General features: G+C 40.7%; 6 protein-coding genes across 6 annotated transcripts; all 6 read left to right on the top strand.

Annotated features, from left to right (window-relative positions):
• Positions 1 to 29,461: 29,461 nt before the first annotated feature.
• Positions 29,462 to 31,599, top strand: LOC125252790 (olfactory receptor 52D1-like). Its single transcript, XM_048166368.1, has 2 exons — positions 29,462 to 29,614; positions 29,955 to 31,599. Exon 2 carries the CDS (start codon positions 29,962 to 29,964, stop codon positions 30,889 to 30,891), a length of 930 nt encoding a protein of 309 aa, XP_048022325.1. The 5' UTR covers positions 29,462 to 29,614; positions 29,955 to 29,961; the 3' UTR covers positions 30,892 to 31,599.
• Positions 31,600 to 32,383: 784 nt separating this feature from the next.
• LOC125252405 (olfactory receptor 4E1-like) lies at positions 32,384 to 32,987 on the top strand. Its single transcript, XM_048165669.1, has one exon. It carries the CDS (start codon positions 32,384 to 32,386, stop codon positions 32,936 to 32,938), a length of 555 nt encoding a protein of 184 aa, XP_048021626.1. The 3' UTR covers positions 32,939 to 32,987.
• Positions 32,988 to 33,510: 523 nt separating this feature from the next.
• Positions 33,511 to 35,821, top strand: LOC125252807 (olfactory receptor 187-like). Its single transcript, XM_048166392.1, has 2 exons — positions 33,511 to 33,673; positions 33,951 to 35,821. Exon 2 carries the CDS (start codon positions 33,958 to 33,960, stop codon positions 34,894 to 34,896), a length of 939 nt encoding a protein of 312 aa, XP_048022349.1. The 5' UTR covers positions 33,511 to 33,673; positions 33,951 to 33,957; the 3' UTR covers positions 34,897 to 35,821.
• Positions 35,822 to 54,137: 18,316 nt separating this feature from the next.
• Positions 54,138 to 55,734, top strand: LOC125252818 (olfactory receptor 52D1-like). The gene is made up of 2 exons (XM_048166403.1): positions 54,138 to 54,317; positions 54,568 to 55,734. Exons 1-2 carry the CDS (start codon positions 54,315 to 54,317, stop codon positions 55,507 to 55,509), a joined length of 945 nt encoding a protein of 314 aa, XP_048022360.1. The 5' UTR covers positions 54,138 to 54,314; the 3' UTR covers positions 55,510 to 55,734.
• Positions 55,735 to 76,201: 20,467 nt separating this feature from the next.
• On the top strand, positions 76,202 to 79,466 carry LOC125252745 (olfactory receptor 52N2-like). The gene is made up of 2 exons (XM_048166304.1): positions 76,202 to 76,331; positions 77,688 to 79,466. The coding sequence occupies exon 2, from the start codon at positions 77,695 to 77,697 to the stop codon at positions 78,634 to 78,636; it is 942 nt and encodes a 313-aa protein (XP_048022261.1). The 5' UTR covers positions 76,202 to 76,331; positions 77,688 to 77,694; the 3' UTR covers positions 78,637 to 79,466.
• Positions 79,467 to 95,227: 15,761 nt separating this feature from the next.
• On the top strand, positions 95,228 to 97,159 carry LOC125252756 (olfactory receptor 146-like). Its single transcript, XM_048166319.1, has 2 exons — positions 95,228 to 95,352; positions 95,599 to 97,159. The coding sequence occupies exon 2, from the start codon at positions 95,617 to 95,619 to the stop codon at positions 96,544 to 96,546; it is 930 nt and encodes a 309-aa protein (XP_048022276.1). The 5' UTR covers positions 95,228 to 95,352; positions 95,599 to 95,616; the 3' UTR covers positions 96,547 to 97,159.
• Positions 97,160 to 131,742: the final 34,583 nt, after the last annotated feature.

The raw sequence follows: 131,742 nt of genomic DNA, 5'->3' as shown, positions 1-131,742 counted from the left end.
TAGCGGATAATGAGCTGAATCACAGACTTCTGACATGGCTCTCTTTTCATACAGATTACATAAACAGAGAATATTTGTTCTCGATTTGACTTACACGATTTAAAACCTGATATTTCAAAGTTTTTTTAGACAGAAGTCTCATTTTTTTGTGATTAGTATTCACTAAGTTACAGTTCATTTTCTGAGAACTATCAGATTGGAGTTTGTTCAGAGGGAGACGAGAGATCACGCATCATGTTAGTTTTCTTTATTTTACAAAAAGCACAAAATTTTGTTTTTACTCTGAGTGTACACAAATAAAAGAAGATATTCCACAGATTAAAATGGTGTATAACTCTTAATTGTATGTGCAACATTGACGGAGTATTTTGAGTCTCTTTCACACTGGTTAGAAAAAAAAACGTGGTGATCACGCCGGCGTGACCGCCAACCCGAGGGAGTTAATCTCTGAACATAACTGACTTCTGTTCTCTGTGTTTATTTGTACAGGGGCAAGTTGTCACATGGGACGACTTGCTCCAAAGTCATTGAGACAACTTGCCCCAAACTGACATGTGTGCTAATGTTGGGTAAATCTCAAGGATCACTCAACATAGCACATCAGCTAAAGTATCAAAAGACACGTTATTGTCTCCTCGGTAACACTTTAGAATACTGATCCTTCATTAATGAATAACTACACAGGAACAAACGAGTAATGCATTATTAACACTATAGTAACTACTATTAACTAACAATAAACTCTGATTAATGAATTAGTAAGTAATAGTGCTCAGTTGTAGGTGGTAGTTCACTATTAACTAATCAGTAACTACTGTTGTTTTTTCATACCTCCCAGATAACTACTAAGAAGTACTATATACAGGTTCATAATTAACGTGAATGATGCATAATGTATAATTAATTCTAAAGTGAAGGTCATAGTAACCCACTAGTAATGACTGAAGTATTACCAAATACTTAAGAAGGAATTACTAATTATTTGGATCAGTATTCTAAAGTGAAAAGCATGATAACTCTCTAGTAACTACTGTAGTCATTGTAAATGTTTGATGTTTTTGTATGTTTTTCTACAGTAATTCCTTATGATATATTTGGTAACACTTAAGTAATTACTACCATGATCTTCACTTTAGAATACTGAACCAAATCATTAGTAGTTCCTTTAGAAGGATGTAGTAACACTTAAGTAATTACTAGTGGATTACTATGATCTTCACTTTAGAATACTGATCCAAATAATTAGTAGTTCCTTTAGAAGGATGTAGTAACTCTTAAGTAATTACTAGTGGGTTACTATGATATTCACTTCAGAATACTGATCCAAATAAGAAGTAGTTACTTTAGAGTTATATAGTAACTCTTGAGTTATTACTATCCAATACTTTACAAAAACCTCAAAAGTTTACAAAGACTTCAGTAGTTACTAGAGAATTATCATGCTTTTCACTTTAGAATACTGATCCAAATAATTAATAATTCCTTCTTAAGTATTTGGTAATACTTCAGTCATTACTAGTGGGTTACCATGACCTTCACTTTAGAATTAATTATACATTATGCATTATTCACATTAATTACAAACATGTATATAGTAGTATTAGTAGTTATGGAGGTATGAAAAAAAACACTAGTTACTGATTAGCTAATAGTGAACTACCATCTTCAACTGAGCACTATTACTTACTAATTCATTAATCAGAGTTTCTTGTTAGTTAATAGTAGTTAGTAGAGTGTTAATAATGCATTACTCATTTGTTCCTGTGTAGTTATTCATTAATGAAGGATCAGTATTCTAAAGTGTTACCGTCTCCTCTGTTGTGCAAAATAATAATTTAAATTTAACGTGCATTTTTAAGCCAAAAAATAAGAAAAATGTGCTAACCACAGATTAGAGCGATCTTGGCCACGTGTGACCAGGAAGTTGACTATGGAAGAAGAAGTCACACAAAGTGGCTATTTGATTTTTGAGATAGAGCCTCTAGTTTTGGAGTTATGAAGAGCGTGACAACTTAACCCGCTCTCCCCTACTCCATGTAACTATGTAAAAGTAAAAACATTAGATAGTTTTTCAAGTTTATACACCTATGTATTGTCAGCTGTCATGTCATATCTGTATATACAATTGTTTGTATTTGCTTTTGTTGACATGTGAGTATGTACATGCAGGGAGACAGATAGATCCTCACTGGAAGTATCCATGTCAAATACTGATGAGACCTGGAGTCCTCCTCAGAGCAGCTGGAAGCATCTCAAAAAGAATAAAAAAAGGTGCAGACATAGGAAAAAGAAAAAGGACAGGAAGAGCAAAAGGGATGGGAAGAGCTTACAAAGTGAAGACACCAGAAGAAACAACTGGAGCTGTTGAACTTAGCAGTGCAGCTAGAGGAAGACCAGCAAGTACACAGAGAAGGTCTACAAGGGGAAGACAGGCAGCTAGAGGGAGAGGAAACACTGCATCATCTAGACTGTGTTAAGAGGACAGATTGAGGGTGTCTAGGCTGCAAGAGGACATGAGGTTGTTGACACAAGTGAGTATGGACATACTTCAAGTTTCCAAACGAAGTTCTGTGTTTTTGGCATTAACATTTATGGTCTGTTTTTCAGGATGTTATAGGGAACATGAATGTGGATGAAGCTCGAGGACTCTTACTCAGAGTTATGAATAAAGAGCCAGGCCTCATCTTTGATGTTCTCCAACCACCTGCTCATCTAGAGGAACAACAATTACTGGATGTACCTCGATGGTGTACATGTACAAGATGCATTGAAAAGCTGTCTGATCTTGAAAATAAATGTTGTGACATGACAGAGGGCACATGTGTAAGCATCTTGCCCCACATATCTTTATACATATTGGATGAGCATGTATTGTGCTTGTCACGCCGTTTAAGAAATGACATATATGCCATCCATGACACACAGCAACCTGGGGATGACAACCAGGAATACTGCTGTGCTGCTTACAGGAATTTCGTCTTGTGGCAGTGTGGTTTGCTTGGGGCAGGAAACTGTGTGGTCATCCCCAGCTGCTGTGTGTGCAGAATACGTAATAAATTCCCTGACCCAATTTTTTTAGTTATTTATATTTATTTATTCAATGTTACATTGCAATTTTAATTGATATGTTCTATTACCTGTTACTTTTGTCAAAGTTTTTCTTGACACTCTCCAGTTTATAGATTTTTTATTACAAATGTAAAGAATATATTGTTCTATGGCACATTTATGTAAATTTGCATGAATATGCATCAAGTTTCAGGTTAAAATTTTAAAGAAACAAAAATGGTTTGGCTGGCTCAGTTGAAATGCGACTTCTGAAGTCGGGGGTTCAGATTGCTGAGGTTGTAGCTCAGTGCTCGTCTCTTGACTCTGGTAGTGTAGAGCTTGCTCCTTTGTGAAAAAAGAAACAACAAAACATTGCAATCAGATGAAGATGAATAAGTGCAATGTATAAATAAAGAATAATATTGTAATGATCAATAACACTAGTAAATCATACCAACTTTAATAAATTATCATAAATAATAACATTTCCAATTTATATATAATTTTCCATAAATTATCCCATGACAGATGTCTTAGCTGAGAATGTATGCTAATAAGTTTGGGACATGTTTTGTTGTACATACCTATGCCTCTACTGACATGTGACTCAAGAATGCTCTCAATCGAAGGAGGTGGGACTCTCGGAAGGACGCCTAGTGTCCAGGGGTCCTCAGACCTTGGAACCCTATGCCTTGTCATCCCCATATACGCCTGGAGTCTTGCACGCACAATTGCTGCTTGCAGATCAGGAATGTAACTGTAGTCTTTTGCTACCTTCAAGGCATGAACAGTCGATCTACCAGTTTTCTTCTGGAACTGTATGCGAAAGCCTTAATGAAAAAAAAATGCGTCACACAAAAGCTTCTCCAACAATATATGGTTAAAACACACTTGAAGGACACTACAGTAAGTTCTATAGCCAATTCTGAGTGATTGACCAAAAAATTATGTTAATCTTACATCTTTTGGACCTTACATCAGCAAGTGATTGTGGAATGATTCCAGTTCACATGTTGATCTGAGGAAACAAATTACCCTATGTTTATATTTCGAGTAGAATATAAAACATTGATCAAACAGCTTACTATTTTGAACAGTGATAACTACTGACACTCCGATGTGATTAATTCCATTTTGAAACAGACATGAAGGTGCTTCCGGAAGTAGATATCGGTGGACATTTTTGAGCCACCTCTTTTTGAGGTGGCTCAAAAAGAGGTGCCTTGTGAGCTTTTGAACCACTCTCCAGCCATTGCTTTTCTTGGTTTTCTAGCAGGTTACCGTGTAAATAAATAAAAACATTCTATATACTGCTGTAATCATTTTGGATAAATATTTGCTCCATGCCATATGTCCCATGAGTGCAGAACTCCTATGCCCTTATATCGTCCAGTCATTTGATCTTGTAATAAATATAGAAAACGTCTCGGTTATGTATGTAACCCTCGTTCCCTGAAGGAGGGAACGGAGATGTACGTCAGTAGTGACCGACAAATTGGGATATCGCCAGAGAGCCCTATCAGCTTTGAGTAAACTAAAACAAGCCAATGGAATTGGTGTGCGATTTTTGTATAATGTGCACCGCCTCCGCCAGGTGGTATAAATAGGGAAGCAGATGCAATCGCACTCTGTTTCTCGCTGAAGAGACAACCTAGTCTGCACTGCAGTGAGGGCACAAGAACTGTGGCGATAGGACGTACGTCTCCATTCCCTCCTTCAGGGAACGAGGGTTACATACGTAACTGAGACATTCCCTTTCAGACAAATTGGGATCACAAATAAAACGCCACAGTTACAGACACCTTCTAGCACCCAGCACAAGTTCTAGCCACCCGGCACACCAGGGGGCAGGAATGGCATTGCAAGCCAACACTAGAATAGGCTCTTCACGTCTACTGTCTGCTGGAAGTGAGTCCATGGGAAGACACCGGTTCCACGCGAAGGCTATAGTATCTAGCAAATGTGTTGGGTGTCACCCAGCCCGCAGCTCTATAGATATCTGTCAGCGAGGCGCCATGCGTCAGCGCCCAGGAAGAGGCCACTCCTCTAGTGGAGTGGGCTCTCAACCTGATCAGGCAAGGCACGCCTTGGGACTGATAAGCCAAGGTGATGGCATCCATTATCCAGTGGGCCTTCCTCTGCTTGGAGACAGCCTTTCCCTTCTGCTGGCCTCCGTAACAGACAGAGAGCTGATCTAAGGTCCTAAAGCTTCGCGTTTTGTCCACGTACAAGCGCAGAGTGTGGGCGGGACAGAGCAAAGCCAGGGCTGGGTCTGCCTCCTCTGAAGCCAGCGCTTGCAGGTTCACTACCTGATCTCTGAAGGGAGTGGTAGGAACCTTATCCAGGCTAGGGTCTCAGGATAACGTGGCCAATTAACACCGAGGCCAATGCAACCAGGAGGACGGTCTTAAGGGACAGTACTTTTTAACTCATCTGATTGCAAAGGCTCGAAGGGATGACCCCGTAAGTACCAGGGAGATATCCCAAGAGGGTATAGAGGAAGGGCGAGGCGGATTTAGTCTCCTCGCCCCCCTCAGAAACCTGACGATCAGATCGTGCTTCCCCAAAGACTTACCATCAACTGCATCGTGATGTGCGGCAATAGCGGCAATGTATACCTTGAGGGTGGAGGGAGACAGCCTTCGCTCCAGGCCCTCTTGCAGGAAGGAGAGCACAGATCTGATCGAACATGATCAGGGGTACTCTCACTGAGAGGAACACCATTCGACGAACAGGAGCTGTGCGAGAAGGCTCAATGGAGGGAACGCATATTTGCGTAGGCCCTGGGACCAGCTGTGTGCCAGAGCATCCATGCTGAGCTTGCCGTTGGTCAGGGAATAGAACAACTGGTAGTGGGCAGTGTCCAGGGAGGCAAACAGATCTATCTGTGTGGCCCCGAAGCGCTGCCAAATCAGCTGGACCACCTGGTGATGGAGTCTCCATTCGCCCGGAAGTGGAGGATGCCGTGAGAGCTCATTCGCTGTACGGTTGAGCACGCCTGGGACATGAATGGCATGAAGCGACCTCAGATGCTTCTGACTCCATAGCAACAGATGACGGGTGAGTTGCGACATGCAACGGGAGCATAGACCACCCTGATGGTTGATGTACGCAATTGCCGCAGTACTGTCCGAGCGGACCAGTACGTGCTTGTTTGTCAACACCTCCTTGAAACGGCTCAGTGCAAGACGTACTGCTAGCAACTCGAGGCAAATGATATGCCAATGCAGTTGAGACCCCGTCCACAGACCTGATACTGCATGCCTGTTGTACATGGCACATAGGACACGGAACATACCGCACTGCCACGCCCATCTTGGGACCTGGCCATGAAGCCAGTGTTGAAGCGGCCTCATATGAAGCAATCAGAACAGCGTGACTGCGGCTGTGGATGCCATATGCCCCAGGAGCCTCTGAAAGAGTTTCAGTGGGGCGGCTGTCCTGCGCTTGAGCGTACTTAGGCATTTCAACACTGACTGGACGTGCACCTCGGTGAGGCACGCTGTCTGGGCGACCGAGTCTAGTTCCATACCGAGATAAGAGATCCTTTGCCCAGGGGCGAGTTTGCTCTTGTCCCAGTTGACCCGAAGACCTAACCGGCTGAGGTGAGCTAACACCATTTCCCTGTGTTTGCACAACTGCTCCTGTGATCTGGCCAGAATGAGCCAGTCATCGAAATGAGGATGCGAAAGCCCTGTTCCTTGAGCACAACAATGGCCCCCTCCACAACCTTCGTAAAGACGCGGGGCGACGGGGCCAGCCCGAAGGGTAGGACTTTTTACTGATATGCCCGACCCTCGAACACAAACCGATGAAAGGGTCTGTGTTGAGGCAGAATCGAGACATGAAAGTACGCATCCTTCAGGTCGATCGCTGCAAACCAATCCTGGGGACAGATGTATTCGAAAATGTGCTTCTGCGTAACTATCTTGAACGGCAGCCTGTGAAGGGACCGATTCAGGACACACAGATTCAGGACTGGCCGTAGCCCACCGCCCTTTTTGGGTACAATGAAGTAGGGGCTGTAAAATCCTGACTCCATATCAGCTGGAGGGACTGGCTCGATTGCATCCTTCGCCAGGAGGACAGCAATCTCCGCCCTGAGAACAGGTGCATTGTCCAGTGGCACGCGAGTGTAGTGGACAACCCTGAACACCGGGGAAGGCTGGGTGAACTGAATCGCATAGCCTAGTCTGATAGTGCGAATGAGCCAGCGGGACGGGCTGGGGAGCACTATCCAGGCTTCCAGACACCGAGCCAGCGGGACCAAAGGCACCACAGATGTACCGGGGGTGGGGCAGCGAAACAGAATGCTGGAACCTGACTCAGATGGCGTAGCGGCCTGAAGTGGGGTCAGACTCTGCGAGGTGGCAGATGGAAGGCGGCCTCGTCCATCACACTGTGACACATGATTTATGAGTTTCTACAACTTTTGACCTCCTAACTGAACTCCTTTCCACAGATCATAGAAATAAAAACAGTATAAATAAAAATGGTAACACTTTACAATAAGGTCTCATTTATTAACATTAATGTATTAACCAACATAAAATAACAATGAGCAATATATTTGCTACAGTATTTACTAATCTTTGTTTATGTTTCAAAACAGTCAATACTCCCCGGAGGCAAGAGGCCTTCACGTGACACCCTTTAACACTCTGAGGTCTGAAAACGCGCCGGCGCATTTTGCAGGGTTTTTTTTCACATTGCAACAAAACAGACTTAAAATACTCCGTCATTTTTTGTCATAGAGACATAAGTAATATATCAATTGAAACTATAGAATATCTTCTTTTATTTGTATACACTCAGAGTAAAAGCAAAATGTTGTGCTTTTTGTAAAATAAAAAAAACTAACATGATGCGTGATTTCTCCTCTCCCTCTGAACGAAGTCCAATCTGATAGTATTCAGAAAATGAACTGTAACTTAGTGAATACTAATCACAGAAAAATTAAACTTATGTCTAAAAAAACGTTAAGATGTCAGGTTTTAAATCATGTAAGTCAAATCGAAAACAAACCTTCTGTGTTTATGTAATCTGTATGAAAAGAGAGCCATGTCAGAAGTCCGTGATTCAGCTCATTATCCGCTAATGCGGCCACGCCCACTGAGCCAGCGCTATTCAGACGCAAATTCAGAGGCAATACATGCATTCATCGTCTCAATCGTGTATTTATTGTCTTGAAAAGTGTTTATCTGGATGTAAAAGTCATGGTTAGTGAGCTCTAGAAGACATGCAGTTAGTTCCTGTTTTCTTTTCTTCTATAGATGAATTTTAGATGAGTTTTTGTTTCTTTAGCGCCCTCCGGCTGCAGTATGAATTGGAAACTCCATTCATGGAATAGCCTCTTCTTATTTTAGATGAATTTGTGGACTAAAAATGCACAGAGAGCGCCCTCCGACTTCAAGTATAATTTGAAAACACCAGCGCTCATAGTAATGACAATGAATATTAAATAAATATAACTCCTCTGTATAGAAAATTGACATAAGCATATGAGAATCCAATATTTCTCCAAATGTGCATGCTTTTAAACTAAAAGCCTATATTCAGACCCTTTGCATCACAGAAATACATTATATTTTAAAGTATAATATAAAACCATTACTTTATATTGTAATAATATTTTTCTGTATGTTTCATATATCATGATGAGCTTGAGATATCACAGAAGGTTTTTTTCACAGCCTACCTGACTGAAATGCCTCATTAATATGCAAGTCATTTCAGCTCATTACTATGCAATTCTTTTGTCTTCTCAGGTGAGAATGGCCCATTAATCAGTGGTGATTCACGCCTCCACGCATACTGTGTTGGCAAAAAGTGTCTTACAAAAACTAAATCAATATATTGTTTTATATGAAGGAGTAGGCAGCATAATTTTTATATAATTTTGAAGCAAAAACTCTAGTTTACAACCTCCAATACCCTAAAGTATTGTAAACACAGATTTACTATACTTTTTTTGGCCTTATTTCAGTGACTTAAGTTTTTTGTTTTTTCAATAACCACGCATAAATGTTATTCCTTCAAAAACACAAACATGTACATACATGTTCCAGTAACGCTTTAGATTACAGCCCGGAAAGTACTGCATAATTAAAACAAATTTACAGCGTAACTTTCAATAATTATAGTGTAACTATACAGTAAGTATGTGTAAGTATAGGGGAACAATATGTAAAGTATTGGAAATAAAGGGGTAACAACCAGGAAAATAACAAATTATTTATACTGTAAATATTTTATAACTTAAGGGGTACGTATGACATATAACTAAGGGGTAAGTATGACATTACGGGCCGTAAATTAAAGTGGAGCTTGTTACCCTCTTATTTCACCTAGTTACAGGGTAAGTACGACATTACGGGCCGTAAATTAAAGAGGAGCTTGTTACCCTCTTATTTCATGTAGTTACAGGGTAAGTATGACATTACGGGCCGTAAATTAAAGTGGAGCTTGTTACCCTCTTATTTCATGTAGTTACAGGGTAAGTAATTAATAAAAAATAAATATATATATATATATATATATATATATATATATATATATATATAAAACGCAAACAGTCATATAACTTGGGAAACTTTATTTGAAAAACAACTTTCATTGATTTAAAGTTGCAACACTTCTTATTTGTTTCTCTTGCTTGGCTTCCTCCTCCTCTTGTTCCTCTTTTTCTTTCTTTCCACTGATGAATCTTAAGAGGGAATCCCATTTGCTATTCTGTATTATAAGAAAATACAGAACACCCGGAAATGTGCTCACCGTTTACTCATCTTTTACCCTCATGCCATCTGAGATGTATACGACTTTCCTTCTTAAGATGAACACAAAAAGGATTTTAGGACAAAAAATAAATCATCTGGGAACGCTTTATAATGCAAGCTCACATGTTCCTAAAAGTAGAAGCATCAAACAGCACATACAGCAATAACTACAGTAATTCATTACAACCCTAATGGATGAATCGATGTCTTCTGAAGTGAAACGATACGTATTTGTAAGAAAAATACCAAATATTTGAATATTTTTAAAACTTTCGACCAACTGTCTCCTGCGCGTGCATGCGAGGGTTGAGAGTTCATGCTTGACGTAACTTGAAGCGTGACGTAAGCGTGCCGAGAAACTCACGCAGATGTTGGATGCAGTCTATGGTTGGATGCCATAGACTGCATCCGTCAGTTTTTTTTTTTATTATTTTTTTTAGTAATGCTCACAACAAAATACACAGAATAACAGATAATGAGAATGAGGAACAAACAAGACAGAATAACAGAGACGGCAGTTCTCATCATGAAAGCTTCACGTTGCTCATTAATATGCTTCGTCAAACGCAAAGTCGACTCTCATGCAGGCGCTGGTGACAGTTGGTCAGAAGCGCAAAGATGAATAGCGTAACCATGAGAAAATTTCGGGGTGTAACGTTACTGTATTTTCTTATAATACAGAACAGCAATGAGATTCCTTCTTAAGATTCATCAGCTGAGAAACAAGAGCAGGAGGAAGCCAAGCGAGAAACAACAACAACCAAAAAACTGACAAAACTTGTTACTTTCTGTCAGGAAAGTAACTCTTTAAAGTTTGAAATGAGAAGTTGATTTAAAAAAATTAATAACAAGTGTTGTAGACCTGTTTTTAATGAAGTTGTTTTTCAAATAAAGGTTTCGGAGTCAGTGATATCAGATTGTTTGCATTTTATTAATTACTTACCCTGTAAGTACATGAAATAAGAGGGTAACAAGCTCTACTTTAATTTACGGCCCGTAATGTCATATTTACCCTATAACTACATGAAATAAGAGTGTAACAAGCTCCACTTTAATTTACGGCCCGTAATGTCATACTTACTCCTTAGTTATATGTCATACGTACCCCTTAGTTATAAAATATTTACAGTATAAATAATTTGTTATTTTCCTGGTTGTTACCCCTTTATTCCTGACACTTTACATATTGTTCCCCTATACTTACACATACTTACTGTATAGTTACACTATAATTATTGAAAGTTATGCTGTAAATTCGTTGTAATTACGCAGTACTTTCCGGGCTGTAATCTAAAGCGTTACCCATGTTCCTCACATATTACTGTAGCCTAGTTTGTGCTGAATACAGTGTAATGACACTTTTTCCATTAATATGTTTATGAACAACTGAAAAAAGCACAAATGTCAGGGCATGTCAAAACTTCTCCAGGCCCCAAATCAGCCTCAGACTCCAGAGGGTTAATGATGGTCTTGTTCATTTCACAGCCACCTGTTTGGTGGAAAATTACCAACAAAATATGCTCAGTGGCCAAGTAAACTTGTTTGACCCTTACAGTTACATAGGCCAAGAGACCTCACAACACTTCTAGCTTTTATAGTAACCAAACAAATTCTACAATTGTTTTCTATAGGATGAATAAAATACTCCATCATTACCAGGAAAGACAATAACACTACAGACAGTAACATCACAGACAAATTATCCTAAATCCAGACTTTTCTAAAATGGAGGCTGCCATCATGATGATTTCAAGATCAGGGGACATTTTGTAAATATTAGTAAGTATGAATTTATCAAAACTTTGATTAAAATATGTAAAATCAGCAAATTATCAACATAACACCACAGACACTGATAAAGTGCGACATGAAATTGTCCGAAATTTAGCTAACTTTAAAGAAAATTAATAAGAAAGAATGTTCTCATGATGCATCCCTCAGATCAACCAGAAGCTGCAATGACCTTTACACACAGGAAGTAGTCCAAATAGATTTCCCCCTTTTCTTAAAGGGGCGACATCCATTGTTGTAACACCACAGACATGAATTTGGGGGACACTACTTTTTTTCTTAAATATTACAAAATATGTTTTTTTTTTAAACAATTTAAGAAAATTGTACATGTTAAATAAAATCTATATTCACAATTTAACCACTTTATTTGTGTTAAAAATGTTATATTGTTGCAATTACATTCCATGATACCTCTCTGAGGTATGGCGGGAACATGCATATTTTGTTACAAATGCAGTCTCCCAAACTTAAATATGTAATTTACAAAAATGTAGCTATTAATAGTGCACAAATTGTGTTTATTCTACAGAATACAAACATTCAAAAATGTTAGAATTTATTGGTATTTAAAGTTCCCTTTCGATACTTCACTCGTACTGCGTATGGGGAAAAGTCTCCCTTTTTCCCCGTCACTGAAGCCTTTTTCAATAACGCAGTGTAACTGCACCGTCATTGGTTCACTCATCGACAAGTTGTTGAACCAATGGCGGCGCGGCATAGCTGCGCGGCCTATGGCGAGAAAGCGTGCGAACTTTCCCGCCAAAATGGGCGGGGTTAAGGGCTATATAAGCAGGCGTTTCGCCATAGGATTTCAGTGCTTTCTCCTTCAGCGACGACTTCTACTTCTCCTCGCTGATCTCCGCCTGAAGCCGATAAGAAGCTCGCCGCCTTCTAGAAGCTCTGGCCGCCGTCAGAAGAGGCTCCCGCAGCGGACTCAGCTGGACTCGCCGGTCGGAGACAGCGCCGGCGCCCTCGCTGACTACAGCCCGCAGCACCGTCCACGAGTCGCCGCCTCCCGCTTCCCGCTTCCCGCTTCCGGCCGCTTCCTAGCGTGTCTCCGGCCACCATCCGGCACGCCTTCCTGAGAGCTTCTCCGCGGCTTATTGCCGCTCTAAAAGAGCATAAACAGCGGTTTTCACCGCTTCATTTGAGCTTCCGCGGCCCTTGCCGCTCTAAAAAGAGCCCCCCAATCGCCGTTATCACGGCGGCGACGTTGATACAAATGCCGCGCCACCCATGTGGCACGTGCAGAGCCCCTCTGCACGACGACGATGGTCACTAAATCGTGGCGCGCTCCGTACTCCGCCCGCCTCCACACGACGCATCGCTCTGCCCTCACCGCCGTTGACGGCTCAGAGGAGAAGGGATACAAGCATCTGCCACCCCTGGATGAAGCGGTGGCTGCTCACCTCTGTCCTCCCTGTAGGATGGAAGACGAAGAGGGCCCTTCCTTCCAAGCCCTGCCGGACCACATCTACTCTGGCTGGACGGGCTTACACCTCGGCGGGCCAGGCTGCCTCTGCGCTCCATACAATGGCCATATTCCAAGTCTTCCAGGCCAAACTCCTCCGCTCGCTGGATGAGTCCTGTATAGATGCACTGGCCTTCAAGGACCTCCGCAGCGCCACCGATCTAGCCCTGCGAGCCACGAAGGCTACGGCCCAGGCCATTGGCCGCTCAATGGCCAGCCTGGTAGTGTTGGAGCGCCACCTGTGGCTCAACTTGACGGAAATAAAGGACCTGGATAAGACGGCCTTCCTGGACGCTCCGGTCTCACCCTCCGGTCTCTTTGGGCCAGCAGTGGATGGCTTTACAGAGCGCTTCACCGCGGCGCAGAAGTCGTCTCAGGCTATGAGACATTTTCTGCCCAAGCGCTCCAGCTCTGCTTCTGCTTCCAGCCGCCCCAGGACTGCGCCGGCTCAGCAGAACAAGCCAACGCCACCCGTCGCCCAGGCAGCGCCGCCTAAGGAGCACTGCCAGCGCTCACGCCCTGCAATGCGTATGCAAATTCTGGATGCGTATTTTCACATCCAGATAGCCCCCATCACAGGCGATTCTTGAGATTCGCATTCGAGGGGGTGGCGTACCAATATACGGTCCTGCCTTTCGGGCTGTCTTGGCTCCTCGCACTTTCACCAAGTGCATGAACGCGGCGCTTTCCCCTCTGAGACAAGTGGGAATCTGGGTTCTAAATTATCTCGACGACTGGCTCATCCTAGCCCATTTGCGAGCCGAGCTGGAACACCACAGATCCGTGCTCCTCAGCCATCTGCAATGCCTGGGTCTCAGGGTCAACTTAGCCAAGAGCTCGCTGTGCCCCAGCCAGCAAATTTCGTTTCTGGGGGCAGTCTTAGACTCAGTAGTCTTGACGGCAGTAGTCTTGTCAGAACGCGCTCTGGCGATTCAGCAGCTTGCGGCCTCAGTCAAGAACAAAGCCTATCTCCCTCTGAAGCTTTTCCAGAGGTTGCTAGGGTTGATGGCTTCCGCCTCCCCGGTGCTGCAGCTCGGCCTTCTTCGGATGCGGCCTCTGCAGTACTGGTTGAAGTTCCGGGTTCCTCCAAACGCCTGGCGGCACGGCCGCCTATGTCTCAAGGTCAATCGGGCCTGTCTTCTAGCCCTGAAACCTTGGTTGAACCCTGCCTGGTTCAGTCTTGGAGTACCCCTGCAGGCGGTCTCACGAAGGATGTTGCTCTCAACGGACGCCTCCAACTCGGCTTGGGGCGCTGTGTGCGAGGGCAGACCGGCCTTCGGCTCGTGGAGTCACGAGGAAAGCCGTCTACATATCAACTGTCTAGAGATCCTTCAATCTTTTCAGGCTCACTTGACAGGACGCCATGTCTTAGTCCAATCGGACAGCATGACAGTGGTGTCGTACATAAACCATCAGGGAGGTCTCTCATCCAGCCGCTTGTGCGCTCTAGCGAAACGCCTTCTGATATGGGCTCTGCCAAGACTTCAGTCGCTCAGAGCGACTCATATTCCTGGCAAGACCAATCTGGGCGTGGACATGTTGTCACGGAGCAACATCCCCTCAGACGAGTGGATGCTCGACCCCCAGACGGTTCTCACGATTTGGGAGTTCTTCGGGAAAGCGGACATAGACCTCTTCGCCTCAGAAGAAAACTCTCACTGCCCAACATTTTTCTCGAAGGAGGTCGATGCTCTGGCCCATGCATGGCCCAGCACGCTCCTTTATGCTTTTCCTCCGATCGCACTGATCCCCCAGGTCGTCAGGCGCATCAGAGAAGACCAACACAGAGTCCTTCTGGTGGCCCCGCTCTGGAGGAGCCAAGTCTGGTCCTCGGAGCTGTTCAAGCTCTCCACGAGAGCCCCCTGGTCGATTCCCCTGAGACGGAATCTCCTCTCTCAGTCAAACAGAACGATCTGGCACCCACAGCCAGAGCTCTGGGCTCTACACCTCTGGTCCCTCGATGGGAGCCGACTAACCTCCCCAGGGACGTTCTAAATACCATTTCTCAGGCAAGAGCCCCGTCCACGAGACGCCTCTACGCTCAAAAATGGTCGGTCTTTGTTGATTGGTGTTCCTCACGCAACATAGACCCTGTGGAGAGTGACGTATCCTTCATACTTTCTTTCCTCCAAGAGCGTTTGGATATGGGGCGCGCCCCTTCAATGCTTAAAGTTTACGTGGCAGCCATCGCAGCGTTCCATGCTCCTATTGCCGGCCAATCAGTGGGTCGAAATGGCCTTGTAGTCCGTTTCTTAAGGGGTTCTAGGCGATTAAATCCACCTCGTCCCCTTACTGTGCCCACTTGGGACCTTTCTCTGGTCCTCAGGGCCCTAAAAGGTAACCCCTTTGAGCCGCTGCATTCAGCTGACCTCAGGTCCCTGACGCTAAAAACCGCTCTGCTACTTGCACTAGCATCGGTCAAGCGTGTTGGCGATTTGCAGGCCCTCTCTGTGAGCCCTGCATGCCTCGAATTCGGACCTAATGATTCTAAGGTCATTCTGAAACCCAGGCATGGCTACGTTCCCAAAGTGCTCTCAACCCCGTTTAGAGTGCAGGTCATCTCACTTTCCGCTCTTCCTTCCTCGACGGATGAACAAGAGCTGGAATTACTCTGCCCTGTCAGGGCATTGAGGACCTATGTGGAGCGATCTCAGCCTTTCAGGCAGTCGGATCAGCTCTTTGTTTGTTTTGGTGGCCGCACCAAGGGGTCTCCGGTCTCAAAACAACGTCTCTCACGTTGGATAGTCAACGCCATTAATCTGTGTTACTCCTCCCTGGGTGCTGAATGCCCCATAGGAGTTAGAGCTCATTCCACTAGGGGAATGGCTTCCTCATGGGCTTGGTCCAACAGAGTTTCCATAAAAGACATCTGTGAGGCGGCCGGCTGGTCTTCGCCGTCCACTTTTGTCAGGTTCTACCATCTTGATGTCCCGACCTTACAAGCTTGGGTTCTTTCAGTGTGATTGGCGGCCCCTTATGAGTTCCGCCTCACGCCGTTACAGGATTCATTTCCTTTGTAGTGTAACAAGGGATACGGCGGCTTTGCCTTCTTGCTTGTTTCCCTGGTCCCCTCCCGGCATCCAAAACAAGTTATGTCGTTCCCTGCCATGGCACGACGCGGTTGAATTCGTTCCCCATACGCAGTACGAGTGAAGTATCGAAAGGGAACGTACTCGGTTACTAACGTAACCTCGGTTCCCTGAGATACGGAACGAGTACTGCGTTACTTGCCGTGCCACGAGGCTGCGGATTCAGAGTCGTCGCTTCAGTCGATTGGCACTGAATTCCTATGGCGAAACGCCTGCTTATATAGCCCTTAACCCCGCCCATTTCGGCGGGAAAGTTCGCGCGCTTTCTCGCCATAGGCCGCGCAGCTATGCCGCGCCGCCATTGGTTCAACAACTTGTCTATGAGTGAACCAATGACGGTGCAGTTATTGAAAAAGGCTTCAGTGACGGGGAAAAAGGGAAACTTTTCCCCATACGCAGTACTCGTTCCGTATCTCAGGGAACCGAGGTTACGTTAGTAACCGAGTACGTTTATTTTAACTGTTTTAAAGTAGAGGGACATTACTTGCGACCACAAATGAAGAATGACACCGCTAATGCGGCCACACCCACGGAGCGAGCGCTATTCAGACGCATATTCTGAAGCAATACATGTATCCCAGATAGCAAAATACACTCGGGCCAGTTCCTGTCAGTTCTCGCCTGCCAGAGACTTACCACTCGGCCCGTTTCTACTTGCTGCGATCGGGCACAGACTGAAAAATGTAATAAGTATAGACAAACTTAAAAAAAAAAAAAATTAAAAAATTAAACACATTGGTGAATGGAAAAAGTTTTGCTGTTAAACACATTTTGTACTGGGCAAAATAATTAGCTAAACAACTTACAGTAGCTGAACTCTGCAGGTAGGTCGATCTCCAGGAACAGGATCAGGCACCTATGCAGTACTTCATTACATAAAAATACTAACTCAAAAAACAAAAACCACCACCACCAACAACAAAACCTAAAAAATAAAATAAAAACCTTCAGCTGTACAATTGAAGATTTTTTTTGAAGATCAGTCCTGTGATTGTGTGAACAAGTGCTTCTGAACATGCTAAAACTGAAGATCATTTTCTGTAACAACTGCAGTGCTTGATGGACTTGTTCTTTCATTGACCACAATGACAAAATCAGTGATGTCTGGCTCTCCCAACGCCTTCTGAAATAAGCATAGAGGGTCAACTGTAAGTTTCACTCAGTAGACTAAAAGTAGACAGTTACATTCACCGATACTAGCAATTCTGTTAATGCTTTGAATACTTACATTACAAGTCTTGAAGAATTGTGGGTCCTCCTCACACAGGTACACTGAGGAGCTTGGAGGGCTACATTTCATGGTGATATCATGCACACCCTTCAAAATCAAGCAAAAAATAAAATTAAACCAAGCCAACTAAACATTTAAAATGTCACGCAGAGTCTCTGAAATCTTGACGTGTGTCGTTTTCAGCGATGTGGTGTAACTTTGTACAAACCTAGAAAACCAAAAACACACAAGTTTATAACCAGTGGATGCAGAAAATAGAAAGTCAAGTCTGTGCAGTTATCTTAGGAGACTTCGCACAACTTGCATATCAACTCAGTTGAAGTTACCTTAAGTGTTAAAGCTCACTCTTCAGTAAGCATCCAGTTCAGCCTGCAAGTAAAGTAAGATTGAATAGGTTTACTAATCGTAGATAAAGCGACATCTAGTTTTGTTCACATGAATGTAGGAATAAAATCACATTTCTCAAATCAGTGTGCTTAACAAAAATCAGCAACACATGTTGCCCTACATTTTCTTCATTAAGGTATCCTTACAAAAATCAAATAAGAAAAAAAAAAAAAAAACAGAAATGTTTTGCTTAACTTACATAAGTTGGCTCCAGATGCTTGCGAATATCTGCCACGCTGAAAGGATTCTTCTGGTAACATCGGTTAGAGCAATGATGTGATGTGGGTGACAGCAGTTTACATCGCTCAGTAAACTTAGAAATAATCATTAAAGTAGCTGTGTTTACTCAGGTTTACATTTCACCTGTAAAGAGAAAATAGTATACAAATATCTATTAATAAAGTTTCACTGTTGTTTTGTTATGATGAGAATGTAATCCTATGCATTAATATGTCTGAGATCATCTTCAGTTACTAAATGTAAGCAGATTTTACATTTATAGATGCACATGAGCATGTTGGTCTAACTGAATGTGCCAAACTTTACTTGAACTTACCAGCTTTCTCATTGGTTCCAACAGCTCCTTGCTAGTTCAGTCAGAGAAGATTATGTTCATGGTCTTATTTCCTCGGGGCTTGCACTGCTTGGTGTCTGGGGATTAAAATCTGCCATTTTTTCAGTGATGATAACACTTCTCTTGATTTCTACAAACAGAGAAATAATAAAAGCAATTTATGGCATGTTATGAGAAATAATCACTTATTCCTGTCCGTCTTACTGAGTGAAAAAGCAACTCGTAGAAACAAAAGCTGTGATTGTGTGTTTGTGTTGTCCACGTTTTAGCAGTCATGAGCATCTGTAAATGTAAAATCTGCTTACATTTAGCAACTGATGATGATCTCAGACATAGTAATGCATAGGATTGCAGTACATTCTCATCATAACAATAGTGAAACTAGCTTATGTATAACATATGTATTTAATTAATTGGGGTTATTTGAAAACAATTATCTTCTATGACAGTATAAACAAATCCTCTTCACTCACCTTCTTGAAGAAACATGGAATAAAACAACTTTTGCTTATTTCAATTGCATTTATAAAAAAAAATATGAGCGTGGAAACTAAAAACAAACAAACCTGGGGTGCGTTTCCCCTAAAGCATCGTTGGTGAACTATGGTCGTAAGTCCCATTGAACTCTATTGGTAACGACGGAACTTACGACCATAGTTCGCTTTGGGAAACGCACCCCTGGTCTTTCTCCTCCTGTCTGCAGCACCGTCATCATCCTCTTCCTTAGCTCTTTGTTTGCAGATTGGAGTGTTGCTCGTCAAAGTTTAATACAGAATAAACAATCAAGGTCCACATAACAATGCTTAGATCAAAGATTAAAAAGATTTTATCCGTTTAATAGCTGTAGTGGCATGCCGAAACTTTGCAGACAAGCCAAGAAAGTTAACAAGTTAACAACGTGAAGTTAACAAATTCCTTTATAAGTGTCTGCTAAGTAAATACTACAAATGTAGATGCTTCGTCGATGCTTACCAAGACTGTTTTGTCGAAATGACCTCAAACATTAATATCTCTTGGTAAATAATCCATTGTTTTGCTTGCGTCCTCTCCAAACCGCACAAACATGGTGGACATCACCCACTAGTACTACCACAGGTACGACACCCCTCCCACTGCCGCGCGCGTGAAGATGAATGAATTACCTGAGCGCGCAGTGAAGTGCGTTTAAAGGGGTCATGAACTGCGTTGGTTTATTGTTTTATAATGTTTCATAGGGAGCACTTATAATGTTAGTACTTTTTACATCTAAAATTGTCATAATTTATAAATAAAAGGCATTTTTCCTACCCTGATTTCTAAAATTGTCATAATTTATAAATAAAAGGCATTTTTCCTACCCTGATTTTAGCCCTCTGTTTTAAGGGGCGTGTCTGCTGTGAGACTTCAGTGTAAACACCCACTGCTGTGATTGGCTGACATCTTTGCATATGAAATAGCCAAGTATTCGAAAAGAACGTTGAATAAAATGGGAGTTTTGCACATCAGTCACTGATAAACTTGCGCAGTTTGATTGACAGCTTCAGCGCACGCTGCTCCTGGGGCTTTCTTTGATCGCTTTCTTTATATAATTTAATCACCGTTAAATAACAGATTATTTTCATCCTACTAAGAGAAACAACGCAAGTTGACGTTTAGTCATGGGTTTGATTTACACAGACAAAGATCATCTGACTGTACATGGATAATTACATATCAGATCAGGCATTAGAATTAACACAGTTACTTAAATGTTGTTGCATTACTGTCGAGTCCAGGCACTGCACAATATATTGTAATCCTCAACGGCCGTGAGAACAGCCTTTTTAAGCTGAAAGAACAGCTTTTTTATGGAAGCCCCTTTCCGCCACAGTTGAGTAAAAAAATATAATTCTGTAACTCATAATAATGAGAAACTTTCTTGTAATAATGACTTAACATCTCATAATAACGAGAAACTTTCTCGTAATAATGACTTAACATCTCATAATAATGAGAAACTTTCTCGTAATAATGACTTAACATCTCATAATAATGAGAAACTTTCTCGTAATAATGACTTAGTTTCTCATAATAACGAGAAACTTTCTCACAATAATGAGAGACTTCTACGCATGCGCAGAGCAGCGGAGCAGAAGGGCGTGGCATGCTAGCGACATTCGCTGGTCAAAGTCTCGTAAATGCGAGGACAGCAAACATGGCACATTCTGCATTTGTGCACTTCTGTTTTCATTAAATTCAGTGTAATATACAAAGTGCAGTCTATAGTATCATTAAATAACATCAGTTATAAATTATCAGTACATTTTCAATACTTTTCCATGTGCATGAACGCAAAGTGGTTTCCGTGGTAACGGTGGAAACTGCTGCATGAACGCGAAGGCTTTCAAAACTATCAGATTAACGAAGGAATATGACATTTATTTGTTAAGTTTAAGTGCAACGTCTTCATAAAATGTGTGGGTTTATGTGTTAACTTTAACACTTATTTCGTGGATGAGTCTAGGCTATTTGATGTGCAGGTTTACTTAGACATAGGCACTGGAAAGCTTTTCTAATATAAACCGGGTCCTAAAGCACTTGGCCAGTCATAAACCTTCATTTCTGCGTTATTCCTACAGAAAACACCTTTTAAGATGTTTATGACTCATTAGAATGTATGCAAAAGACAGCTTTCCAGGTGAAGTGTTCTTTAACAGAGTTGGATGTAGGTGTGTGCTGTCTTATCATTCCTCTATCTGTTTGAAATCCATGGATCACCACTCTGTTTCTGCTTGTTCATACACAAAAATACAAATGAATGTTACAAATGAAGACTATCCCGTCTCATAAAGGCTACTGATAATTTATCAATAATGTTATTTATTTAATGATATTATATATTACACTTTTGCAGAACGTGCCATGGTTGTGGAGTTCTCACATTTGACCAGTGGATGTCGCTAGCGTGTCACTGCACCGCTGCTCTGCGCATGCGTAGATGTTTCTCATTATTACGGTAAAGTTTCCCGTTATTATGAGAAACTAAGTCATTATTACGAGAAACCTTCTCATTATTATGAGAAACTAAGTCATTATTACGAGAAACTTTCTCATTATTATGAGAGGTTAAATGATTATTCTTGTTATATTACGAGAAAGTTTCTCATTATTATGAGAAACTAAGTCATTATTATGAGAAAATAAGTCATTATTACAAGTTTCATTACTATGAGAGTTTCATTACTACTACAAGTTCCCTTTCGTGGGAACTATCGATGCTGCGAGAAACGCATAGGGAACCTTCTGCGTGATATCGTCATTGAAGCACTCCTGTATCCAACCAATCGTGTAACGAGACGTCAGAGACGGGTGACGTCACGGACCAGGAAACTATAAAGCATGCCCGGATGCAGAGAACACTAGCTTCTGCTATCTTCAGCAAGCACTCCATGTTATCCCGTGTGTCTTATTTAGTGTTTGTCTGTCCCTCCATTATTTTGGTTTCACTCTTCGTCTGAGGACAAGAGTCTCAGCAACACTTGTGTATATATTTGAGATCGCTGTTTGTGCGTCCTATTTAGTGTTTGTTTGTCTTCTCTTTGTCTGAGGACAAGAGTCTCACAACACTACATACATATACACAATAAGACATGATATATATATAAAATGGCGGAAGGCAAGCGGTTCAGGAAGTGTGCTTCTCCCTGCACTCGTTACATTCCTGACGGGGACACACACGATATGTGTGTCGTTTGCCTGGGGGTTGAGCACGCGCAGGCAGCTCTCGAGGGAGCTGTCTGCGTGCACTGTGAAAAGCTCACCCTTAGAGTGTTGAGATCTCGCCGGGCACTCTTTGATAATAAAGGGGGTGCCTCGGTCGGTGTTCCCCGCGGATCGGGTCCCGCTGCTGCCGAGGCGGAGCGGAGACTCCATTCGTGGGGTTCACAGATGGATCTGACGGCGGGGGTTGAGACGGGCCCCGCCCTATCTCTCCCTTTAGCCGTCAGACCCAGTGTCTCTCCTGCTGTGGCGGAAGCACGCCCAGCAGTTTCTTCCCCGCGGGGAGAGACATCGGCGCTTCATCTATCTTCATCTGAGGATGTTGATGTGATGAGCGTCAAAGCAGGGGAAGAGGAACCGCCATCCTCTTCCCCCGCACATGAGGAGCTCTTGGAGGTAGTGACCAGAACTGTAGCCAAATTGAATATCAGCTGGCCAGAAGCAGAGCGGGGAGATGTAAAACCAAAAAGCAAGCTTGATGAACGCTTTCTCCCCGCGCGGTCACTACCCCAACGTCGGTGCTTACCATTCTTTCCAGATCTACACACTGAGGTGTCTAGATCTTGGAACAGACCAGTCCAACATCGGGTCTTCAGCCCCCAGACTTCGGTCTATAGTAACATTGTGGGGCTGAAACAGTATGGTTATGCGGCGATGCCCCGGTTGAAGAGACGCTCGCGGGCTATCTCTCTGCTTCGGCATCGTCCTTAAAAGCACCGACGCTGCCCACCAAGCCCCTTAAAACTACATCTAAGCTGGTGGGCAAGGCTTATGCGGCGGCAGGTCAGGCAGCAGCGTGTCTCCATACCATGGCGCTGCTGCAGGCTTACCAAGCAGACCTGCTGGGGGAAATTGATACCAGCGGGGAGGCCACATTCGAGTGCATCCAGGAACTGCGCAAGGCGACAGACCTGGCTCTCTGTGCCACCAAGGAGACTGCTAAAGAGGCCGTTCTATGGCAGCCCTGGTGGCCACGGAGAGGCACTTGTGGCTGAACCTCTCTGACATAAGGGACAGAGACAAAGCTGCCCTTATGGATGCGCCGCTGTCTCCTGTGGGCCTCTTCGGCGACGCAGTTACAACTGTCGTCGAGAGGTTCCAGGAGACCAAGAAACAATCTGCGGCGTTTCAGAGGTTCCTCCCCCGCCGGTCTAAAGTCCCCGCCGAGACTGTTGAACGGGAGCAGTCTCGGTCCGCAGCGAGCTCCTCAGCGCACCACAGAGCGCAACAGAAAATAAGTGTGGCCGCCCGTGCTCCCCCACGTAGATTCTGGGGACAGGGGCGAGCCGCACAACAGAAGCCTTCCCAGGGCAAGACGGACCTGCGGGCCGTCATTGTAGCGCGGAAGGCTTCTAAGAAGCGGTCCTGATATCTGTGGGTCAGGACCCAGGAGGGCGGCCCCCGTCTGGAGGAAGCTTGGCGCTAATACATCTGACACCCGCTTCCCTCCAGCGCCCTCCAGGGACCACGCCATATCCGTCATCCAGTGTGCGTCAGGTCCCCACCGACCTTCCGAGGAAGGACGGTTGTCACTTGATTCGGCGTGCCGTTTCAGAGCGCCGAGCCAAGTGCTCAAAAAACACCAGAGACCAGTCTCGAGAGACTGGTTCCCTTAGTAGATTTTCTAGAAGAATGGAAAACTCTACCGAATATATCAAATTGGGTGTTGCTCATGATAGAAAAGGGTTACAGAATACAGTTCGGGTCTCGCCCACCCAGATTCAACGGGGTCCTTCCCACAGTGGTGACCCCCGAGCAGTCTCTGGTTATGGAACAGGAAGTTATGACACTTTTGCAAAAAGGAGCTATAGAAAGGGTTCCTCCTCCCAGCAAGCTGTCAGGTTTTTACAGCCGCTACTTCATAGTTCCAAAGAAGGATGGAGGACTTCGTCCTATCATAGATTTACGTGTGCTAAATCGGTCTGTACAAAAACTGAAATTCAAGATGCTTACACTCAAACAGATCATTCCCCAAATCAGGTCCGAGGACTGGTTTGTGACGATAGACTTGAAAGATGCATACTTTCATGTGTCCATCCATCCTTCTCACTGGAAGTTCCTCAGGTTTGCTTTCGGGGGCGAAGCTTACCAGTACAAGGTTCTTCCGTTTGGCCTATCTTTATCACCCCGCACATTCACCAAGTGCGTGGATGCAGCCCTGGCTCCCTTGAGACTCCAGGGCATCCGCATACTGAATTATATTGACGATTGGTTGATTCTAGCTCACTCAGAGCAACAGGCAGTTCAACATCAAGATGTTGTTCTGTCTCACATGAAAAGGCTTGGGCTGAGGCTCAATGCCAAAAAGAGTGTGCTGATTCCGGCTCAGACCACCAATTATCTAGGTGTTATGTGGGATTCCACAATAATGCGGGCACGTCTGACTCCTGCCCGTGTGAGCTCTGTTCTGTCAGCCGTAAAAGGGGTGAGGTTAGGCCAGTCACTCACTGTGAAACAGTTCCAGAAACTGTTGGGTCTAATGGCAGCTGCGTCCAACATAGTTGATGGCGGTATTGATGGCGGTGTTTCTAGCACTAAAACACTTTCTCCCAGACCTGAGAGATCACCATGTGCTGGTCCGCACAGACAACATGTCAGTGGTCTCCTATATAAACCATCAGGGGGGTCTACAGTCTCGCCAACTAAATTACTTGGCCCGTCGGATCCTCCTGTGGCCTCAGGGGAAGCTGCGCTCACTGAAGGCAGCTTATATCCCCGGGAGTCAGAATGTGGGGGCAGACGCCCTGTCGAGGCAGGGGCCGAGGCCCGGGGAGTGGAGATCTCATTTGGAAGAACTTTGGTCAGGCACAAGTAGACCTGTTTGCTTCGGGAGAGTCAACCCAGTGTCCTCTCTGGTACTCCCTCATGCATCCAGCACCTCTGGGTCTGGATGCCATGGTACAGACGTGGCCGAGGCTACGTCGGTATGCATTTCCCCCGTTCGCTCTGCTCCCACAAGTCCTGGAGAAAGTACGCCAGGAAGGGGTCAGCCTAATACTGGTGGCCCCGTACTGGCCGACCCGAATATGGTTCTCGGACTTGGTGTCCATGATAGACGGCTCTCCAATGGAGCTTCCCCTAAGGCCGAATCTTCTATCTCAGGCGGGCGGCGCGATAATACATCCCCGTCCAGAACTATGGAAACTGTGGGCCTGGCTTCTGAGGGGGCCAGGTTCATAGAGGCTGGTCTCTCAACTGAGGTTGTTGAGACCATACTTAGCTCCAGGGCTCCCTCCACGAGGAAGCTTTACTCCTATAAATGGAATCTATTCTCTACTTGGTGTAGACAACATGAAACGGACCCTGTCCATGCTCCTATTAGCTCTGTGCTATGCTTTCTCCAAGAAAAATTCTCGGAAGGCCTATCTTATTCAACCTTGAAGGTTTATGTTGCGGCTATATCAGCCTATCATGTTGGGGGGGATTCCTCGGTGGGTCGAGACCCCCTCGTGTCACGCTTCCTCCGTGGTACACTGAGGTTGAGGCCTCCAGTGCGCACAAGGACCCCGGCTTGGGACTTATCAGTGGTTCTACAAGGGTTAGCCGAGGCTCCCTTTGAACCACTGGAGGAGGTGTCTATAAAGTTTCTGACTTTAAAGACTGTATTTTTGCTTGCTATTACTTCTCTAAGAAGAATTGGAGATCTTCAGGCCCTTTCAATGGCCCCCTCGTATCTGGAGTTCGCTCCTGGAATGGTGAGAGCATTTCTTCATGCTAGACCTGGCTATGTGCCGAAGGTCCCCACCAATGTCCCGGGTCCTATTGTGCTTCAAGCCTTCCATCCTCCTCCATTTATATCCTCGGATCAGGAAAAACTGAATCTGCTCTGCCCAGTAAGGGCTTTGGATGCATACGTCCACAGAGCTGCCCTGTGGCGTAAAACAGAGCAACGGTTTGTCTGTTATGGTTCCCCTAATAAAGGCGGACCGGCGTCCAAGCAGAGGATGAGTAAGTGGGTGGTCGAGGCCATCTCACAAAGCGGCCGGACAGGCTTCTCCATTTAACATCCGTGCTCATTCCACAAGGGGTATGGCGGCATCAAGAGCTTTGATGTCTGGCGTCCCTATGAGTGACGTCTGTGATGCAGCTGGATGGTCAAGCCAGCATACATTTATCAGATATTATAACCTTGATGTGGGCTCCACTCCTGGGTCCTCCGTACTTTCAAGCTAACATGAACAAGCATTTGAAGTACGGCACAGTTGGGATTGCGTTCCCAATGCGTTTCACGCAGCGTCGATAGTTCCCACGAAAGGGAACGTCTCGGGTTACGGATGTAACCCTGGTTCCCTGAGTAAGGGAACGAGACGCTGCGTCTCTTGCCGTACCCCTGCATGCTTGCGAGTGCTTGCTTCAGATTTTCCACAGAAGCTAGTGTTCTCTGCATCCGGGCATGCTTTATAGTTTCCTGGTCCGTGACGTCACCCGTCTCTGACGTCTCGTTACACGATTGGTTGGATACAGGAGTGCTTCAATGACGATATCACACAGAAGGTTCCCTATGCGTTTCACGCAGCGTCTCGTTCCCTTACTCAGGGAACCAGGGTTACATCCGTAACCCGAGATGTTTTCATTACTATGAGAAACTAATTCATTATTATGAGAAACTTTCTCAATATAATGAGATACTAAGTCATATGAGAAAGTTTATTATGACTTACAGAATTATATTTTTTCACTCAACTGTGGCGGAAACGGGCTTCCATATAGGAACATCTGTTTGGCTCCAAAGCAAAAAGCTGAAGATACAACACACCTGCTGCTCATTATATACCCCCGCTGCGAGGTGAGCAGCTGCTGCATATAATGGCATGCCAATGTGCATTGGCTCGTTTTAGTTACACTCGAAGTAGATTGGGCTCTCTAGCAATATTCCTATTTGTCGGAAACACCCCAAAAAAAGGGAAAAAAACATTGGTTTGTAATGTCAGTATGCATAATACTGGCTTGGTTTTGCCACACTGCAATTTGTGGCTTGTGATGTTCGCCTATATGATAAAATAATTTTTAACCACACATCTTTACAAAATAACACATCTAAAAGTCACCTTTCATGTAACAGCTGGTCATCGCTTTCTGCCATAGAAAGATGTTCGACTCCAGGCTCCAGAAAACACTGATCTCTGTAAAGCATATTATAGCTATTTATCCATTGTAATTCTATGCACCATCTTTGATAAACTACATAAAACAAATTTGGAAATGCCTACCTATCTGATGGTGAGTCACTGGACAAAGCTATGGTAGAGAGGGTTAGAAGAGGCATTCCAGGTCTCTTGCAAGGAGTTGACGTGGATAGCCCTCCTTTTTGGTAACTTAAAAATATATATATATATATATTTTGACATTTGACACATCATTTGATGTAGTGACAAGTACTTCACTAAAGCTACAGTATAACTAAATTACAGCCAACAGTTCATAACATACCTTGAAGTATTCGCAGTCAACATCACCTCACCATTTTTCACTCAAACAATAAGACTAACACGGTTGATCAATATAATAATCATTCAGTTTGCTGTCAGTAAAGGAGTCCAAACAGTTACTCACCTGTCTATTAAAACACATGCTAGATTGGCATCTCTGTTGAAGTTTGTTGCAAAGTTCTCTACATTTAGGAAATGCCACACTGATGTTGATCCTGGGACTTGTCTTTGTTTACAGAACCAGCAGCAAATGGTAAATAATAATTGTGTTCCATAACGACTGCGTGAAACAAGCTAGTTGCTTGATAGACGCTACAACTACTACTTCTGCATTTGTCCACGGGACTTTGTTGTCATGGTTTCTACAACAGTAAAAGTGGAAACCAAGGGAAACGCGGATATGACAGGATTTACAGGCGACGCTCACATGTCCTGGAGCCTTGGATGAAATTGCAATTTTATAAAGATTTACAAATAGCTGGATATTGTAAGTACTCAACTGAACAAAATATATAACCCTGGCCTAGTGATTTTTGGATATTTTACTGCAAAAATATATTGTACAAAAAATATATTGTTTTTATATTGTATAAAAAACATATTGTACCTTTAACATTACAAAGTGATGTTCCTTCAGTATCTCTCTTGCACCCTCAGTTAATGTTGAAGCAATGTTGAGATTTCAACCACAAATCAATGGTAATATTATTGATTCAACATTACAAAGTGATATTTTTTCAACATCACTTTTGAACCCTCAGTTACTGTTGAAACAATGTTGGGATTTCATTAAAAAAAATCAATTATAATGTATGGAAGTAAATTAATGACAAACGTTTTTTAAATAAAAAGCTTGTTGTTATTGCACGGTGGCGCCTGAGGTCTGGGAGGGATTGTTTTAATGCTTAAAACACTGCCATCATTTCTAAACAATTCGTGTGAGATGATGGCCCCTCCACAGGCCTTGTGCTGAGCGTCCATCCAGGATTGCTCCTCAACCTATGAGGGAAGCATCTGTCATTAGCACTAAGCGATGACAAGGAGCCCCCAACACTGTGCGTTGGGACAGGAATCAACGTTACTTCCACATGTCCAAGGCACGAAGGCATCGCTGTGTGACCTTGATCGTGCAAAATGTGTTGCCCCTTGGGGTAAACCCTTTGGCCCTGAACCACCACTAAAACGTTCATTTGTGCTCCGAATCTTCCTGAAGCAGTGTTTTGAAATCGGCCATTACTATATAAGTCGTTATTTTGTTTTTTTGGTGCACCAAAAATATTCTCGTCGCTTTATAATATTAATAATGAACCACTTTACTCACTCGAACCGATTTAAATATGTTTTTAGTACCTTTATGGATCTTGAGAGAGGAAGTGTCATTGCTCCCTATGGAGGCCTCACAGAGCCATCGGATTTCAACTAAAATATCTTAATTTGTGTTCTGAAGATTAACGAAGGTTTTACGGGTGTGGAACGGCATGAGGGTAAGTAATAAATGACAAAATTTTCATTTTTGGGTGAACTAACCCTTTAAGCCAAATTTTGGTCCCATTGGAAGTTCACAGGTTTATTTTGCCATTTTTTGCATTCTACTTAAGTAGATTCAATATTACAAAATCTGGTAGAAGATCACCAAGTTGATTTAAAAAGGCTCATGTCATCATAGTACAGTACATATTTTCAAAAATCATAATTTTAAAATATTATAGCAAGAATCAATTTAGTAATGATTAAAGTTTCTAGTATTTTTAGTCAAATCACTCTTTTCAGTTAGTTTAGGATAAGATATCTATGTAGAGGTTTTGGTGACGCTGCTGGTGGGGATAGCAGTGCACCAATCACAGCAAAAAGAGCTAAAATGTACTTTATCATTAGGGATATGATGACAAGACTCAAGTTGTAGTGACACTAATAAAAAGGATAAACCGACTAAATTCTACTCAGAGACACACAGGTTGTGCTCTTAAACCTCATTATAACAAAGTAACATTGAGTTAAGAGAGGGTGCAGTTGTTACATGCCTCTATATATAAAGTGACATGACAACACCGTTTCTATCAGTCGGTCATCTACCTTAGTAAGTAAAGAATATTTCATTAGTAGTCATATCATCAATATGATATATTATCAATATGATATACATTTTTATAATAGTATCAATATTAGCAACTTTCTCAATATCAGACTCATATTACACAATTGTATGGTCATTTTGAAAATACTAAGTAGTAATATTTTCATAGGAAGAAATGGAATACAAATGAAATAACTAAGAAAACTCAACTATCTGTAGTATCTTTTGAACATCAGTATATAATATGGCGACTCGCAGGAAGCTTAAATGATCTACTTCTAAAGCAATACTTTGAGATAAAATGCTGTTAATACAAGTGTTTGTCACAATCTGTTTGCTTTAGGTCACAAATGGACAACCTGACATTCAGATATAGTGTACTCTTAGTGGAGGGACTGCAAGTTACACCTCAGTCAAGCCAGCTCACATTCATTTTTCTGTTGATGGCTTATGTCTTTGCAATGGTATCTAACATTGGGATTTTGATTCAGATCTCAGCAGAAAAAAGTTTACACCAGCCTATGTACATTCTTTTCTGTCACTTGCCAGTCAGTGATATTATTGGTGCAACTGTACTTATACCGCGTTTACTGAAGGACTTAATAACAGACCCCTCTGAGCGCTACATCACATATGTGGAGTGTGTTTTCCAAGCTTTTTTTGCACATTTGTATGGAACAACATCCCATACTATTCTAATGATAATGGCCTTTGACAGATATGTGGCCATATGCAATCCACTGCGATACCCAACTATAATGAGCAATAATATGGTGGTTAAACTGTCAGCCGGAGCCTGGGGTGCTGCAGTAGTTCCAGTGTCAATTCTGATCGGCCTCAGTGTGCGTCTGTCTCGCTGCAGATCATTAATTGCAAACCACTTTTGTGACAACGCTTCACTATTTAAACTGTCCTGTGAAAATATAGTGATTAATAATGTATATGGTTTAACTTTTACTGTGGTTTTACTCACCTCCTCACTGGGGTGGGTGTTACTGACATATCTCAGAATATTGATGGTATGTATAAAAAGCAAAAACAAAGCAACCAACAGCAAAGCCATTAAAACCTGCAGCTCTCATTTGGCTGTTTATGTAATCTTGATAATATTTGGTTTTGTCCCAATTATTCTGCATCGTTTTTCTGAGTATGCTGAGACTAGGAAGTTTGGGGGTGTAATGTTTCATGTTATACCACCAGGATTGAATCCCATAATATATGGTTTACAAATCAAGGAAATAAGACAAAGAATGTTAAAACTTTGCATAAAAAAAAGTTAATTCTAGCTGATTTTCACTTATTTACAGAATTATTTATACAATACAGCTGCCACTGTAATGATGCAAACATTTTGAGTGCAAATTTTAATTTTAAAAACAATATGTATTTTAATTTCTTTGTAAGAATTTCCTGTATTTATAGGCATAGCAGCCAGAGCAGGCAATGTGCATAGATGTATAACATAAATATGTGATAACAGACAGCATAATTAATGAAGGCATATTTTTCAGCTGATGTACACTAAATAAATACTAATAATGACTGTTCATTTGCTCTTTTCATCATTTCAAGTGTATGATATGATAAGGATGTATTAAACAATATGCGGGTAAATAAAAAATAGAATAAAGAAAATGAAATAAAGCAGGCAACATTTGCACATCAGCATTTGCACATGCACAGAAAGCAAGAATATTTGAAGCTTCTTTGAGTTTAATTTTAACCAACCCTAGATTGTTAGTATCACAAAATTATCAACTCCCCAACTTTGTCTGCAATTGTAAGAAGGATACTTCACAATTCACTCTTTCTGTTGTGATTATACAATATCAGTACAGAGTATTGCTATCTTATATTGCTCAAATACATATCCTCATTCTTTCAATGGTTTGTACTACCCCGATAGCATGTAATCATTGAAACAATGTTAAGTCAGTGTTGATTCATCAACACTATTTGCATTGAATTAATGTTACAAAGTGATGTCCCTTAGGTATCTATCTCGCACCCTCAGTTACTGTTGAAACAATGTTGAGATTTCATAAAAAAAAAAATCAATGATAATGTATGGAATTAAATTAATGACAACTGTTTTTTAAATAAAAAGCTTTTTGTTATTGCATGGTGGCCCCTGAGGTCTGGGAGGAAGTGTTTTAATGCTAAAAACACTGCTATCATTTCTAAACAATTTATGTGCCATGTGAGATGATGGCCCCTCCACAGGCCTTGTGCGGAGCATCCATCCAGGATCGCTCCCCAACCTATGAGGGAAGCATCTGTCATTAGCACTAAGCGATGACAAGGAGCCCCCAACACAAAAGGTATCACATTTATTTCTATTTGTCAAAACATATAATCTCAGAGACAAGCTTGTTGTGCTTCTGAATGCCATGATAACCAAGTAACAGGAGAGGGTGCAACTGTTGAGAGTGCATCTATGAATTGACGCGCCAGCTTATATACCAGCATATACCAGTCATCTACTTTGGTAAGCAAGAATATTCCTTTAGTAAATACATTTTGTATTATTAGATATCATAATTCCACAGTGATCATCAATATTTCTCGGGATCAGAGTAGTACGGATGAGAAAACATTATCAGATTGCTTGGAAAAAGTATTAACATTTCCAAAGAAGTGATGAAGAAAGGATTCTTTTCGAAAAACACTCTGAGGAAATGTTTACAGTACACTTATAGTATGTAGCAATATTTTGAGATAATATTCCTGTCATCACTCTACGTGTATCTCTACCTTTTGTTTAGGTCACAGATGGACAACCTGACATTTAGATACAGCGTACTCTTTGTGGAAGGACTGAATGTTACACATCAGTACAGCTATCTTGCATTTTTCATCATTTTGATGGCTTACATATTTATAATCATATCTAACCTTTGGATTTTGATACAGATATCAGTGGAAAAAGGTTTACACCAGCCCATGTACATGGTTTACTGCAACTTGCCACTAAAAGATGTTATAGGAACAACTGTTATTGTGCCACGTTTGCTGAGGGATTTTTTAGCAGACCCCTCTGAGCGCTACATCACATATGTGGAGTGTGTTATCCAAGCTTTTTTTGTACATGTGAATGGAACAACATCTCATACTATTCTAATGATCATGGCCTTTGACAGATATGTTGCCATATGCAATCCATTGCGATACTCAAATATAATGAGCAATAATATGGTGGTAAAACTTTCAGCAGGAGCCTGGGGTGCTGCAGTAGTGCTGGTGGGAATTCTGATTGGCAAAAGTGTGCGTCTCTCTCACTGTAGACCTGTGATTCAAAACCACAGTCTACTTCAGGAGGTCTATTGACCATGAAAGAAATTGAGCGTGCAACCCTAAACAGTCATCTAAGGAACATTAATTACTCCTATGATTAGAGATAGCAGTGATCATTCACTTAACCCAGAGTTCTTCAGTGTGCCAGAGAGAGTGGTCCAAAAGGGTCACTTCACTATAATTCTTTACACACAAACATACACTAATGTACTCACATATTTGAGAGACTTGGGTCACTCTGTTTTCATGAATACATAATCTGGGTTTTGAGCAACCTCAAACAAAAAACACCTTCATTTTTGGGTGAAATAACCCAAATCAGGTAAAATCACTTAAATATTTTACATCCCTGGACGGTAAGTTCACCTTGCTTTCTGGAACACCTCCCAGAAAATAACCTGCAGACACACTATTAGAATAAGTTAAATAAGACAAAATCATTATATAATTGTGCCACAAATTTTGAAAGCAAAAATATTTATTTGGTCTGAGCATTTAATTAACAAACCTTTTTTCACATTTGGTTTGTCAAGCTAATCAATCAGCAGTCAACTAATCACAGCAAAATGAGCTATACATTTATTTCTCTTGGGGTATGATGACAGATCTGAAGTTGTCAAAACATATAAACTCAGAGAAAAGCTTGTTGTGCTTCTGAATGCCATGATAACCAAGTAACACAGAGTAGGAGAGGGTGCAACTGTTGAGAGTGCATCTATGAATTGACGCGCCAGCTTATATACCAGAATATACCAGTCATCTACTTTGGTAAGCAAGAATATTCCTTTAGTAAATGCATTTTGTATTATTAGACATCATAATTTCGCAGTGATCATCAATATTTCTTGGGATCAGAGTAGTACGGATGAGAAAAAATTATCAGATGGCTTGGATAAAGTATTAACATTTCCATAGAAGTGATGAAAAAAGGATTCTTTTCGAAAAACACTCTAAGGAAATGTTAACAGTACACTTACAGTACGTAGCAATATTTTGAGATAATATTCCTGTCATCACTCTATGTGTATCTCTACTTTTTGTTTAGGTCACAGATGGACAACCTGACATTTAGATACAGCATACTCTTAGTGGAAGGACTGAACGTTACACATCAGTACAGCTATCTTGCATTTTTCATCATTTTGATGGCTTACATATTTATAATCATATCTAACCTTTGGATTTTGATACAGATCTCAGCGGAAAAAGGTTTACACCAGCCCATGTACATGGTTTACTGCAACTTGCCACTAAAAGATGTTATAGGAACAACTGTTATTGTGCCACGTTTGCTGAGGGATTTTTTAGCAGACCCCTCTGAGCGCTACATCACATATGCGGAGTGTGTTATACAAGCTTTTTTTGTACATGTGAATGGAACAACATCTCATACTATTCTAATGATCATGGCCTTTGACAGATATGTTGCCATATGCAATCCACTGCGATACTCAAATATAATGAGCAATAATATGGTGGTAAAACTGTCGGCAGGAGCCTGGGGTGCTGCAGTAGTGCTGGTGGGAATTCTGATCGGCCTCAGTGTGCGTCTCTCTCACTGCAGATCTGTGATTCAAAACCACATGTGCGACAATGCTTCGCTATTTAAACTGTCCTGTGAAAACACAGTGATTAATAATGTATATGGATTAACTTTTACTGTGGTTTTACTTGTCTCTTCAATGGGAAGTGTTGTATTAACTTATCTCAGAATTGCAATTGTATGCTTAACCGGCAAGAACAAAGCAACAAACAAAAAAGCCATAAAAACCTGCTGTACTCACTTGACACTTTACTCAATCATGCTGGTCTCTGGAATTGTTTCAATTTTTCTCCATCGTGTTTCTGAATACTCTGACAATAGAAGAATAGCAAGTATAGTTTTCAATGTTGTACCACCAGGATTGAATCCTATAATATATGGCTTACAAATCAAGGAAATAAGACAAACGTTTTTTAAGTTTTTAAAAAATAAAGTTAATATTATGTGATTTTTTTTATGAACAAAGTTACTGCAAATGACATGTAGAGATTTTTGCTGCAACTGATGACTTTTTAAAGGAAAATATAATTGGCAACTTTACTGCTTACTTTTAAGCATTTCTTATGTGTATCAGCATGTGTGAAATTAAAAAGCCCTTAAGTATGTACTAACTGAATTTAAATAATCTAAAGCAAATGACTTAGAAGGAAATAGAAACTTTCTTAAACTGTATACATTTTTATAATTTTTTATAATTCATATTCATAGGTATTCCCCTGCACCACTAAGTTTACAGTGTCTCAATGGAAAGATTATGAGTGAAATTACAAAAGAAGGCACATTTAAAGCAGATAAAAACAACAGAAAGCACTAACAAAAAGCAAAACACAAATGCAGATTAAGCCTTTCTATCTCTACTGTGCACAAGCATAGGGATCCAGATAGCTTGATTTACTAGAAATGGAAGAGCAGGGAAATGTAACATGAAAGCTTTTTTTTTGCTTTTCCTTACTGGTGAGAGAAATCCTGCAACAAACAATAATGGAGTTCAGCTTCTACTCCACATTGCTCACTACTAATGAATGCATTCATTTATAAAAGAATGACTTTAATGTCAAATAATCAGCTAATAATGTATTTTAAATCGGAAAAATATGTCAGTCTATATTTCTCTTTCATTATGAAACATTAATTTTGAGAACAGTCTAAAACTTTACAGCCATATGTGGTATCAGCTAGCAGCTTTGTGATGAATAGTATAACCATGAAATACTGTATGTGTAATACAGACAAATGTTTTTATTTTATTTTTAATAATGCAATATTGTTTTGTTTGTTTAATTTAGTTTGTTTAGTTGTTTGTCTAGTTCTCTTCGTAAACCTTACAAAAACTTCTGAACTGGAATTTAAATGTTTAACTGTGAAATAAACTATTTAACTCATAAGGTTTTCAGTCAGTTTTGACCAGTTTCTTTGTTTTTTCATAAACTAAATGAGGTCATGTTCTTTATTTATTCATTTATTTTCACCAGATGGCAGCAGTCTGGCCCAAATACATGATAAATTATCATATTTTCTTAACTGAATGTTCACAGAAGTGTAGATTCTTACAGTAGTGAAATTTCAAAAGTTGCTTATACAAATGATGGTGAAACAGATACATTTGGCCTAAAATCCCAAAAGAAGTGTATTTGTACTATTATTTCTGTTGCTCGTTTCTTCTCTTCTTTCTTTTTTTTTTTTTTTTCTAAATTGGGCACCTGATGGCTTTGACCTTTTCCTGTCCATCTCTGTGTTTATTTGGCACTCAACAGATTTCCCATCCCCCCACACGCTACTGCCTTCATTCATCTTTGGAACACAAATTAACATATTTTTAATGAAATTCGAGCTTTCTGGCCTCCAATAGACTGCAACAAAATTACCACTTTTAAGGCCCAGAAACGTAGTAAAGACATTGTTAAATAGTCCATGTGACTACAGTGGTTCAAACTTAATGTTATGAAGCGAAGAGAATACTTTTCGTGTGTAAAAAACAAACTAATATAATGATTTTTTTTCAACACTCTTCCATGTCAGTCTCCTACACTGATCACATAGTAAACACAGTGCAGCGCTTCCAGGTTCTATGTCAGCAGAGTTGGGTATAACGCATTACAAAGTAATGCAGTAATGTAACGCATTACATTTTAAATTTATGTAATTTGATTAGTTACTGATGCCAATAAAATTGGTACTTGCATTACAAGAAAAAAAAATTACGTTTGGCGCGAATGCGTCATTATGAATCACCGGAGAATGCGGAGGAGGATACCCGCACCCAAGACAAGAGCGGTCCAACCGTACCTAAACATTGCTAGATTGGATTTTTGTTCAGGATTGGGAGGGAAGTTAACTTATGAACAATACTGTTTTCAAATGTTATTATAAATGATTTCAGCAATTTTTTCCTGTCTTTAATGCAGTTACATAAAAATGTAAACACAGTTAAGCTACCACACACACAGAGCAAGGAATGTTTAAGCTGTGTCCGAAACCGTTCACTCGTTCACTGATTCACTGATTCACTGATTCACTGATTCACTAATCCTTTTTGCTCCTGGTCGATTGTTCCTGTCTGTCTCGCTGCTCAGAGTGGTTTTTGTCTGTAACTCTGTATAGCTCTGTTTTGAATTTCTTACATTCATTCATTGTTGCTTATATTATCATTAGTGATGGGAAACTGAGGTTTTCTGAAGCGTCTGAGGCTTTCATCAAACTGTGCCGAAAAATGGTTCTTTACTCGAAGCTTTTAACACAGTACGCATAAGTGACATCTGGTGGTCAGACTTGTTTTCTGCACCATATCTAAATCATCGCGGAGCAGATCTACGGTTTGAAAAAGCATGTGATCAAACAAAGCGTCGAAAGTCCTTGACATATGGAATCACTCTTGTCTTGAATCAGTTCTATCTCATCTAAATTAATTTGTGACAATGAGACTGCAACTTGTGTCATGTGTAGCCTAGTCAATGGATTCACATATTGATCAATAATATAAAATAAACAATGATGTGATCATAATTGACGTGAGTAATTGAAAAAAATATTTTAGATGAGTTAACCCTTGTGTTCTGTTTGGGATCTCTTAGACCCCAGCAATAAAACATGATTAAATGCATTTATCCATCAGGTGAAGTGGCAATTTTTTTCAAACCAGCTGTCTTGACTTTCCGATACTGCATGAGGTTTGTAGCTTCAGATGTCATCAGTCACATGGTGTTGTCATTTCGATACAAGCATCGGTACAATGTGTGATACAATAGTGCTTTGAAAACTGCGTCGGAGCATCGGAGCCCCGGTATCTATGGAGTTTCTTTTGTGTCTTTTTTATTCAAACAAACATATTGTGTTTGAGAGTAAAACTAATTATTTTGTAATTAAAAAATATATATATTGCAAAAAAAGTCTTCTTAAGGCTCAAAAATAAAGAAGTTGATAACAGAATTATTTGCAGTGCGTGTAAATCTTTGAAAACCTTTATTTTTCCTTGTGCACTTCGAGAACTTTTCATCCCAAACCACACATTTTGCTCTCTTTTCTGCTGTCTTTTTTGCGGGTCAAAATATTTTGCTTGCGAGGTGAATAGGTTTGCAAGCTGAAAAGTTTTGCAAGTTGAAAAGTTTTGCGAATTGAAAAGTTTTGTTTGCACGTGAAGCTGTAGCTCAGTGGGCGGTCTCTACCAACCAGGATGAAAGGCATTTTTCTATTGGTCACCCTCGATTGAAGTGACAAGTTGGCCACGCCCACTACGGTTTCCCGCCGCTGCTGCTGCCACCGAGAAGATAAGAGAAGCGAGAATGGCGAGCAACAGGTCGTTTACTGGGTAAGATAACTAATTTAATATCATAAACGCAGTGACAAGTGAACTGAATGATTCTCTCTTCTTATGCTGTCCCATTTAAATACTTAACGTTGGCTAGACCAGTCTGTAGTTAGTGTTACCGTTGACTAGATTTTATTAACGTTAGCCAACACTAGCAGCCAGAGCCACCATTAGTAACGTTTGCCGTGTGGTCGATGTCCAGTGTTGCTAGCTGAGCTGACATTCATAATCACATTTGGATTTTCTCAGCGTAAAGGTTGAGAGGCACTATTTTCGATGTTCGTAGAGTTGGGCCTAGGTTCTGGGGTAAAAATATCCGCTTATTAACTCGTGACGTAAGGAACGCCGTTTCTGGGTCCAAGCCCCGGCTAGTTTGACTTGAGAATGCCATCTCCGCGGCCGTTTATGAGCGCTATTTATTCATAATAAACATTTATCATTTTAAAGTTACACGTTTAAAATACTTACAGTCTATACAACAGTCTCCATGGTCACAGCGTCACAGACATTAATATTTTAACGATTTATAAAAGATGAATCATTGTCTGGCCATCTGGGATTTTGGTATGGAGATAAAGGTTATGATTATAATTTTTTTGTAGTATTACACCACATTATGTCTGTATATTAGCACCGTTTGTTGTTTTCTTATGGTATAAGATAGAGCGTTTGGACCCGGAAGCGCTGCCGCGTGACGTCAGACTTAACAACCGAATCCGGTTTTTCCTAATGTAAAAGGAGAATGTATGTATGTGAAAGTAGAATGTATGTATGTGAGAGGAGAATATATATGTATGTGAGAGTAGAATGTATGTGTGTGAGAGGAGAATATATATGTATGTAAAAGGAGAATGTATGTATGTGAGAGTGCCAGAATGAATTTTGGCTTGATTGGCTCTTCATAGTTTTCTCTTTCTTATGTAAATTTGATTTTTGCAAAAGATTTCTGAAGAACAGGCAAATCTCAACATAACACCGACTGTGACACAACAGTTGGGATCATTAATATGTACGCCCCGAACTTGTGCATATGCCAGCCCATGTTCAAGGCATTAGACAAGCCATAATAACAAGCAATAATAACTGACATGCAATAATAACTGACATGATCCATGATATCTGTAATGAATCGTCACTCAAGTTGGGATCCATATGCAGGCTTTTATTAGAAGAATGCATAGTACAACAGGCAGGGGGAAACAGGAATGGTAAAGCCGGGCACACATTTAATGACTAGCTAAAACATTCTAAGACTGTGCTCAACATACAGCGATTGTTTCTTACACATGGAATTTGAACACCGACTGTAATCGCAGACTGAACGCAACTGGCTCTGACTGGACATGTTTGAGCGTGATCAGTCATAAGTATCAATTTACATTCATTATCGGCCTTACAAACATTAAGTGTGTGCGTGGCTTAAGGGACAGGCAGAATCATAGTCAGGGTACAAGCAAGGAATCAGGGCAGGCAGATATCACTCACAGTCCAGGTAACAATAAACAGTCCAAAGGCAGGCAGCAGAGAATCGTAAATGAGAGGCAAACAGGATCAGTAACAGGCAGGCAGACAATACAAGAAAACTCTCAGAAATGTACACGTGGCAATACAAAACTTCGCAATTAAGATGAGGAAATGAGAGTCTTAAATAGTTCGGTAAATGAGCTTCAGCTGGGTGTGGTGATTAGTCCAAAGTACGGGGCTGATGGGAAATGTAGTGTGTGAGTGTGTGTGCATGTCAGTATTCGGGAGAGGGTTCCCTCCGATGGCCAGAGGAGGGAATCACGGAATTCATCTCTGTGACAATATCATGATATTTTTTGTGATATTTGTAAATTGTCTTTCTAAATGTTTCGTTAGCATGTTGCTAATATACTGTTAAATGTGGTTAAAGTTACCATCGTTTCTTACTGTTTTCACAGAGACAAGAGCCGTCATTATTTTCATTATTAAGCACTTGCAGTCTGTATAATTCATAAACACAACTTCATTCTTTATAAATCTCTCCAACAGTGTGTAATGTTAGCTTTAGCCCGTTAGCCACGGAGCATAGCCTCAAACTCATTCAGAATCAAATGTAAACATCCAAATAAATACTGTACTTATGCGATTAGACATGCTGCATGACGAACACTTTGTAAAGATACATTTTGAGGGTTATATTAGCTGTGTGAACTTTGTTTATGCTGTTTAAGGCAGTCGCGAGCTCGGGGGCGGGGAGCACGACAATTTAAAGGGGTTGCAGCCAGAATCAGCGCATATTTAATGATGCCCCAAAATAGGCAGTTAAAAAAATGAATTAAAAAAAATCTATGGGGTATTTTGAGCTGAAACTTCACAGACACATTCAGGGGACACCTTAGACTTATATTACATCTTTTGAAAATGCGTTCTACGGCACCTTTAAATGTATTTTGGTGACATTAGAATTGCAATTCAATTACATTATAAGAGTGTTGAACATTAATATTATACTTATAACAAACTTGTAGTGATTTTAAAACACATTGCAATGGCATTCCAAGTGAACTTGTAGTGTGCTAATGGCATCATTATAGTGTGCTTCAGATAGGCTACAATAAAGTAATCTTTATAAATAAAGTTACAGCTTTAGAATATGCCTTTTACAGACAGCTCCAGTATACCAGTAACTTACTTATCCAGTGAACATCAGTGAGACAATGGAAAGAAGACTTATATGTATATTGAATGGAACCAGAACAGGCTGGAATCAAACCCGGGTCACATGGGCCGCTGTTGCACAAGAGCACTCGGCTTACCTGTTACGCAACCACACATATATAGACTACCCTAAACTGGTGTTACTTTGTGTTCTCTCTATACTGTTAGAAGTACAGCTATAAGCACACAGACATTATTAATGACAACTATTAATGACAGCACAAATTATATGGATTAAAAGACTGTGAATCACCTACAAAATTATTAATACAGACACAGTAAGTGGTGCAAGAATATAAACGTGAAACAGCCTGTTGCTATACAACACGAACATGCATTAAACTTTAAGCTGTTGAAAAAATAAAACCATTAGACGCAACATTAAATATCAAGAATGTTTTGCTTCCCTTTTACCTGACATTATTTGTCATTAACGCAACATGAAGCAATTGCATAAACCGGCACATTAGTTTTATTTTTCTGCACGCACTAAAACACAGACAGTTACATTCATTGGTGGAAAAATATGAACGTGCAGAACTGCTTGTGTTTCCATGTGTTTCCGAAATATAATCATTCATAACATTCCTCTGCCAATTGTCTCTGCGGGCTTCAACTCTGAATGCACCACAACTTCCTGTTCGTCGGAGTGATGAGATAGTTAGCAGGTTATCATCACTCAATGGCTGGCTGTCTAAGTGGTGTCCGCAGAATAATATAGGTTTCATAGACAATTGGAAAAGCTTTTGGGGCAGACCTGATCTGTTGAAAAGAGATGGTATTCATCCCTCCCGGGATGGTGCTGCTCTTCTATCTAGAAATTTGGCAAATAGTCTTAGAGCTAAACCATGACAAACCAGGGCCCAGATCAGGACGCAGACAAACTGGCTAAACCGACCGTCTGCTAGCCGCCTCACGTCACAGAACTCAGATAATTCACAGCACATAGAAACTCTTTCACCTAGATATTATCACATAGAGACTGTGTCTGTACCTCGAACTAGTAAATACAAAAAACTTCCGAAACCTTTTAAGGGTAAAAATTTAATTGATGTTCAAAAAATGAAAATCACAGATAAATCAGATAAACAAATGATAAAGCTTGGGTTACTGAATATTAGATCTATTTCTTCAAAAGCACTTATTGTAAATGAAATTATCACAGACAATAAACTAGACTTGCTGTGTTTGACAGAAACCTGGCTAAAACCAGACGATTACATTACTTTAAATGAATCTAGTCCTCAAGGTTATGATTATCGACACAATCCTCGACAGAAAGGCAAAGGGGGAGGTGTTGCTGTAATTTATAGTAATATATTCAGAATCATTCAAAAGAATTTCAAATATAATTCCTTTGAAGTGATGGTGCTTTATGTAACATTATGTAAGTTGACATTTGTGCTGGCTACTGTATACAGGCCACCAGGGCACCATACTGACTTTATCAAAGAATTTGCTGATTTTCTATCAGAGTTAGTACTGGCTGCGGATAAAGTCCTTGTTGTTGGTGATTTTAATATCCATGTAGATAATAATAAAGACGCATTTGGATTGGCATTTGCAGACATTTTAAACTCTATTGGAGTTAGACAACACGTGTCAGGACCCACTCATTGTCGTAATCATACCTTAGATCTAATACTGTCGCATGGAATTGATATTGATGCTGTTGAAATCCTACCGCAGAGCGATGATATATCAGATCATTATTTAGTCTCGTGTATAATACAATTAGCCAAGGCTACAAAACCACCACCCAGCCATAAATATTGTAGAACCATCACGTCTACCACTAAAGATTGCTTTATAAATAATCTCCCCGAGCAGTTTCATCGCCTTAGTATACCTGACAACTTAGAAGAACTCGATGCTGCAACAGAAACTATTGGCTCTCTCTTTTCCAGCACATTAGATGCAGTCGCTCCTTTACGTCTAAAGAAGATTAAGGAAACTAATCCAACGCCGTGGTATGATGAGCACACTCGGGCTCTAAAACGAGCTGTTAGAAAAGCTGAACGTAGTTGGAAGAAAACAAAACTAGAAGTTTTTCGCCTTTCGTGGAAAGAAAAAATGATTGAGTACAGAACGGCTATAAGAAATGCTAGATCTACTTATTTTTCAAATCTCTTAATAGAAAACAAACATAATCCTAGGTATTTATTTGACACAGTGGCTAAATTAACTAGAAACAGAGATTCAACTGCTGACGTTTCCATAGAGCACAGCAGTAATGACTTTATGAACTTCTTTACTTGCAAGATTGATAATATTAGAGAGAAAATTAAAAACATGCAACCGTCTACAGTTTCGCTTCAGACAGTGCACTGTAGTGTCCCTGAGGTAAAACTAGAATCATTCGCCGCTATAGGAGAGGAAGAATTATCTAAACTTATCAAATCATCAAAATCAACGACATGTATGTTAGACCCAATGCCGACTAAACTACTGAAAGAAATGCTTCCAGAGGTCGTAGGTCCACTTCTTGATATAATTAATTCATCGTTAACACTAGGATACGTGCCAAAAACCTTTAAGCAGGCTATTATTAAACCTCTTATTAAAAAACCTCAACTAGATCCGAGAGATTTAGTAAATTACAGGCCAATCTCGAATCTACCTTTTCTGTCAAAGATACTAGAAAAGGCAGTTTCATCACAACTGTGCTCCTTTTTAGAAAGAAATGGAATCTGTGAGGATTTCCAGTCAGGATTTAGACCGTACCATAGTACTGAGACTGCTCTCGTTAGAGTTACAAACGATCTACTCTTATCATCCGATCGTGGCTGTATTTCTCTATTAGTGTTATTAGATCTCAGTGCTGCTTTTGACACTATCGATCACAACATTCTTTTAAAAAGACTTGAAAACTATATTGGCATTAGTGGAATTGCTTTGGCATGGTTCAAATCTTACTTATCTGACCGTTATCAGTCTGTAATAATTAATGAAGAGATGTCGTATCGATCACAGGTTCAGTATGGAGTACCACAAGGCTCAGTACTAGGACCGTTGCTTTTCACTCTGTACATGCTGCCCTTAGGAGAGATAATTAGGAAGCATGGTGTTAGTTTTCACTGCTACGCTGACGATACTCAGCTCTATATTTCCTCGCGCCCTGACGAAACCTACAAATTCACAAAACTAACAGAATGCATAGCTGACATTAAAAACTGGATGACAAGAAATTTCTTATTATTAAATTCAGAAAAAACTGATATCCTAATCTTTGGACCAAAAACTTCCTCACGAAAAAACCTTGAATACTCTCTAACACTTGACGGGTGCTCCATTAAATCTTCGTCCTCAGTTAGGAACTTGGGTGTGCTCTTCGATACCAATCTTTCATTTGAAAGCCATGTTTCTAGTATCTGTAAAACCGCCTTCTTCCATCTAAAAAATATATCTAAATTACGACATATGCTCTCAATGACAAATGCGGAACAGTTGATTCATGCATTCATGACCTCAAGACTAGATTATTGTAACGCTCTACTGGGTGGTTGTTCTGCTCGGCTTTTAAACAGACTACAGTTGGTCCAAAATGCGGCAGCTAGAGTTCTTACTAGAACCAGAAAGTATGACCATATTAGCCCAGTTCTGTCAACATTACATTGGCTCCCTATTAAACATCGTATAGATTTTAAAATCTTGCTACTTACTTATAAAGCACTAAATGGTTTAGCTCCCCAGTACCTAAGTGAGCTCTTAATGCATTATAGTCCTTCACGTTTATTGCGATCTCAGAATTCAGGCCAGTTGATAATACCCAGAATATCAAAATCAATTGAAGGCGGCAGATCCTTTTCCTATTTAGCACCTAAACTCTGGAACAATCTTCCTAGCATTGTTCGGGAAGCAGACACACTCTGTCAGTTTAAATCTAGACTAAAAACACATCTCTTTGCTCTTGCATACACATAACACATTATCAATACATTAACATTTTTCAAATCCGTTAAAGGATTGTTACGCTGCAATAATTAGGTCGGCCGGAACCGAGAACATTTCCTATAACACTAGATATACCTGTACGTCAGAATAAGAATGGCATCTACGCTAATATCTGTCTCTCTGCTTATCCCGAGGTTTTCCGGGTGCTGGATCCAGGCCGTATCCAGAACAGATGGAGAACCTGTGTCTGGACCTGACTACAACGCAGCCCAGGAGACAATGGGCCTACAGATCCAGTTCTGGCTGCATAGATTTTTAAATCCCCGTATCCGCTTACAAATATATATATATAATCTATTTTTAATCTCTATAATAAAAATGTATAATTCAGATTTTGATCTCCATATCCATTTACATATATTATATATATCTTCCAAGGGGTTTTTTCCCTCCTAGGACTTTTTTCCCACGCTGGGTTTTCTCCTAGGGGGTTTTTTCCACCCCTGGGAGTCAGCCGACATTGGCTTAATGTAGCACCATCTTGTATATGTTACATATTACCACGCTTGTTTGTACAGCTTATTTTTAACCACTTCCCTTTTTTTTCTGTGCTTCTAATATGTAAAGCTGCTTTGAAACAATTACCAATTGTAAAAGCGCTATATAAATAAATTTGACTTGACTTGACTTGACTGCTCCTGAAAAAAATGCAATTAAATGATTTGGCGGTCTTGAATTAAGCTGCGGAATTATATGTGACACAGAAATTAAAATGATTTACTTTTCATGCAGTAAACATTTCTGGAATTATTTGCCATTTTAATTTTTTTTTTTTTTTTTTTTTTATTTAATTAATTTAATGATTCATAATATTTTGACAGCCCAAAGGGCTACAGTCCATATTTCAAAGTGCAAATAAGGGCCATTAAAGTAGCATTAATGGGAAAAGTGTATTACAGTAGGTGCATTGAAGTGCATTAGGAATCCACAAATCTAATAAAACTTCTGATCAGATACGTCAATTTCTTTCACCATTACAAACTGACTATATGTTGTTTTCTTTGTCATAATTACAAATATTTACTTAACTACTTTCTATTTAGAGATTTCTATTTTCTATTTACTTTCTATTTTCTATTTCTAAATTGTGAAAAGTGCTATTGAATTAAATTAAACAACAGCCTACCTGATATTCAAAGTGTGAGCAAATTATTAAAAGAGGTAAAGGTCATAATTATAAAACTTACCTTATGATTATTTTTGAAACTCAGAACACATTTCCTGTAAACTTTTATCTAGGCCATTGCTAAAGTAGAACTCAAATACCGTTCATTGAATTGGACATTTAATCATAACAGGTCCATAACGACTCGTCACACAAAGTTGGATCCATAAGCAGGCTTTTATTAACCCTCTGAGGTCTGAGGATTTTTGGGGGCCTGGAGAAGTTTTGACATGCCCTGACATTTGTGCTTTTTTCAGTTGTTCATAAACATATTAATGACAAAAGTGTCATTACACTGTATTCAGCACAAACTAGGCTACAATAATATGTGAGGAACATGTATGTACATGTTTTTTTTTTTTTTGTTGTTGTTTTGTTTTTTTTGAAGGAATAACGTTTATGCGTGGTTATTGAAAAAAACAAAAAACTTAAGCCACTGAAATAAGGCCAAAAAATAAAAAATAAATAAATCTGTGTTCACAAGACTTCTGGGTATTGGAGGTTGTAGACTAGAGTTTTTGCTTCAAAATGATGTAAAAATTATCCTGCCTACTCGTTCATATAAAACAATATATAAATAAAAATTTTGTAAGACACTTTTTGTCAAGAAACACAATATGTGTGGAGGCGTGAATCTTCATGAATAATCCTGTGATTCACACCTGAGAAGACAAAAGATCTGCATAACGACCTGCATAAGGACCCGCATAATAATGACCCTTGTAATAATGAGCTCTTTCAGTCAGGTAGACTATGTGAAATAACCCTCTGTGATCATGCTAATAACAGGATTAATGTCCACTCTTGACAAAAAAACATGATTTTTTGTGATCTCATGCATGCACGTATTATTGCATATCATGTGAAGAAAATTTTGTATAGCCCTATGTTAAATTACAGTACCAGTCAAAAGATTGGATACATTTTTTTTTTAAAAGAAGTCTTAAGTCTCTAACCAAATAATGGTATTCTATTTTAATATACTTTAAAATATAATGTATTTCTGTGATGCAAAGCGTCTGAACATTCCTACCTCTATAGCATTTTATACAGTCTACTATATTTGTTATATTATATAGCCTAAATGTTAATGTGCAGTTGACAAACTATACATCATTAAAAAAAAAATCTAAGACTCAAGCTTCACATTTTAATCTCTGTTTTACTCTTAAAATCTTATATTGACCGCAGTTTCTTAATATGCTTAAAAGCATGCACATTTGGAGAAATATTGATGGATTCTCATATGTTTATGCCAATTTTCTATACAGAGGAGTAATATTTATTCAATAATATTTATTGTCATCATTATGACCGAAGGATACTGTTTTCAATTCATACTTGCAGCCGGAGGGCGCTCTGTGAACCTTTAGTCCACAAATGCCTCCTAAAGAAGAACAGGCATACCATGTGACTTTCCAGGAACTAACAGAGGCTTCCAGCATTAGCTGAATCAGGGACTTCTGACATGGCTCTCTTTTCATACAGATTACATAAACACAGAATTTTTGTTTTCGATTTAGCTTACACGATTTAAAACTTGACATTTCAACGTTTTTTTAGACAGAAGTCTCATTTTTTTGTGATTAGTATTCACTAAGTTACAGTTCATTTTCTGAGAACTATCAGATTGGACTTCATTCAGAGGGAGACGAGAGATCACGCATCATGTTAGTTTTCTTTATTTTGCAAAAAGCACAACATTTTGTTTTTACTCTGAGTGTACACAAATAAAAGAAGATATTCCACAGATTAAAATGGTGTATAGCTCTTAATTGTATGTGCAACATTGACAGAGTATTTTGAGTCTCTTTCACACTGGTTAGAAAAAAAAATGCGGTGGTCACACCGGCATGACCGCCGACCCGAGGGAGTTAATATCATCGACTGCAACCTCCCCCGCGTCATCTAACTCTTTCAATATGTTGGCTTGGTATGCCTGCATAATTCTCATAGTATGCAAACATGCCACAGCACGACCAGCCGCCATATATGCCTTGCCCACCAACGCTGAAGTCGTACAGCAGGGGGAGCCTTTAGGGATGACACAGCGTTGGGTGAGAGATACGATGCTAAAGACTCCTCAACCCGCGGCATCACCCCATAGCAGTTTTCTTTCAAGCCCAAAATGTTAGAATATTTGTGCACACTGGGACTTGAAAGCCTGGCAGAGAACGACCTTTTCCACAATCTGGAAACCTCAGCATGGAGATCAGGAAAGAAAGGAAGACTCCAACGTGAAGGCTGTGACTGACTCTGCAGGAAGCATTCATCGAGCTTGCTTTTCTTAAACTCCTGCTTCTCTGCTGGCCATTCAATATTTAATGTGGCCACTGCTCTGGTCACAACCTCCAGCAGCTCCTCAAAAGCAGGGAATTGAAGTGGCAAATCTTCAATCTCTCCTGCCTCGACACCCAAAACATCTCTCTAAACCAGACATTTCAAGCATTGGGTCCTCACCCAGATCGGAAGAAGACGCAAAGCGGGCTTCCGAACCCTGAGCGGTAGCAGCTCACAATTTGCACAGACAGCACCCTTGAGTACCACCTGTGCATGCTCTGCTCCGAGGCAAACAACACAAAAGCCCTATTCGGACGGGACTAGTTTCACAGGGGGACGTTAGAGAGATTTCTGTTTCACAGACGTACTTTGAGATTTTAATCCCGTCCGAATCTGCCATGTCTGTCTTTTTCTCACACGACCTCTGTAAAAATTCCAGAGCAAATTACCTACTGTTTTTCGTCAAACTCGGCGATCCTCAGAGAAATCTAATCCCGTCCGAATGCGAATGTCTGTGATTTCCGAAAATGTTTTTTCCAAAACGCTTTTTCTTGTGTGTTTTGGTCAACGTGAACTACCGTACAATCTCTCGCTATCGCGCCTGTATTCAAGTTTCTGCTTTTTGCGCACCGATAATGGATGTATTACTAGCTTATTCACTGAATTTTATTATTTGTCTTTTTTTTTTTCATATGAATGCTTATTAGCCACAAGTTTAAGTACTTTGTACACTGTTAATTATTTTTCAATAGAAAATGAATACTCTTAAAAGTAGCAACTAACCAAGAACAGAGTCCAGTTCCTCAAAGAATGGGCAGCGTTGTGGATCCGACCCCGTCTTCTTGTTATGCTTCACACATTCACGGTAACGTCGTTTCAGATATTCTATACGGTCTTTGCACTTCACCCAGTCGAAGGTATTTTGAATAGATGGACAAACCTCACAAACTTTTTTAAAAACTGCCTCCCACACCTTGTGGTTATGTTGTAACGATCGGCCCTATCGGTCGATTTTACATTGATTAAAATTGGGGTCAGATTATACTGTGTGAGAGGTTTGGAGTGTTTAAAAAGATGAGACAGACAACAGAAATGGATAAATAAGGTGTATTTACAATATTCACATGGAACTTAAAACAACACAATAAAACTAGAAAAACTTAGGCCGTTTAAAAGCAGGGAGTCTATTTACACCATACCCTAAAACAGTCCTTAAGAGTCCTAGTAACGTGCTGAAAGTCCCAATGTGAAAGTGTCCACCGGTGTATATACAAAGTCCACAGAAAGTGATGATCCAATGAAGAAAGTGATCTGGTTTGCTGGAGAGGTGAGTCCGTAAAATGTAACTCCACGGTCCAGCTACACGTGATCACGTTTGTAATGAGGGCTATTGTTTGCCATGCTGCCTCCTTTATGCTGGTCTATTTCCTGGTTCCTGGCAGACCCATACACATTTAAAGACATACACACATTAAAATAAGAGGAATAAAATGGACTAAAACACATGTAAACCAATTAAAACTCTATTATACATAAAATCATTGTAATAAATAGAGCGGTAAAACATGTATTTTATGGGACAGTGTCACATAGTCCCCCCCCTTAGCCTTCGGCACCCCAGGGAAGAAACTAGTCCTTAAAAGGAACAGTCAACCATTGTCCATATAGTGGGTATCCTCTCGAATGTGTGTCTTAAAATGTCTTTGTAATAAATTAGATAAAACTAGGCCCTCCCACAGAGGCACTAGTCTGCCGTAGGAATCTATTGGAACACTAGAGAGAGGTGGGATCAAATACCAGCCTGGATGTCCTTGGGTCGGTGACGCCATTCCTCCCAAGGTCCTGTAGTATCCAGCCTTCCTGGCATGCCACTCCCCCTGGCATTTCCTCCTATCTGGCTTGTGGGTCTCTTTGGTGGATGTTGATGATGAACGGTGATGAGGTGGTTTGCTGTTGGGGTTGATGACGGCACACTCCTTGGTCTCCACCCCACACGACTTGCAGTTGCCGACGAAGCTCCGGGTGTCATTGCGGATCGTGGGCCACCAGGAAACTTCCAGGATCTGCAGGAGGGTCTTCAGCCGCCCATGGTGTCTCTCTGGGGTCTTTTGGTGGAAGTGCTGTATCGTCTGCTGGATCAGGGCCTTGGGGACGCCGAGCTGGATCTTTATGTTGCCGCCCCCCTTCTGGATCTGACGATACAGCACTCCTTGGTGGTCCCGCACTTTGATCTCGTCGGTCGGTGGAATGGAGGGAGAGATGGAAAGTCTCTGGAGAGTGTCGTCATCACCTTGTGCGCTAGTGAGCTGCTCTCTGGAGAAGGGAAGGATGGAGAAGATGGTGTCCAAGTCTGGCCCAGTTGTAACAGTGGCACAGAATTCTCCATTGGTTGCTCTGTTGATAGTCCGTGAAGTGATTGAGGCAGTGGGATCGTTGGTCGGAGGAAAGCCAGGGGTCGACGTGGGAGGCACTGGGCTGGTCGTCGCAGTGGGAGGGGAGATGGCGGGTTCTGGATCCCTTGATTGTTCCAGCTGTTTCGCCCATTTTTTGTCTCTCCTCTTAAAACAGTCGATGACCTCTCTCTCTAGTGTCGCCACGGCATCCTTTATTGATTCCTCCATTTTGTCAAACTTAAAATCCACAGCCTCTCTAAAATACAGTTCACGGTTAAGATCACTTTCAACGGAGTCTTTAAAATCCTTCTCCATTTTTAAAACAACGTTTTTAAGAGCAGCCACCTCAGCGCGAAGCTGTACACATTCACAAATATGTAAAACCCGTTCATCATTAAAACCAGCAGATGTATTAAAAGAAGCAGCATTAACTTGGTTTGTCATCATCTTAAAACACTCTTCTCAACACAGCTTTTAAAATCTTAAACGTTCCCCGTACGGGCCACCATATGTAACGATCGGCCCTATCGGTCGATTTTACATTGATTAAAATTGGGGTCAGATTATACTGTGTGAGAGGTTTGGAGTGTTTAAAAAGATGAGACAGACAACAGAAATGGAAGGTGTATTTACAATATTCACATGGAACTTAAAACAACACAATAAAACTAGAAAAACTTAGGCCGTTTAAAAGCAGGGAGTCTATTTACACCATACCCTAAAACAGTCCTTAAGAGTCCTAGTAACGTGCTGAAAGTCCCAATGTGAAAGTGTCCACCGGTGTATATACAAAGTCCACAGAAAGTGATGATCCAATGAAGAAAGTGATCTGGTTTGCTGGAGAGGTGAGTCCGTAAAATGTAACTCCACGGTCCAGCTACACGTGATCACGTTTGTAATGAGGGCTATTGTTTGCCATGCTGCCTCCTTTATGCTGGTCTATTTCCTGGTTCCTGGCAGACCCATACACATTTAAAGACATACACACATTAAAATAAGAGGAATAAAATGGACTAAAACACATGTAAACCAATTAAAACTCTATTATACATAAAATCATTGTAATAAATAGAGCGGTAAAACATGTATTTTATGGGACAGCGTCACAATGTATACAATTTTCAAACTGAAACTGAAACTGAAACGTAGGTTCGCTCCAAACAGAAATTAAAGCTAATGTTTCCTCCCTAGTCCAGTGTCGCGTCACTTTCTTTATCGCCGCCATTTTGCCATTGATCGGTCATATGACCATACGCAATCCACACATTCTGAACACGTGATCTTCTGAAATGCCCACATGTAAAACACAGACACTCCTACCTCGGTAATAAACACGGAGATGTTAGTCCCGTCCGAATCCGTACATAAAATCACAGACGTAGGTTGATAAGAATTGTTACTCAAACGTTGTTTGGAAAACTAGTCCCGTCCGAATAGGGCTAAAGTGAATGTGTGTCTCCCTCTGAAATTAAACGAGGACAGGGAGAAGGACAGGATATATATATATATATATATGCAGTGACAAACAACACCAAATACCACTTTGACACTGTTGTGTGCCAGCATACCTTTATAGCTACCGGGATGCCGGCACAAGTGACGTCATCACGCAACATCAATTGAGATTGGACTAGTTCAATACGTACTTCAGCCGCTGTCACGCTGGAGGTGTTCCCCAAAGTGTTGTTCTGATGCAGAACAAATTATTTCAAAATAGTTTCCCAACACTTCTTATCTGTTTGAAACAGAAATTAAAAAAAAAAAAAAAAAAATTAAAATCATCATTTCATTTCAAATGCTCAAGTCCTTACCATTTACTAATTTTTTTACCCTCATGTCACCCAAGATGTATACAACTTTCTTTCTTCAGATGAACATAAAATCAGGTTTTTACAAAAAAAAAAAAAAAAAATCTGCTAATGCAAGCTCATGGGTTCCTAAAAGTTGAAGCATCAAACAGTGCATACATCAATAACAACAGTAATTCATACGACCCTAGCCCGTCGTGCATTGACTACTGCAACTACCACTCCACTCGTGACAATAATAACAATGAGAAACAATCAAGACAGGAGAACAGAGATGCCAGTTCTCGCTTGAGTTTCACAGCGTGCTTACATCACACTTCACATTGCGCTTCACAACAGGTTTACGTGAAAAGTGAATTCAACACTCATGCACTGGTGACAGTTGATGAGTAAATTATGAGAACATTTCAGAGTGCACTGTATTTTCTTTTAATACATGATACAGAATAACAAAAGACATGGGATTCCTTCTTAAAAATTTATCAGTGGAAAGAATGAAAAAGAAGAAGAGGAACGAGGAGGAACAAGCCAAGCTACTTTCTATCAGGACTTTAGTATTTGAAATAAAAAGTAAAAAAAATAAATAAAAATAAGAAGAAGTGTTGTATATCTGTTTTAAATTAATCTGTTTTTCAAATAAAGGTTTCAGAGCCAATTATATCAGATTGTGTATGTATTTTTATTGTACTTACCCTGTAACTACATGAAACAAGAGGGTAACAAGCATCACTTTAATTTACAGCCTGCAATGTCACACTTTACCCTGTAACTACATGAAACAAGAGGGTAACAAGCACAGCTTTAATTTACAGTTAAATTTTTTTTTTTCTTAATTTGGATATGAAAGGTGGTCTAGCTGAAGCTAGATATTTTACCCCCCTCCCACCACCACCACCACCATGCCCCTCTGGAGCACCTGAACTTTTTTTCCCATTTCAAGCACTGATGTCCACCAAAGAAGATTCACAGTTGCGTGATTTTGATACAACTTGATGTGCATCTTCAGAATGTCTATGGTGAATCAGAGGTCTATGTGAATCAAAGTTTGAAAATTGCATTCAATGATCTAGTTAAATTCATGAAAAATAATTAATGCCAGAGCATTTAATTTGCTTAAATCTTCACAATGCTTCAATGAGTCAAAATTCTTTTTAATAACTTTATGCCAGGATTGTCAATATAGCTGATTTGTGCAAATTGTTATTTAGATTGGACCAACGGCCTAGGAGGAGTTCAGAAAATGTGTAGATGGAAATGAATATATACATATTATATGACTTGACTCAAGGTTTTAGGAGAATAAAGAATTTTGTTTTGAGCCATTACAGTGCCACCTAGTGTTGTACATATTTGTGACTAAGTAGCAGTGCACATGTGGGACCATGCTGTCAAGTTTGGAATCTTTACCATTTAAGTTATCTGATGTCCATACTCTTTTAAGATAGAAAAAAAGAAGAATTTAATCAGTACAAACAAAATAGAAAAATTCCTGCTCCTTCAGAGCTTGGATCCCTAAACATCTTTACAGCACATTACAGTACAAGCAAACCTGATCAGTAGTCCACCTATCACAACAAAAGAGAATTGTTTTGCACTCTTGGGGTATGACAACAAAACAGTTTTTGTGTGACACACATAAAATGGTCAAGTCAACTCCTCTGAAACACATGAAGGTTTTGCTATTGAATATCATGATCACCAAGTTACAGGGAGTGCAACAGCTGTGTGCCATTATATATTAAACTGAAGTGATAACTATTTATTTATCTGTCATCTATCATGGTAGGTATATATGCATGAGTGGGGTAAACAATTCAGGGTGGTTTTATATTTCATTATCAGCAATTATCAAATATTTCATACCTGCTGCTGTGGATAAAAGTTTATAAGAATTACTGGGATGAGCAAATATTGTTCTTTTTGTAAGATTACAATGTGAAGATCTACTGTCTCCATGGTCTACTTAGGCTTATACAATGCTTTTTGGAAAATGCAGCCCTGTACTGTAATGTATGTTTTGTTTTGGTCACAGATGGACAACCTGACATTCGGATACAGCATACTCCTAATGGAAGGACTACAAGTTACACATCTGTCCACTCATATTGCATTTATGCTTTTTTTGCTTGCTTACATATTTATTATAGTCTCTAACATTGGGATTTTGATTCAGATCTCAGTGGAAAAAAGGTTACATCAACCTATGCACATTCTTTTCTGCAATTTGCCACTGAATGATTTATTAGGGACAACTGTTCTTTTGCCACGCTTGATGAGTCAAATTTTAACAGACCCCTCTGAGCGCTACATCACATATGTGGAGTGCGCTATGCAAGCTTTTTTAGGACATGTATATGGGACGGCATCCCACACTATTCTAATGATTATGGCCTTTGACAGATATGTGGCCATTTGCAATCCATTACGATACCCAACTATAATGAGCAATAATATGATGGTTAAACTGTCGGCAGGAGCCTGGGGTGCTGCAGTAGCGCTGGTGGGAATTCTGATCGGCCTCAGTGTGCGTCTGTCTCACTGCAGATCTGTGATTCAAAATCTGTTTTGTGACAACGCTTCACTATTTAAACTGTCCTGTGAAAATACAATGATTAATAATGTATATGGATTAACTTTTACTGTGGTTTTACTAACGTCCTCATTGGGGAGTGTGGTATTTACATATCTCAGAATAGTGATGGTATGCTTCAAAAGCAAAAACAAAGCAACCAACAGCAAAGCAATAAAAACCTGCAGTGCTCACCTGGCTGTTTATATAATCATGATGGTTTCTGGATTCACCATAATTTTTCTTCATCGTTTCCCTGCATCCTCTGAAAGTAGACATTTACCTAGTATAATGTTCCATGTTATTCCACCAAGCTTGAATCCCATAATATATGGTTTGCAAGCAAAGGAAATCAGACAGAGACTGTTTAAACTTTTTTATAAAAGTAAAGTTAACTCAATGTGATTTTTGTTACATTACAAATATTTTGTTATATTATAATTTTTCTTTGACTGCTAATAATAAAGTTTAAATGATAAATATACATTGGTCTACAGTTGTTGTTCAATCCATTGGTTTAAACCATTAGTTGACTAATCACATTTATATTAATTTAATTTCTTAAATACTGGAGAGAATAAACCATAAAATTGAGCGTTTACGTAATAGGCTATATAGCACTCAAGCGCATGCATAAAGCTTGCCATAAAGAACCGGCAAAAGTAATGATTATGAATGTGACAAAAAACAGCAAGGAGACATTTTAATTGTTTATTAATAAACTAATGTTTTCTGAATTAGTGTCAGTTGCAAAGATGAAGTTGACATTGCTGACTCTCGTCATCTCTTATAGTGGACGTGCCCAGAGCAGTGGTTCCCAACCTTTTTTATGCCAAGGCCCCCCTCCTCTCACTGAGGACCCCTAGTGGGCAGCGGTCCATAGTTTGAAAACCACTGGCCTAGAGAATTCGCATTCCATTTGGATTACATAATCAGAGAGAAGCCTATTTCTTTTTCCTTATTTCTCTTTCTAAAGATATATTTCACATGTCTGTGAGGCAAGCAGCCTATACACTGAGTTTCTGTTAATTTAGCCTATAAGACGCGCTCCAGTTCACGTACAAGTGATCGCGCCGGCGCCACCATGTCATGATTATATTGTCTATTATATATTTGCTTTCTAGGTATTAAATCCTGGCAATTGGTTGATGAAACACTGATTAAAATTAAGATACAATTTTTTACATAATGAAATTCAGTTTAAAGAAGGACTTTCTACAAAACAAAACTGAATGAAGTGGTCAAAATCATGTCTGACTTATTCCATGTCTCCTGATTTTGCACATCTTATGATGTGTCCTATCTTGCTCATGCTGTTCACTTTTCATAATCAAATAGATTAAATTTAAAAATAACATTATAGGAGGCCTATTTTAACATAAATATGAAACTAAATACGTTTTCTTTAATGGCTACCAACACGTATAGTACAGTACAGAGAACTTTCATGTCGTGAGCAAGAATGTATCGTGAGTCGAGTCAGATCAAGCATAACTTATTTTTAGACTTATTTCTTATCCAGTTGTGGTCTGTGCAATAAATATTAAAAGCTCTAAACCATCTATTGTGTTTTATTGGTCCACTAGGCCTATAGTAGTAATAATATTTACAATAATATTGAATTTGATAGGTGTCTCTCACATTGTCCCACAGCAAAATTAAAATAGTGTAGATTAGTGTACAATGTTTTATAAATTTTTTTTTTTCTATTTAGTGTCAATTTCATTCATTTGACACCTTTTATATTGGTCAAATCCAAGTTATTTATTTATTTATTTATTTTTAAAGTAACACAATAGTTACTTTCCCTGGTAATTAGTTACTGTAACTTTAGATACTAATAACTGCCTGAATGATGTAACTAAGTTACTAACTCAATTACTATTTGTGAGAAGTAACTAGTAACTATAACTAATTACTTTTTTAAAGTAACATGCCCAACACTGCTAATAATAACACCTTACTTCAGGTCAGAGGTGAAGAAATCATAAATAAAATATGAAGCATGAAGGGGCATGTTTGAATTAGTAATTAAAGGCCAGGACACACCAACCCGATGTCAAAAAACGGGCAGCAACGAAAGCCAACAGTGTTGTTGCCTCACATCGGCTGCATCGGGGAAAAAATATGTGCTTGAAAACACCGAAAGAACTTCAGTTGACTGTCAACTAGCATGTGTGTTCTGCGCCTGAGTATAAAGGAGATAACTGTCTATTGAAGCAGATATATTTGTCTATATTAGTTATTCAAAAAGGGAAAGCAAAACTAAAACTGCATGTATACAAACTATAGACAAAGCAGCACTTGCTTACTGTTTTGAATATCAATCATGCTGATCACGTACTTTATTCCACTCCGCTCATGTTATTATGAAAATATTTGTGCATTTGAGTGTTCAGATAAGATGACGTAAAATTAGAACAACCTTCTGTTTGTGCCGTAATGACTTATTTGTTTGCTTTCATAACTTTTGCTTATATTCTCGTGAACTGATTCGTTTGTTATACTGAACAGCCAATCAGAGTTCTCTCTCTCTCCGACAGCCCGACACCGATTCAACATGTCAAATTTGCCGAAAAAAAGCAGACGAGGACCAACTTCAGCCAATGGTGCAGAACACACTGAGAAAACTTAGTCGGCCAACGCATGAAAACTGCCCACCCTGGGCCGACCGTGGGCTTGGTGTGTTCCGGGCTTAAGGAAAAAAAGAAAACATTCAGCAAATCACACAAAATGTCTCAGGTTACGCATGTAACCATGGTTCCCTGAGAATAGGGCATGAGATGCTGCGTCCCCTAGGGGTCGCTATGGGGGATGCCTCTGGCATGCCAGGTGTCTGGAGCGTGAGTATAAACACAACAATAATCTTGACATTGGCATACGGCAGCCTATGACTCCATCACTGGTGCGACCGTAAGTATAAAAGGGCATATGTGAATAAAGTCATCCATTTCTTGTCTGCAGGAGACCGGAGCAGGAATGCCTGAACCATGGCAAAGGAACGCAGCGTCTTGTTCCCTATTCTTAGGGAACCATGGTTACATACGTAACCTGAGACATTCCATTTCAAAAGGGAGCTTGTGCTGCGTCCATGGGGAATGGAATACCCATGCTGTCATGCTGTAGGGATGAGTGTCTTATTGGCTGAGATACTCAAAGAGTCTTCATCCATAAGGCACACCAGCGACAAATCATAGGTCAGAGCTTCTCAAGAATGGAGGCCTCAAAAGGATGAATCTAAAGAGAGGAAGCCTAACTTCATACTTAGGCCAGCTTCCAAGAGGCTCACTGACAGCGTAAATTGCTCAATTTCCTTAAAAGCATCCCAGGAGAGTGGAGGCTTCAACAAGAGGCTTGGCAACACTCTAACCCAAGGGAAGTGACGGGTTGAGTCAGCTGTCCCACAAAGCTCCTTAGTGTGGAGGCCTATAGAATGCTTCTCAGATTGAGAGGAGGCCTATCAACACAAGTGCCCAAGGAGGCTCCAAGAGAGCCTAACTACTAAGCATACTATCCCACCGCCTAGCCGAGCTCTAGGAGCGGAGGCCTAGAAAACAACTCTCTGAATCGAGAGGAGGCCTAACAACATCCCACACACCAAATATCTGCAAGGAGGCTCAAAGAGAGCCTACAACCCGCAAATGTTATCCCGGCAGAGCTCTAGAGAGTGAAGGCCTCAAGAAAGATTACTCTCTAAAAGGAGAGGAGGCCTGACAACGCTCACATTAGCCAAGGAGGCTCACAGAGAGCCTGACGACTCAGCATAACAACTCTCCTATCGAAAAGAGGCCTAACGACATTCCACATTAGGGTATCTTGTGAGGAGGCTCACAGAAAGCCATTGACTCATAATTGGACATCTTGCTTGCCTTCAACTCAAAACTGCTATCTTAGCAGATCTCTTAGAAAGCAGAGGCCTCAATAAAGAAAACTCTCAAATGAGAGGAGGCCTGACGACGCTCATAATAACCAACTAGGCTAAAGAGAGAGCCTGACGACTTAGCAAATGATAGCCAAGCTCTATGAGAGGAGTCTTAACAACGCTCTACATATATGAAATCTTGCAAGGAGGCTCACAGAGAGCCTACAACTCACAGCTGCTATAATGGCAGAGCTCAAGTAAGTGGAGGCCTCAATAAAGATAACTCTCTGAGCGAGAGGAGGCCTGACAACGCTCAAATTTAAGCAAATAAAAGCTGAGCTCCAGGATCGGAGGCCTCAGCATAATGACTCTCTTATCGAGAGGAGGCCTAACAACGTTCCACACTCAGAACATCTTGCAAGGAGGCTCACAGGGAGCCTACAACTCACAGCTGTTATCAGGGTGGAGCTCAAGAGAGCGAATGCCTCAATAAAGATAACTCTCTCAGTGAGAGGAGGTCTGACGATGCTCAAATTTAACTGTCTGAGGTCTGAAAACGCGCCGGCGCGTTTTGCAGGTTTTTTTTTTCACATTGCAGCAAAACAGACTTAAAATACTCCGTCATTTTTTGTCATAGAGACATAAGTAATATATCAATTGAAACTATAGAATATCTTCTTTTATTTGTATACACTCAGAGTAAAAACAAAATGTTGTGCTTTTTGTAAAATAAAGAAAATAACATGATGCGTGATTTCTCCTCTCCCTCTGAACGAAGTCCAATCTGATAGTTCTCCGAAAATGAACTGTAACTTAGTGAATACTAATCACAGAAAAATTACACTTATGTCTAAAAAAAACGTTAAGATGTCAGGTTTTAAATCATGTAAGTCAAATCAAAAACAAACCTTCTGTGTTTATGTAATCTGTATGAAAAGAGAGCCATGTCAGAAGTCCTTGATTCAGCTCATTATCCGCTAATGCGGCCAAGCCCACAGAGCCAGCGCTATTCAGACGCAAATTCAGAGGCAATACATGCATTCATCGTCTCAATTGTGTATTTATTGTCTTGAAAAGTGTTTATCTGGATGTAAAAGTCATGGTTAGCGAGCTCTAGAAGACATGCAGTTAGTTCCTGTTTTCTTTTCTTCTATAGATGAATTTTAGATGGGTTTTTGTTTCTTTAGCGCCCTCCGGCTGCAGTATGAATTGAAACTCCATTCATGGAATAGCCTCTTCTTCTTTTAGATGAATTTGTGGACTAAAAATGCACAGAGAGCGCCCTCCGACTTCAAGTATGAATTGAAAACACCAGCGCTCATAGTAATGACAATGAATATTAAATAAATATAACTCCTCTGTATGGAAAATTGACATAAGCATATGAGAATCCAATATTTCTCCAAATGTGCATGCTTTTAAACTAAAAGCCTATATTCAGACTCTTTGCATCACAGAAATACATTATATTTTAAAGTATAATATAAAACCATTACTTTATATTGTAATAATATTTTTCTGTATGTTTCATATATCATGATGAGCTTGAGACATCACAGAAGGTTTTTTTCACAGCCTACCTGACTGAAATGCCTCATTAATATGCAAGTCATTTCAGCTCATTACTATGCAATTCTTTTGTCTTCTCAGGTGAGAATGGCCCATTATTCAGTGGTGATTCACGCCTCCACACATACTGTGTTTCTTGGCAAAAAGTGTCTTACAAAAACTAAATCAATATTTTGTTTTATATGAAGGAGTAGGCAGCATAATTTTTACATAATTTTGAAGCAAAAACTCTAGTCTACAACCTCCAATACCCTAAAGTATTGTAAACACAGATTTACTATACTTTTTTGGCCTTATTTCAGTGACTTAAGTTTTTTGTTTTTTCAATAACCACGCATAAATGTTATTCCTTCAAAAACACAAACATGTACATACATGTTCCTCACATATTATTGTAGTCTAGTTTGTGCTGAATACAGTGTAATGACACTTTTTCCATTAATATGTTTATGAACAACTGAAAAAAGCACAAATGTCAGGGCATGTCAAAACTTCTCCAGGCCCCAAATCAGCCTCAGACTCCAGAGGGTTAACCAAGGAGGCTCACAAAGAGCCTGACAAGGGCTATAAAAGCTTAACAACTCAGCATCACCAGCAGGTGGAGCTCTGCAGATGGAGGCCTTAAAACATTGGGCTAACAACTTCAAAAAACACAGACAACTAGTAACTTAAAAATACAAGTAAAGATAACACTTTCTGAATGAAGCTCAAGTGGAAGAAACCCTGTTAAAACAAAATAGTCACAAAGGAGGCTCACAGAGAGCCTACTACTCAGTAAACTATCTGGCATCAAACAGAATTTTAACATAATTTGCATGAGTGTGATGGATGCGGGCAGAATAAGGCTTTCCCCAAGATCTCCACACCTCAGTGTGAAGATCTGGGAGAAATAGAAGGCTTGTACGAGCTGGATGGTTATGTCCAGACAGAAAACGTTTATCGAGGCGGCTACCAGAGGAACTTGTGCTTCTCGTGTTTCCATGGCAGATCTAATCTCTCCATGGCATGGGACATAACATCTAGTAACTCATCATATGCAGGGCAAGCAGACTGAGAGCACTCAGAAGCATCATCAATCTCATCAGCCACATCTTGCACATCATGGCTTGAAGCAAGGAGCGGATCAGATGATGTAAGAGGTAACACATCATCATCCAGCAGCTTGCCCTTTTCAGCCGCAGATAAATAAGAAATAATCATACTGTGGCAGGGGGAGCGTGGTTCAGCAAGGTCTACAACTGGAGAGAGTGTCGGGAGACGCGTGGTAAGCGAGCGGGTTAAATGTAAATCACAAACACCTGTTTCTCATTCCAGTAATTGGCGCAGAGACAGGATAAAATGCCAGGAGAAGCAGGAGTGTGTGAGAGAGAGAAGGACTGCTGACTGAGACGCTGAGCACAACAACAGCACTGGAGTGAAGCCCTATTGTGGATTGTTTATACCGACGTTGGAGTGAAGCCCTGTTGTGGATTGTTTATTTTTGTTGTTGTGCGTTGCACAGACTTTTGTTGGACATTTTTATACACTGAATAAAGCTCAGTCAGCAGTCAAAAGCCGACCCTTGTCCTCTTCCTTCCCTATGAACTCTGAATATTACTACACATACCTCTCTCTAATTCATCCACGAGCTCAACTTGCGAGCTGGCATTCCAGGGAGCAGTTTACAACAGGGACCCTCTCTAACTGCTGGTCCCGAGGAGAGGACTTCTCATTTGTGACACATTGACTCTAACCACCAAACTCATTCCTGAGGTTTAGGCAAGAACTGCCATAAAAATTCCTTGAGGACCCCCTGGATGGAGCAGCAGTGACTGAAATAAAGAGAGACCACAGAGATCTATCTAAATCCATTCATACCTATGTTTGCAGGCCTTAATTTGATCTAAACTGCATCACATCCACTCCATCTCCATGCAAAGCACAATGTATGTTAATGGTTACTGACTGTTAAAACAACAGGCCATGGGACAGACCTGTTAACAGATAAACAAATGCATGGACGATGATTTAACCATTTCATACCGTGTTTGGTGTCTATCTGTTCCCTACAATGCCTTTAATAATTTGAAAGAGGTTTGGTAAAGAAATAATGCATGGGTAAAATGTTAAAGACACTATTTTAACACTGTACTTTATGCTATGCAAATGAGTTCCACACTAGGGTGGGCAACACCGGGGCTACTTCAGATAACAGTGGCCAGTCACATTCCAGGATCAGAAAGGCGCCACATTTCAATCTCCTCCTCATCATAAAGGGATAAATATGTCCCCCGGGTAGACACACCCTTGTTCTGCATTTCCAGCTCAACGGGGAAGGAGACATTAACAGACACTCCATGTCCTGAGTTTCTGACCTGACAAGGAAAGAGACTACAAGATGGTTAAGGTGAAGCTTTCGCAAGCAAAACCTTTTACATTGTTTCCAGCTGCACTCTAGCTGCAAAAAGGGCCCCAGCATTGAGGGACTTCATCTGACCCTTACGGCTCCTACAGCAGCGCAGCCCAGTCCGCAAAGGACCTCTGCATCGGCAGACATTGCCTGTACCACACGGCTCCTCAGCGACACAGCCAACCTGCAAAGGAACCTATGAAGATTCATCTGACCCAGCTGCCCAGTCCATCCTAAAAGAACCTCTTGGCGCAACCAAAGTTCAGCATCCTCCAGCCCAGCGTGGCACAACTACTGGACAACTCCGCACCCTCCCACTGCACGCAGGCTGCATCCTCAGTAGAAGACGTCTCTGCTACCGGACTGATCACCCAACTGTGTGGAACGTATATATAAAATTACCAAACCTCTTTTCTAGAGACCTTGGCATTAGTTTATACATGCAGTATATGTTTCTCTAACCTGTTTAGATAACAGTTACTTGAGGTCAGCTTGTTACGAATAATAGGGATATTATTTGTTGAATGATAAATAAGCAATTATTTGTCACCATTTTACCAGAGCCATTAGGTGTCTTTATGGTTGGGAACCGAGAACCGGTTCTCATCTGGAACCGGTAGTGTTTTTTGAAAAGAACCGGAACCGTGCAAGATTTCTAAGTTTCGGTTCCGAAAACGGTTCTGGTGTGATGGGTGGTCGAAGTGCGGGGAGCGTATCCTTTCATAGAGACGTCTCACATCATGAATATTATCAATGAATGCACTGAAAAGCCCTCGCGCGGCACTACTCATATACGCAAGATTTCGAGAGAAAGAGACGTGCCCAAACCTGCACGATTAATCTTTAAAAGATCGCATTCTCGATTTCATCACCCACATGATCGCCCCTGTATATTAAACCTTTGACAAAAGTAAAATCGCGACATTCAAACCTGCGTTCGCGCTGCCGTTGATCTGAAGAGAGTTGTAATGTGTATATAAACAGCTTCACAAACAGTCTTTTCAAACGCACAGTATCATTATTTCTGTGTGACAAATAGGCCTATTCCAATTATAACAGAAGTATACAAAAGTTTATTATTCAGATAGAAACGCTGATGTTTATGTGTAATAAATTACCTTCTGTTCTGAAAGTGACGACTGTATTGATTGCATTGTTACGCCACTAGGTGGCAACAAATTTACTGTTAAAAATGTGTCTATCAATGAATCATTCTGTCAGAAACAAGTCTTTATGAATCCAACTTACAAAAATATTCTGTTTCACCTGTCTGAATCTTACATGTGTGTTCAAGCATCTTATCTAATTTGTGGTAACACTTCATAAGGTTCATTTATGAACTAACCATCAGTAATACCTTTGTTACTGTATTTTTTAATCTCTGTTAATGTTAATAAAAATACAGCCGTTCAGAGTTTGTTCATGTTACTTCACAGTGCATTAACTAATGTTAACAAATACAACTCTTGATTTTAATAATGTAAATGTTGAAATTAACATTAACAAAGATTATAAATGCTGTAGAAATGCAGTTCATTATTAGTTCATGTTAACTAATGTTAACTAATGAACCTTATTGTAAAGTGTTAGCGAATTTGTTGAGATTAACAGTTTGTTAAATTAATTTTACACAAAAAGGACTGTTTGAGTCGAGTATTGTGCATTTTTCCCTTACTACTATTTTTTAATAGTTGTTTAATTATTTTAATGGAACCGGAACCGGAACCGGAATTGTTAGGCAGAACCGGAATCGGAACCGGAACCGGAACCGGAACCGGAACAGGAAAATTTCTCACGATTCCCAACCCTAGGTGTCTTCCATAAGAAGCATTCCCATACGATTCTCTTCCATCCTACATTCAGTTCAAGAGCATTGCATTTATCCATTCACTTCATTTATTTGTTTCTTTGATTTAATGCAGTATTCTCCTTTGATTATTATTTTACTATCTTTTAGAAGTGCATATTCATTATTTCATTATTAATCGTTGTGGTATTTACTCTTGCATGTCTATTGTTAATACATTTCATTGATTTTATTATAACTGTGTCTTCCTTGTGTTAATGACCAAAGACTCTAATAGTTGGCGAGACTCTCACAATCCTTCAGATAAATCAGTTGACCAACTCCCTCTAGTTTATATTAATTCTGAATTATTGAACAGCTCTTTTGGAGTGTTCTTAAATTGTGAAGATAGTATTCTTAACTGGTGCCCCGTATTACAAAAGGGGGAAGGGTCATCTGATACACTCATAACCACACCTTAAGTGACACGTGATCAAAAATCACTACGTCACCGGTGAATGGAATAAAAATCACTACAAATAGATAGAACTAGAAGTAAGGAGATGGGGTGGAGGAGGGATGCTGATAAACTCTCAGATGAACAGAGGTAGGTCTGCTGTATTTATACATCTTGTTATTGGTTGATTTGATTAACTGAATGCTCTCCACCTGTACTAATTAGGTTAATTATCTAAACCTGCTCCTCCCGAATCTTGTTAATAAAACATCATTTTATGAGTTCACATGTACATATAATTCAATAGAATAAAAGTTATGCGTATTTGGCGTGCTAACCTGGGAGTTTGGAATATTGGCCTGAACCTAGAGTACTCCCCCAAAAAGCAGAAAGAGCAAAGGACAGCCGCCAGACTAAAGACCCCCAAAAGATGCAGAGAATTGGCGGGCTGGCGTGTTAAGAAGAAGCCTGGTCGCTTGACCAGGAGCACCCGTGTTGCCCGTGTAGTGGGAGCAGCTCACTGCGCTGGGCGGATGGGCCCTACTGGCCGGCAAACAAGGACAGAGCAGCTGAATTTGGAACGATTGATCGGGAGAGCTCTTGCGGCATCTGGTGGGAGACCAATGCTCCAGGAGTCTAATGTTTGCGGCATTGAAAGGGTAAGCCATGCCGGACAAGGAAAGATAAGCGCTATCCGGGAGGCTCTCGTGGCGTCCGACGAGAGACCAATGCTCTAGGAGACCAATGCTCAGGGAGACCAATGCTCTGGGAGACCAGTGCTCGGGGAGACCAATGCTCGGGGAGACCAATGCTCAGGGAGACCAATGCTCAGGGAGACTAATGCTCAGGGAGACCAATGCTCTGGGAGACCAGTGCTCTGGGAGACCAATGCTCAGGGAGACCAATGCTCGGGGAGACCAATGCTCTGGGAGACCAATGCTCAGGGAGACAAGTGCTCTGGGAGAATGATGCTCAAGGAGACCGATGCTCAAGGAGACCGATGCTCAAGGAGACCGATGCTCAAGGAGACCGATGCTCAAGGAGACCGATGCTCAAGGAGACCAATACTCAAGGAGACCAATACTCAAGGAGACCAATACTCAAAGAGACCAATGCTCTAGAAGGCTGATGCTCATGGCATCGGATGTGTAAGCCTTGCTGGATGGAGAAAGAAAGACATGAATGCCCAATAAGGAGGGTGGTTGCTGCGTCCGCTGGGAGATCAATACTCGTTGGACAGGGAAGGAGAAAATGTAGATGCATGACTGGCAGGCTCTTGCAATATCTGGATGGGTAAGCCTTGCTGGATGGGTAAAGAAATGTATTTATTTTTTAAACCAATGAGGGTTCGGTGGGCTTTTTTTTAATGTGAAATCGGTTGATCCTGATTGTATCTTTGGAAGGCGTTTGAGGACTATCTTCGAGAGCTTGGTTCTGCTGCTGGGAGATACCTTTTTGGGCTGCCGAGGTTGCTGCCCTGATGCGGAAGGAGTGACTGGAGAAATTTTGTACTGAGATGCCGGACTGTTGGAGAATAGATTTGAGGTGTTTTTGGAACCAAAAGCATGTTTGTTGGAGTTGTCTATGAATAAGGGTTCAAAAAGGGATTTAGGGATTTAGCCTGGGAGCTTCTCAATTGAAGATATGCCAGAACAGATTGGTATGGTTGGATTGGTAACGAGGTTGAAAATATAGGCAAGGCAAAGTGTATAGCACATTTCATACACAATGGTAATTCAAAGTGCTTTACATAAAGAAGAATAATAAAAAATAGAACATAAGGAATAGAAATAACAGTAAAAACAGGGAGTTTTTGTTGTTGTTGTTGTTGTTGTTGTCCATCAGAGTGGATATAAGCAGGATCCTAAATGGATCTTCCTCACACGACAGGACTGCTACCTGTTAAGGCACTTCAAACTGATAAACAAAGTTTCAATCTCTCCTTTTGCCAAGACACCTCAAACTGCACCACACAGCCGTAATCCCCCTTCCGGAGATATCTTATCTATGCAACACAGTTCAAATTTCCCCTTTGGAAATTTCCCCCTTTGGAAAGTGTCCTGACTGTAATCCAGAGATATCTTAACCATGCACCACGGCTCAAATTTTCCCATGGTTTTTCCCCCAAATTTTAACCTAATCACAAATGCTTTCTTCCTAATTCTCCCAGCTCCTTCAAACAGACAGCAATATTTAAAATGAATTTAAAGTCAGAAGATAGTCAGATGATACATAAAAGATATAAAATACATTAAAAATGAAATAAAAACAGGAAAAGGAATTAAAAGAATAAAAAGATAATATGTATAAAATAAAATGCAAACAGTTTGGACATAGCACAGTGCTCAATCAGCAAATGCATAGATAAAAAGATATGTTTTGAGTCTGGATTTGAATGTGGCTACTGTTGGAGCACATCTGATCTCTTCTGGAAGCTGGTTCCAGTTGCGGCTGGCGTAACAGCTAAAAGCAGACTCTCCTTGCTTTGAGTGAACCCTTGGTATTTCTAAATGACTTGATCCTGATGATCTGAGTGATCGGTTTATATTCTATGAGCATATCTGCAATGTATTGAGGTCCTAGGCCATTGAGTGATTTATAAACAAGTAACAGTACTTTAAAATCAATTATAAATGCAACTGGAATTCAGTGCAAGGACCTGAGAACTGGTGTGATGTGTTCATGTTTTCTGGTTCTGCTCAGAATCCTGGCAGCAGCGTTCTGTACGAGCTGCAGCTGTCTTATGGTCTTTTTGGGAAGGCCAGTGAGGAGCCCATTACAATAATCCACCCTGCTGGTGATGAAAGCATGAACAAGTTTCTCTAAGTCTTGACTGGAGACAAAGCATCTAATTCTTGCAATATTTTTGAGATGATAATATGCTGATTTAGTTATTTAGTTAGTCTTTACATGGCTACTGAAACTCAGGTCTGACTCCAAAATCACACCAAGATTCCTGACTTGATTTTTAGTTATTTGACCCCTAGAGTGAAGGTACATGTTCACTTTGAGAAATTCATCTTTGTTTCCAAACGCAATGACTTCAGTTTTGTCTTTGTTTAACTGAAGGAAGTTTAGGCACATCCAATTTTTAATTTCATCAATGCACTGGCACAGGGAGTCAATGGGGCTGTAGTCGTTAGGTGATAGGGCTAGGTAAATTTGGGTGTCATCTGCATAGATGTGATATGCAATTTGGTTATTTCTCATTATTTGGCTCAGTGGCAGCATATATAGGTTGAACAGGAGGGGTGCAAGTATTGAACCTTGAGGGACTCCGCATGTCATGGATGTCCACTCAGACTTATGGTCACCAATACTCACATAATAACCTCTCCCTTCTAAGTACGACCTGAACCATTTAAGGACCATCCCAGAAAGCTCAACCCAGTTTTCCAGCCTGTCAATAAGTATGTTGTGATCGACAGTGTCAAATGCAGCACTGAAGTCGAGTAGAACCAGCACTGATAATTTACCTGTATCTGTGTTTAGGCGAATATCATTTATTAGTGCTGTCTCTGTGCTGTGATGCGGTCAGAAACCAGATTGAAAGTTGGCAAAATATCCATTCAAGCTTAAGAACTTGTTCAGCTGATTGAAAACAACTTTTTCAATGATCTTGCCTATGAAAGGAAGATTTGAGATTGCTCTGTAGTTGTTCAATATGGTGTTATCCAGACTACTCTTTTTCAGGAGGGGCTTAACAACTGCAGTTTTCAGGGATTTTGGAAAAGTCCCAGAGAGAAGTGAGGCATTTATCACTTCTAGGAGATCTGCTTCTAAACAGTTAAACACTCTTTTGAAAAAAAAGATGGGGGAAGTGTGTCAAAGGTGCAGGTTGATGTTTTAAGGTGCTGTACTGTTTCTTCCAAAATTTTGCCATCAATTGCTTCGAAAACAGACATAATAGCTACTTTCTGAGGTTGTGATCTGATCTGTTTTACTCCAGTGCAGCTCAAGGATGTGCTGATCGCCTTTCTGATATCATTAATTTTCTCAGAGAAGAAGGAAGCAAATTCACAGCATTTGCTGTCTGAGAGCATTTCACTGGAAATCTGACTTGTTAGTTAGTCTGTTACTTGTTCTGTTAGTCTCTCTACAGTAGCCAAAAGAGTGCGGGTGTTGTTTAAGTTTCTGTTTATAATATTTAAGAAGAAGCACTGTCTAGCTTTGCCTAGTTCCACATTGAAAGCATGAAGGATATTTTTATAGATGTTATAGTAGATTTCAAGTTTTGTCTTTCGCCACATGTGCTCAGCTTTTCTGCATTGTCTTTTCATATTTTGCACTGCTGTTGAGTTTCTCCAAGGTGCTTTTTGTCTGCCACTCTTCTTCCTGACTTTCATAGGAGCAATGTTATCAATAACATTCTGTACTTTTGAGTTAAAAGAACCAAGGAGAAAATCAACAGAGTCTGCAGATATGCTTGGTGTTAAAGATATAGCCTTCATAAACAGTGCACTAGTATTCTCATTTAAGCATCACTTTTTGACCGAGATAGATCTAACTTCAACAGTCGGAGAGATCAATATATCAGAGAAAATACAGAAATTATCAGATAGCGCTACATCTTTAGTGACAATGGATGAAATGTTTAGACCCTTACTAATAATTCAATCTAGAGCGTGTCCATGATTGTGTGTAGGTCCATGTACATGCTGAGTCAGATCAAAAGTATTCAAAACTGTTAGGATTTATTTTGCCATACTGGATTCTGCATTTTCTATGTGGATGTTAAAATCCCCAGTAATAGCAAAACAGTCAAACTCTGAAGAAATTGCTGATAACAGTTCTATAAAGTCCTCCACAAAGGCTGGAGAGTATTTTGGAGGCCTGTAAATAATTATAAGTAGAATGCGAGGAGCACCTTTTAACACAATACCCAAGTATTCAAAAGCCAAGTAATCACCAAATGACACTTGCTTGCATTGATAGACATCTTTAAATATAGCAGCTACACCTCCACCTCTCCTAACAGCTCTGCAGACACTCATAAAAGTAAAGTTAGGAGGGGCTGTTTCATTCAGGATTGTTGAACTGCAACTGTCTTCAAGCCATGTTTCATTTAGAAGCATAATGGAGATGGAGGAGGGTGTGGGCCCTGGTGTTGTGGCAGGGGCCGAAGAGCTCTCGCAGGAGGAGGGGGAGGCCGAGCTGGGCCCACAGGTTTTGGTGGTTTCGGGGCTCGCTTTTTTGTTGATATCTGGGGGCTCGCAGCAAAACAGTGGGAGAGTTTGGTTCCAGCATACACCAGTTCCTCCATTTTCTCTGAGAAGCACAGAAGAGGGGATGCTGGAGAGAGGGATAACGTGTCCGGTGAGAGGGGCTGTTGCTCTTGGATCTTGGAGCAGTTCTAACATGTCACTGTCTATCGGTGAGCTCGGTGGGCAGGGCACAGTCAGGATTGTGTCCGTGAGCAGTGGTTGTTGTGGCTGCGTGGTGTTATCATTGACCTTGTGGGATGTGTCAACCGCATGTCCATTCAGGTGCTGAAAAGTCCTGTGGTCAGTTGTACTCTGTCCAGGTGTGTTTGTGCCATTCAGGTTGAGTGGATTTGCACACACTGCTGAAGGATGATGGAGGCAGAAGTAGATATTGTCCTTTAGCACTCTTGAGCCCAGTTTGTTTGGGTGCAGGCCATCATGAGTGAACATTTGTCTCTGACTCCAGAAAAGATTGAAGTTTTATAACGCTTTATACAGAGAGAGAGACCGGATAGCTGGACTGAATGGTTGCAGCCAAGTGCAAGCAAAACTTACGTAGGCTATCTGACGTTTCACATGGGGTTTATTATCAGCACCGTTCCCACGAACACATGGGGCAGTTTGCAACACTTCACTGACAACTTCGTTACTGAACAAAACAAAAGAAATAAGCGGCAAAGAGCAACAAAGATAAATCATGCACACATGCAATGCTCACGGTTCGCGCTCCATCAATATACTGCCCACTCATCAGTGAGTGAGAGAGAGTGCATTCCGCCTTAAAGGAGCAGTACCTAATTCCACTTGTTACAAGTTGTCGATGAAATTCAGTCCCTTTACGTTGCAGATTTTTTTGCAGTCATGTGTTAAGCCCAAGCAACCGTGTAAATCTATTTGTTCCTCTTGTTGGGAGTGGTCCACTGATGAACGACTGAACTTTTAGTCTTCTAAGCATTTCAAAAAGTTCATTTAAATCCCTTTTAAGGAGTTCTGACTGCTCCTTCTGAATATCATTCTTCCCCACATGGATGATTAGTCGATTTGCAGTTTTATATTTCATCAGAATGCTCTTAAGTTCCCTGTTTACATCAGAAACTGTTGCTTGTGGAAGGCATGTAGTTGTATCCCTGCTGCTAATGTTTCTGATAATAGAGTCACCCACTATCAGAGTCCTGGGCTCGGCTGCTCTATGAACTGAGTGCCGCTGTCTGCTCGAAGTTGAGCGGCAGTTCGCATCGGTGTTAGCTGCTGGCTGATTTGATCTGTGTCCGATCAGGTTTGGGGATTCCTCACCCACATTCATCATGTCTGGAGATTCCTCACCCACATTCATTAACACTTCAAATCTGTTCTCCAGATGTATTGGCGGTGGTAGGGAGCTAGTGTTTGGGGTAGAGGATGCTACTGCAATATGTGATACTCATGACAATCTGATGTCTCGGGTGCCTTTGGGTCTCGCTCCCTGTTTGTGCCATCGATTAGTATGTTGATCAGTTTCGCCAGTCAGTATGGTCTGTTTAGGAGCATTAGATTCACGGGACTCATCGACTGTGTGCTGAGGACGTCCATGACGAAGCTCTGTTGTGTGTTGCTTCTGGCTTGGTAGTCCCGCAAGTAACTTTGTTTCAAGAACTGCAATCCTTTGTAGAAGTCTGTGGCAGTTTGTGCAGCAGGTAGATTCTTCAACCAGAGGAGGCATATTATTTCTAATCCTTTTGGATGTAGGCAGCTGTGTTTTCCCTTCTCCGGAATGTAAGCTGATGGCTGCCGTCAGTGGGAGGCAATTCTTCCAGTTAAAAAGTTTGTTAGTGCCAAGATTTGTTGTTTGAGCACAGAGTTGGGAATTGATCCACCTATGGAGCCAGCATCCTGAATTTCAGCCAGAATTTGTGCTCTGATGTTGTGAGTTGCTGGGGATGTTTCTGAGGCGATGGCATTTGATGGTACGGGCATAGGTATCACTGTAAAAAGAGAATAATGACATTTAGTTTGGAGGAGAGAGCTTAAGAACTGGGGCTGCGATTGTCAGCGGAGGCAGCCTCACACTTAAATCGGTCTCTGGGGCTTCGGGAGGAATAAAGGGGGACATATAAGGAGGAAAAGCAGAGTGACGGTGAGAAGTGTGGACTTGTGCAGCAAGCGGAGGCAGCCTCACGCTTATTTGAGCAGCTGGAGCGGCCGGCTATGGAAAGTGGGAGGGGGTTAGAGATGGTTGAATACGGGTGTTGAAATGCTTGAGTTTGCGCTGCTGGCGGAGGCAGCCTGATGTATGTGGCGCTGCAGCGGGAAAAAAAGACTGCGAAAGACTGAGCCACTGCGGAGGAATCTGCAGCATGGCCCAGGCTCGCTGATGCTGTGAGTGGTCTTTTGGGGCCTTTTGCCACTGTCACCTCTGGCTTGCTTAGTTGGGGACACTTGATATTCAACAAAGTTTTGATCTGCCTTCATTAACACCATTGAATGAGAACTGAATCGAACTGGATGATGACATCATTGTTTCCTCCAGAGCTGTTGTATAGATAAATGAACAATGAATAACTAATGTTTTAACTAATGATTTTTACATCGGAATGAATCATTACTGAACTTACTTAAGCTGGACAATGACACCATTTTCTTCTTGAGCTGCTGAGCAGCCAAAATGATTTTCTAGCTATCAATGTAAAGCTGCTCCGACACAGCCTGCATGTAAAAAGCACTATAAAGATGACTTGACTTGGTTGCTGCTCCTATGCGTAACAAATAACTGGAAAAGTGAATAGGTTGGGGTTGGGTCCGCCTTTGGAGCCAGCAGCCTGAATTTCAGATAAAGTCTGGGCTCTGATGTTGCTGCGACCTCAATAAAACAAACAAAACAAGATAAATTCAACAACAATTTAATAAAATAAAACCAACACTTCATATATAGTGGTGTTAGATCATTTGCTAATAGCATTTGACACTTTCAATAAAACAATTGTAATTGGTTAGAAAAATGTTTTCCATGCATGCTTGAACTGAATGCGGTGCATTTACGCCCTTCTGACTAGCAGACGTCACCAGCGGGTGACATTTTGAGCAAAACATTAAATCATTTTGCGAAGCAATTGGTTCAATTGATTCAAAGTTTCGAAAGCTTTGTTTCTCCCATCACTAGGAGGAACCCTCATATTAACAGTTTATTTTCATCAGTTATCTTTAAGTCTTTAAGTTACTTATCAGATACAGATGACGTAGAATTTATTTGAATCCATAAGTGAGAACGAATGCGTGTATGAATTTGTCCTACCAGTCTGTGCAGCGTCTCTTTAATGATAGTGAAGCTGGGTTTGAGTCACTTCAAAACAGAAACACATAACGCTATATAACTTTCAGTTTCTAATCGATTGTGCTTATAAATCATAGGACAGCTGCTGTTTTTACACGTGCGTTTAAGATACAAGGAAGCAGCACGTTAGAAAAGAAATGGCAAATCACTTGTATGAAAACGGTTTAAAACATGCATTTCTTCTGATTGAAATTGAGTATCCAGATAGCATAAATTGTGATTTAACAACTGAAGCATAGCGAAATACAAACAGGGGCAGCAAAAAGAAAAGGATTTGTGCCGTGTTCTTATGGTTTTGAGCTAGCGCGGGTGGAGAGTGGAAGCTGGCTGAAAATGAATCTGTGGCACGGCTTGTTGAGGGCCTGCTGCAGTGGCCTCACACTGGAGGAAGGCCCATTCCTTTGTAGGATTAGGGCAGCATTGCCTGAGACACAAACTTACAGTTCGAGGGATTTTATTTGTCCATTTCTTTATGTCTGGAAGGATTGGATGGGCTGAAAATGAGAAAGTCGCGGAAAGAGATCGCCGTTGTTTTGCCGGTGGTAGGCCTCAGCGTGCTGGCTGTTTTGTTTGGGCTGACACCTGCAAGATAATGCCGAGGGATCAGCAGTGGTGCGATAAAGATTGCGGAAAAAAGTGTTTTGTTTTTTTTGTTTTTTTCAATTGGACTGCGAGAGCTCACTTTCGGACATGTTGGGAATGTAGTGTGGGGCCTAATGCTGCTGATAAACTCTAAGATGAACAGAGGTAAGTCTGCTGTATTTATACCTCTTGTTATTGGTTGAGTTGATTAACTGAATGCTCTCCACTTGTAAATGAAAAATGAAAATGACTTCTGAAGAGACACAATCGTTATAAATGATTAAACGATTTTATTTAGGCTTTTATTCACATATAAACACTGATCAGCAAATAAGCACTCAAATTTGGTTAATGGAAGCTCAAGCATACTTGACATGCAAGAACCAATGAGGTTAATTCTTGAGTGTGCCGCCAGCACAATTGAGCTTCTGCAAGAACAAATGAGGTTTGTTCTCACGCAACAAGCAAGCATAGGGGAGCGCGGGGCACAAACTAACGTGGGGTTAGTTGTAACACACATGGTTTAAATACTTCAACACATGCTAGCATGAAGAAACTTAGCATATTTACTAGTTGCCATATCGACAATATAGAAAAAAATTGCGCCAAAAATCAAAAATCTTTGGAAGATATCACTGAACATTTATTTAACAATAGCAAAAGTAAATGTCTTAAGCTATTTTTTCATCTATATTTTTTGTTTTTATTTAAAATTAGACAAATCTGATATTATTTTAATCTCCAATCTCTTGTTTAGCAGTTTGGGTAGTTCTTTAATGCTTCACTGACTAGCAGAAGACACTAACCAGGTTTAAATTCCAGTTGCACAGATAGGGTTCGTTGTAACCCTATGTTACAATGTGCCCCGCTATTAGAGCTATACTATTCTATACAGTTACGATACAACTGGCATAATCAACTTTTATGAATTTCTGTTGATAAACTATGGGAAAAATGGCGAATAAAGACTGAGAGGAAGAACCTGAACATCCAGAAAATATTATTTCAAGAAATGTTCAGGCTCGTCTATTTTTCTTGTGTTCTGTGAGAGCTGAGAGTGGAGGGAGAGGAGTGTTTTTGTTCAGCTCTGTGTTTGTATGAATGTTTGAATATGTTTCTTAATCTGTTTGCCTGTATTGTTTTGACCAGTGCTGTATAGCTGTTTTGGAGTGTGTTCATTGTCAAACTACAAAATTATTTAAATTTGAATTTCTAAAAAAAATGCTATTATTTTATATGAAAAAAATAATTATTGTCTTTATTGACAAAATATTTTAGTTTGTCATATATATATTTTAATTAAGTCAGATAAAAATTTTAGCTGTCATATGGTCATGTTACAACATGCCGCATCACATGTTACAATGTGCTCCACCTATGGGGCATGTTGTCACATTTCACTTCCCTTCTTTCAGGGTAAATAAAGAAAAAAAGTATACACTGTATTAATGAAAAAAATGCCACATATTTGTACCAGACATGTGTGAAATTAATGTGGAACAAAATAAATTCCCTGAACTCTAAGCAGATTTACACAAACTGAGAAAGTCAAAAAGCGTTAGGTTGTGCCCCTTTCTCCCCTACATGAGTTTTCGCTTACCATATTTGAGTGCTCGCTGATCAATGTTTATATGTGAATGAAAGTCTAAATTAAATCTGTTTTTCATTTAAGTCCATAATGTCTCTTTACAATTTAAGTTCTCTGAGAGAGAGAAAAAAGTTGTTTTTAACAAGTACAAACAAAATGGGATTCCAGCTCCTTCAGAGCTTGGATCCCTAAACATCTTTACAGCACATTACAGTACAAGCAAACATGATCAGTAGTCCACCAATCACAGCAAAAGAGAATTGTTTTACACCCTGGGGTATGACAAAAAAAAAAAAAAAAAAAAGTTTTTATGTGACACACATATAAAATGGTCAAGTCAACTCCTCTGAAACAGGTTTTGCTATTGAATGAAGGTTTTGCTATTGAATCTCATGATCACCAAGTTAAAGGGAATGCAACAGCTGTGTGCCACTATATATTAAACTAAAGCGACAACTATTTATCTATCAGTCATCTATCTTGGTAAGTATACATGCATCAGTGGGGTACACAGTTAAGGGGTGGTTCTATTTTTCATTATCAGCAACTATCAAATAATTCATACCTGCTGCTGTGGATAAAAGTTTATAAGAATTGGTTTCACACACCAAGCGTGAGTAGCGCGTATTTTTTTCGGCATGCATGTTAACCAGTCACACCGGGAGCAGGAGCAGCGCGTCAGCGTCAAGCAGGAGCGTCGCGTAAGCAGGAGCGTCGCGTGAGCAGCAGTAAAGCGGGGGTTTCGGCGCCAAGTCTATTTTTGCTGCGCTGCTGACGGTCAATTAAAGTGAAAGTACACTTCTGATGGACAAAGTAAATATGATTTCACACTAAAGGTGCTAAAAAATGCACAGAATAAGCATGTCTAGTGTGTTTTAACAAGAATTTGACTATGTCAGAAATAAAACTATATATATATATATATATATATATATATATATATATATATATATATATAGATAGATAGATAGATAGATAGATATTAGAATAAAAACTATTTATAGAACATTTACTCATTTAAACTTGTTTTTAATTCTGTTTGGATGAAAGTATGGTGTATTATAAAAACTAAAGTAAACTAGCCAGAAAATATGATATATAAACATTCTTTTAGTTGTTACAATGACAGGTATAGGCTCTTGAACTACCCAAATCAAACCCGAGTTTGCTGTCTTTTTTCGTCAGGTTTGCTGTCTTGTAAACATGCACACGCGGCAGATGATGTAAAACACAAAGATTACTTCATTCGTGTGCATTAATGGATGACAGGAGGCTTTTATTTATTTATTTACATGGGAATGTTGCACAACTCCACATGTTAACAAACTTTCAAGACTAGCTTATAAATGACCAACTTATAAAAACAAATTTATAGTTGTCTTTATAAAGAAATGCTCACTTTATATGTAGCTTGCCTTGGAGCCGCTGCTGTGACGCTGTACAAACACTTGCAGTGTGAATACTCACGCGTCTCTGCAGCTGAAGTGAGGATGTAGTTAAGCTCACGCGCTGCTCAAGCTTGCAGTTTGAAACGGGCGTAGAGGGATTAGCAAAAATTGTTATTTTTGGCCACAATGTGAAAATTACAATGTAAAGATTTTTATTTTTATTATTTTTTTTTTTTTTGGCATTGTTACTTCTGTTCTTGTTAAGTATTTGATATTACATAGTACATACTGTATGTGCTGCATTAATTCCTGTTCTGACTCTAGTCTGTGTTTCACAAAAGCATCATAAGCTTAAGTTGATACCACAATCTGCTGTCTCTACGATCTACTTAGGCTTATACAATGCTTTTTGGAAAACGCAGCCCTGTACTGTAATGTATGTTTTGTTTAGGTCACAGATGGACAACCTGACATTCAGATACAGCATACTCCTAATGGAAGGACTACAAGTTACACATCTGTCCAATCATCTCGCATTCATGCTTTTTTTGCTTGCTTACATATTTATTATAGTATCTAACATTGGAATTTTGATTCAGATCTCAGTGGAAAAAAGGTTACATCAACCTATGCATATTCTTTTCTGCAATTTGCCACTGAATGATGTATTAGGGACAATTGTTCTTTTGCCACGCTTGATGAGTCAAATTTTAACAGACCCCTCTGAGCGCTACATCACATATGCGGAGTGCGCTATCCAAGCTTTTTTTGGACATGTGTATGGAACCGCATCCCACACTATTCTAATGATCATGGCCTTTGACAGATATGTGGCCATTTGCAATCCATTGCGATACCCAACTATAATGAGCAATAATATGGTGGTTAAACTGTCAGCAGGAGCCTGGGGTGCTGCAGTAGTGCTGGTGGGAATTCTGATCGGCCTCAGTGTGCGTCTCTCTCACTGTAGATCTGTGATTCAAAATCTGTTTTGTGACAACGCTTCACTATTTAAACTGTCCTGTGAAAATACAACGATTAATAATGTATATGGATTAACTTTTACTGTAGTTTTACTAACATCCTCATTGGGGAGTGTGGTATTCACATATCTCAGAATAGTGATGGTATGCTTCAAAAGCAAAAACAAAGCAACCAACAGCAAAGCAATAAAAACCTGCAGTGCTCACCTGGCTGTTTATATAATCATGATGGTTTCTGGATTCACCACAATTTTTCTTCACCGTTTCCCTGCATACACTGAAAGTAGAAATTTATCTAGTATAATGTTCCATGTTATTCCACCAAGCTTGAATCCCATAATATATGGTTTGCAAGCCAAGGAAATCAGACAGAGACTGTTTAAACTTTTTTATAAAAGTAAAGTTAACTCAATGTGATTTTTGTTACATTACATATATTTTGTTTTATTATAACTTTTCATTAAATGCTAATGATAAAGTTTAAATGATACATATATAGTGTCTGCATTTTGTTCATTCTAAACATTACTTGTGTAAATAGCCTACTGTATATAACAATATATGCATAGGAGGCATCAGCTAAAAACCTTGTGATTAATGTGAACAGTGGTGCTACAAAATATGCACTAATAATAACACCCTACTTCGGGTCAGAAGTGAAGAAGTAATAAATTATATATGAAGCATAAAGGGGCATATATGATTTAGAAATTAAGACATATATGATGCCAAATAAAAAAATAAAAAAATAAACAAAGAAGACATTCAGCAAGTCACACAAATCCATAATGTACATAAATTTCCCTGCCTGAAAAAAATTTTCTTCTTTTAATACTACTTTCCATTATATCATGATTTTCATTAAATTTAGTACCAACTTGAAAATGTCATGCAACCACACTGAACAAACAACATTGTGGACTTTGTAATATTAAGATATACCTCAAACAAGTGGGCAACACCTGTAGAATGATTACCAGTGGCAGGTAGATCAGATGTGATCGAGTAATACTGCTTTTATACAATCATTATATAGTCAAGAGATTCATATTGAAAGTATACATTTTAGAAAAAGACATTTAGCTTTTTTTTTTTTTCCTTCACTACCAATGCAAAGAGTTTCTAAAGAAGTCAAAGGCTCAAGCTTTGTGTCACCAAGAAATGCACAGAATGCTATGAATTAGGCAAGGCAAGTTTATTCATTCAAAGTGCTTTACATAGAAAATGAATTAAAATAAGCATAAAATAATCACAACATATGCATAAGATATATATATATATATATATATATATATATATATATATATATATATATATATATATATATATATTTGAATACGAGAAATATCACGAGTAGCCGTGCGATATAGCTGTATATCAGCACGGCTGTGATTTGGGCGTACACAGCGTGCTGATATACAGCCATACTGCACGGCTACGAGTGTGATATTGTGTTTATACAACAGTTCAACGGCACGAGTGTGTAAATAAATAAGAAACGGTTTGTCTTTGAAAACCCTCTTTTGTGAAGAACTACTTCCTTCCACCACGGATTCAAATCTCAAGTTGAAAGCCCTGGAGAAGTTTTGACATGCCCTGACATTTGTGCTTTTTTCAGTTGTTCATAAGCATATTAATGGAAAAAGTGTCATTACACTGTATTCAGCACAAGCTAGGCTACCATAATATGTGAGCAACATGTATCTACATGTTTGTATTTTTGAAGGAATAACGTTTATGCGTGGTTATTGAAAAAAACAAAAAAACTTAAGTCACTGAAATAAGGCCACAAAACTAATATTATATATTATATATGTTCACAAGACTTCTGGGTATTGGAGGTTGTAGACTAGAGTTTTTGCTTCAAAAAAATGTAATAATTATTCTGCCTACTCGTTCATATAAAACAATATATTGATTGAAATTTTGTTAGACACTTTTTGTGTTGAGGCGTGAATCTTGTAAGACACAGTATGCGTGGAGGAGTGAATCTTCATGAATAATGCTGTGATTCACACCTGAGACAAAGACCCGCACAATGACCTGCATAATGACTAGCATAATGAGCCTTTCAGTCAGGTAGGCTATGTGAAAAAACCCTCTGTGACCATGATGAAAAAGGTATTAATGGTAATATAATAAAAAAAAAACATGATTTTTGTGATCTCATGCAGGCACGTATTATTGCACATGTGAAGAAAATTTTGTATAGGCCTATTATAGTTTAAATTACAGTACCAGTCAAAAGATTGGACGCAATTTCATTTGGAAACCAAGGTCCTAGAGTCTGGAGGAAGGGTGGAGATGCTCATAGCCCAATTGGCTTGAAGTCCAGTGTTAAGTTTCCATAGTCTGTGATGATTTGGGGTGCAATGTCATCTGCTGGTGTTGGTTCACTGTGAATCTACAGGGTATTGTCAAAAGGAAAATGTGAAACAAGAGACCAAAAACTGCAGATGAGATGAAGGCCACTGTCAAAGAAACCTGGGCTTCCATACCACCTCAGCAGTGCCACAGACTGATCGCCTCCATGCCATGCCAAATTGAGGCAGTAATTAAAGTAATTAAAGGAGCCCCTACCAAGTATGGAGTACATATACAGTAAATGAACATACTTTCCAGAAGGCCAACAATTCACTAAAAATGTTTTTTTTTTATTTTTTTTTCATTGGTCTTATGAAGTATTCTAATTTGTTGAGATAGTGAATTGGTGGGTTTTTGTTAAATGTGAGCCAAAATTATCACAATTAAAAGAACCAAAGACTTAAAGTACTTCAGTCTGTGTGCATTGCATTTATTTAATACACGCGTTCCACAATTTGAGTTGAATTACTGAAAGAAATAAACTTTTCCGCGACATTCTAATTTATTGAGATGCACCTGTATGTAACAAAAATGTTGTTCACTTGGTAGCAAAATGGAAAAAAAATGTGGGGTTTTTGAAGCAATCATAGACAAAAATATACGGGAGCGAGACTTAACGTGTGTCTACGCCATCCCACCAAACCGGAAATCCCATGTAACGGTTTTTATACTGTACAAACTGTATATTCTATCCCCCTGCACTACCCCTACTCCTCTACCCATCACAGGAAACTGCATTTTTTTTTATTTCAATAAAACACAGTTTTAGGGGTGACCCTGAATAGTCGACCATTCGATGCTTTTATAGGAGGAGCCTGATTCGACTACCAATCTCACAGTCCAATATTTGCATAGGTGTTATGAGACGAGATATCAATGTCTGATTTCACATAGAACTACCATTTTTCTCCCAATAAGTTAATATACAGCCAATTATGATAATGCTATAAATAAAAATGTGAAAAGAAAGAAGCTTTTAATAAACATTTTTAATGTGCATGAATAAATCCAACCACCCCTGTGACAGAGTTGAGTTTCACTTTCCATGATCCGTGACCGACAGAGGAGCATCTTGGCGGCATTAAATATTTAACAATGTCTGGGATAAGAAAATCTAAACTGTGGAATTCATATTTTATGTTTCACTTGTTCAGAATGTTTGACGTGTTAATGTTTTGTAAAATGTTTAATGTTTTATATAACTGTCATGATCACCATCTGTTCCTGTCACTTCCCAGACTTCATTCCCCATAATCCTCTCTGCCAATCACCTCCACTCACTCCACCAATCACTACACTAATCACCACACCCAGCTGCCACGCATTACCTGGACTATAAAAGACTCACACACTCTTCACCTGATCGCGAAGTCTTGTTGCCTCTGTGTACAATTCGAAGCGTTATTTAGTGATGGGCAGATCGAGGCTTCGTGAAACACTGAAGCAGTTGAAGCAAATGTGCCGTGATGTGTCGAGATGTGTCGAGGCTTCGAAACAATCTGACACCTGTCTCCACGGTGACCCCTAGTGGTCAGAACAGTGTAAATGCAACAAATTCTGGCCAAACATGCATTAAAAATACCCTTTAACAAATCTATTGCAAAAGTTTTATTGACAGTAAAATCAATCAAATGCAATTTACTAATCATTTAATAAGATTAAATAGAGAGTGTCTGTATAATTTGTGTTCTTTTATCAATTTTCAAGGCTTGTTTCTTTGTTCCATGGCTCAAGCTAAACAGGCCAATAAGAGATTAATAACTACCATTATTCATTTTAATTATTCTAATATCTAATTAAAACATCTACAAATGTATAAAACTGATCAGAGATCAGGTAAAACCATAGGGTAAAGCTCTAGACACTTGTTCAATAGCTCTCAGTGAATCTACTTGATTCATGGCTTCACTTTATCATCGCCCTCTACCGGTGAACCATTGAAATTTCGAAACAGTGATGACGTAATGAAGCCTTGTTTACTAAAATCACGTGACTTTGGCTGTTTGATATGCGCTCCGAATCACTGATTCGAAACAAAAGATTCATGAAGCTTCGGAGCTTCATGAAGCAGTGTTTCAAAATCGGCCATCACTACCGTTATTTCCCTGTCTGCCTGTTTGTTACTGTTTCTGCCTGATTCCTGTTTTACGACCCATTGCTGCCTGCCTCGATCCTTTGCCTGTACCCTGACTACGACTCTGCCTGTTCTTTATTGCTCCTGTTTGTTCCTGTTTGACCCTGCTTGTACGACCACGCTCACTTTTAATAAAATGCTGCATTTGGATCCCCTGCCTGAGTCTCCCATCATTACAGAAGACTTCGCCACACTAAGATCCAGCAGCTTCCACGAGCGTTTCCAGCCTCAGCATGGACCCAGCATGGTGTCTTTTCAACCTGCGTCAAGGTAATTGTACCCTCGAGGCACATATTCAGAAGTTTCTGGATTTTGCTCATTTATCTGATCTGCCAGACTGTGCCCTTATTGACTTCTTTGGTTATGGATTAAATGAACCACTAAAGGACTATTTACTCACCAATGGTCCCCGAGGGTCGTTCGTGGAATTTCTGGACTTTGCCCTGCTCACAGTTGGTTCAACTTTTACTGTGGGTGTCGTGGAAAAATGCGACACCACACTGAATCACGTAAGGGCGGCCACTAAAGACAACACTCACAAGATGGCGGTTACCACAACAACCACACCAGACCATGTCTTCGCTGATCGCCCAGAGCAACGTCACGTCTCCGCTGATCGCCCAGAACAACGTCACGTCTCCGCTGATCGCCCAGAACAACGTCACGTCTCCGCTGATCGCCCAGAGCAACGTCCCATCTCCGCTGATCGCCCAGAGCAACGCCACGTCTCCGCTGATCGCCCAGAGTCACGTCTCATCTCGAGATCAGTCAGGGAGCGGAGAGGGTTGCGTTACAGTGTGGCTGATCCACCACTGTCTTCAGTACGAGCGGCTGGCATTCCCAAACCTCCACCGACCGCTTCGCTCTCAAGCCAGCCGGTCGCTTCGCACCTAAGCCAGCCGGCCACTATGCACCCAAGCCAGCCGCCCGCTTCGCTCTCAAGCCAGTCGGCCGCGTCGCTCTCAGGTTCGCTGGTTGCAACGCACTCTAGTTCACCGGTTGCAACGCACTCAAGTTCGCTGGTTGCAACGCACTCAAGTTCGCCGGTTGCTATGCGCTCTGAATCTCTGGATGCTATGGACAAGATGGCCGCTTCGCCAGTGCCCACGGGCAAGATGGCCGCCCCTTCGGTGTCCGTAAACACAGAGCCCGCTCCAGCCAGTGAGTCCGCTCCAGAACCCGCTTCAGCCAGTGAGTCTGCTCCAGAACCCGCTCCAACCGGTGAACCATCGCCTCATCCTCGGAAGAGGAGGAGGAGGAGGAAGAAGGCTTCTTCCGTTCTTCAAGGCTCAGAAGCCTTTCAAGAGCCCGCTGTGGGTCCGGAGACCACTCCAGAGGTCTCTCCTGCTCCGCCCAAGCATCGTGCTCTGCCAGCGCCGCCCAAGCCCAGTATACCTAAGGGTGGGGAGCTTGTGGGTGGGGACCATGCCCGGCCACCTTTGGACTGCAACTTATTATGGCCATTAATGGACTCTGACCCACCGTGGTCATCTATGGACTCTGTCTTGCTGCGGCTGCCCAAGCCGCCTAACCTGCCGTGGTTGCCCAAGCCACCTAACCTGCCATGGTTGCCCAAACCACCTGACCTACTGTGGCTGCCTGAGCCACCTGACCTGCCGTGGCTGCCTGAACCACCTGACCTGCTGTGGCCGCCCGAGCCACCGTACCCGCCATGGCTGTCCAAGGCCCCTGACCCGCTGTGGCTGCCCGAGGCTCCTGACCCGCCGTGGCTGCCCGTGGCATCTGACTCTCCGTGGCTGCCCGAGTTCCTGGATCTGCATTGGGGACCCCGTTCCTGTCTACATGCTAGTCTCCAATGCACCCACCCCCCCTCCCTAGCTGTTCCTTTTACGCCGCGAGGAGGCGCCTTCCAGGAGGGGGGCGTTATGTCATGATCACCGTCTGTTCCTGCCACTTCCCGGACTTCATTCCCCATAATCCTCTCTGCCAATCACCTGCACTCACTCCACCAATCACTACACTAATCACCACACCCAGCTGCCATGCATTACCTGGACTATAAAAGACTCACACACTCTTCACCTGATCGCGAAGTCTTGTTGCCTCTGTGTACAATTCTAAGCGTTATTTCCCTGTCTGCCTGTTTGTTACTGTTTCTGCCTGATTCCTGTTTTACGACCCATTGCTGCCTGCCTCGATCCTTTGCCTGTACCCTGACTACGACTCTGCCTGTTCTTTATTGCTCCTGTTTGTTCCTGTTTGACCCTGCTTGTACGACCACGCTCACTTTTAATAAAACGCTGCATTTGGATCCCCTGCCTGAGTCTCCCATCATTACAAGAACATGCTGGTAATAAAAAAAAAAAAAAAAAAAAACAATAATAATACAGAAAACATAGACAGTGAAGTGTTTTTTGTTTTGTTTTTTTAGTTTATCCATTAGACATACTGATCTTGTCATGGTACACAGCCAGCTGGGGAGATATTGCTAGGTGGAGTTCCCTTTCCCTCTCTGTAATAGATCGTGCGAACCTTATTAAAATGATTATCCTACCCAAGTTCTTGTATCTCTTCCAGCATGTTCCAGTCTGCATTAGTAAATATTTTTTCACTAATTTAGATCAGTAAGAGGTTCACGTTGCTCTTTGGCAGCTATTGTTGGGTTTTTCCCTCCTCCCATGTTCACTGACTGCAAGGTTCTCTCTTGTCTCCATGCCCCATCGTGGAGCCGATGGTTCTCATCCTCCCAGTCAGCGTAGCCAGGTGGAAGGTAGGCATCTGATTGCTTGTAACATAAGAAATTGTGAAGGCACAGTGCAGGTAAAGTGATTGTAATTGCTTTGTCAGGATTAAGGCAGATGGTTGTGCAGAACACCCTGAGGCGGTTTGCTAGAATTCCAAAAGCATTTTCCACAACACCTCTTGCACAGGATAGTTGCAAGAGTTGAAAATGCATTGTTCATGCTGTAGTCGTCTGTGAGGGTAAGGCTTCAGCAGGTCATTTCTCATCGGGTAAGCTTCATCTCCCACAAACACATGTGGCATAATGATGTTGGTGTTTAGTAGAGCCTCAGCAGGAGGAAGGTTTAATTTTCTGTCATCCAAGGCAGCTCGGAAATCAGACTGTGCAAATAAACCTGTGTAGGGAAACTCTGCCTTGAACTCCCACATTTGTGTAGATAAATCAGCAGGAAGTCAGCTATTATGGGTTGTTTGAAAAACGCATGCTTTGGAATTTGATACACTCCTCTTAGGAAATTAATCCAATCACCACCAATCTCGGTCAGCATAAAGTCAAAACACTGAGGATGTAAAATTGTGAGTGGATTTTTGATATCTCGAATGGTTTGGTTGTGGTAAGACAATGAATTTATGTTGAGATAAGGGAAACAGGATGTTTGTTATAATTTCTGCATACATTGATTTTTATGAAACTTCAACAGCGTGTTCATTGTAGGAGGCTGATCACTTGGATGTGACTATTGTAAGTCAAAGTTATAGCGCCACCAACCGGCAACAGGAAGTGTGTCACTTTCAAAATGCTTTGAGATCACCCTCTTATTTTTACCAAATTTGCTTCAAACTTCATTAGAATAATGTCAAGACATGGCGAATGTAGACCTGTGAAAAGATTTTTGATATTTTTTACACTGTTGCCATAGCAACAGATCAACCTTCAATATTTATTTTAGATGCTTTTGAGACTCTTAGCATGCTTTGAATTGTATGAAACTCAACACACATGTCAGGATTGTCATCCAGTAGACATGGGCAAAGCCTTAGAAATGGGAGGGGAGGACGGCCTCTATAGCGCCACCTTTTGACGAAAGTGGGGGGTTAGTTTAACCTACAGTCACCAAACTCATTGACAACTCATTGGCAAACATGTTGAGCTCATTAAGCCAGACAACTTTCAAATTTACAGTTATTAGCTCCAACCAACAGGAAGTCAGATATTTTGGTTTGAATGTGGATTTTTCACACTCTCTCTCACTCTCTCTGCTTTGTACAAACAAAATAACGACTTTTCAACAATATCTAGTGATGGGCAATTTCAAAACACTGCATTGAAGCTTCACAAATCTTTTGTTTCAAATCAGTGGTTCTGAGCACCAAAGTCACATGACTTCAGCAGTTTGGCAGTTTGATAGGCGAGCCGAACCACTGATTTGAAACAAAAGATTAGTGAAGCTTCAATGCAGTGATTTGAAAAAGAGACTTTTTATACACACACTTCAGACATTGAAATGACATAAACTATGTGGTACAGTACAAATACTTTGAGTGTCCCTTATACTGTCCCTTATTTTCCTATAAAGAACCAAGATTGTCCCTTATTTTCCTTTGCTGAAGTTGGCAACCCTACTGCCTGGTCATAAGCATTTTGCTGCTTATCGTGCCCCTATCTCGTGTGTAGGGCACTTTCAAGTAAGCTTTATCTCTTCACTAAGGTATTGAACAATGATGCTCGTGATGTTATCCTTTTACAAAGGTTTGCTAGCTTTTGCAGGGTACAATAGCTAGCTAAGATTAGCTAATAAAGTGTTACAAAGTAAAGCGTTTTCCCTTCTGCAAGGGCATTGTACGACAAGGTTTCTCAATCTTTATCTGTGTCTATGTATTTTGAGTATTTCTTGTACCAGATGTGTCATGCTGATCTGGTTAAATTCTTTTCGTGTTTTCTTGGCAAGTTCTGATGGTTAGATGGAGTTTTGTTGGCTTAGTTCTATCAAGCAGTGAGGGGGAGTCATGCCCAGGTATTATCGAGTTTCAGTACTTGTGAAATTTAATAAATACACTCTGTTCACGGAGCCTAATGTGAATGGAACTGGTGCCTCATTTCAACCATATTTAAAATTACACACAGAATTCTGTAAATACCTCTAGTTCCCTTTTGATACTAAACTCGTACTGCGTCTTACTCTAATGTGCATCGGCACAAATAGGAAGCATTCTTATACAACTTTGGAACTGCTGAGTTTGAATTCAACCTCCCGTGGAAACCTACGAACTCTGTGGTGCTCTAGGAATTGCATGCCGCCCTTGTTATATTCATCGGGGGTCTCGTCGTACCTATGAGAAGTCTTATACTTGCCATAAATCCAACAGAGGTATTACATCATTCAGGAGTGCACCCCTCAACTACTCGTTGTCGCGCCAATAGATCGATGGCCACAGAGGGCGGTATCAACAAGGACCATATTCGCTCATTGGAATACTCATCTATAAAACCTTTATCAGCTTCATCTGAAACTCTGGCCTCCTCTCCTATTAATATGGCACTACTTAATGCCAGGTCTCTTTCTAACAAATCTTTTACACTGAATGACTTTTTTAGCTCCAAGGACCTGGACTTTTTATTTCTGACAGAAACGTGGTTAACCACAGGGGATGTCAATTCTCTGGGAGAACTGACTCCGGCTAGCTGCACCTTTAAAAATTCCCCAAGATCTGTTGGCCGTGGTGGCGGTCCAGCTAATGTGTAGAGAAATCAATATCACTGGAAACGTTTGCCGGTTGATGGTTTTTCAAGTTTTGAAGTGCAGGTAATGAAGATCGAATCTAACATGCCCTGTGTTCTGTGCTCTCATTTACAGACCGCCTAAATATAATAAGGACTTTATTGTTGAATTCTCAGAATTCCTATCATCTTTGGTAAATCATAGTGACAAACTGCTAATTCTGGGAAATTTCAATATTCATGTCTGCTGCAGAACACAATCTTTAGTCAAAGAATTCCTGAATATGGTAGATTTGTTTAATCTGACACAGTTAGTTTCAGGTCCTACTCATATAAAAGGTCATACTCTTGATCTTGTATTAACTTCTGGTTATGTAATTAATCTTGAGGTATTAGAATCTGGGATCTCTGACCATAGTTTTGTTTTATTTCAGTCTCTGCAGCTACATACCACTCTTTCAGTCCCTGTGTGCCGGCACCTTACATGTGCTATACATTCCTCCACTGTCATACAGTTTGATGAGATATATGCTTCTACTTATCTGCCTCAAATCACAGAAGTTATAACTAGCACTGCAGACACCACACTGTTAATTGAAATCTTTAATACTACTTTTACCGACATCCTAGACCAGGTAGCTCCTCTAAAATTACTGAGGTATAAAAACAAGTCAAACATAATGACCCGTTCCATTAGGCAGAAATGTAGAAAAGCAGAACGCAAGTGGAAAAAAGATAAACATAAGGTTTCATTTGAAATGTTTCATGATTCATTAACACTCTGAGGTCTGAAAACGCGCCGGCGCGTTTTGCAGGTTTTTTTTCACATTGCAGCAAAACAGACTTAAAATACTCCATCATTTTTTGTCATAGAGACATAAGTAATATATCAATTGAAACTATAGAATATCTTCTTTTATTTGTATACACTCAGAGTAAAAACAAAATGTTGTGCTTTTTGTAAAATAAAGAAAACTAACATGATGCGTGATTTCTCCTCTCCCTCTGAACGAAGTCCAATCTGATAGTTCTCAGAAAATGAACTGTAACTTAGTGAATACTAATCACAGAAAAATTAAACTTATGTCTAAAAAAACGTTAAGATGTCAGGTTTTAAATCGTAAGTCAAATCGAAAACAAACCTTCTGTGTTTATGTAATCTGTATGAAAAGAGAGCCATGTCAGAAGTCCGTGATTCAGCTCATTATCTGCTAATGCGGCCACGCCCACGGAGCCAGCGCTATTCAGACGCAAATTCAGAGGCAATACATGCATTCATCGTCTCAATCGTGTATTTATTGTCTTGAAAAGTGTTTATCTGGATGTAAAAGTCATGGTTAGCGAGCTCTAGAAGACATGTAGTTAGTTCCTGTTTTCTTTTATTCTATAGATGAATTTTAGATGAGTTTTTGTTTCTTTAGCGCCCTCCGGCTGCAGTATGAATTGGAAACTCCATTCATGGAATAGCCTCTTCTTCTTTTAGATGAATTTGTGGACTAAAAATGCACAGAGAGCGCCCTCCGACTTCAAGTATGAATTGAAAACACCAGCGCTCATAGTAATGACAATGAATATTAAATAAATATAACTCCTCTGTATAGAAAATTGACATAAGCATATGAGAATCCAATATTTCTCCAAATGTGCATGCTTTTAAACTAAAAGCCTATATTCAGACTCTTTGCATCACAGAAATACATTATATTTTAAAGTATAATATAAAACCATTACTTTATATTGTAATAATATTTTTCTGTATGTTTCATATATCATGATGAGCTTGAGACATCACAGAAGGTTTTTTTCACAGCCTACCTGACTGAAATGCCTCATTAATATGCAAGTCATTTCAGCTCATTACTATGCAATTCTTTTGTCTTCTCAGGTGAGAATGGCCCATTATTCAGTGGTGATTCACGCCTCCACGCATACTGTGTTTCTTGGCAAAAAGTGTCTTACAAAAACTAAATCAATATATTGTTTTATATGAAGGAGTAGGCAGCATAATTTTTACATAATTTTGAAGCAAAAACTCTAGTTTACAACCTCCAATACCCTAAAGTATTGTAAACACAGATTTACTATACTTTTTTTGGCCTTATTTCAGTGACTTAAGTTTTTTGTTTTTTCAATAACCACGCATAAATGTTATTCCTTCAAAAACACAAACATGTACATACATGTTCCTCACATATTATTGTAGCCTAGTTTGTGCTGAATACAGTGTAATGACACTTTTTCCATTAATATGTTTATGAACAACTGAAAAAAGCACAAATGTCAGGGCATGTCAAAACTTCTCCAGGCCCCAAATCAGCCTCAGACTCCAGAGGGTTAAAACAATATCAAGTTCAATGTCAGGACTGCAAAATCTAATTATCTCTCAGAAATAATTGCTAAAAATACCCTTAGGCCCAAGGTAATTTTTAATACAGTAGATACTGTTATGAACCCTGCCATCTTTAGCCATCCTAATGCAACCCTCAAGACATATGAAAATTTACTTGATTTTTTTTGCTGATAAAATTCAGGATATTAGAACACAAATTGTGGTCCCAGCTGTGACTCATTCTGAATCTGCATTGCCTATAAGCTCTTTCAGGCTTTTTGACCCCGTCTCTCTCACTCAATTGTCAGACATAGTTTTATCATTGAAACCTACAAACTCTCCTATGGATGTCACACCATCGCGTTTTCTTAAAAATGTTTTTAACTCTATTGCTCCCATCATTTTGGCCATAGTAAACAGCTCTCTAGTTAATTGAATGGTCCCTGCTGGCTTTAAACATGCTGTGGTGCAGCCTCTCCTGAAAAAAACTTTCTCTTGACCCAGATGATGTAAATAATTATAGGCCTATTTCAAAGTTACCATTTCTATCAAAAATTCTAGAAAAGGTGGTTTATTTGCAGCTCTATTCTTATTTGACCACTTTTAGTATATTCGATAAATTTCAATAAGGCTTTAGGTCACTTCACAGTACTGAGACTGCTTTGCTAAAGGTGACCAATGATATTCTGTGTTCCTTGGATTCTGGCGATGGTGCTATTTTAATTATTTTAGATCTCAGCATGGCATTTGACATAATAGATCATTCCATTCTGTTAAACCACCTTGAGAGAGTGGTTGGTATCCAGGGGGGTTGCATTAAGCTGGTTTTCCTCATATCTCATAGGGCGAATCTTTTCTGTCAGCATTGGTAATCACAACTCATCTTCAACACCGATTACATGGGGTGTCCCACAAGGCTCCATTTTGAGCCCCTTGCTTTTCTCTCTTTATATGCTTCCTTTCGGCTCTATTTTTCAGAAGTATGGCATCTCTTATCACAGTTATGCGGAACGATACACAACTTTATCTGGTAACACTTTAGAATACTGATCCTTCATTAATGAATAACTACACAGGAACAAATGAATAATGCATTATTAACACTCTAGTAACTACTATTAACTAACAAGTAACTACGATGAATGAATTAGTAAGTAATAGTGGTCAGTTGTAGGTGGTAGTTCACTATTAACTAATCAGTAACTACTGTTTTTTCATACCTCTAAGAGAACTACTAAGAACTACTATATACAGGTTCATAATTAACATGAATTATGCATAATGTATAATTAATTCTAAAGTAAAGGCCTTGGTAACCCACTAGAAATGACTGAAGTATTACTAAATACTTAAGAAGGAATTACTAATTATCTGGATCAGTATTCTAAAGTGAAAAACATGATAACTCTCTAGTAACTACTGAAGTCTTTGTAAACCTTTGATGTTTTTGTATGTTTTTGTACAGTAATTCCTTATGATATATTTGGTAACACTTAAGTAATTACTAGTGGGTTACCATGATCTTCACTTTAGAATACTGGTCCAAAAAAGAAGTAGTTACTTTAGAGTTATATAGTAACTCTTGAGTTATTACTATCCAATACTTTACAAAAACCTCAAAAGTTTACAATGACTACAGTAGTTACTAGAGAGTTATCATGCTTTTCACTTTAGAATACTGATCCAAATAATTAGTAATTCCTTCTTAAGTATTTGGTAATACTTCAGTCATTACTAGTGGGTTACCAAGGCCTTTACTCTAGAATTAATTATACATTATTCATTATTCACATTAATTACGAACCTGTATATAGTAGTTCTTAGGAGTTCTCTGGGAGGTATGAAAAAAAAACACTAGTTACTGATTAGCTAATAGTGAACTACCACCTTTAACTGAGCACTATTACTTACTAATTCATTCATCAGAGTTACTTGTTAGTTAATAGTAGTTACTAGAGTGTTAGTAATGCATTACTCATTTGTTCCTGTGTAGTTATTCATTAATGAAGGATCAGTATTCTAAAGTGTTACCCTTTATCTCCCTGTCAAGCCTAATGATGGTAGCTGCCTAAACAATCTCACCTCTTGCCTTGAGGAAGTAAAGCTGTGGATGTCTGAAAACTTCCTCAAGCTAAATGGGAATAAAACTGAGACCATTGTGTTCAGCTCTTCATTGTGTACCACTAATATTGTAAATCAGTTAGGTACTCTGTCTTTAACTTTGCACAACAGAGTCAAGAATCTGGCTGTCATCTTTGATTCTGACCTACTATTCGATAAGGAGATAAGTGTTGTTATTAAAGTAAGCTTCTTTCATCTTTGGTCTACTGCCAAATTAAAACATTTTCTTTCAAAAAAGGATTTAGAATTGGTGATTTATGCACTTATCACATCACGATTGGACTATTGCAATTCCTTATATGAAGGTTTGCCTAAATCCACTCTCCATCGCTTGCAATTAGTTCAAAATGCAGCGGTTAGACTTCTAGCAGGTGCAGGGAAGAGAGTCCACATCACACCTGTTCTCGCTTCCTTGCACTGGTTACCAGTTGAATACAGTGACGAATTTAAGGTTTTACTCTGTTTATAAAGCCTTGCATGGTCTAGCACCAGATTACATTGTCAGTCTCATTCAACCTTATTCTGCAGTGAGATCTCTTCGCTCATCAAACCAGTTCCTCGTTCCCGTCTGAAAACCAAGGGCGGCTGGGCATTTGTAACTTTGGCCCCCAAGTTGTGGAATGCACTTCCTTTCTCTGTCAGGTCCTCTACCACATTATCCACATTCAAATCTAGGTTGAAGACACATCTTTTCTCCCTAGCCTATGGTGTTGCTTGAGAGGTGTAAAATGTCGTGCCACAGCTGTGGCTCGTGCAGGGCACCCCTGCACGCTGATGACGGGTACAGTGAGTGTGTGCGATGTCTGGGGAAATCCCACGCAAAAGTACGCAGAAACCCCTCTACACTCTGGTAAAGAGTCTCCTGGAGTGGGCACGTTGCAATCTGCTTTTTGCTGAAAGCAATGTATGTGTGGGGCATATTGAACAGAGGGGCGGACATGCTGTCATGAAGCAATGTGTTCTTGGTGCACAGCCCGCGATGAAGACCTGTCTGCATGTGACATATGCTTGATATTGTCATTCCTTCAAGAGTTGTTGGATAAGGGTCGTACACCCTCCACTCTTAAAGTCTATGTTAAGGCTATAGCAGTCTTCCATGCTCCTATAGCTGGACAGTCGGTGGGCAGGAACAACCTTGTTGTCCATTTTTTGAAGGGATCTAGGAGTCTAAACCCACCTCGCCCCTTCACTGTCCCTACCTGGGACCTGTCCACGGTTCTGAGGGGCCTTAAGGGCCCTCCCTTTGAGCCTTTACAATCTGCCAACATTACATCCTCTGTCACTCAAAACCGTTCTGCTGTTAGCTTTGTCATCGGTCAAACAAGTAGGAGACTTGCAGGTGCTCTCCATGAGCCCCTCCTGCCTTGAATTCAGGCCCAATGACTCCAAGGTCATCCTGAAGTCAAGGCATGGTTATGTTCCCAAAGTTCTCTCCCCATGTTTAGAGCTCAGGTGATTACTTTCTCCGCACTTCCTCCTCCTCAGGACGATCAGGAGCTGAACTTACTCTGCACAGTCAGAGCTTTAAGAGCTTACATTGACCATTCCACCTCATTCAGGCAGTCAGAACAGCTTTTTGTGTGCTTCGGGGGCCACACCAGTGGGCATTCGGTCACAAAGCTAAGGCAATCTCTAATGACAGGTCTTGTCTTAGTTGAGTTTGACCATAGCTTGAACTCGCTAGAATTTTACATGACTCCGACTATGTCCAGGGCATCGATTATTGGCATTGCCATATCTCCTACACGCTCTCAGCCCCCCTTGGAGTACCTAGGTTTCACTGTATTACTCTGTGTCGTCACTTTAGTCGAAATCCAATTGCAGAAATCCAAAATTCAGTCGAGATCCTATGCGAGACGCATGCTTATATAGCCAGATGCCCCGCCCATTTTGGCGGGCTCTGGTGGGCTTCTTCATTGGTTCATTTTATTATAACTGCCTGAACCAATGGCCGTGCAGTTTCACTGCATGATTGAAAAAGTCTTCAGAAATCTGACAAAAAGGTGTTTTCCCCATAGCTTCTAGCTAAACATAGACGCAGTACTCGTTCTGTCCTAACCCTAAGGGAACCGAGGTTACGTTAGTAACCGAGTACGTTAAAGGTGCTATCATTAATGCATTGTTTTTAGTTTTCATTTGGTATCTTAGTATGGAAACACCACCCATAGTTAAAATCAGATCTAATCCAAAACCCCTCCAATCTCCTTCCTATAGCAAGATGCATTCTGACTCTCTTCAGTGCTGTTTTGCATCTGCTAACAGCTCGTATGCGTACTGTCAAAAGCCAAAGTTTTTAAACATTATAATTGGCTTCACATTTGGCTTTATATGATTTGTTCTGCATTCGGCACTTTAAAATGCTGAAAAAAGCAATAAAAAACATTACATCCTCAAAAGATGTTGCATATGTATCTTGCAAAATTTCATAAAAGAAATGTATCATTGTGTCATAAATCATTTTTCAAGATTTGCAGGTTGTAACTTTACTTGTTACCATAAACACACAATCAGCAGCCTCATTGCTCATGGCAACAAATTCTACAAATAGTCCCCCCTACCCCCCTCCCCCCAATGGGTAATGACTATGTCACAGAAAACAATATAAGCCACACATTAAAATGCATGAAACTATTTTGAGAAAAAACAAGTCATACTGTTTGACCTAATCATTACTGAGAGAATAGTAGGCAGAGTGAGGCAAAATGCTGCTGTTACATTTATAAACTAAAATTCAATGCTGATAAAGTTGGTTGCTACTTCACAGTAGGCAAATATAATTTTGCTATTACATTTTTATAAAAACTGAATTTTTTTTATGTTTGTGTGTTAAGCAATGTATGTATTTCTTAAAAAACAGTTGTACACATGAGCATGCACAGGGAAATGCCAGATATGAAACAGGGAAATGCTGTTCATTTGTAATTTTACACAAAGTGGTAAGGTGATATGTTTAAGACAATATATAATTAATAATGTCTGTTAATTATGTATTATGTTATTGTGTTTCAGGTTTGTGTACAGCAACCAATGGACAACCTGACATTTACAAACAGCATTCTCCTCATGGAGGGACTGAAAGTTACATCTCAGTCATCTCAACCTGTTTTCATCCTCCTTCTCTTGACTTATGTCTTTACAATGTTATCAAACATTGGACTTATATTTTTGATATCAACAGAGAAGAATCTGCATGACCCAATGCATTTTCTATTCTGCAACTTGCCACTGAATGACATACTAGGAACCACTGTCATTATGCCACGCTTGCTGCAAGATATTTTAAGGGACACCTCAGAGCGCTATATATCATATGCAGAGTGTGTTATTCAAGCTTTTTTTGTGCATGTATTTACAGCAGCATGTCACTATGTGCTGATGATCATGGCCTTTGACAGATATGTGGCTATATGTAATCCATTGCGATACACATCTATAATGACCAATAAAATGGTCATTAAATTATCAGCATTTGCTTGGGGCCTGGCAATTATTTTAGTTACAATTATGATAGGACTCACTCTGCGTCTGTCTCACTGTAGGTATAAAATTGAAAACCCTTTCTGTGACAATGCCTCACTGTTTAAACTGTCCTGTGAAAATGTAGTCATAAATAATGTGTATGGACTTGTTTATACCATCGTTGTACTCAGTCTGTCAGCGATGTGTATTTTCATAACATATGTCAGGATCGGTACTGTATGCATAACCAGCAAAAACAAATCACTCAACAACAAAGCCATAAAAACCTGCAGCACTCATTTAACTGTTTATTTAATCATGTGTGTTTCTGGAGCTACTTTTATTTTACTTCATCGTTTTCCTGAATACTCTGACAGCAGGAAACTAGCTAGTATACTGTTTCACATTATACCTCCGGGATTAAATCCCTTAGTATATGGTTTACAAACCAAAGAGATAAGACAAAAGATTGTAAAACACTGGTGTAGAAAAAAGTGAATTCCTCATTGGATTATGTATCTTCATAACATAGTCAATATTATTTTAATGGATTTTGAGTGTGTGAAAATAATATTTACTATTTAGCTAAGAATAACCATAGTACTGTAACATTGCAAACACTGTAACTGTTCTGTACTCAAATCCTTTTCAGTATTTAGCAGGTGTTTGTATGAGAATTGTTGACTTAAAAATGTAACAAATTTAAATAAATTTGTAAGCACATATTACCTGGAAAAATTAAATAAATAAATGACAAGAAAAGAGCACATGTTTATTCTGGTTCACTATAAGAACAAAAAGCACTTTAAAAGAAAAAAAAAAAAGACTTTAAAATTCTTTAAATATAGAACAAAAAAGGCACATATGTGCATAGGATGCAACAAAGCTGGGTTAGCAACAAAACCTGGTAAAAAAAAAAACTAAAAAAAACTAATTAATTTTAAAAATTAAAAAAAAAAAATAATAATAATTTAAAATGTAATATTTTAGATAGTGTCTAAGACAGATAGATAGCTTCTTTAGCCTGCTAACATCAACACGCCGTGCTAGGCGGGCGTGGTTTCAGCAACCAGGCACCTCATTTCCAGCCATGTCCCGCCTCTTTGCCCATTTTCAGTTACCTGGGAGTGACGCGCTGCAACGGCCACTTTTTCGCTTCAAAAATGCTCTTCAGAAATCTACGGCTGACGTCCTATGGAAGCACATGTGTAGCAATATTCAATTTTAAAGGTATTATGCAAAATGGCAATGCATTTCTGTATTTAAATTTACATTTTCCATATTATATGTGCAATGTTTGGAACAAAATGATCATTCAAATTCAATAATATAATTTACATTTGCTGATTCCTAAAGTAGTTTTAACATATAATTTAAACATGTATTTTAACGCTTTATAAGTTGCAAAATTAAAATGAAAATGTATTACAGAAATGATTATATATGTTTAAAATGTTCAAGCAAAAACTGTAGCAAAATGAATGAATTGAATTGCAATTTGCATTCACAGTTAAGACACTTGTGATTGAATTTTCATTAAATGTCCTGCAATGAATGTAACAAAATTCAATGTGGATTTGAAAATGCATTCTGAGCTGATGGGCTGAGGACGACTCATAGAGAATGCACCTGGTGCTTGTGCACCTTATCGTGAGGGGAGCGCACTCGCATGTCTGTAAAAGTACTGAAACAGACACGTCGAATGAGTGGTGCTTTACAACAGGTTACTTACTCATAGAAAAAATCTTAGACAAGCTGTCCAAGATTATTGCTTGCTCTGTCAGTATGGTTGTATGTTTTTCTCTTTTTATCCTTCTGATTATTGTTTATGCATCATTTATAGGCCTATTAATAAAACGATGTGTAGTCAATATCGATGCTAATGAGTGTTATTTATAGCCTAATAATAATGATAATAATTATAATAGTAATATTAATAATTTTGTTCCCAAAAAATAATTCTGTCTAAACCCAGCTTTCACATCTTAGAAAGCACTTTGGTCTGATGTGAACAGGTGCTGGTGGTGTGATGGTGTGGAGGACATTTTCTTGGCACACTTTGGGCCCTTTAGTACCAATGGACCATTCCTCAATAATATAAACCAGCTGGAAAACTTCATGTGAAATGTCACTTGCTGGTGTGTTAGTATCTTTAATGTCTTGAGGTAGCTTTAACAACATCAATAGTGTAATACTTAGTTTATAATCAGAATATAGTCACTTAAATTTAGTTTAAAGTTTAATCTTCCTGCTTCGCTACTGTTCGGACGCTCTTGCTTACAGCTCCGCGCTTTGCTCTATTGCTTTTATATTTTATCTCCTAATTTTAACTAGCAAATAGGCACAGTGCTCAAACGACAAATCTTGGCACCAACAATCTTTTTAACTGGAAGAATTGCTACAAAAAATGGGAATTTTTATACAACCAGCTTACCTCTGACGGCAGCCATCAGCTTACATCCCGGAGAAGGGAAAACACAGCTGCCTACATCCAAAAGGATTAGAAATAATATGCCTCCTCTGGTTGAAGAATCTACCTGCTGCAAAAACTGCCACAGACTTCTACAAAGGATTGCAGTTCTTGAAACAAAGTTACTTGCGGGACTACCAAACCAGTAGGAACACACAACAGAGCTTCATCATGGATGTCCTCAGCACACAGTCTGTGAGTCCCATGAATCTAATGCCCCTAAACAGACCGTACTGAGTGCCGAAATTGATGGCACACACAGGGAGCGAGACCCAAAGGCACTCGAGACATCAGATTGTCACGAGTATCACATATTAATGCAGTAGCATCCTCTACCCCAAACACTAGCTCCCTACCACCACCAATACATCTGGAGAACAGATTTGAAGTGTTAATGAATGTGGGTGAGGAATCTCCAGACATGATGAATGTGGGTGAGGAATCCCCAAACATGATCAGACACGGATCAAATCAGCCAGCAGCTAACACCGATGCTAACTGCCGCTCAACGTTGAACAGTCAGCGGCACCCAGCTCAGAGAGCAGCCGAGCCCAGGACTCTGATAGTGGGTGACTCTATTATCAGAAACATTAGCAGCAGGGATACAACTACATGCTGCCTTCCACAAGCAACAGTTTGATCAAGTTTCTGATGTAAACAGGGAACTTAAGAGCATTCTGATGAAATATAAGACTGCAAATCGACTAATTCATGTGGGGAAGAATGATATGCGGAAGGAGCAGTCAGAACTCCTTAAGAGGGATTTCAATGAACTTTTTGAAATGCTTAAAAGACTAAAAGTTCAGTCGTTCATCAGTGGACCACTCCCAGCAAGAGGAACAAATAGATTTACATGGTTGCTTGGTCTTAACACATGGCTGAAAAAAACCTGCAACTTAAAAGAACTGAATTCCATCGACAACTTCAATCTGTTCTGGAGTCAGAAACAACTGTTCACTCATGATGGCCTGCACCCAAACAAACTGGGCTCAAGAGTGCTAAAGGAAAATATCTACTTCTGCCTCCATCATCCTTCAGCAGTGTGTGCAAATCCACTCAACCTGAATGGCACAAACACACCTGGACAGAGTACAACTGACCACAGGACTTCATTTCAGCACCTGAATGGACATGCGGTTGACACATCCCACAAGGTCAATGATAACACCACGCAGCCACAACAACCACTGCTCATGGACACAATCCTGACTGAGCCCTGCCCACAGAGCTCACCGAGAGACAGTGACGTGTTAGAACTGCTCCAAGATTCAGCACCCAGCCAAGACAACATATTACAGCCTCTGGTAACACGAGAGCAACAGCCCCTCTCACCGGACACGTTATCCCTTTCTCCAGCATCCCCTCTTCTGTGCTTCTCAGAGAAAATGGAGGAACTGGTGTATGCTGGAACCAAACTCTCCCACTCTTTTGCTGCAAGCCCCCAGATATCAACAAAAAAGCGTCAAGCCCCGAAACCACCAAAGCCTGTGGGCCCAGCTCGCCCTCCCCCTCCTCCTGCGAGAGCTCTTCGGCCCCTGCCACAACGCCAGGGCCCTCAACCTCTTCCGTCTGTTCTAGGTGAACCAAAAACAACCCAGAACAGCTCTCAGTGATGTGTGTTGGGTCCCCGCTATGATAACAGTGACTTTATCAAATGTTTACAGAACAAGTGGGAACCCAGTGTGCCTGTAGCTTTCTCTATTTCTGTTTTATTATGTTATAGAAAGCCTAAGGCCTTCTCAAACTGTTTGGCAAACCCATTTAATCTGCTACCTATTATACGCCAAACTAAGATTACTGTAGAGACAGAAAGTAAGACTGTTAAGTTAGCACTTTTAAACATCCGCTCACTTAAAAATAAATCACTTCTGGTCAATGACTTAATAACCACAAACAACCTAGATTTTATTCTTCTAAATGAAACATGGCTTGAAGACAGCTGCAGTGCAACAATCCTGAATGAAACAGCCCCTCCTAACTTTACTTTTATGAGTGTCTGCAGAGCTGTTAGGAGAGGTGGAGGTGTTGCTGCTCTATTTAAAGATGTCTATCAATGCAAGTAAGTGTCATTTGGTGATTACTTGTCTTTCGAGTACTTGGGTATTGTGTTAAAAGGTGCTCCTCGCATTCTACTTATAGTTATCTACAGGCCTCCAAAATACTCTCCAGCCTTTGTGGAGGACTTTACAGAACTGTTATCAGCAATTTCCTCTGATTTTGACTGTTTTGCTATTACTGGGGACTTTAACATCTACATAGAAAATGCAGAATCCAATATGGCAAAAGAAATCATAACTGTTTTGAATACTTTTGATCTGACTCAACATGTACATGGACCTACACACAATCGTGGACACACTGTAGCGCGGCCACATTATGGGGAACATTTATACTGCTGTGAATTATTCTAATTAATAATATAAGTACAGCTGTTTTGTATATATGTTTTCCCCTGTGTTATGTTGCCCGGATATGTGTTTGTGTTCCTGTTTTACTCACGCGAGACTTCTGTCGGGAAGATCCAGGGAATCCCCGTGACGTCATGGGGTTGGACAGCTGATTGTCACGTCTGATAAAAGAAGCCGGTTTACCGGTGTTCGAGAGAGGACGCTGTCATTGCTACGTGGATAACGCGATCGATCGCTCTACACACTACTTGTTTGTCATCGTCTGTGACTGATTATCTCGTTGTGGAAGTAACATCCAGTGGATTATTTCACCTTCGGGATACTGAACAGGACAACGCTATACATCGTGCTCCCGGACTAAAAGCCTTTCCGGTGAGGCCGATTCAACACACACACACACACACACACACACACACACACACACACACACACACATTACATTGGACTGAAACGGACTATTCCAACACGCATACATACATTTTTGTTTATATATATATATATATTGTATATATTGTTGGTGTTTTGGTATATTGCTGTTTCTTGTATAATACACTTTGGGTTGACATTTATTCTGTTTCTTTTGTGGAGAATTTTATTCAAACACGTTAAAAAAAAAAAGGTTAAAGAACCAGTTTGACTTTGTGTAAACTTCCTTATATAGGCTGAGTGTTACATATTGGTGGCCCGTACGGGGACTTTTCCTTAATAAGGTGTTTGTTTCTTTTTTTTTTTCTTTCAACTGGCATTATGGATGGGACAAATAATGAAGCAGTTGTTGAAGTTCATGTTGAGCAAACTGATGCCACTGTTAAACCTGGAATTGTCCAAAATGAGAATGAACCAAGTGATATGGATTTTACTGCAGGCCCATTTGTGACAAGGCGTAATCCAGCTGCAGAAATAACGTCTATGATTAGTTCACTGTACATTTCTGATTCTGAACAGTCTGATGATGATGATGAGAATAGTCTAAGAAATGTTGATATGGCACAATCATTACACACAGACCTGGCACAATGTAAAGTGGATTTATTGGCCCTTAACCAAAAAGTACTCACTTTAGACAAAGATTTCAAACAGTCAATGGACAGCACATTGAATAGGGAAACCAACTTCAGGCAGGCTGTGGATTCTAGCTTGGCAGGGTTGGAGGATTATTTTATGAAGGCACTGGAAAAAATAGAAAAGGCTGTAACAAATTGTTTTCTTAGGAGAGACCATAAATGGGAAAGTCAAATGAGAAAATTGAGACTGACTAGCACTCCCACACTCTCCAGATTACAGGCCTACTCTCCGGATGCCTCACGCTTTTCGGCTGTACGTCATCCTCAGACCCCAGTTCCAGTATCAAGGGAGAAAGTTCCAACTTTTAAACCTCTTGATGATACGTATGACATTCCCCCTCCTGTGCATACTAATCGCCAAAATGTGCTTACCTCTTCTTCAGTAGGGGTTGGTGCTTCCTCATTCTGTGCTCGACCTCCCATCCGCATCGAGTTCCCCTCTTTTGGTGACTCCTGTGAGACCTCGGAGGTGCTTAACTTCATTGACCAATGTGAGAACTTCTTGGAGATCAGGCCCCTTCCTTGTCTCGAGCTTATCGGAACCCTAAGTACGGTCCTGAAGGGACCCGCTCTGAGCTGGTGGAAGGCAGAGAAGGCGAAGGTAACGGACTGGAAGTCCTTCAAAAAGGCATTCATGGCTGCTTTTCTTTCAGGCGATTACCTCTCTGAAGTGGAGGAAAAGCTGAGGACCCTGGTTCAGCAGCCACAACAACGCCTGAGGGACTTTGCTTATGATTACCGGGCCCTCTGTCTTAAATGGAAGCCAGAGATCTTGGAGGAGGAACTGGTGAACCGCATCTTGAACAACATCAACCCCAGGGTTGCAGGATGCCTGAGAGGGACAGTTCACTCAGTGGAGCAACTGGTGAAGGTGGGGTCAAGAGTGGAGAAGGACTGCATGGGAGCCAAAGACTACTGGCAAAAAGTCAGCACTCAGAGCAGCAAAGAAAAGCCATATAAAAAATCTGGAGAACGTACCTTCAACAAAAACCTGGCCGGAGTAAACCTAGCCCAACCCCATCCCGGGTCTTCTCTCCTGGTTGTGCCTATAAGGGTGAATGGCAGAGAAGTAAGGGCGGTTCTGGACACCGGAAGCACTTACACATTAATGCAAGAGAACCTGTGGAAACAGGTGAAGGGGGAGACCCCGGCGGTCGTTAACTCCAGTCCTCAGAGATTTATTATGGCGGATGGAACAATTCACCAGTCCAGAGACCTGCAAAAGATCAGGTTTCAGTGGCATGATCAAGAGTGCAGTATGGATACTTATATCCTGAAGGATACTCACCTCGCCTTTCCTCTTATTGCTGGTCTGGATTTCCTGAGTGCCACAGGTGCTGTCTTGGAGGTGGGACAACGCCAGTATGGGTTGAAATCTGAAAGAAGATACACGTATTACCCTTTCCTGCCTTCGCTGATACCGGCAGGTCCAGCAACCTCTACAGGACAGGCTCATTCTCTTACGGCGGCAAAGCTGAATCTATACTACGCCTTACCACCTGTTGACATTCTTCCTGAGCTCACGTCATTCAACCCCGAGATCACTCAGTGGGATTCAGACAATCAGGAAGAGATGATGAAATTGATCTCCACTTGGCCACTCACTACCTCTAACACCCTGGGTAAAACATCAGTGGTACAACACAAGATTACATTAATGGACGACATACCCATCAAATCCCGAGCATATAGAGTGTCTCCTCTCAAGAAACAGGTCATAGAGGGGCAAGTTGATCAGATGCTGCAGGACGGCATTATTGAGCCATCCTTCTCACCTTGGTCATCCCCGGTGGTCCTAGTCCCCAAACCTGATGGGTCATATAGGTTTTGTGTGGACTATAGGAAGCTAAACAGCAAGACTGTACCTGACGCTTACCCAATGCCCTTGATTCATGACATCCTTGAGTCCCTTGAAGGTGTTTCTTGGTTTAGTTCGTTGGATTTACAGTCTGGGTACTGGCAGGTTGAGATGGAGGAGTTGAGTCGAGAGAAGACCGCTTTTATCACCACCAAGGGGTTATACCAATTCAAGTCTATGCCGTATGGACTCAGAAATGCCGCTGCCACCTTCCAGCGCTTGATGGAGAGGGTGCTAGCTGATTTGAGGGGGAAAATATGCTTTGTCTATATTGATGACATCATCATCTATTCAACGTCACAAGAACAGCACATTCAAGATCTCAACACTGTTCTACACAAACTTACCCAAGCCAATTTGACGCTGAACATGAAGAAATGCCACTTCTTCAAGCGCCAGCTCAAATTTCTAGGCCATATAGTATCTGAGAGGGGTGTGGAGATTGATAGAGGAAAGACCAGGGCCGTTGATGAGTTCCCTCCACCACAAGATCTCAAAGCCCTTCAGAGGTTTTTGGGCCTGGCAGGGTGGTATCATAAGTTCATTCGCCACTTCGCTGACATATCTGCTCCCTTGAACCACCTTAAAAAGAAAGGAGTAAGGTGGGAATGGACTCCAGAGTGTCAGGCTAGTATGGATGCTCTTAAACAAAGATTACAGAACTCACCTGTGTTGATACAACCTGACCTCAACAAAACCTTCCAGGTTCACACGGATGCGAGTGATGTTGGACTGGGCGCCATCCTCACTCAACACTCGGATGAAGGAGAACAAGTGGTGGCGTATGCATCATTAACACTCTGAGGTCTGAAGGTATCGCCGGCGATACCACCGTGGTTTTTTCTTATCAGTGTGAAAGAGACTCAAAATACTCCGTCAATGTTGCACATACAATTAAGAGTTATACACCATTTTAATCTGTGGAATATCTTCTTTCATTTGTGTACACTCAGAGTAAAAACAAAATGTTGTGCTCTTTGTAAAATAAAGAAAACTAACATGATGCGTGATCTCTCCTCTCCCTCTGAACGAACTCCAATCTGATAGTTCTTAGAAAATGAACTGTAACTTAGTGAATACTAATGACAAAAAAATTAAACTTATGTCTAAAAAAACGTTAATATGTCAGGTTTTAAAACATGTAAGTCAAATCGAAAACAAACCTTCTGTGTTTATGTAATCTGTATGAAAAGAGAGCCATGTCAGAAGTCTGTGATTCAGCTCATTATCCGCTAATGCGGCCACGCCCACGGAGCTATCGCTATTCAGACGCAAATTCAGAGGCAATACATGCATTCATCATCTCAATCGTGTATTTATTGTCTTCAAAAGTGTTTTGAATAGCCATATTTAGCGATCTCTTGCCTCTGTTAGTTCCTTGATTGTCACATGATATTCCTCTTCTTTTACTGAGGCATTTGTGGACAAAAGGGGCAGAGCGCCCTCTGGCTGCAAATGAATTAAAAACACAGCATCCAGCGCTCATAATGATGACAATAAATATAGAATAATAAATATTACTTCTGTATAGAAAATTGATATAAACATATGAGAATCCATCAATATTTCTCCAAATGTGTATGCTTTTAAGCATATTAAGAAATTATGGTCAATATAAGATTTTAAGAGTCAAAATGTGAAGCTTGAGTCTTAGATTTTTTTAATGATGTATAGTTTGTCAACTGCACATCAACATTTAGGCTCTATAATATAACAAATATAGTAGCCTATATGAAATGCCCTAGAGGTAGGAATGTTCAGACGCTTTGCATCACAGAAATACATTATATTTTAAAGTATATTAAAATAGAAAACCATTATTTGGTTAGAGACTTGAGACTTCTTTTAAAAACATTATAATGGCATTATAATGTGTTCAATCTTTTGACTGGTAGTGTAATTTAACATAGGCCTATACAAAATTTTCTTCATATCATGTGCAATAATACGTGCATGCATGAGATCACAAAAATCATGTTTTTTTTTTGTCCTGAGTGGACTTTAATCCTGTTATTAGCATGATCACAGAGGGTTTTTTCACAGCCTACCTGACTGAAAGGCCTCATTAATATGCAAGTCATTTCAGGTCATTATTATTCAATTCTTTTGTCTTCTCAGGTGAGAATCACCCATTATACATGAGGATTCCCGCCTCCTCGCATACTGTGTTTCTTGACCAAAAGTGTCTTAGAAAATTTAAATCTCTCTATTGTTTTATATGAAGGAGTAGGAAGGATAATTTTTACTTCATTCTGAAGCAAAAACTCTAGTCTACAACCTCCAATACCTAGAAGTCTTATGAACACAGTTTTAATATACTTTTTTTGGCCTTATTTCAGTGACTTAAGTTTTTTGTTTTTTCAATAACCACGCATAACGTACTCGGTTACTAACGTAACCTCGGTTCCCTGAGATACGGAACGAGTACTGCGTATGGGGAAAAGTCTCCCTTTTTCCCCGTCACTGAAGCCTTTTTCAATAACGCAGTGTAACTGCATCGTCATTGGTTCACTCATAGACAAGTTGTTGAACCAATGACGGCGCGGCATAGCTGCGCGACCTATGGCGAGAGAGCGCGCGAACTTTCCCGCCGAAAAGGGCGGGGTAAAGGGCTATATAAGCAGGCGTTTCGCCATAGGATTTCAGGCCAATCGACTAAAGCGACGACATTGAAGCCGCAGCCTCGTGGCACGGCAAGTACTGATACAGATACTCGTTCCGTATCTCAGGGAACCGAGGTTACGTTAGTAACCGAGTACGTTCCCTTTCGATACTTCACTCGTACTGCGTATGGGGAATGAATTCAACCGCGCCGTGCCACGGCAGGGAACGACATAACTTGTTTTGGACACCGAGAGGGGACCAAGAGAGCAAGTAAGAAGGCAAAGCCATCGTAAACCCTTGTTACACTACAAGAGGAGATGACTCCTGATCGGCGAGAGGCGGAACTCGAAGAGGCCGCTTGGTTACACCGAGAGGACCCGGGCTTGTAAGGCCGGAACGTCCAGATGATAAAATCTGACAAAAGTGGACGGCGAGGACCAACCGGCCGCCTCACAGATGTCTTTAATGGAAACTCCATTAGACCAGGCCCAGGAGGAAGCCATTCCTCTAGTGGAATGGGCCCTAATTCCTAAGGGCATTGAATGTCCAGGGAGGAGTAACAGAGATTAATCGCGTCGACTATCCAACGCGAAAGACGTTGCTTTGAGACCGAAGACCCTTTGGTGCGGCCACCAAAACAGACAAAGAGCTGATCTGATTGCCTGAAAGGCTGTGATCGCTCTACATAGGTCCTCAATGCCCTGACAGGGCAGAGTAACTTCAGCTCCTGTTCATCCGCGGAGGGAGGAAGAGCAGAGAGCGAAATGACCTGAGCTCTAAACGGAGTAGAGAGCACCTTGGGGACGTAGCCATGCCTAGGTTTCAGCACGACCTTAGAGTCATTAGGCCCAAATTCGAGGCATGCAGGGCTCACAGAGAGGGCCTGCAAATCGCCAACACGCTTAACCGATGCTAGTGCAAGTAGCAGAGCGGTTTTCAGGGTTAAAGGCCTGAGGTCAGCTGAACTCAGCGGCTCGAAGGGGTTTCCTTTGAGAGCCCTAAGGACCAAAGAAAGGTCCCAAGTGGGAACCGTAAGGGGACGAGGAGGATTTAATCGCCTCGAACCCCTTAAGAAACGAACCACAAGGTTGTTCCGACCCACTGACTGGCCAGCGATAGGAGCATGAAACACTGAGATGGCTGCTACGTATACTTTGAGCGTTGAAGGGGCGCGCCCCAAATCCAAACGCTCTTGGAGGAAGGACAGTATCGGTGATACGTCACACTCCACGGGGTCTATGTTGCGTGTGGAACACCAATCAACAAAGACCGACCATTTCTGGGCGTAGAGGCGTCTCGTGGATGGGGCTCTCGCCTGAGATATGGTCTCTAGTACGTCCCTGGGAAGGTCAGTCGGCTCCCATCGAGGGACCAGAGGTGTAGAGCCCAGAGCTCTGGCTGGGGGTGCCAGATTGTTCTGTTCGCCTGAGAGAGGAGGTCCCGTCTCAGGGGAATGGGCCACGGGGCTTCCGTGGAGAGCCTGAACAGCTCTGAGGACCAAGTCTGGCTCCTCCAGAGCGGGGCCACTAGAAGGACTCTGTGTCTGTCTTCCCTGACTCGCCTGATGACCTGCGGGATCAGTGCGATCGGGGGAAATGCGTAAAGGAGTGTGCTGGGCCAGGTGTGGGCCAGCGCATCGACTTCCTTTGAGAAATATGTTGGGCAATGAGAGTTGTCTTCTGAGGCGAAGAGGTCTATCTCTGCTCTCCCGAAGAGCTCCCAAATCTTGAAAACCATCTGGGGATGGAGCATCCACTCGTCTGAGGGGACGTTGCTCCGTGATAGCATGTCTGCACCCAGGTTGGTTTTGCCAGGTATATGAGTCGCCCTGAGCGACCGAAGCCTTGGTATTGCCCACTCCAGAAGACGTTTCGCCAGAGCGCATAGACGGCTGGACGAAAGACCGCCCTGGTGATTTATGTATGACACCACGGTCATGCTGTCCGATTGGACTAAGACGTGGCGTCCTGTCAAGTGAACCTGAAACGCTTGCAGGGCTTTCATCACTGCCAACATTTCGAGGCAGTTGATATGGAGATGGCTCTCTTCGTGGGACCACGAACCGAAGGCCGGTCTGCCCTCGCACAGAGCCCCCCAACCTGAGTTGGATGCATCCGTCGAGAGCACCGTCCTTCGTGACACCGCCTGTAGAGGTACCCCAAGACTGAACCAAGCAGGGTTCATCCAAGGATTCAGGGCTAAAAGACAGGCCCGATTGACCTTGAGACATAAGCGGCCGTGCCGCCAGGCATGTGGGGGGACCCGGGATTTCAGCCAGAACTGTAGCGGCCGCATCCGAAGAAGGCCAAGCTGCAGAACTGGGGAGGCGGAAGCCATCAGCCCTAAGAGCCTCTGGAAGAGCTTCAGAGGAAGATAGGCTTTGTTCCTGACGGAAGCCGCGAGCTGCTGAATTGCCAGGGCGCGCTCTGGCGAGACTACTGCCGTCATGCGGACTGAGTCGAAGACTGCCCCCAGAAACGAAATATGTTGGCTGGGGAGCAGTGAGCTCTTGGCTAGGTTGACCCTGAGACCCAGGCATTGGAGATGGCTGAGGAGCACGGATCTGTGGTGTTCCAGCTCGACTCGCGAATGGGCCAAAATGAGCCAATCGTCGAGGTAATTCAGAACCCGGATTCCCATCTGTCTCAGAGGGGAAAGCGCTGCGTTCATGCACTTGGTAAAAGTGCGAGGAGCCAGGGACAGCCCGAAGGGCAGGACTGTATATTGGTATGCCACCCCCTCGAACGCGAATCTCAAGAATCGTCTGTGAAGGGGGGCTATCTGGATGTGAAAATATGCATCTTTCAGATCCAGCGAGCAGAACCAGTCCTCGTGACAAATTTGTGCGAGGATCTGCTTCAGCGTCAGCATTTTGAATTTCCGTCTCATGAGGGAGCGATTCAAAAGTCTGAGATCTAGGATGGGCCTGAGGCCGCCATCCTTTTTGGGGACCAGAAAGTAACGGCTGTAAAAGCCTGACTCGCTCTCTGAAGGGGGAACTATTTCTATAGCCCCTTTCTTCAGTAAGGTCATGACCTCAGTTCACCAAGGTTTGAAGCACCCCTCCGAAGCGAGGGGGCCGTCGTGCAAACTGGAGCGAGTAGCCCTGCTTTATGATCCCGAGGATCCAGCTTGACACGTCGGGGATGGCCTGCCAGGCCTCGGCCCGAGTGACAAGGGTTGAATGATGTCGGATGACAGGCCGCCGGGTAGGGGGCCGTACACCGAAGGAGGTGGAAGAGGAAATTTGCTCTCTTTTAGAGGAAGTAAAATAGTGTTTGCCATGAAAACGGCGTTTTGTTTGGGCGCAACATGTGTGGGCCCAGCTACAACACAGAGCACTTCTCCCACGCCCGGAATTAAACGAGGCAGAGGGGAGACTGCACGAGGGAGCTTTTGGGGTGGTCCGGTCGCAACGGGACATTCCCCAACCCTCTTCCTTCCTGCTGGATCAGGACGTCTTCGGAGTCACCGGGTCCAGCACAATCTTGGGCCGGGGTCCCTGGCGGGGTCCCTGGCGTCTCGGGAAGGAGGATTGGCGCTTAGCAGGGCGAGGGCGCTGACGATGCTCCTTAGGCGGCGCTGCTTGAGAGGTGGATGGGGCAGGTTTGGTCTGCTGAGCCGGCGCAGTCCTGGGGCGGCTAGGAGCAGACGCAGAGCTGGAGCGCTTGGGCAGAAAGTGTCTCATGGCCTGAGACGACTTCTGCGCTGCTGTGAAGCGCTCGGTGAAACCATCCACCGCTGACCCAAAAAGACCGGAAGGGGAGACCGGGCGTCCAGAAAGGCCGTCTTATCCAGGTCCTTGATTTCCGTGAGGTTGAGCCAAAGATGGCGCTCAAGCACAACCAGGCTGGCCATGGAACGACCGATGGCCTGGGCAGTGGCCTTCGTGGCCCGCAGGGCTAGATCGGTGGCGCTGCGGAGATCCTTGAAGGCAGGTGCATCAATGCCGGACTCGTCCAAGGAGCGGAGGAGTTTGGCCTGGAACACCTGGAAGATCGCCATGGTGTGAAGCGCCGAAGCAGCTTGGCCTGCAGAGGTGTAGGCTCTTCCAGCCAGAGTAGAGGTGGTTCTGCAGGGCTTGGAAGGCAGGGCTCTTTTGGTCTTCCATCCCACAGCCGCGGGAGGACAGAGGTGAGCTGCCACCGCTTCATCCAGGGGCGGCAAATGCTCATAGCCCTTCTCTTCTGCGCCGTCGACAGCAGTGAGGGCAGAACGGTGTGTTGTGTGGAGGCGGGCGGAGTACGGAGCGCGCCACGACTTCGTAAGCTCCTCGTGCACCTCGGGAAAAAATGGAGCGGAACGCTGGCGAGGGGCTTGGCGACGGCCTGGCAGGAACCACTCATCCAGGCGGCTATGCGATGGCTCCTCCGGAGGGGCCCAGTCGAGGTCTAGCTCTTCCACTGCTCTGGATAGGATGCGGAAGAGCTCGGCATCCATACCCTGGCCGTGATCAATGGGCTCCAGAGGAGGCGGGGGAGCAGGGTCGTCCGGCTCGCCAGCCCATCCTTCCGCTTCAGAAGCCGCAAGAGACATGGAGTCATCCGGCTCTTCGTCAGATCCTCCAAACGAGACGAGGTCGCTCGCATCTGCAGAGGGACGCTGCTCTGGTCGGGAGAACATGACGGGAGAACGTTCTCTCGGGGGAGAAGGCGAGGCACGCGGGGGCTGGGCCGACGTGAGCTCGCACAACTCCGGGCGCTGAGTCGCTCTACCCCGCTGTCTCTTCCTGGCCGGCTCGCGGGAGGAAGGAGACGGGAGGGCGCGAGCGGCGAGATCGCCTTCAGTGAAGAAGGCGACCCGCGAGCGCAGAGAACCGAGGCTCATGCTCTCGCAGTGCGGGCATGAGGCTCCAGCGAGCGCGGCGTCGGCGTGGGACTTGCCCAGGCACGCGACACACTCGCTGTGTCCGTCATCATCGTGCAGAGGGGCTCTGCACGTGCCACAAGAGTGGCGCGGCATTTGCAGCAACGCCGCCGCCGTTATAACGGCGATTGGGGGGCTCTTTTTAGAGCGGCGAGGGCCGCGGAAGCTCTTTTAGAGCGGTAGAACCGCTGAGGAAAACGCTCTTTTAGAGCGGCAATAAGCCGCGGGAAAGCTCTCAAGGGGCGCACCGGATGGCGGCAGGAGACACGCTGAGAAGGCGGCCGGAAGCGGGAGCGGGAGGCGGGCGTCTCGAGGACGGCGCTCGGGGCGGCAGTCAGCGAGGGCGCCGGCGCTGTCTCCGACCGGCGAGTTCAGCTGGGTCCGCTGCAGGACCTCTTCAGACGGCGGCGGGAGCTTCTCGAAGGCGGCGAGCTTCCTCAGGCTTCAGGCGGAGATCAGCGAGGAGATGCGTTGTTGTCGCTGAAGGAGAAAGGACTGAAATCCTATGGCGAAACGCCTGCTTATATAGCCCTTTACCCCGCCCATTTCGGCGGGAAAGTTCGCGCGCTCTCTCGCCATAGGTCGCGCAGCTATGCCGCGCCGTCATTGGTTCAACAACTTGTCTATGAGTGAACCAATGACGATGCAGTTACACTGCATTATTGAAAAAGGCTTCAGTGACGGGGAAAAAGGGAGACTTTTCCCCATACGCAGTACGAGTGAAGTATCGAAAGGGAAACGTTATTCCTTCAAAAACACAAACATGTACATACATGTTCCTCACATATTATTGTAGCCTAGATTGTGCTGAATACAGTGTAATGACACTTTTTCCATTAATATGTTTATGAACAACTGAAAAAAGCACAAATGTCAGGGCATGTCAAAACTTCTCCAGGGCCCCAAAAATCCTCAGACCCCTGAGGGTTAACAAGGGCCGAGAAGAATTACAGCACTTCTGAAAAGGAATGTTTAGCAGTGGTGTGGGCTGTTGAAAAGTGGAGGCATTACCTGGAGGGATGTCCTTTTGAGGTTTTCACGGACCACTCAGCACTCTCCTGGGCATTCAACTGCCCTAAAACCTCCTCCCGACTAACCCGCTGGACACTCCGCCTGCAACAATTCAACTTTCAGGTCCATCACAGAAAGGGCTGCCTTAACGTGGGACCTGACGCTTTATCCCGGGTCCAGGAGCCACTTTCTACAGATGATGCCCCATGGTGGCCATCCGTCAGGAAGGATGTGTGGCAGTATGTCAAAGGCTGTGAGGTATGCCAGAAATATAAACCCAGCAATACAAAACTGTCTGGATTTATGCAGAGTTCTCCGATCACGGAACCGGGATACATGCTAGGGGTGGACCTAATGGGACCATTTCCAAGCAGTAAAAAACAGAACACTTACCTCCTTGTCATTGTGGATTATTTCACTAAGTGGGTGGAAATGTTCCCATTGAGAGACGGCAAGACCCAGAGAATAGTGAAAATACTCAGGGAGGAGATATTTACCCGATGGGGGGTGCCCAAATACCTGGTGTCTGATAGGGGGCCACAATTCACTTCCAGCCTTCTGGGCGATCTGTGCAAGACATGGGGTAGTGTTCAAAAACTAACCACGAGCTACCACCCACAGTCAAATCTAACTGAGAGATTTAACAGAACGATAAAGACCATGATTGCTGCTTTTGTGGGTCAACAACATCAGACCTGGGACCAGTGGCTGCCAGAGTTCCGCTATGCCATCAACAACGCCCAACAGGAAACCACAGGAAGGACACCTGCTGAGCTCATGATGGGTAGGCAAATTCTGGGACCACTGGAACGACTAATCCATCGGCCACCTTCACCAGATCAAGCTGCATATTCCCTGGTGGAAAGACAAAACATCATGGTGGAGGAGGTGAAGAATAGAATGAGGAAGTGTCAAGCCAAACAAGCTAGGTATTATAATTACCGTAGAAAAAATGCGCAGTTTCAATCGGGTGACCTGGTTTGGATTAAAACTCATCCTCTCTCTAGTTCATCAAATAAGTTCTCTGCCAAGCTAGTGCCCAAGTGGGAGGGTCCAGCTGAAATAAAGAGTAAAACAGGGCCAATAAATTACACTGTGTGCTGGGGCAACCCACCTAGAACAGACGTATTAAATGTGGTAAACCTGAAGCGTTATTATGGACGTTCTCCTCCGATGCCGCTGGCTGGGGGGGGGGGGGGGTAGGGGATTTATGTAGCGCGGCCACATTATGGGGAACATTTATACTGCTGTGAATTATTCTAATTAATAATATAAGTACAGCTGTTTTGTATATATGTTTTGTATATACAAAACTTGAAATCCATTATAACATCTATAAAGATATTCTTCATGCTTTCAATGTGGAATTAGGCAAAGCTAGACAGACCTTCTTCTCAAATATTATAAACAAAAACTTAAACAACACCCGCACTCGTTTTGCTACTGTAGAGAGACTAACAAACCCCCCAAGTCAGATTCCCAGTGAAATGCTCTCATTGAAGTGTGTTTAACTGTTTAGAAGCAGATCTCCTAGAAGTGGTAAATGCCTCACTTCTCTCTGGGACTTTTCCAAAAACCCTGAAAACTGCAGTTGTTAAGCCCCTCCTGAAAAAGAGCAATCTGGATAACACCATATTGAGCAACTACAGGCCAATCTCAAATCTTCCTTTCATAGGCAAGATCATTGAAAAAGTTGTTTTCAATCAGCTGAACAAGTTCTTAAGCTTGAATGGATACTTTGACAACTTTCAATCTGGTTTCTGACCGCATCACAGCACAGAGACAGCACTCATAAAGATAATAAATGATATTCACCTTAACACAGATACAGGTAAATTATCAGTGCTGGTTCTACCCGACCTCAGTGCTGCGTTTGACACTGTCGATCACAACATTCTTCTTGACAGGCTCAAAAACTGGGTTGGGCTTTCTGGGATGGTCCTTAAATGGTTCAGGTCATACTTAGAAGGGAGAGGTTATTTTGTGAGTATCGGTGACCATAAGTCTGAGTGGACATCCATGACATGCGGAGTCCCTCAAGGTTCAATTCTTGCACCCCTCCTGTTCAACCTATATATGCTGCCACTGAGTCAAATAATGAGAAAGAACCAAATTGCATATCACAGCTATGCAGATGACACCCAGATTTACCTAGCCCTATCACCTAACAACTACAGCCCCATTGACTCCCTGTGCCAATGCATTGATGAAATTAAAAATTGGATGTGTCTAAACTTCCTTCAGTTAAACAAAGACAAAACTGAAATCATTGCGTTTGGAAACAAAGATGAAGTTCTCAAAGTGAACATGTAACTTCACTCTAGGGGTCAAACAACTAAAAATCAAGTCAGGAATCTTGGTGTGATTTTGGAGTCAGACCTGAGTTTCAGTAGCTATGTAAAGACAATAACTAAATCAGCATATTATCATCTCAAAAATATTGCAGGAATTAGATGCTTTGTCTCCAGTCAAGACTTAGAGAAACTTGTTCATGCTTTCATCACCAGCCGGGTGGATTATTGTAATGGGCTCCTCACTGGTCTTCCCAAAAAGACCATAAGACAGCTGCAGCTTCTACAGAACGCTGCTGCCAGGATTCTGAGCAGAACCCGAAAACATGAACACATCACACCATCACACCAGTCCTAAGGTTCTTGCACTGGCTTCCAGTTGCATTTAGAATTGATTTTAAAGTACTGTTACTTGTTTATAAATCACTCAATGGTCTAGGACCTCAATACATTGCAGATATGCTCATAGAATATAAACCTAACAGATCACTCAGATCATCAGGATCAAGTCATTTAGAAATACCAAGGGTTCACTCAAAGCAAGGAGAGTCTGCTTTTAGCTGTTATGCTAGCCGCAGCTGGAACCAGCTTCCAGAAGAGATCAGGTGTGCTCCAACAGTAGACACATTCAAATCCAGACTCAAAACACATCTTTTTATCTATGCATTTGTGATTTTTATTCTTTTAATTCCTTTTCCTTTTTTTATTTCATTTGTTAATGTATTTTATATCTTTTATGTATCATCTTGTTATTCTGACTTTGAATGCATTTTAAATATTGCTGTCTGGTTGAAAGAGCTGGGAGAATTAGGAAGAAAGTGATTAGGTTAAAATTTGGTAAATTTGGATAAGGTGACAAACCATGGGAAAATTTAAGCTGTAGTGCATGGTTAAGATATCTCTGGATTACAGTCAGGACACTTTCCAAAGGGGGACATTTCCAAAGGGGAAATTTGAACTGCGTTGCATAGATAAGATATCTCCGGAAGGGGGATTAGGGCTGTGTGGTGCAGTTTGAGGTGTCTTGGCAAAAGGGGAGATTGAAACTGTGTTTATCAGTTTGAAGTGCCTTAACAGGTAGCAGTCCTGTCATGTGAGGAAGATCCATTCTGATCCGCTCTGATGGATAGATCCGTTTAGATCCACTCTGATGGACAACAACAACAACAACAACAACAACAACAAACTCCCTAAGACTTCCTAGCTCTTCCATCCAGATAGCAAAATTCTCTGTTTTTACTGTTATTTCTATTCCTTATGTTCTATTTTTATTATTCTTTTTTTTATGTAAAGCACTTTGAATTACCATTGTATATGAAATGTGCTATACAAATAAAATTGCCTTGCCTTGCCTTGCCTTGCCTTAAATAGTCAGACTTAGCATTAATTTAGGCTATTTATTCAAACGTAAGACAACATAAAAAAGACTTGTCCCTCAGTGTTCCTCCTCAGCAAAATTCAAGTCGACTATCTGTTTTCACATTTGTTAAAAATAAATAAATAAATAAATAAATAAATCAATAAATAGTAGCTTTCCTGTAGCTCAGTGGTTAGAGCGTGGCACTAGCAATGCCAAGGTCATGGGTTCGATCCCAGGGATTGCACATACTCAGATACAAAATGTATAGTATAATGCAATGTAAGTCGCTTTGGATAAAAGCGTCTGCCAAAATGCATAAATAAATGCAATGCATAAATGTAAATAAATAAAAAAAAAACTCAACACACTGTAAATTAAGGATTCATTGAACAAAATGAGAGCTTGTGCTGCACTGACTGACAGCTCCTGTAAGAGAGGGGGAGCGTGGTTTTCTGTGTAATTTGATCACAAGAAAAGTTATTGTTTTTCATGGGACTTTGTGAGTACTTTATACTTCACCTTGACAACATTTATTTTTAAACCTATTAATTTTATAATGTTTAATATTTACTCAAAAGCGAAATGTGGAAAAAATATTACAGGAAATGTCCAATATGAGCCAATAAATGCTCCTCTGCTGCCATCTGCTGGTTAAAGTGTTAATTAATGTGCTCTTTATTTTTAAATAATAGTGTTTTCTATCAAATGTTGGATTTCCTACATCATGAAATGTTCAGTTTTACAAATGGGGACAGTCTCAGATGGGTGAACAAATAGTTTTGGTCATAACATTTAAAAATAACATTTTGATTGCTGGAAAAATGTTGTGTGTCTGTGTCTAATTACAGACACGAAGTTTCTTATTCAAACGTTCCCATTAGCTTTATCTTTATTGCAATCAATAAAACTGGTTTATTGGCAAATTAGGTAAGTGTGATAACTGCATTAAAATATAAATACAACATTAAAAAAGGCAACCACTGATGATGGTTTTGTGTCGATGTACAGTGAGTACAGAATGACAGCTAACAGTTCACCAGAAATGCCCAAGCTGCAACCACGAAGTAACCATGCATATAGTCAACTGAACATCATTTAGTATTGTTGCTGACCATGTCCATCCCTTTATGACCACATTACTATCTTCTAATGGCTACTTCCAGCTGGATAACATACCACGTCACAATACTCAAATCATCTCGAACTGGTTTCTTGCAGTGTTGTAGTACTCGAGACTCGGACTCGGTCTTGGACTCGGTCTCGAGACCATATTGTAATGGTCTCGGTCTTGTCATGGGCCGTTTCTCAATATGCGTACTTGTCTGTACTTGTGTTCTTGTGGACTTGTGAAACGTCATCAGTCGCTGACCAAGTACTGTTCCAATTCAAAGTTCACATCTAGCCAAGTTCAGATCAAATCCCCGGATGTGTTCTTGATCCGCCCCTTTTATCGAGGATGCATCGAGAGGTGACTTGGGCTGCGTTCCACTCCAGTTTTAGACACGCACTCGCGAACTTCCCTACACACTTCCCCTCGGGGGAATCCCTGCCGCCATTTTGAAGTGCGTTCCACTTCGTGAAGTGGACGAGGGAAGTTTATATGGACAGACCCTCGCTCCCTCGATTTTAACCGAGTCTACTTCACATGTACACTTCAGGCAGCTCCATAACCCACAATGCAACACAATTATGACGTCAGCGCATATCGCGTTTAATTTACCCTACCACAAACAATTATATGATATATTAATTATTTTTTTAAACATTTAAAACACACATATATACATATAGAATGCTGTATTAAACAAATTTGTACGGGGAAAAAATAAATAATAAATCAGCTCCATTGCGGATTCCAAGTGATCAAGGGCTTAGGACGTTCCAGTTCAGCCCATTGCAAAGGTTCCGCCAGAAGTGGGCACTCGTGCAAGATAAGCAATGACGTACATCCGAGTCAACGAGACCGAGGGAAGTTAGCGAGGGCAGGGCATTTAAAAACCAAACTGGAATGCAGCCCTGTGCAGACTTGAGAGAGCCAGGTATCCCAGAATGCATCTCACACTAACGAGCAAACGTCATAGTAAAGGAGAAAACCCGCATTATTTAAACATATTAATGTTATTATGTAATGATATGTAGTTTTAAGAGTTTTTCAGGCGAGAATGTGCTGGTTTAAAGCTCAAATTTGTGGTTTATTGATAAAGATAGCGCCTTTCTAAAATTTAATCTGACGTTGTCAGAGTTGTGAGATCCAGGCGATCACCGGACGGTCAGCGCTCATGTGCCCACCCGAGAGCAGCCTTACCTCGGCTAGTCCTTCTGCCGTTTGCCGCTGGCTCCATTTTGGCTAAGGGCAACGTGACGTTTCATAACTTTATATATGGCTATTTAACTTTTATATCCTACTAAAGCGCTGATTTTATACGCTTGACTGAATTGTTTGCTTTATTTCTTATTGTATATTCTTACCTTTTATAATGGCTATTATTGAACATTAAAACTGACATTTAACAAAAAGAGAGTTGTGTTTTATGTTATAGCCTATTTCATTTCATTATAGTGAAGATAATCAGAGTATGCACAAATAGTATTGTTTAATATTTTTGAAATATATACGAAAAGAGGCAGGGTTGTTTAACCTTGTGCATAAAAAAAAAAAAAAAGTTACACTTAGGTGCAAAATGGACAAAAATGTCCATGCCAAAAAACTGTCATAGAAATATGATTTATTAATATTTTTTTTCTCCACTTTCACTGATGTAAATTTTTTAACCAGCATCTGTTCTATCCATAGATACCAAACATTCATTAATTTTAAGAACTTTAACCCTTTAAATGCTGGTTTGTTTACATAATGCCATAGGTGTTTTTTTATGAAAAAAATTAAAAATAGTAGTTTATTTTCATAAACTAAATGCTAAGCAGAATTTTTTTTCTTTGCTTATTAGATTCTTGGGTGGGTCAATGAAGAACAACAACATTCATTTTGAGGCATTTATATTTTTTATGTAGTGTCAGATTTTTTACAAAAACTAACACTTAGGTCCATAATGGACAAAAATGTCCATGCCAAAAAACTGTCATAGAAATATTATATATTAATATTTTTTCCACTTTCACTGATGTCAATTTTTAACCAGCATCTGTTCTATCCATAGATACCAAATATTCATTCATTTTCAGAATTTTAATGCTTTACAAATCGGTTTCTTTACATCCTCGGCTTCTAATGCACCTGTGTGCTCAGTGTCAGTGGGCAACACTAGCTTTAGAGCTTCCTCTGCTGAGTAACGTCTCTTCAAACAATGGAATGATCAACCCCTCAAGCACCACATATTTATAGGTTTGGCTGTGAGGACACCTGTGTGAACTCAAACTTTGTATAAAATCTACCAGACTAAAAAATCTGCATTTTCTTGTGGTGAAAACTAAAACAATGTGTTTAGGGGCTTCTGAACTTCTACTTCAAATTCAAGCGTAACTTTTATCTCCATACAAAAACAATAAGAAGTGAAAAAGTGCAATCAAGGGTTAAGATGCGTGTTTGGTCAAAAAAGAAAAACCTCAAAGCTTTTTTTGACCTTTTTCATAGTTTTCACATGGCCCTATGACCCTGCCAAGGGTGTGACTCATACATGGAGTGGGATTTTTGATTGCCAGTACGATATAATTTCTTTCAAACTAATTACACACAATACATTTTCAGTAAACACATACAAACTACACTCTGACATCCTTACCAATATACCCACACAATTATAGCTGCATTATTTTTCAAATTGACTCTATCATAGACTATAATATGCATAAGCAGAAAACTCAAATAAAGCGAGTACTTCTTTTATATGCCAAATTTGAAAATATGGCACAATGTAAAATTGTAAAATTTGAAGCCTTGCCGATAGAATGAATGCCTATTTGCAAATATTGTATCATTTTATAGTCAAATGGCCCTGGGTTAAAAAATTGCAGTTTTAATGGGTTTCAATGTGGACATTTTTGTCCTTAAGGTCCTAAGTGTGAGTATTTTTTGTACGGAGGGTAAAATTTATTTTTTGAAGGAAATGAGGGTAAAATATTAAAATTCCAATAAAAATAAACACCTGAGCCAAAATTCATGTAGTTGGCATTAACAAAGGCACACTTATAACAAAAAACAAAACTGAAATGGACAAAAATGTCCATAAGGATGCACAAGGGTTAATATTTGTTTTTTTTTAAATAAGCATACATTGTAGATAATCAATCACTCGTTGTCAGAGGTTAATACGTTTCTGTTTGTTTTTTAAATAAAACGAAAAGGAGCAGAGTGGTGTTTTATAACACATTTCGTTTTATTCTTGGCTAAAACATACATGCAGAGATAATAACCGGAGAAGCCAGAGCGAGCTGAGTGACGTTATCAAGTAGGCTACGCTGCTGTTCCATTTGCAGATTCACCGGACTTGTGTTCTCCCGTTCACGGGAGTTCGTTCTCCTGAGTCGAACTTGCCAAGTCCGAACCACCAAGGACGCAAGTCCGAACTTTGCGAACTTGGTTTTGAGAAACGGCCATGGACTCGTGTGCATACTGACTCGGAATTGACTCGTACTCGTGCATATTAGGACTCGGACTCATTCCCGAGACCAGTCGAGTCCCATTCAAAATATTTCATGCTTAATGTTCGGGGGCAAAGAGCAATGATAATATTGTGGTCAATAAAACAAAATGCATTTGAATTATAATTAACATGACAATGTGTACAATAGTAACGAATCGCTCAAAAGTCGGAAAATCAATCAGTGTGAGACGTTGCCATAACGCGTTGCTATGGTTTGCGTGCGTGTGCGAATGATTTTCCACAGTGTTCGAAAATTCTCTAGCCATATGGTTCCTTCACTGAGTGCCTATGGCTCGACGGAAGCTCGTGACGATTTAATTAAAAATCGATTTATTATATATTTGGGTCATTCTACAGAAACGTCCACTTTTCTGTCCCTAGACTTTACAGAAATATTACACTTAAAAAACACTTTAGGATTACAATTTTTTGTATATTTTAATATGAAACAATATGTTATTTGAACAATGAAACCTTGTTGAGCCATCAATGTGGCAATATTTGTTTTTTAATTAATTATAAAAATTCCAAGAGCTCACAAACAGGTTTTTCTACCATTTCAAATACAATAATATATGCATAACTATCAAATATATAATATAAATGACATAAAAAAAACAAATGCTAAATAAATATTATAAAATTTTTAATGAATGTAGTTGTCCCCTGGTGTTGTGTCACTGGTGTTACCTTTAACAAAAATCTCTTATTTTGAAAGAAAAAATCACACTGATGGCATCACTTGACTTCCCTCTTCCTATTTCCTGAAGATCAATGAAGAAAGGCCAATGGAAAGTCCTCTATCTCTTTTCAGTTATCAGAAATTTTAATTATAAAATCATATTTTCATATGAAGCTTTTAGTTGAAGTCACTGGTGTGACCTACTTTATCGCTAGGGAATTTTAAAAAACTAGAATACAAATGGATTAAATTACTTGATTTAGTGAATATATCATAATTTACAACATGTGGATTGATTCCTTGCAGCAGCCATTTTGTAAAATGCATTTTTCATGAAAAATGTCACTGGTGTTACTGTCACTGGTGTTACCTTTTTATGAAAATATCACTGGTGGTACCGTCACTGGTGTTACCCGTTTATAGATAAACTTTATTTAAAGCTATTCATTTAGTTATTTTGCATAAAAAAGCACTAAGATTACATGATTCTAACTTTTCTTTCTCATTGTTAATCCTCCTTTGGTCAGATATGGCTAAATTAAGGGGATTTGGCTAAATTCAGTGCAGCGACTTTACAGACAGTTTTAAAATGTTGTTTATGATCTTTTACTGACTGCTTTCACTAAGTGTCAATGATAGTCTTTTATTGTATACCAAATGTAAAATTTAGTCCAAACTACTTAATTATAGTTGAAAAATTAAGGATCTTTGGTCCTATGTATACGTCACTGGTGATTCATTGTGTCACTGGTGTTACTGTTTTTTGTCTGTCACATTAAATAAAATGTCATATGTGACATGATAATAATTTTACATTCATTGAATTCTGCTACACTCAATAATTAAGATGTAAAGGATTGTATCATTACTTGTTTATATAGGTTTTTCAAATATTTTTATTGTTATAGCAAATACATGGTTGCGCAATTGAGTTAACATCATTCAATCACACTTTTAACTAACCTGATTAAAATAAATAACACATAATCTCCTTATTTTTTGCATTATCATTATTATTCTGTAACTCTGACTGCATGTGCTGAAAAAAATGAGAAATAATATTTCATAAAAATGTTTAAAAATGCCAGAGAAGTAAGGTAACACCAGTGACAAAAAGAGGGGACATGCAGTCTTTAAATAAATGTACAAAAAAAATAAAAAATCATTAAGCTGTCATTTATGTGTATTCATAAAGTCCAAGTGTAATATAATAATGTAGTCTAAGTTTAAATGTTAGAAAAAGAAATACATTTTAAGACATTTTGTCATACCAAAAGTGGACGTTTCTGTCATGTTTAACACCCCGACCAATCGTGATCTGGCTGGCACAACAAGTTCAAATTTCATTAGACAACGTGAAGTGGAAATTACATGGACAGACGAGCGATTTCTGCTGTTTGTCTCATTTTATAAATTAAATTGCATCGCTGACAAAATGGATGTTAACTGACCACAAAGCGAGAAGTCGCATTAATGGTAAGTAGTGTTCAATTAATTTAGTGTTTAATATACATCGTTTAGCATCTGATGAAACTATCATAGTTAATGAAGCCAAAGTGCCACCTACAGGCCTATTATGTGTAGGCTGGTGAAATGGTGACGTGAATACCTTTTTGGATAATTATTAGCTTATACGGCATTACGAAATAAGTCTCTTATGCTCATCAAGCCTGCATTTATCTAAACAAAAACCGCAACATATATTTTAAAAATATTATTGCAATTTAAAATAATGGTTTTCTATTTGAATGTACTTTAAAATATAATTTCTGATGCAAAGCTGAATTTTCAACATCATTACTCCAGTCTTCACACCAGCAACTATGTGGCCTTTTTACCCTAAACTGATAATATTTTTTAAACCAATATCACTCTATGTAAATAAAATACAGTGTACATGCCATGGTATATTTGATGAGTATGGTACCAATTTTATTGTTTCCATCAAACATATACATATTCTTTTAGGTTTTTAGATTTCTTTAGGTCTTGTCTCAGACCCAACCTTATGTGAACTTGAACTTGTCTTGGACCTCTTTGGTCTTGGTCTCGACTCGGACTCGACCCTTTCTGGTCTTGGTCTCGACTCATACTCGACCCTCTCTGGACTCGGTCTTGACTCAGACTCGAATGAGCTGGTCTCGACTACAACACTGGTTTCTTGAACATGACAATGAGTTCACTAGACTCAAATGAGCGCCACAGTCACCAGATCTCAGTCCAGTAGTGCCTTTGGTATGTGATGGAACTGGAGTTTTGTGCCATGATAGCTTTTGTACAATAATGAAAAACATTAAGTTGAGAAATTTTAAATAAAATGTCCATAAATAAAATTATGTAAAATTAAATTGTTTCATAGTAGAAGAAAAAAATAAAAAGAACAAAAAGAAATAGGCCTATGTAATCCATTGCTCTGACCCAGAAGAATGGCCCTGCTCTGTGTAGCTGTCCAAAATATTTCTAAAATAGAGAAGAGAGAAATTTCTGCATCACCAGAACAGAGTCAATTTTAGAAGCATTAGAGATGGGCTGGATGGGGTGCTTTCTAATGTTTGAAATAGAGGTTTAAACAATTATTTTGGGGAATATAAATGATTATTGTGATTATTATTTTATAAATCACGCTCATTAGCACACAGATGGACTACACATCGTTTTATTAATATAAATTATGCATAAACAATTCAGCACTTTTACAGACACGCGAGTGCGCTCACCTCACGATAAGGTGCACGAGCACCAGGCGCGTTCTCTACGAGTCGTTCTAACCATAAATATCTATGCTTCTCATAATGTACTGGTTCTATTACTGACGGACGCATAATCACTGACATTTCTCTGTTCTTGCTCAGCTTCATCTGCCAGTTTATGCCTCGCTCTTCTTAACTCTGCTGCCGCCATGTTTACAACACCTGGCCCCACCTTGACGCAGTGATTGACAGGGTGGGGCGGAGACGTGATCAGCTCAGAATGCATTTTCAAATCCACATTGAATTTTGCTACATTCATTGCGGGACATTTAATGAAAATGTAATTTCAAGTGTCTTAACTGTGAGTGCAAATTGCAATTAAAAAAATAACATTTAAATGGTTATTTTGCTACAACTTTTGCTTGAACATTTTAAACATATATAGGCTAATCATTTCTGTAATACATTTCCATTTTAATTTTGCAACTTATAAAGCGTTAAAAATATATGTTTATGTTCAAAATTTTTATTGAGTGGAAGGTAAAAAAGGCATAATTGAAACAACTGACATAAGGACATTCCACATTTTTAAACATTTACAAAAGGGAAAGCACGAAAACCCAGGGAGGAGGAATGGCGGTGACATAAAGGAATTCAGTCAACAGGTAACATTTGAAGAGAGTGAAAATATGTAATAAAAGGTTGCCATTTGTCATAAAAGGAACCATAACGGGGATACCGAGAGCATCTGATCTTTTCCAACTTCAAAAAATATATAACGTCTGTAAGCCACTGTGAAAAACCCGGTGGCTTGGTGGACCTCCAAAGAAACAAAATCCGTCGTCTAGCTAAGAGAGATGTAAAAGCAAGTACATCTAATTGTTTAGATGTAAACCGAGTCCAAACTTTAGGAACCCCAAAGATTGCAGTATTAGGGCAGACATCAACCTTGATTTTAAATATTTTAGACATAGTCTCAAAATAGTTGTTCCAATAATTAAAAAGCTTTGGACAGAAAAAAAACATATGACTCAGATTACAAGGTGACATGTGACATCTATTACAACTGTCATTAACATTAGAATAAATTGCAGAGAGCCGAGCTTTGGAATAATGAACCCTATGTAATATTTTAAACTGTATGAGAGCAAGCCGAGCACATATTGAACTTGTGTAAATTCTATTAAGAGCACGCGTCCACCAATCGTCCGCAAACTCTTCACCCAATTCATGTTCCCAGGCACTTTTAGCTTTTATACTAGTGCAGTCCTCTAAATCTATAAGCTGACAATAGATCCTGGAGATAATTGACTTTTGGAAAGAATTAATAACAAGAAAGTCTTCCCAAACCAGCTTAGGTGGTAAACAAGGAAAGTTTGGAAGTAAAGAAGCTGAACCGTGCCTAGCCTGAAAGTAGCGAAAGAGGTGGGACGACGGCAGTTCAAATTCAGTAGACAATACAGCAAAACTGCAGAAGGTACCATCCTTGTATAAATCTCTGAAATATCTTAATCCTTTATCGCGCCACATCAGAAAAACAGAGTCCGTGATTGATGGGGGAAATGAGTGATTCATAAATAATGGCATTGAGGGGGAGGCAGAGATAAACTTAAAATATCGCCTAAATTGGGACCATATCCTAAAGGTAGAAATGACTACTAAATTATCAGTGAAGTTGGAAGGGTTAATAGGCAAGGGGGCAGTGAGTAAGGCCTGTAAAGAAGTGGAGAAACATGATTTTGCCTCCAGTCTGCACCAGGGAGTATTAGATGAGTTGAACCAATATGTCATCTTATGAATATTAGCAGACCAGAAATAGAACTTAAAGTTAGGTAAAGATAGCCCACCACTAAGTTTACAATTTTGGAGTACTGCTTTACGAATTCTGGGCACTTTACCATTCCAAAGAAAAGGAGTAACAATTTGGTCAATAGACTTAAAGAAACTGTTAGGCAGAAACAACGGAATACATTGAAATAAGAAGAGAAACTTAGGAAGGACATTCATCTTCACTATGTTAATTCTTCCAATTAGAGTTAAGGGAAGATTGCGCCACCTTTGAAAGTCAGACTTAGTTTGAGCCAACAAAGGGGTATAATTGGCAGAAAAGAGAGAAGATAGAGATCTAGTGACATTAATCCCAAGATATTTTAAACCTAAATGGAACATCAGCGTTTTTAAGTTGCAGGGCCAAAGAGTTTACAGGATAACACTCACTCTTTTGAAAATTTATTTTATAACCAGAAAAGGAGCCAAATTTGTTCAACATAGATAAAATTGAAGGAGAAGCTGTAATCGGGTTACAAACATATAACAACAAATCGTCAGCATAAAGAGATAATTTAATTTCGATATCCGAGCGAAAAATTCCTTTAAACGATGAAGTAGACCGTAAAGCAATTGACAGTGGCTCAATAGCCAGGGCAAATAGCAAAGGGGAGAGCGGGCAGCCCTGTCGTGTTCCACGCCCTAGTGTACAGTATTCTGAATATGTATCATTAGTGTGTATGCTGGCCTGAGGGTGAGCATATAAAAGACGAATCCATGAAATAAAATTATTCCCCAACCCAAATTTTTTAAGTACAGCAAAAAAGATACGGCCACTCAACTCGATCGAATGCTTTTTCAGCATCGAGAGCAATAACCACCTCTGGGACAACGGAAGAGTGTCTAGAATAAATTACGTTTAAGAGAGTACGGATATTAAAAAAGAGATGTCTCCCTTTAATAAAGCCGGTTTGCTCTTCAGATATTAAATACAGAAGTAGCTTTTCAAGACGTGTAGCCAAAGCTTTTGCCAATATCTTGGCATCAACATTCTGTAATGAAAGGGGCCTATAGGAACTGCAAGAAGTGGGATCTTTATCCTTCTTTAACAGCAATATTATGGAAGCTTGAGTCATTGTTTTGGGCAAAGAGCCACGCTCCAAAGACTCTTCATAAACGGATAAGAGTAATGGGGCTAGTTTATCTTGAAATTTCTTAAAAAACTCTGTAGGGAAGCCATCCGGGCCAGGTGCTTTGTTGTTTTGCATTGTTTGGATTGCCTGAATTATCTCCTCAATACCTAATGGGGTATCAAGAGTATTAATAACAGCTGGATCAACAGTAGGGACTACTAAGTCATGTAAAAAAGAAGTCATTGCACTGGTATCATATGGGAACTCAGATGAATATAGTACAGAATAGAAAGACTTAAAGGTCTCATTAATGCCATCCAGATCAGAAATTAATTTGCCTGAATGGTCTTTAATCTGTGGAATAAGGCGTGAGGCTGCCCTGCGTCTTAGTTGATGCGCTAACAGACGGTTAGTTTTTTCACCGTACTCATAGTATGAGCTGCGAGAATGTGATAACAAGCGCTCTGCATTGGTTGTCGTAATAAGATCCAGCTCCACATGCAGGTCCATACGCCGCTTGAGCAGATCTGGAGACGGATTAGATGCTATCTGTTGGTCAATATTAATAATATCACTAGAAAGCTTGTGTAATTTAACTGAATGAAGTTTGTTTTTCCAGGCTGAGTACGAAATAATTTGCCCCCGTAAATAAGCCTTGAGTGCTTCCCACAACAACGAAGAGGAGGTCTCACTGTTCCGATTAGTAACCATGTAAGTATCAATGGAAGAAGAAAGAAAATCAATAAAGTTTTTGTCAGATAACAAAAGAGTGTTAAATCTCCATGGTCGTAAATAGTGAGGTCGAAGCACGCAGCTGAATGTCTACAGTGAGGGGAGCATGATCGGAAATAACAATAGCATGATATTTAACTGATGTAACATTTGGGATAAAACTACTATCAATAAAAAAATAATCAATACGAGAGTATGTCTGATGAACGGGGGAAAAAAAAGAAAAGACTTTGGCCTGAGCGTTATGAAACCTCCATGGATCTAGACAACCATTACATGCCATAAATTCTGAAACTGCTTTAGACATGGAAGATGGAGTCAACACACGAGGATTTGATCGATCCAATGCAGGATCAATTACACAATTAAGATCAGTGGCGAAAATCAACTTATGAGTGTTCAAAGAGGGAAGAATTTCAAACAACCTATTTATAAAGTTGGGGTCATCAAAGTTGGGTGCGTAAACGTTAACTAGGAGAACCGGATTCTGATATAGCGTGCCAATTATAATTAGATATCTGCCATTGTTATCTGCTATGACCTTAGTAAGAGAAAAAATTAACACTTTTATTAAATAACACTGCAACCCCTTTGGATTTAGAATTGAAATTTGAATGAAAATATTCACCGACCCATGAACACCTAAGTTTAATGTGGTCTTCATTTCTCAAATGAGTTTCTTGCAAAAAAACAACGTCACTATTAAGGAATTTCAGGTGAGAAAATATCTTAGATCTCTTGACTGGATTACAGATACCCTTAACATTCCAGCTTAGAAATCTGATAGAAGAGCCCTTGGCATGGTTAACCGAGCAACCAATAGTGTCACTCATTTATTATAACTCTAAACCTTCCTGACAAAAAATAAATAATCTGTACACCCTCCCACAAAAAAAAAAAAAAAAATCGGAACCCCACAAACAAGTCCCACCCCCGTGCGCATTTAGAGTCCACATCCCCAAACGATGCAAACCGCTGCGCAGACTCCAACAGGAGCCACATCAAATGTCCAAAGCTCACGATTAGAGAACTACAAACACCCAACGGAGCTCTGCAGGCCATAAGAAAAAAAAAAAAAAACTATTTACAATACACAAAAAAGAAAAACTCCAAACCACCCAGTTTACCCAGACATTAGAAAAACAAGCAATAAGAATTAGCGGAGAGGAAAAGAGAATTATAATATGAAAGAAAAAATAAAAAATAAATAAATAAATAAATAAATAAATATATATATATATATATATATATATATATATATATATATATATGCACATACACATATCATTATAAATAATAATAATAAAAAATATGATAACGAATAAAAAAAAAAAAAAAGACAAATAATGTCTGGTAAACAATAAATCAGCCTCATTACATTTTATAACTAGCCATCACTAATGAAAAAGCATATGTAAATAAATAAACATACAGGAAACATCCAATAAGTGTCCATATGAAAGAGATCGTTAACTAAATGTATAGGCCGTCATCTATTTCAAGAGTCCGACCCTTCAACCCGCGACAGTAGGGACTTGACATATGCTTCTGCTTCATCTGGACGAGTGAACTGCTTCTCCAAGCCATTGTATGTGACGCGCAGGTGGGCTGGGTGCAGAAATCCAAACTTGATTCCGGAGATTCCCGTAGTTGCCGACGCACATCCCCAAATGCTGCTCGAGCGCGAGCTACCTTAGAAGTGAGGTCAGGAAAGAAAGATATTGACATGTCTCCAACTTTGAAATGCCTCGACTCCCTTGCTTGACGCAGAATGTCAACACAGTCCGAGTGATAATGAAGCTTGGCGACGATGGCGCGTGGCCGTTCGTGGGGTTTAGGTTTAGGTTGCAGCGTGCGATGAGATCTGTCCACAATGATATCTTTATCGAGGCGAAGTGCGTCCCTGAGTAACTTTGAGACTACCGAAGTGGTGGCAGGTGTATCCTCAGGGACTCCCACGATTCTGATATTATTTCGCCGCGACCTTGCTTCTAGGTCCTCGCATTTATCTTCCAACCGCTTTACCTCAGCAGAGAGAGAGTCCACTTTCTCATGAATCACGGTGACATCGTCAGAGCAGGCCAATAATGATTGCTCCATGTCCTTAATTGTATTTTTCATAGCCGCCATGTCGGTCTGTACTGTAACCATAGTGTTTGTAAACTCCGCTTTCACAGCTTGCAGCTCACTTTTAATGGTCGTCAGATCGTCACCCAGCACGGTTTGCAATTCGGAGCGGAATATCTCTGCAATCTCACTGCGTAGTGATAATAAAAGTTCAGATTTAAGAGCCGCGTTGTCTGTAGATGACTCCGCTTGCGTATCAGGGCTATCAGAGGACCGAGGAGTTGCGGGCACGGTGAGAAGTGCAGGCCGCTGCTGAGACGACGACGCATTAGCAGCTTTACTTGATTTGTTCTTCATGAATGCAGTACAAAAGGCAAATATAACGAGTAGAAATTGACTAAACAACGGGTATATACTGGGTGATGGAAATAAAATGAAGACGAAATTGAAATATAGTTAAGCACTGCAGGAGCTTCCGAAAACGCGACTTACTCCATAGCCCCTCAAACCGGAAGTAAAAAATATATGTTTAAATTATATTTTAAAACAAGTGTAGGAAACAGCAAATGTAAATTATATCATATTGCATTGTACGGTGACCGGGAGGGGACATGATTGGTTCACTTAGTTTTCTCGTGGCCACAACATATAAACTCGTGGGAACGTGATAATATGTTGTGGCCATGAGATATTAATTCGTGGGAACGTGATAATAAGTCGTGGCCGCGAGATCATTTTGTCGAGTGAACAACATCCTTATGTTGTGCCCTCGAGATCATATGGTGAGGGAACGATATATTTTTCTTGTGGCCACGACTTCATTATGTTGAGGGAACAACATCCGTTTTGTAGCCACAATGTGGGAACCAAATCTGCTACATGGGCTTCTCCTTTTACCCCGGTCATAACTGACTTTGTTATTTGTTTATTTCAGTTTCTCGTTATTTGTTTATTGTATTTTGTTTTGTTGTTTGTTAAACTGGACTTTTGGATTCACTCGAGCTTTTGGATTTTTTGAGGTATCGCAACATAGAGGAGAACAACATTACCAAAATTGAACAAGACAAGGGGCCTGTACCATGATGGTAGATGAACAAACTCAGGGCTGTAGGATTAGTTTTGAGTTGACAAAACCACACCACTCCAATCCGAATTTGTTGGTACCATGATGCTGATCATCAACTTCCTCTGTCAACTCAGGCTTTGATCCTGAGTTTGTGGAGCGTGTGCACATGAATCCGTGACATCAGTGGCAAACAGCCAATCACATGCCTTGCAACAGAGAGAAACTGTGATTCACTTCTCGCGAGAGAGCCAGCAAGATTCAAAACTCTTTTGCTGAAAATTAAGAATTTAAACACATTTACACTGATGGAAAATACTTGTCTGTGAAAGAGGACAGATAAAAGAAATTATCTTTCTCTATCAGTGCAAGTGAAAGTTGTGAAGTTAGTTTATGTAGTTGATAATATATAGCGATAGAGACTTAAACATACAAGGTCACATGTAGTAATTTTTATATTTACTCCTTATTTAGGCCTATATTACATATGATCTATATTAATATTCATTGAAACTAAGTGCTTAATAACTACTGTTACACAATTTGCATGTGTGTAATGGATTAATAAAAATATAGATCATATAATTATACAAATCATATATAAATTATATTATCATTAAAACCAGACAATTTCATCATTAAATATTTGTTTTTACTATATAATGACCTTTAATTTGGAGGAAGAGAAACTGGGGGAGTGACTTTATTGCGTTGGGTGTGTCAGAGTCACTTAGCTTACGTCTGATTGGTCCAATTTCAGTTTGAGATCTCTAACCCAGAACATAACCTGCCCCGGAGCAGGTTAGCTGTGGAGTGTAAGTTACCATGGCGTTGAACACCGCTAAATGTCAAGTTACTTTCATGGTACCTAAAATCCAGGATTGGTGCAAACTAATCTGAAACTTATCTGGCTAGCCAGCTAATCCAGCTTCATGGTACAGGCCCAAGGTAAAGTGTATTTTTTATTGTTTATAAATATGTAAACTTGCAGTAATAGGACAGTTTTAATATGTTATGTATTGAGTTT

This window comes from Megalobrama amblycephala, linkage group LG18 (assembly GCF_018812025.1).
Source record: "Megalobrama amblycephala isolate DHTTF-2021 linkage group LG18, ASM1881202v1, whole genome shotgun sequence".
NCBI lineage: Eukaryota > Metazoa > Chordata > Actinopteri > Cypriniformes > Xenocyprididae > Megalobrama > Megalobrama amblycephala.
This window is presented reverse-complemented; position numbering and strand designations above follow the sequence as displayed.

What these genes read in the sequence shown, in the direction of transcription:
- LOC125252807 (XM_048166392.1), top strand. Translation starts at nt 33,958, where the DNA reads ATGGACAACCTGACATTTAGATACAGCATACTCTTAGTGGAAGGACTG.
- LOC125252790 (XM_048166368.1), top strand. Translation starts at nt 29,962, where the DNA reads ATGGACAACCTGACATTCAGATATAGTGTACTCTTAGTGGAGGGACTG.
- LOC125252745 (XM_048166304.1), top strand. Translation starts at nt 77,695, where the DNA reads ATGGACAACCTGACATTCAGATACAGCATACTCCTAATGGAAGGACTA.
- LOC125252405 (XM_048165669.1), top strand. Translation starts at nt 32,384, where the DNA reads ATGGACAACCTGACATTTAGATACAGCGTACTCTTTGTGGAAGGACTG.
- LOC125252756 (XM_048166319.1), top strand. Translation starts at nt 95,617, where the DNA reads ATGGACAACCTGACATTTACAAACAGCATTCTCCTCATGGAGGGACTG.